This window comes from Galendromus occidentalis, unplaced genomic scaffold, assembly GCF_000255335.2.
Source record: "Galendromus occidentalis unplaced genomic scaffold, Mocc_1.1 scf7180000077488, whole genome shotgun sequence".
Taxonomy (NCBI): Eukaryota; Metazoa; Arthropoda; class Arachnida; order Mesostigmata; family Phytoseiidae; genus Galendromus; species Galendromus occidentalis.
In genome coordinates this window covers 1,457,191-1,572,368 of record NW_003805476.1, presented here as the reverse complement: position 1 = coordinate 1,572,368, position 115,178 = coordinate 1,457,191, and the positions used below count along the sequence as shown (strand labels likewise).

General features: G+C 51.6%; 6 protein-coding genes and 1 pseudogene across 6 annotated transcripts in view; 4 read left to right on the top strand and 3 right to left on the bottom strand.

Annotated features, from left to right (window-relative positions):
* LOC114828384 (neuroligin-1-like) overlaps positions 1 to 6,653 on the top strand; it is a 33,678-nt gene extending 27,025 nt beyond the window's left edge. The window contains exons 16-19 of the mRNA XM_029112291.1: positions 2,207 to 2,312; positions 2,567 to 2,714; positions 4,826 to 4,924; positions 6,237 to 6,653. Coding sequence (XP_028968124.1) covers positions 2,207 to 2,312; positions 2,567 to 2,714; positions 4,826 to 4,924; positions 6,237 to 6,653 — 770 coding nt within the window. The remainder of the gene's footprint in view (positions 1 to 2,206; positions 2,313 to 2,566; positions 2,715 to 4,825; positions 4,925 to 6,236) is intronic.
* An 11,027-nt stretch (positions 6,654 to 17,680) lies between these two features.
* Positions 17,681 to 38,601, bottom strand: LOC100908422 (midasin). The gene is made up of 41 exons (XM_029112290.1): positions 38,527 to 38,601; positions 37,879 to 38,108; positions 37,586 to 37,777; positions 37,259 to 37,500; positions 36,954 to 37,141; positions 36,529 to 36,831; positions 36,215 to 36,414; positions 35,871 to 36,079; positions 35,604 to 35,768; positions 35,311 to 35,482; positions 34,851 to 35,229; positions 34,557 to 34,732; positions 34,162 to 34,327; positions 33,935 to 34,073; positions 33,616 to 33,810; positions 33,100 to 33,469; positions 32,629 to 32,895; positions 32,316 to 32,514; positions 31,585 to 32,035; positions 31,039 to 31,484; positions 30,657 to 30,947; positions 30,401 to 30,553; positions 30,091 to 30,288; positions 29,423 to 29,989; positions 29,178 to 29,324; positions 28,899 to 29,078; positions 28,527 to 28,779; positions 24,313 to 28,352; positions 23,743 to 23,906; positions 23,537 to 23,657; positions 23,194 to 23,409; positions 20,871 to 23,115; positions 20,463 to 20,783; positions 20,015 to 20,337; positions 19,722 to 19,832; positions 19,449 to 19,631; positions 19,149 to 19,352; positions 18,835 to 19,056; positions 18,581 to 18,734; positions 18,252 to 18,415; positions 17,681 to 18,076 (listed from the first exon to the last, which is right to left on the bottom strand). Exons 1-41 carry the CDS (start codon positions 38,599 to 38,601, stop codon positions 17,903 to 17,905), a joined length of 15,195 nt encoding a protein of 5,064 aa, XP_028968123.1. The 3' UTR covers positions 17,681 to 17,902.
* A 964-nt stretch (positions 38,602 to 39,565) lies between these two features.
* On the top strand, positions 39,566 to 42,004 carry Hmgcl (hydroxymethylglutaryl-CoA lyase). The gene is made up of 8 exons (XM_003746198.1): positions 39,566 to 39,792; positions 40,091 to 40,198; positions 40,454 to 40,649; positions 40,802 to 40,876; positions 40,966 to 41,100; positions 41,320 to 41,499; positions 41,589 to 41,703; positions 41,799 to 42,004. The coding sequence occupies exons 2-8, from the start codon at positions 40,155 to 40,157 to the stop codon at positions 42,002 to 42,004; spliced, it is 951 nt and encodes a 316-aa protein (XP_003746246.1). The 5' UTR covers positions 39,566 to 39,792; positions 40,091 to 40,154.
* Positions 42,005 to 42,464: 460 nt separating this feature from the next.
* LOC100908138 (WD repeat-containing protein 36) lies at positions 42,465 to 47,044 on the top strand. The gene is made up of 15 exons (XM_029112253.1): positions 42,465 to 42,665; positions 42,878 to 43,006; positions 43,185 to 43,307; positions 43,422 to 43,581; positions 43,709 to 43,862; positions 43,943 to 44,177; positions 44,276 to 44,461; positions 44,548 to 44,702; positions 44,801 to 44,972; positions 45,082 to 45,233; positions 45,316 to 45,506; positions 45,609 to 45,848; positions 45,980 to 46,315; positions 46,420 to 46,638; positions 46,873 to 47,044. Exons 1-15 carry the CDS (start codon positions 42,516 to 42,518, stop codon positions 46,989 to 46,991), a joined length of 2,721 nt encoding a protein of 906 aa, XP_028968086.1. The 5' UTR covers positions 42,465 to 42,515; the 3' UTR covers positions 46,992 to 47,044.
* A 10,384-nt stretch (positions 47,045 to 57,428) lies between these two features.
* On the bottom strand, positions 57,429 to 70,285 carry osp (myosin phosphatase Rho interacting protein outspread). Its single transcript, XM_029112289.1, is given in 33 exon segments — positions 57,429 to 57,599; positions 57,695 to 57,946; positions 58,033 to 58,160; positions 58,303 to 58,490; positions 58,686 to 58,834; positions 58,930 to 59,065; positions 59,156 to 59,377; positions 59,454 to 59,716; positions 59,802 to 59,948; positions 60,065 to 60,160; positions 60,241 to 60,387; positions 60,426 to 60,729; positions 60,823 to 61,018; positions 61,112 to 61,250; positions 61,472 to 61,672; positions 61,756 to 61,977; positions 62,094 to 62,543; positions 62,659 to 62,892; positions 63,635 to 63,793; positions 64,097 to 64,271; positions 64,456 to 64,613; positions 64,722 to 65,067; positions 65,182 to 65,662; positions 65,856 to 66,189; positions 66,272 to 66,375; positions 66,468 to 66,660; positions 66,906 to 66,999; positions 67,080 to 67,208; positions 67,316 to 67,467; positions 67,651 to 67,716; positions 68,134 to 68,214; positions 69,769 to 69,893; positions 70,150 to 70,285. Coding segments are annotated over 33 exon segments (6,378 nt in total).
* A 7,504-nt stretch (positions 70,286 to 77,789) lies between these two features.
* On the top strand, positions 77,790 to 81,501 carry LOC114828383 (sodium-dependent glucose transporter 1-like; annotated as a pseudogene).
* Positions 81,502 to 97,281: 15,780 nt separating this feature from the next.
* LOC100907720 (Guanylyl cyclase at 32E) lies at positions 97,282 to 109,936 on the bottom strand. The gene is made up of 21 exons (XM_029112288.1): positions 109,900 to 109,936; positions 108,275 to 108,377; positions 107,113 to 107,278; positions 106,274 to 106,348; positions 105,958 to 106,053; positions 105,347 to 105,473; positions 104,841 to 104,993; positions 104,491 to 104,657; positions 104,225 to 104,366; positions 103,436 to 103,575; positions 103,098 to 103,197; positions 102,749 to 102,939; positions 101,166 to 101,327; positions 100,569 to 100,673; positions 99,752 to 99,983; positions 99,463 to 99,612; positions 99,022 to 99,202; positions 98,764 to 98,938; positions 98,004 to 98,234; positions 97,725 to 97,923; positions 97,282 to 97,637 (listed from the first exon to the last, which is right to left on the bottom strand). The coding sequence occupies exons 1-21, from the start codon at positions 109,934 to 109,936 to the stop codon at positions 97,282 to 97,284; spliced, it is 3,288 nt and encodes a 1,095-aa protein (XP_028968121.1).
* Positions 109,937 to 115,178: the final 5,242 nt, after the last annotated feature.

Below are 115,178 nucleotides of genomic sequence, written 5' to 3'. Positions count from 1 at the left end.
CAATACACGGAGAACTGCTGAGGCGGAAGAGCTTCCGGAACAGTCATTTATCGCCTCGTTGTAGGATGGCCGGAGTTCTAGTATAAATGTTGCTCAGGCGGAAGACGAGTGCTCGGTCCTTAGCCAGGTGCGAGGGCGACGGAATGCTTATGCCGACGACGAGGATTTCGCTTGAATCGAGAGCAGGCACTCTATCCGATGTCGCTCCTCGTGCCGCCGCAGCTATGTGTCACATCGTAGTCTGAGAAACTCTGGAGGAATTCTGCGTCTGGTGGGAATGGAGCGGCTTGCGCCGCCGACTGGACTCACACTCTTGCCACATGGTGCTTGCGAAAGAAGTTAATGAGATCGCTAAGTAGCTTCGCGGCTCACCGCGTGCTCCGGTCCCAAGAACGGTATCCCCGCTGCTCCGGCTTCCCTCACCGTTCCCGGCACCGTCAGGTTCCGTCTTCCCAGCCATCCAGAGGCCATTCTTTGTGAGAGAACACGCTCGGGGTGCGAACGGCCATCATCTGACTCCAGTCCTCAACAAACCGAAATGGAGCTCTCTCTCCCGTTTTCCCTGTTTGGTTCCTGGGCTCCTAGCCGACGTCGATAATGTTTACGACGGACCCGTCTGGCTCTCGCAGGCGCTTCTACGCTGTCATGTTGCTGTTGACGCCGCCGCCGATGCCGCCGTCGACATCGCCATGTTGTCGTCTACTCACTTCTACAAGTAATACACTTTCATTCGTTTCTCTGTTTACATCAGTTTTAGAGACTTCACTTCTGACGGTGCGGACCAGCTCCCCGGCTCCCCTCGGTCCCAACGTCCCTTGGTTCTCTCTCGTCGTTCGTACACATTCCTTATATCCCTCGGGATACTTCCCTCTGTCTGACTTTTCCCACTCTCTGGACCTCCTCCCTGATTTTCTTGATGGTCGACGCCGTCTATGTTGTCGTAGGCTGGTTTCGTGCGAAACGTATAAACGTCAGGTCGACAGCCGTTGAGGCCATCGCATCGCTAGACGTGCTCTCGCTCGTCAGCGGTTCCCCATCGACGTCCCTCCCTGCCGCAGTCTACGATTTCTGCTAGTTCGTCTCGACCGCTGCAGGAAGACCATCTACCCACATGACCAGCCGCCCACCCATCCACCGACCAACCTACGAACGGTGAGAGAGCCGAGTCCGTAGCGACCACGGCGACTGACGTCGCCCACCTCTTCCTGGCGGGACGATTCCCGTTAGCGTCAGGTTTCTTTCGCGAACGAATCAACGGACCGAGGGGCAGAGGTCAACAAAGATTCGAGGCAGCGGTGAATAGCGTGTGGAAAACCACGCATTTACGCGGAGCTCCCAGTGGCGTGTGAGCGAGCAGACCAGCGAGAGAGAGTGAGAGAGAGAAACAGCGAGAGTGAATCAGAGCGAAAACAAACGCCGCCGGCTTCGGTTGGCCGTGCTCGTTGATTTGCATGACATTCGTCGCATGTACTCGGCTCCCGTGGAGCGGGAGGAGCGCTCCCAACTCCCCAGAGTCGGCTTGCTCTATTTTGTTTCGGTGCGTTCTGGATCCGTGCGAACCACAACGTCGGAACCCCGCCCCGCATTCGCTCGTGGCGATTTTCCGTGCGGGAACGCTCCGAGTGTCGTCGGGTCGATAGAGTGATTCGGTAGCATTGAGCAGCAATGCTCACTCCACTGTCTCGTCTTTCAGAAGAGATATCCTCATCGAATAGGAAAGCAGTAATATAGCTTTGCCGCCCGTCGAATGTCAGGGATGTCGAGCTCAGTCGAGATAATGTCTCGTTGTATCGGTTTTCGCGCTTTCCGTTCTGTCGCCTAATAAATACTACTGACAGCAATATAGTTAGTCGCACGACGTTCTGACGTCTCGGATTTCGGTAGCTCGAAAGGGACTCAAAACAAGAGATCCTCCGAGAGGAATCAATTGATTCCCCACGAGGAGACTGCGATGACGCTTTCCCCTTCATTTATTAGCAGAGAGTTTCCATTGAGGCCGCGAGCCGACTTGACAGAACACACGGCCGAGTTGCGAGACGGATTCCGTTGCCCAGTCTGCTGTGGCGACTCTTCAATTACAGCCGCGTGCCGTGCGGCAGAGCAGAAACGGGTCTAGGAAGCCGTCGGATAATTCGAGAGAAGTAGAAAGAAGCAGTGTGTGTGTGTGTATCGCATCCATTAATAACTCCACACTCGACTGTTGCAGACAGCCGTAGAGCCGGTGTGGGGGCGACGCCGCCGGAGCCGATTCTGGAAATTTCGACTTCTTCGCTGAACGCTCTGGCTGTTCTCACAAATGGTCCCTACTCGAGGTAAGAGCGCTTTTAACTTTTGCAAGCGAGTCCGCCATTAGCCCGCGTTCGTTATCGGAACATCCATACGAAACGGAACGTACTTTTATCTCAAACACTCGGTCGTGCTTAGCTGACGTCCCGAATAATGTACCACGATCACCCCCAACGGAGTCTGCGAAACGATCAAATTTCCGTTGATGGAGACCTCGATTTCTCTCTGAGTTCAGAAATGTATCATAGTTACCTGGTTCTAAAATTCTACGCCTCTGCAGACCATTGCTCACAATCCTCACCGTAGGCTGCTCCCTGCTCGTTGTTAATCTACTCGTGTTTGTGGGGACATTCTGTCAGCATCGCGAAAGATCGAAGCCGAAACAGCAAGCCAAGGAGACGACGGACGCGGCAGCCGCATCGAAAGTCGTGAGTTGAAATATCGACCGCAGAGTCCGAAGGCGTACAGGCTACGCCGTCATCCCCATGCTGTAGACAAGTGTTCCGTTTTCGTCGCGTCAGACCACCTCTCTGGAATGTCTCGCTTCCCCGGTGCGCTCGTTACCTCGATGGTTGGCTGCTTCCGACGTCCATCATATTCGAAAACGCCTGCTGTATCTGCCAGCTGATCCTGTCGGAGTTTATTTTCGTTTTTGCGCTCCGCTAATTTCGTCTTCGTGCGGTGGAGAAACTCCTTCTCGGAGGCCGCTCACATGCTACTCAACGCGGTCCAGCGCCGACGCCGTCGACGCCGTCGCTTTCTAATGCAATGGCTCCCTTTTCCGCGAAACGCAGAGTCACGTTCGCTCGAGCGCGACGGGATCACCCGGAGTCAGCGGGCATAGCCTTGAGTTTCGAGTCGCGAATTCGACACGGACAGAGACCACTATTGTTTCTCGCAGAACTGACTGAGTGTTTTTCTAAAGACTTAATTCGTTCTTTCCTTCCGGCTCCGGCCACAAATCCGATGATCGGGTGACCGTGGGATTCGCTGACTGTCCAGAAGACGGCACTCGTTCTCCCATCTTCGTTTCCGAATCTTCAGGCGATCGATGCGAAAAGATGGGAAACCGAGGACGTCGTGTCGTTTACGCCGGAGAACTGAGGACGTGGAAAGTGAGCTTCCCGAGTGCGAAGTCCGCGGAAGAGTTCAAAGTTTCTACGACTCTGCGGGTCATTTGACGAGGAATCTCCTAAATGCGGATCCGAATCCTCCGTTTCCACTGTGGCTAATAAACCGAATAAGAAGATCACGATACCGATGAGGAAGAGGGAACATTATTGGGCCGCCAGTATGTAGGGAGCCCGGGACAGAAAAACGAGGAAGAAAAATGTGGAGTCGCTGCCAGTGGCGGCCTCGAGGTCTTCTGTCATGATTCCGCGCGGCAAGTCCCTAGTGCCGACGCCTTCCTCGGCTCTTCCTCTCGTGGTTCTTCTGTCTCGTTCTTCCCCTCTCCCCGGGCTCCTTGTACCAGCAGACGTGTTGGCAGTGCCCGTGAGCGTCGACTGGTTCGTCGGGGTTAGCTAGTGATAATGAGCCCCCCGTAGAGTGAGAGCGTCCGCAACGACAACGGCGGGCGAGGACGGTGCTCGGGAAACAACAGTCGAAGGAAAAACAAGCATCCGAGCAACCAGTGAGAAATCAGAGAACTTGGAGCACGCACGCAGTCTCGGGATGGGCGGGTGTTCCGAAGGGGAGCGACGGGGTTTTGATGCGAGAGGCCGAGAAGCCAGCGGTGCAAGGAAGGAATTTTTCTCCGGTGGCTTCTGCTGCTTCTATGTAGGAAACTTCAAAATTGCCTCGAGCACGAACGTTCTGAAGCGCGTCTCTGTGATCTTCGCGTGCAACGAGATGATGCGTCCACTAGAACTCTTCCGAAGCCAATGCTGTCATCAAGTCAACAAGGAATGCTCTCTGCTTTCGAATGCTGGAGAGTTTTGGTCTTCGTTCGAGTTGCGTGAAGTCGATAGGGCAGCCTCAAAGGGCAATCATATCATGCCGTGATCCCGCGGGGAACAATCAGAACAAAAAGGGAAGAGAGCTGTCTTTCGTAGTCGATCTTGATCGCGCCCGGTTCAACGACGAGCATCCCTTAATATTCAACGCTCAGCAATGGAGCCCTGATCTGGGCCTGGGTTTAGAGCCCAAGTCCGGCGATTCGAAGGGAACCCCTCTCCCGGACCTAAGCGAAGAATTCCTCGTGATCGAGAATCTTCCACGTGGTATATTTCTCAGAGATTGCTGCGAAACTTCGACAGGACATGAGTCGCGTATGAGGCGGAACTGACAGGCAGACTCTGCGTCTTTGACTCGGATCATAGAATTCGCATCGCGGCCGTTCTGGGAGGGAGAAGCTGCGCTGGTCGATTATGAGCGAAAACAGATCTCATTTCTTCCCGGCTGCATACGCAGGCGGATCAAACAACTCACGGCCGCAAGCTGGTGTTTATCTCTGCTGTGCTTCTTGTTTAGTACTCGGCGGCAGTCTCTCTCTCTCGAGTAATTCCGAACACTGAATATTTGCTCTGCGTAATTTCAGTCCATCAAGGAAGAAGACTCGTGCTTACAGAAAACCATCCTGCAGAAAGACGCTGCCATGTTATTCCTCCAGGAGACCGCGGGACACAATTTGAACCAGGTGAGACTGGAGCCGCTGCGAAACAATGACGCTGAGGGGCAATAAGATGCTAATTTGTCGAACAGCAAAAGGTCGGCTCGCTCGAGTAGACCAACACGGACACGTCGATACGTATTGCACGAGGACCCCTCTATTCGATCGTGCACAACGAAAGTGGCTGGGAGGTTCTCATCCACGACTGTCGTCCCTTTCGGAGCTGATTCTTGCTGATGAGAGCTCCTCTGAAGGGAGAAATATCCGATATCGCCTCTAGGAACGTCCCACGGGCGATTCAGAGGTGTCAGAATTCAAGGGGACAATCCTTCAAGGGGAAATTTATTCACTTCAGCAACATCAGACCCCCACGGACCTTTTTGAGGCAACACTATCCTCGGATGCGAATCTCGGCAACGCTTTGGAGACGTGTTATATGTATCAGCTGCCTTCGAGTTTTGTCGCTTCCACTATGCAACGAGTGAGTATGAGCTCTTTTTGACGTGAAAACGTCTTTAAGTTCATCGCGCATACAGACCAAGGGTACTTCGTCCTCAGCGTCACGAAAGTGATCCGCTTTTGACGCTTCATAACTTTGTTCCCCGAACACCTAGATCTTCGCGGTGTGTGCCATAGTATCGAAAATTTACGGCACGAGCTTCCACGCGATTTTGGAGCCGATTGGAGTCCTCAGAGCTCCCGTTCAGCGTGATTCGTGCAACCCTCTGAGATACCTCGATTCTTGCATAAATAATCGCTTTTCTCAGTGCTCAGACGCTGGATTGATCGGAATTGCTTGCCCGGCAAAGGCGACGATGTGTGCCGTCACCGACGCTACTTATATCATTTTGAGGAGCCGTCGCGAAAGAGATTTTCAGGAGAATTCAGGCGATCATCAGAACTCATCAGATCTTATGCGGGCTTCGTTATCCAGCGATATCCCTTTTGATTTGATCATCGCGGTGTCTGCGTTCGCATACTGATCTACTTTGATTAAGCGACCGTCCAGATGAGGCCGAAAAATGCTAGTAGGAGGCGTCTCAAGCGAAAAGCCCAAAGTTTGGCTTGTGGGCCAGCCAAGAAGTCAAAGAGCGCAGCTGAGCGATCTGCTCTGTATCGGAAGCGACATCGGGAGTTCGGGAGGCTTCATTGCTACATTCTCAAGCTACGAACCATGCTCGCAATGGGGAGAATGGGAGTCTCGGATCTGTTGAGGACATAAGCCACGGCGCTTCACATGAAATGGAGCCGGAGATAGTGCGATGTTCCAGGTATGAGCAGGTATGGGGGCGCGCGACAAAACACTTCCGACACATTTAATCGAAATCTCTATCTCAAGCTGAGTAAACTCGTTCCGATCGCGGGAAACGATCTCCCGAAGACTCAGGCGCAAACCACAGTTCTTATTGAACTGCTATCAAAGCCCGTGAACACGACGGTCGATATCCTCGTAGTGGTATTCGACGTGAGGCTACCACAAACTTTCAACAGTCGAGATGGTATCAACCGCGAAAAACAAACGGTTACTGTACTCGACGACAGTATGAAAATGGTGAATCTTGGCCTCTGGTCGGAGTTTGTCGGCAAATTAGATGGAAAACAAGGTGATGCAGTCATTCTACAGAACCTCCAAGTGCGAGATTACAACGGCACAAGACAACTGTCAACAACCACAAACACAATCATCCGTGAAGCGGCAGGCGATGCCGAAGCAGAAAGGCTTCAAAAATCACAGAATCCGCATAAATCACATTAGATCACCGCGAGTTTATTTCTTCATAAGCAACACAATTATTCCGCAGATTTCCAAGAGTTTGTTGCGTAACCGGGACGTTTTCACGCCCCACCAACGGTAGTGCTTGAGCACTACCTCTTCAGGACTTTTTCCGATGCTTCGGTGTCAAATCGAATGCTCGCGCCCCGTTGGTTCGCAATTCACTCGACGGGCTTCCCTGCTCGCTACCGAGTAGTCGCTTCGCAAACGCGGGTGCCAGAATCATGTCTCATCCGAGTCAACTATCGGCCGCGGACGCAAACTCTCGGAAAACGGCGTCGGTACAAACTTGGGGAATACGTAGAAAATCAAGTGCACGCCCGAAACCTTCCGACGAAGGGACGTCGGCAGCCGTTATCGGCAATCTGCTAAATGTACATCTAATCGAACGGCCGGCTTCTCCACTCTCCGTTAGAGAACCCCGCGCGGCTCACTTAGTCAGAGCTGGATGGACGCTCATAACATATTGAGTACATTTGTCATCCGCTTACTTCTCATCGAGAACAAAAGGTCATTTGTACGAACGAACAAGCATCTGCTGACGATTCCAATTCGTCCCCACGCTCTTCGTCTCTATCGCTCTTTCTCTCCGTCGAATGCCCCGGGGCTATTATTTCATCTCCATTCGATCGGATCGGTTCCGCGGAAATGAGCGAATTTTCGGTCTTCCGACTGACATTTCGGACTCCAAACTTCGACGGCTGATCCGATCGATGCCACGTACATTCTGTGGATGGATTTCCGTCGTCAGTTCTCGTCAGATTCGATATCGATCGTCGGAGAGTCGTTCGGGAAAAATACCCGCCTTGGGAGACTGCTCCCGAGCCAAACGCTGTGGGAAGAGAGATTTGACTCCCATGGAGTTTTTAACGCGGGAGAACACTTTCTCGCAAACCTTAAAAGCCACGCCGGTCCCCGATCAAGGAAAAAAATGGAGAGCTATTTCACTTCTCGAAACACGGCATAGTTTCGAGAGAAGAAGAATGCCTCGTCATCAGTACGTGAGCAGAAGCGCCGTAGGCGTTTGGCCTTGGTTGTCACAGTATATGTTTTTCTCTGGTCAGAGTCGGCCACGTATTCCTGAAGGAGAGCTGCAAGGAACACTGACTCCACTGCCGAACGTGGTCCCGACAGGCGTCTCGATAGGCGGCGGTCTTGGCAACGGAAACTCCCAACAGCAACCCGATATCGCGGTGTCTTCATCATCGGCAACGTCCACGTCGGGAATGACCATCACCTCCGTCACGATGGCGAGGTTCGTATGCTCGACAAAAGGCCACGAAAAGTGGCGAAACTTGAATAGGATAAAAAGCGCGAAAGATACACCACATGCAGTGCGGGAATGGAACATCCGAGCGACGCATTGACGGCTGTCCTTTCAATGAGGTGTCTTGAATGAACGCGATTTTTTTGTGTGCGATGCTCCTTCCGCTTTATTGTGCTCGTCACCTCGAACTTAAAGTCACGGAAACCCCGGGGCCCTCGACTCCATTAAGAGTTCGTATCAGCTGAAATCTGGCCGACCGGCTGGCTCGCTCGCAGGCGAGATTGCTTTGATCTCGTCGACAAGCGGGGAAAGGTCCCAGGCGCTGACCTCACGCTCGGGGGCTTACGTGCCAGAGGGAGCGTTTCAAATGTCACACAGCCTGTAATTAGCGCCGCCTCGCAAAGAAAGCGGTGACGAAACTTTGACTTCTATGACGGAATCCCTTCCGGGCACAGGGGGTTTCGCGTCTGTGTTGAGGCATCGAAATCTCAGACAAGAATCCTGAATCCTGATCATGCTAAGGCACCCTGGTCGTCAACGCTCAGGTTTCAATCAAGTAGGCGATCCATCGGCGGCAACACTGTCCTCTCCCTTTTGCTGCCTCTGTTCCTTCTCTCTCTCTCTGTTCTCCTCGATGATGATGGGAGCTCCAGTGAAAGGTCGCATCCTTCGTATCGTCCCTAGAATAAACTCGACAGGAAAGAGGAAACGTGGGCAGAGACAAGGTAGCACATACAAACGAAACAAGCAGCTCGATTTACGCGGATTTGAGGCGGACAAACCATGGGGCAAGAAGCAGAATACTGGAAGAAGTGGCAGGGATTATTTATCGTCGATTCAAACCACATTCGAACCCGAGCATTATTTTCCAGAGAGACACTGACTCAACCGTTCGAGACCTTGCCCCAGCCGTCGACTGCGGCACTGAGAGAAAAGTAAGTCTCTCGAGGTGCTATTCCTAAAGAAATCCTCCGACCAATTTCCCCCTACCCCGTATTGCTTGTTGCTCCCTCAACATCGAGCTTGATATCCTCGCTGAAGATGACGCCCCTCCTCAATTCCCTGTCCGCCCCAGGAGCGAATGCTTCTCCTCGATGCTAAGTAACGATTCTTTTTTCGTAGCACCAGTGGGAACGTTGGCGGTCGGTCCTTCAAAGGGGGCGAGGAAACCACAGTATGAGACACTTCTGGGATGCTGATCAAAAGCACGACGAGGATCGCTGCCCACAAGCCGCCTAATTAAGGAAGAAGGACAGCAGCCCGGCCTCGATCATCTCGATTTCTGGAGAGGAGACGGATTCCCACCAAGTGTACATAGTTCTGTAAAAGTTAAGATAAAATCGATAACGAATCCAAACAAGCCCCGACACAGCGCCGGCTCCGAGGTCGTTGGGGAGGCTCCACAGGTCACTCAACGACCTTCAAGAGATCACTGTATTTAATAAAAATGACTTTATAATTATCTCCATGCCGGAATGTTTCCCTTGTACGTAGACCTCTTATCGACAACTTGCACTTAACACGCCGCGGAACAGCGGAGGAAACCATTACGAATTTATATCGTGCGTCTGCTTGATTAATAGCTTTTTCCACCGATGAGTTCTCCTCCCTCCTCCCCCCCCCCGATGAGTTATGGGATGGAATAAGACCGCTCTTCCCGGTGGGGATACTTTGTTTCAACGTCGATCGGTAAATCCCGGTGTTGCTCCTGGCACGAGACGGAAGTGCGTGGAGGCGTGGAAGCTCGGGTAGACCGAAGCCGTGAGAGAGATCGTCAGCGTTCTCGGCGGCAATGGTGGGACTCACTCCGCTCATTGGCCTTACTCTTAATTGGAGACTCTTTGATTTCCTCAGAGTACGGTCGACGTCAGCAGCTTAGCGGAAGTTTTGAGCGACGCTGTCCATGCCCACGGAGCTGCTGACGTCAATAACGAGAGCCATCTTCTTCTCCTTCCTTCCGTCTATACGCATCCATGCAGCCTCGCATCTCCATCGGGCCTGTCCTCGGCGGGCCTAACCTATCTATCGTTATTCCGCTGTCGCCTCATTCAACGTCATCTCTTGCGTCAGTTCCGTCTCTTTTAGTAGTCTCTTCGGGCCAGTTGGTCGTTCGGGGCGTCACTGAAACAGGAAGCATCCAATGAAAGAGGAGAAGCAACAACCGATTGAATCAGAGACGCCAACGTTGCAGCCGCCGTCGCCGGAGACGAAAAGGGAAAGTTGGCTCTGTGTGAAGCTCCGTGAAGGGGCTCGGGCGCGGAAGGTTTGCGTGGTCAGCACCTCTCCCTTCGAGTCCGGAACACCCGACGCCGAGGCAATGTCGGCACAGCGGAGAGACGGATTGCCGTGGCGGCTGACTGCTCGACTGCCAGTTAGATGGCCCCTCGGTCGTACGTTCGCTCGACCGGTCCGTCCGTCCGTTGGTCGGTCGGCTGACTCCGGCTCGCCGTAAAAGAAGTCGTCGTCGTCGTCGCCGCCGCTGCTGCTGTCGTCGTCCTTCTTGCCTAACGGATCAATTCTGTTGCATTCTCCGGCTGCAAGCTCCTCCAGGCCCCTGCGATAGGCGAGGAGGCGATGGAAAAGAGTATCCATAAAAATGCTTAATAGCAGGGCGAGAGCATATCATATGATTTCTGGAGATTAGGCACAGGTAAATTCTACCATTTCCCCAGCTCAAGCAGGGGCCGAAGTCGCATATGGTGGGTCGACAATAGGCGTGAAGTCATGGGCGTGACGGAGGTCGAATCTCGTGGCCTGCGCTCGGGCTTCCAGGAAGTTAATTCTCATGAGGGTCCGATCACCCCAATAGTCGAGCGGTTCCGACAGCATCAAGATCTACTCCCAGACTGAGGTAATCGATGGGGAACTCGCCCTTCCCGTCGCTCTTCGATTCTGCACTTGTGCGAATTAATTCCCGAACTGCGCAAGACGATCGCGAGAGATGCGACGAAGCTGTCTCGGTGAAAAATCGAGGTCGGCTGATCGAATTATATGAACCCAGCGGGAGCTCAACCCAATGACCGAGTTCCATACAACGAGACCTTATTGTGATTCGCGCGGGATCCTAATTTTATCATCGGGGTCCACTGATCCCATGAGGAAATCCCGAAATCTCTTGATGAAGGAGACCCAGCATCCAGAATTGAAAACACTTGTGGAAACCCAGGACCATCGGATCCGAAACATTTGCACGCAGTCTTTCCCCCCGTCTCCCTAATCCCGTCTGTATTACTTATCTGCGGCAGAGAATCGGCGGGGAAATAAGCCGTGAGCAGCTGGGCTTCAGGCCTCGCAGGATACGAATTCGCCAAGGAATTCATCACGGGACCAGATCGGTGGCTACGGGCTATTCTGTCGATGATGGCGACCACGAAGGTCCACACAGAGAGAGTCAAACGACTCGAGAAATCGCGATGCAGATACCATAGCGGAGCGATCCCTCTGATGTACGACTCAGACGGACGTACATCTCCGATCACTTACCACAAGTAAGTGAGGAAGCACGTCCGGGAAACGAAAGACCAGGCATGGAGAGAACGAATGAGCCAGAAACCAAGTTTGGGGATGTACTTTAACTATGAGGCAGCTCGGAGAGAAACAAGTCTCGGCATGCTCGACAACGGGAGATATAGCACCTAACTTGCATCAGCAAGAGCGGGGATGTTATCCGCCCGCAGATATCGCTGTAAGTTTTAAAATATAGAGACACAACAATCGAGCATGTGCTCATGATTCGTTCTTCACATCCCTTCTCCGAGGAAGAAGTGAGGGCTCCCGGGAAACCTGGATCGCCGACAGAGGAAAAGAGCGACGCAGCAGCTACAACGATGGGTAGAGGAGACCCGAGCGATTTGCTGAGTAATCGGCCCCGACACGAAGGGCTATAACATGATGTGAATAATTGCTAGTTATATGGATCAATAAAAGCCTCGGGCTCCAGGAGGAAATCAGTAGCTAGAAGGACAGCAGCTCCAGGATACGAGATCAAGAGGCGTCTCGGCGGAAATCTTGGCATGATGTCACTGACCCGTATCTTTTTCTGATGATGGATAAAATATACGCTGACGGGGACATTGCTCTAACGATGCATGCTTACTTCACAAGCGACCCGAGTGACGCGACGTCACCGTCGCCATCATCGAGCGTCTACGCACGCGGAATAAAGTTCATTAAGGCTCACCGACCGCCCTAGGACAAGAATCTGGACCGCAGTGAGCAGAAGGAGAAACCGGACTGTAGGAAGATGATGCGCGCTGATGAACTTTATTTGCTGTCGTTAGCACGACTGATCGTCATTCGGAAAGACTAATGCACACAAACTTCAGCTACCGCACCTACAGGAGCGACCATGTCGCGGCTTCGACATGCTTACGTCCGTTCCGTAGGGTGAAATGAGTCAGCCAAACTCCTAATCGGCCAGACAACAAATCCACAGAGCTACACAGAGAGGCAGCAAGACATCGGGACGAAAACGGATAGCGGGCGTGACAACTGCACCGCTTGTGGATAGACTCGGGCAGAAAAGCAAATGAATGAACCGAGCAGCGTTCGCTCGACCAGCGACGGAACTTCTCATGCTGTTCATAGTCCTGTCAAGCCGCGCGGAGTGGATGCGAAGTGCTCCGTGTTCATTTAGGCGAAAGTTTTGCTCGCGCATGGAGTTCCTGCTCACAATACGAGCCTAACGAGGACAGGTTTGACCGGTTTCCCGTGCTCATGTACTGTCGCGCTACGGAAATAAATGCCCCAACTCATACCTGTATTTCTTCTCCGTAGCCGTATTTATTGTCCCCTCTTCAGTGTAAGCGTCCCGAAAACTCATAATCATTCGCCTTTTTCACGACTCATTGTATAAGATAGAGGCATTGCCCAGAGTCATTATCCTGTTCAGGATTGATCGATCTGGCAAATGTGTGCAATGTGCATCATAGATCTATCAAGCATAAGCACGGGCAATTCATTCCTCATGAGAAGATAGAGAGGCCAGGTCCCGGATACTAAGCATTGCTTGACTGGAATTCATCCTCGACGTGAATCGTGCGCACTGAAAATGGGAGGAAAGGAGCTCTGCAATACAGTCGCCATCTTATTCTTACAAGAGAAGAATAATCCCCACACTGAGTGAGCATTTTTTCTCTTGAGGAGAGGAGAAACGACTCGCGTCCAGCTGGGGGGAACTGACGAAACGGTTGCCGGTCCTACCAGGTAGCGTAGGGCTGGCATCCCCCTCAACCTTCATCCCTGTGCTGAAACTCATCCGGGATGTCAGGAGAAATTAACCCACTCCGACGGCTCAACCGATCATCACAACGGGTCTGGCTCATTTCGTATCGCCTAGTGCAGGGACTCCCGAATGGCGGTCCTTGGACCGCTGAGGGATCCGAGGGGTCCCGGCTGCCGCTCCCGGGGGTTCAAGTAGTTCATGTCACGTTCCTTGGGGGAATATATTCGAAAGAGCTTGCAAGAATGTCGACTTGCGACAACGCGTCAGAATCCCTCACCACACTGAGGGCGTCTGTTCAATGAAGGAGTGGAAAATATTATCGTCTTGCGAAGCCACCGACTGCTACTCTCGGGATGACGTCGCGAGGGGTCCCGACCACAGTCGAGGACTATGGGTGGGGGTCCCGCGCTGGAAAGAAATCGGGAAGCGCTGGCCTAGTGAATCCGGCTCTAGACGGGTTCCATAGAGATCCGGGGAAAGTATCCTCGCGTGAAGGGATCCGCCTGGTGCACATCATTCTACTTATCCTAGAGAATCTTGCAAGCTACAACAAGTTGAATAATGTCCAGTAGGGCTTCTCGACGACTCACGATGACAGACAGGAGCGGCCACTTAATCAGATGAGGTGCTTTTTACCGACAAGATTCACAAGATTAGCTCTGGCCGGTGGCGGCAGTCTCGCTAACAGCATCTGCTATGGGACCGCTATCAGCGTGTAAATACGTACAACCACGAAGCCCGAAAGCAAGAAAACTGCGAAAGTGATCTGGGGGCGGATGATAGCAAAAATGCCTGAATATGTGCTCTGCGACGAAACAGTTCAGACCGGGACGGCGACAACGATGATGATTACGCCGACGTCGGAAACGACGACGGCGACGATGGCGGCGCTGGCAGCAGCAGCGGACCGAAAGACGACGCACCATATTCAAGAAGAGGGATCCTCTGATTTCATTCAAATGTTAACGAACTCATCGCTTTTCTTTCCAGGGAATCAGCTAAGTTGGCAGTGTGTTCGGGCCAGTCGTTCAGCCTCTGATCGCCGAACAGTCACACAACCGGCGACGAGAGCAGTAGAGGACTCCCAACGGAGTCGGGAGTGCGGACGGAGCGCGTCGGTGGAGAAGTAAGAGACGGTTGAGTTACGCTTATGCAAATAAGCTTAATAACTGCACCCGAGATATTTGTACTACATTGTTCGAGGCGTCGCTGGCTCCGGGCCGAAGCTCCGTACCGTCGTATTGCGGTCATGATTATACCGAGGAGGAAAACGACGACCCATTCTGCTCCCGTGAGATAAGGCCATGAGAGGAGAAATCTCCGGTAGAGTCAAGAATTCCTCATCGACGGGAAGATTATACGAGCTGAGGTGGACGCGTATCGTAGGTAAATGCTTATCGTATTGAGTCAGGACTCGCGGACCTCCTGCCAAAGTGATCGGGTCCGGAGACAATTTAGCTACTCGCGCCAGTGGGTTAATCGAGTGCGGGAAATATTTTATTTTGGGCTTCGCTGCCGACCATCTGGCGATGGAGGATATACATAGCGCACCGGGTACACGGATGCGACGATTCTGCTGGCGGCAAGTTTTGGAACGCAAAAGAGAAAGTAGCTTCCCCTAATCTCCCGTAATGCGGTTCCCCACATATTTTGGATTTTCCGAGGAGCCTGGTGAGCCATTCTTCTTCGTCACGAGCAGAGTCGAGTGAATCACCAAGAATCTCTCCATTGAAGAATGTTGACCGAACGGAAAGGCTTTCTTAAGAACTGCCCGAATGTCGGAAAAGTTCTCTTTCGATGTTTTACCACCGTAGGAGGAGTTTGCCATTGTCTGAGGTGTCGAGAGAATATTCCCGACGGCGAGCTACTTCAATCCATTCTGAGCACGATTCCGAATCCGGCAGTGAAGGCAGAGCCCCTCCGACTGTCCAACCAAATCGTCACAACATACGTGGTTCCCTCCTTCAAGCTCGAGTCCGTGTATTGTTCGGGCAGTTTCTAACCGAGAAGTCAGGTCTATGGTTCGGAGTCCGATGTCTGACTCTTGTCTCGTCCGCCGTCGTTCCGTCAGCATGATCGGCAAGCAGCGGTGGCGATCAACTCCGTAGAGTCAGCAGGTGGAGCTGCAAATAGTTCCCGATATTTTGGACTAGTAAATCTGACTCTGAGGAAGGTTTCCGCATGCGAACGTTTTTTTTCACTGTGACAATTCCGCTGGTGATTTTACGCGAACAGCCGCTCTCGAGAGCTGATTTCTTCAAAAATCTCACCTCGCTCGCAAGTTTGTCATAGCAGCACGTGAGAAGCTGATTCCGTTATTTTTCTCGATACATCCTCGCTGCTTCTCGCCTTAATACCCTCGAGTGACTAAAGTCCTCGTCGAAGGTTTTTCCAATCGACAAACTGGTTTGCGTCAATTTTTACGTCAGCAGCGCTGCTCATGTTAATGTCTTTGGGAAGTTCGGTGCCGCTTCCCTTCATGGTTCCAGCCCATCGACTGTTTCTATCATTCCGCCGACCGGCGTTTTTGTCCGCATACATTCTCCGTGTCCGCCCCTTCTCCGACTGTTCGTTGTTGATCTGCTTCCAGATCGGAATTCCTTTCTTGGTGGGTGTGGCGAAGCGGGCAGAGAATAGCGACTTTTGGAGTCTCCCGCGTCCCTCAGTTCGAAACCGTAGACCGTTCCCCCGTCGCACAAACATGTGTACGGGAACAGTCCCAAAGTCGAGCGTTTCGGAAGCATGACGTGTGACATTGTCCACGGCTACCGCAGGAGCTCCTGAGAGAAACGTCGCTCTCTCAGACGGCGCGTAACCCATATTTCCAAAATACTCTCCTCGCCGTATGCTAGTCAAACTTCGTCAAACAGTCCATACACTTGCAGCGTCGGCGCTTACGCTCATTGAATTATTCGGATCCCTCATCGACCTCGAGAATAAGAATCGGACCTGGGGGACCTCGAAATAATCTGCGAGCTGGCTTGTGTCGCGAGAGCACCCCGGGTCGTCGAAGATTCAAAAGTACGGACGGGCAAGGAGGAAATGGAATCTATCGGTGGAAAAAATCGGGGACGATGGCAACGAGAGAGTCTTCCAGAAAACTCCTTTTCGTTTGCGCAGAAGTCTTCCGAGAAGCATTTGGACAGTCCTTCGATCATCTCCGTCCGAGTCGAACGCGGAAGACGAGCAAAGAAAGAAAAACTGTCTTCCAAGCGACGTTGCTGTTGCTGCGTGGAAAAAATGGCGAGGCAAGCTAGTGTAACCACTTCTTGCCTGCCTTTGCGACTGCAGGGTCTTCATTGAATGAAGCCGCTGACTTGGAAACACGAGTTTCCACTGCTGAGCTATCGGGACGAAGGTGGAGGGAGTAGAGGAAAGCCTCGGGAGAAAATAGATGAATAGATAGCTACATAAAGGGAGGAAAAGTCGACTGAACTACCGCGACGACGTCGTCGTCGGCGGCGGCGGCGAGGGAGAACACGCTGAAATTGTGTTCAGAGAAGCGCATACAAGCGGCGCATTTGAGTGAGTCGCAACGCACATGCGGTTCGCTTGTCCATCTGCTCCCATGCGTGTGGGTCTTGATTCCCGGCCGCTCCGCGTGCGAGTCACAGAACTCATCGGTTGTTTCTCTTTGTGCTCGAATATCCATTCACCGTCTGCTCTGCTTGAACGCTGCGGATCCATATGCAGAGGGAACTCGCTGGACCGTGGCGAATCTCACAGGAATGTTTCAGCAAAAACATGCGTCACACCCCCTTAGTTCTCTTCGCTTATTCGCCATTGTCTCTGTTTGAACGGTCCGGCTTCGCTCATTCCCCCATCTGACGGTGTTCGGCACGCATTCATTTTCTTCTTTTTCTCCCTTCCCGCTGGATTATTCCTATGCAGCGATTCCTCGCTCCTTGCTCGGAGTTGCCCCGAGTCGATGCTCCCCACAGTCTGTTGTCCCTTCGTCTCTCGTTTCCTTTGGTTTGCGTCTACGGCGCTGAGCCCTCCCCATTAGCACTGGTTCGGTTTGTTAGGTCCTCGCTGACCCAGATTGCTTAGGGCAGCAGCTCCCCGACACAGGCTAGTGGGGCTCCGTGCCGTAGTTGGGACGGGAGAAGCGTCGGAGAAGATTCCACTCACAAACAAAAGCCTCCATTAGTACAGAGGCGTTGACGGAAACAGTAGCATGTTGAAGCAGGATGAAGCCAACTTGGGTCCCAAATCAGGCCGGTGGAGGCTGGACCTACTCTCCAACTCCGTCATTCATCACTGACTCGAGTTAGTGACCCGCGTAGTTCACCAGGTGACCATGCACATCGCACGCAAGCGCTCATGGATGATTTACTACCTCATCGTCATGGTTCCGATGAAGCGGGGGACCCCTGTTCAATCTGAGTTGTGGGAAATTGGGATCCTCCCCGAGGCAGGATCCGAGAAGTTTTCATCACACTGAGTTCTTCCGAAATTCGCGGGGTCACGGGAAAGAGGAATACGAAAAGGCATTTCTCGTACGAACGCAGTGTTTATACAGGTATCGAATCCGATGTCATCGCTCGATGAATAACATGAACATCATCTCGGGTCTCGACGAATATACTAGTAGGAGTCAGATAACTGCGGAAATCCTCAGACGCCCCCGGCTACAGAGACCTTATTCTAAGATCTTGAAAAAAAAACGTAACGACAATCGAGACTTGGTGAATGAATCGAGAGAATCGATTGACACCGGCACCCTCTTTGGGTTGTCGACTATTTGCCCATCACTAATTCGAACCACTGGCGGAGGGCTTGTCCAAGAACATTGGGTAGTCTGTCAACATTTTGGAGGATGATGTAGAATGGGAACGGGAAGGATTCCAAATATCTTGTTCTGATCGCTTTACCATTGTTGAAGTTCACCGACTGAATATTCAGTATCGACGCCTGGAACGAGAGACCAGCTATGAGAGCAGCGGAGCTTTCGTTGACAAGAAGAATGCGAATTTCGGTTCGAGAAACGCACGATTCGGACGCTGCGAAATTTTTCGCATCGAGCTCCAGTCCCTCGGCGCCTGTCAATGACATGCGATTCTTGAATTATGGCCGAGCCGAAACCCACCTTATTCTGCTCCGGGTTGTCGATGATGATGTACACTATGAAGATTCGGTTCTCCCGAGCTCTCTGGATGGTTGCATGAACCGCGTTTTTTCCCTCAGCGAAAATGTTCCGCCCGTCGGAAACAATGATCAATAATTGCGCGAAGTCTTTCTGCATGGTAGACCCTGTCGGGAGACGACAATCGTGACTGTGGTGAACGAGGAACGAGAACAAGGCAAACTGCCCCCCTCCCCCTTTCCCACCGAAAACCAGAAGCAAATTCTCAGAATGCATGAATATGGCGTGGTGGCTCGCGGAGCTCTCTGCGGGAATAGCCCGGGGGTACATACCTGACATGGAGGATCGACATCTTTCGAACATATCCGTGGCCAGCGAAACCAGCTTCGCGACCCGTGTCGCCTTCTGTGCGAATGTGAAATGTCGAGCGAGCTTTACCCCAGTGTCAGCTGAGATCGACTCTCCTAGAGGATGAACCAACGACACCTGGAAAATTCGACACGTGAATAGCTCACTTATCTTCCTCACAAGGTTGGCGCCCCATTGATGATTCTCGAACTCCGAGTGAACACCATGCTGAACTCACATCCTCTCCAAAGGACGCGACTCCGATGTCACCGACTTCGAGGAGACTTAGTGACTTCGTCAGCAGAACCATAGTATCGAAGGCTCTGTCTTTAGCGAAGGAGTCTGACATCGAGAGCGAATCGTCCATTGCGAGAAGGATCTGATACTCCCGTTTGTTGGGCTGGGTTCGCCTCAGCCATATCTTGTCCTTCCGGAACCCGCTGGCGACGTAATCCACAACCTGAAACGAGGTTACAGATTTTTGCCGTTCGAGGAACCGATTTCACTTCTCTTTCGACAACCGTTCCTGATCAAACACCTTCTCGTCAATACCTTTCGCATGTTGAGCCGTTTGCCTGTTCTGAAGTCTCCTCTGAGCTTCGCCACCTTCGTAGGTTCGAGAACGAGCCTCAATTCCTCGCACAGCTCTTGTACGAGTCGCTTCACCCTACATTCGGCCTGAGCCCAAGTCACCACTTCCGAAGGCACTCCGCTCAAATCATTCCATGTCGAGGCTTTGAAGTCGTCCAGGTCGTTCTGGGGGAATAAAATGAATACATCGGAATTCGCACTCAGTGTTTCGGCACCTTCTCTCGGAATCAATCTGGTGAGAACGGCTCATACAATATTTACCGCTTCGATGAACCGCTCGAGGGTGTGGACGGTGTTGTGCTCGGACTGATCTTCCACGAGCACCGTATGAGTAGCGATCCTCTCGCCCTCCTTAGGAACGACCTCCGTATTCTCCCCGTGTTCTCCCTTCGAAGATTTTGCGTCCTCTTTCCGACTCTGCTGTCGCTGACGATTCGGCATAGCCTGGGAAGAGATATCGGCTCAAAACCAGCTCGTAATCGGTGCCACAGCCGATATGTCGAATGGGTATTCAAGAAATTTTCTCTGCCTCACTTCTTTCCGCTCTGTCTCGTCGTCGTCAACATCCATGCTTTCGTCTTCATGGGGCGCAACATCCTCCATATCCGAATCCACATCTTCAGGATTTTCACCATCTGCTGCCATCTAGAATACATAGAGAACATCATTGAGACCGAGCCTGAGGCCAAGGGAATGTCCAGAGTCGGGACCCCGGTTCATTTCGACCTCGTCTCCTCGTTTTGATCGGCTTCGAATTCTCGGAAGATCGTACTCTGACCGAGAATGGGAGGATGGGTGGCTGGGCAGCTTCCCTTCCCATGACTCACATTCTGCGTTTTTTCGGCTTGATCGTCAGTAGCCATATCAGCAGCAACTTCCTCGTTCTCGGCATCGGCTTCAGACTCCGTCTGATGCTCGAACTTGTCGCTCTTTTCCTTTCCGCTCTGCTTCCTCTCAGACGCATCCGAGATGTCGCCCTCGACCGTCTTTGAATCTCTAGGTTTCTGCGGGACAGTCTTCCGATCCTTGGAAGATTTCTTCTTCTCGTTCTCTCGAGAGTTTCCCTCGTCGTTTACCGACTGATCCTGAGCCTTGTTCTTCCGTCCCGTGCTTCCAGAGTCCGGGGCTTGGCTCTGACCTTCGCCGGAACCTGGGAGAGGATAGACCGTGCTATGTAGAGGGAGAGCTTATCGTCAGGAGGATCTCCTGGGGGAACGAAATGCGCAGACTCCACGGCTTGCAGGATTCTATGCTCATGAACTTTTCAAAACTTACCGTCGATGTCATCGTTCGTTTGAGCGGCTTCCGTCAAATTCGGATTCTCGTCGAGCGCCGATTCAGCGGAGCTTTTCGCACCGTCCGCTTGTTCCACTTGAGGCTGGTTGTCATCATCTTTCGGTTTCGCCAGCTCCGGATGGCTCGCCGCCTCGTCTGGCTGGTCGGCCTCTTGATCCTGAACCATTTCCTCTTCATCGTCTTTCGCTTGTGCGTCTGCGTCGGGGGCGTTCTCCTCCTCCATGGCCTCTTCCTGGAGGTCCTCGGGCATCGCCTCGTCGGCAGGAACTTCGGTGTCCCCTTCTGCATCACTCCCGCCTTCTGCAAATCAGAGAAATATTTTTTCTTCGCCGATCGGTTCGAGTAGTGCAATCTCCGTCAGGAGTTCCATTCCGCTTCCAAGCTCACCATTTTCATCCTCGATAGCTCCAGCATCGTCGTCGCCGGAGCCCTCAGCGTTTTCGTCGTCTTCCATTTCCTGATCTGGTAACTCGAAATCCTCGACTTCATCTTCTTCGTCCAAGCCTTTATCCTTGTTGCTCTTGTACGGATCCTCTTTCTCGCCTTCATATTCATCGTCCATATCGTTGATCTTGCCTTCCTTATCGTCGTCTTCATCGGGTTTCTCTTTATCGTCAGTATCGCTCTGCTTTTCCTTTTTCTCAGTTTCTTTGGCACGATCGTCTTTCGCGACAACCTGGCTCTCCTCCTCAATTTCCTCACCCCCCTGTGCGTCATCGTCGGAGTCCATGTCTTGGGATTCGTCTTGATCTTTGTCCCACATTTCTTTATCGAGATCGAAAGGATCGACGTCGTCGACATCTCCCATCTGTTCGTCGAGATCGTCCTCCTTATCATCGTCTTCGCGATCTTGATCCTCCTGCTCCTCTTCATCCTGTTCCTTCTCATCCGGTCCCTGAGCCTCAGCATCGAAGTCTTCGGTCATCTCGATAGCGTCCTTCTCGTCCTCGATATCTCTCTGGTCGTCGTCCTTCTTCTCCTCTTCCTTTTCTTTTCCCGCGTGGTGAGTATCTTCGAGCTGATCTTCGCAGTCAACCTTGTCCGACCTGTCTTTCTGGCCCTCGCCGTCTCCCAAACCGCCATCCTCGATTTCTTGGAGCTGGGAGCCACTTTCCTTGGTGAGTTCATCGCGGAATTCCTCCGGAATGCAGAAGCCCTTCCGGGTCAGAGTGACGCTGACCGACAGAACCATGAAGAGCAGCTTCAGTTTCGCTCGTTGTGATTTCAGGGTGCAGGCAACGAAATACTCGAGATGACTCGAGAAGTTCTTCATGAATGCTACGAACGCCAGCAGATTCCCGGACGGAATTTCGTTCTTGAGAGATTTCAACCGCTTCTCAACTTGCTCGTAGGATCTGAGAACTCCCTCGATGTCGAGACTCGAGAACACCTTGCGCCGCTCGCTCTCGAGGACTTTTATCGAGTCGTTTATGAGATCTTCGTCTTCGAGTTCGGCTTCATTCTCGAAAGTCTTGTGGAGACTCTGAACAGAATGGAGGGTCTTCTTCAAGCATCTTTTTAGCGACTTTCCGAGCTTACTCACTTCGGAGTCCACGCTCGACGGACAACCCGAATCCCCATTCATCGCATCGATTCGGATCACATGACGATCGATTTCTTCCTGGAGCTCGTAGAAGGGTTCCGTAATGTGATTCCTCTGTCGATCCCTTTCCAACAAGCCGATGGCCTGCTCGATATCCCCTCGAATAATTTTGAGCTGATCCGCTGTTTCCTCAATAGTTTTGAGATCGCTCCCGGAAAGGGGTGCTTGCTCCAATGCGTCCAAAGCTCGCAGATTCATATTAACGGTTTGAAGCAGTTTCGAGAAAGCGGTGAGAGCCTCTCCTCCTCCGCTCCCCCGAGTCGGCGTCTGGTCACGGCCAACATCGATCGTAGGTGAGGTTTCCAAAAGAACAGTGTATTGATTGAGACACGAAGACAATTTGAACAAGACCGAACGCAGCTCGTTCTTTTTCCGCCAATTCTTATCTTGTTCCGGGATTGTCCCCGACGAGACGACGTGTTTGAGGCTCGTCAATTTCTTACGTAATTTGCGAGAAGCTTGACAGACATCGTGGATCTCATCCAGGTCGATCGAAATCGTTTCCAAAAGGTGAGCTCCGAATCCTTGCAGCCGCTCGATCATGTAGAGTTCGAGCTCCTTGCTTGGTGATTGCATCGCTTTCTGGAGCTCCCTGTACTTTTGAGCACTTCGCACGAAATACCGCTCAATGTCATCGACAAGATGAGCGACCGCGGTGGGCACTTCTGAACTCCGCAAGAGCTTCGTTGACAGTAATTCTGAGAAGTTCGACTTCTGATAGAACACCACACCCTTACGGTAAGAAACACCGCACTTGAGCAGTTCGCGGAACAGTTCCGAGAGCATTTTCTTTTTACGTTGCAAGAGATTCTTCGCCTTGCGCTTCGCGTTCTTGTCGTCATGACGGATTTGTTTCTCCGTTTCTTTCGCAAACTTGCTGACTCCGTCAGCGATATCCCCGGCGAGCTCGTCGAGGAGGTTTGAGATGGATTGCACGTGGAGACGCCGCGACACTTGTTGAAGATAATTCCGCGACAGTCTGTGCACCCTCGGAATGTCGGATATGGGATCGGGGTCTTGTACCTCGACCTGTATCGAGAAAAGTTGGTGTCAATACAAGATCTTGCTCGCAAGAGAAATTTCTGAGAATTTCGGCTGGGAACTCACCCTGAGGGGAACAGTCTTGATGTGATAATTCTTGATATCGAACTCGAATTCGGTAGCGATCGGAACCTTGCGCTTCTTCCCTCGTTTCTTGACGACAGGACGTGCTGGGGGATCATCCTCGAGCTCCTGCTCGAGATAGCTGGCGGAGGGCTCAGCCAGCACTTTCTCAAAGTTTTTCAAACAACCGTGGAGTTTCTTGTGACTCTTGTCAGCTGACTGGAAGACGAGGTTGCCGTGAGAAATCTTGTTCCATCCCCTGCGGGGCAGGCAAGCCCTGCCCCAAAACACCGGAAACCCTCGACTTCGGAGAGATGATAAGCTTATCTCCTAGGGGCATACGAACCTGTTGCACAGCGAGGAAACTCGTGTCTTTGTAACGGACGATTTTGATGAAGTCCTTGATCTCCTTATCTATCTCTGCCTTCGTTGACTCGATTTTGGCCGAGATCGCGGGAAGGAATTGCCTTTAAAAAGCATACGGAACGTCATAAGCGACGGTCAACGATATCGATTTTCAGCTGGCTTTCCCCAGCGAAGTTCTCGGCTTACCGGTAGAAAGCGTAGGCATTCAGAATGAGATTGTGGATTCGCTCGTCATCAGGAGAGTTCCGTAGCTTCACATATGTCGCCAAGTCGAACAACATTTGAAGTTTGTGCTCGTAGTCGCCGACCGTGGTTGTCACTTCCATCAGGCTCACCAGCGCCGATATAAGCTGTGGATAGGGACAACAATGACAATTAAAAATATGGATAATATTCACAGTTCATGAATATCAATTATAATTCATGAATATCAATTATAACTCATGAATATCAATTATAATTCATGAATATCAATTATAAGTCATGAATGTCAATTACAATTCATGAATATCAATTATAAGTAATTATTATAAGTCATGAATATCAATTATGATTCATGAATATCAATTATAATTCATGAATATCAATCATAATTCATGAATATCAATTATAATTCATGAATATCAATCATAATTCATGAATATCAATTATAATTCATGAATATCAATTGTAATTCATGAATATCAATTATAATTCATGAATATCGGTTTGATTCGTCGCCGAGTGAGGTTTTCTACATGACGCATCGACACTCACCTCTCTGACCGAGGTCCTGATCGTTTCGTGGTCACCGTCGAAGACCGATGCGGATTTGATTGTTCTGCTCTCCTCCGACAGCGCGTGCTGGAGCCGGAACCAGAACTTCGTAGCTCCGATCTTTCGTTTTTCGACTGCTGCTTCGAGTAGGCCAGACCAGCTCTGCAGCTCGAGCTTCCTCCAAGACGTTATCAGCTGCGCCAAGCTTTCCGTTTCAGCCGCCATCTTGATGCCCCGATGAGCGTTCTTGTTCCACTCTTCCAGTTCGGCGAGTAATTTCATCAGCCCAGTGAGGACCTTCATCAGCGATGACGTCACCGGCAGACTGAGGACACGATAGCTCACCCGAAGCGTCTGAACTAGACCGTGGTGATTCTCGAAGTCACCCAAGAGCTCCTTGCAGTGGTTCACGATCTGATGAACCACCGGCTGACATTTGACCAGCTCAGAAATATTCGAATCGTTGTAGAAGTCTCTGAGAGCGCTGCTGTGGCGTAGCCTCGATTTCGCGAAAGCTGCCAATTTCTCCTCGTCTCCCCTGATGGTCCATCCGGTGTACGTTGCTGCGAGAAGATGCGACGGGTAGCAGAGATCGTCCACTCGCATGCTGAGGTTCGTTCTGAAGTCGGGAAGCAATTCCTGGAACAAGCGGAATCTCTCCATCAATGCGGATACGACGTCCGAAGGACCCGCGGGGAGGCTCATCTTCGCCGAAGCTACGATATCCAGGAACACTCGATGCACGAAGGTGAGATCGTCATCCGTAAATTTCCTGAAATCGGTGTCTTCAACGATCGTGGGTTTCTCCACCCGCTTGTCTTTGTTCAGGAAATCCCGATCGTCGGCGATGTCCTCGTAGACTTCTTCGAAACTCGGGAACATGGCGGCGACGGCTGCCGCGTCGAGCACCTCGTCGCGTTCTTCTCCTTCGAAGTTGATCGTTCGGATTTCGTAGAGCGAATCCTTCGTCAGTGCTCGCTCGGCTTCCTGCTCGACGTATTCGACGTATTGACTGCTGAACCAGCCGAGGATACGGTCTGCTCTCTTCAGAAGTTTCTCTTGATTCGTCGAAGACGTTCGAATCGCATCAAGTATCTCCAGTAGTTCAGCTCTGCATTCTCGCATCTTGAGATTCCATTGAAGTTTCAAATCTTCTTCCGGTGTTCCTCTTTTGCTCGGCCTCACAGAAACCAATTGATTGAGCGAAGCGGTAGGAGCCTCTGCCAGGCACGACGCAAAGCGAGGGAAACGGATCAGATCTCCGAGGTTCCCGTGAATTTTCTCACACTGTTTGAAATGATAGAGCGATTCGAAAGCGACCACGAGTTGAACTGCACCGAAAAGGAACGCCGTCGTTATATCCCTATACAGAGGGAAAGACCGGCGAATTCGAGAAATGAATTGTTTCTGATTCGTGAGCCACGTATCGAGCTGACCTCCGATGTCCTCATCCTTGAGAATAGCCTCCCAGAAGTGCAGGACCTTAGCTGGGCTGGCTACGTTCTCGACGTAATTCTGCGCCGCCTTCGCCATCTCGCCGTATTGACTAACTTCGGGCCGATAGGCGGATCTTCCGCTCAGGTCTCGAACTTTGTCCGCGATTTCGTCGCAGGTCCGAGCATTCGGAGAATGCATGGGGTGTTCGTCCAGAACTTCCGACCCCGTTCGCCTTCTCTGTAGCCAAACTCTCATCTCCAGTTCTTCGGTGAGATGTCGTCTCTCGGACGATAGATAATTCTTCTTCAGAAGAACCTTCTCGAAGGGATCCATCGTATCGTAAGGCGTGAAGAGCAGAAGGAGGAAATGGGAGACCCGGATTTGGTATCGCAGTTCTTCAAGCTCGAGTGATTCATCGCCAGAATCGATTGCGACGGATGCTGCCTCGGCCTCTGAAAATGCAGCTTGGAGCTGCTTAGTCAGGGAGTTTCTATTTTCCGTGACAACTGGTCGAACGCGTTGGAAGACTTCTGCAAGAGTCCGCAGCAGCTTAGCGTTGAGTTTCGAGTCGACAGAAGCCTGGTTCCAGAGCAGACGACGGATTTCTTCCAGCTCGGAGAGCTTCGTTTGCGAGTAGTCGAGGTGTAAATTGGCGGCGTTCGTCTCGGAATCCACGAGAGATCCTAAACAGTTGACAATTGCCGCAGAGTTGAAAACCAGAGCACTGGAATGATCCAAGCGCTCGAGCTCCTGGACGTTGAAGTAATCCTTGGCGGAGTCGAGCGTCAGGAGAATGTGCGGAGGACGCCACTCGAGACTCGATTGAAGACCGCTGAGACAATTCCAGCTCGCTTGAGCCAAATCGATGAACTGGGACATGAACTCGGGTCCGAGGTGTTCGATCTCGGCCATGTCAGTCCTCAGTTTCAGAACATCTCTCAAAGGCCGCAGATGCTTCTGGAGCTCTTGTTCGTGGTTGTAGGGCACGCGATGTACGTAGTTCTCATCGTACCTCTGGAGGTCCTTGAGGAACTCCTCGAGAAGCCCCTCGAATTCGACCAGGGCACTCAGTTGACTGGTCGTTATGCTCCCCACCTCTAGGAGATCGTGCGTTATGCAATCAACGGAGGGCGCGATGGGCGCCGTGATTTTTTCCAATTCAGACACGGCGCAAGTGACCACCGCTAGACCTTCGTCGCTCAACTGTGAGGACATCTGTGCGACGGCTTTGTCGGCTCGCGAACGAAGGGAGACAGCTCGTCGGAAAAGCTCGGCGGCTTCCTTACTTTTGAAAACCCTCGCGGTTCCGACTGCCTGAACCGCACGCTTGCGAATTTTCCTCGCCCTGCTGAACAACGCGGGCACGCATCTTTCCAGCTGATCGGTGAGCTCCGTGAGCAACTTGGCGGTACTGGGTCCCGCAGCTTGCCGCATTCGCTTGATCGTCCACATAAAAGCGATTGCGATGCGTCGGATGTCTAAGTCGACGTTCCTGATCGGAAGATGGACGCTCTCTCGGTACCGCCAGATCGCATATAATGATCTCTTGGCCGCGAAAAGCTGTTCGTCGCTGATATGACTCCCGGTGAGCTCTTCGAAGAACTTATCGACAACTTCGAGTAATTTCGGCAATTGCCGGACCATGATGTGAGGATGAAGGCTCGGGTTCTTCTCCGAAATACTGAGATACGTTTCGTAATCTTGTTTAGCGTCGGGAACTCCGTGAAGATTCTCAGGCTGGAGATAAGTGTTAGCAGAGACAACGTGCAGCAATTTGAGCGCGAACGTGTTTGCCATCGGATCCGTGAGCTCGTTCACTACACGCTGACTCAAGTCATAGTTCAAACGAGGATCGATTGGAGTATATTTCCCAAGATTGTGCAGACGATCCTTCAAAAAGTACTCTATCGATGAACGTATCGCTAGTCGCAGAGGTTCGGGCTCAATCGCGTCGAATTTCGACGGTATATCCACCCTACGGATATTTTCACAAAACAACTGGACCGCCGTTGCCAGCTTGACGAGCTGAAGTTCTCTATCATCTGTCTGCGATCGATCGACCAGTCTCATGATGGCAGCGTCCTCGAAATGCTCGGCCTGTTCGGACCAGTACACGAAATTCGCGACGGAAGCCGTCTCTTGGGATCCACTCAAACGTCCAATTGAGGAATAGTGAATTTCTAGCTGTTGAAGAGCGTCCCGTACAATGAGCTCTACGTCGACTTCGCCGTTCACTGAACTCTCGAGGGTGGGCAGCAGATAATTCCGCAACGCCTCGACGGCCTGTGCCCCGCGACCGGCTTCGTCTTCCATGTATTCCACCGCATCGAGAATCGAGCCGATCAAACTCTTCGAACGGAACGACTTCAGTTGTGAGTAGATGAGCCGTAGGCTCTCCACAACGCGTTTGTCGAGACAACCTTTGGCCTCTACGAGTGCTTCAAAATCGTGCGCGTCGATCGTCTCGTCTAGGGGAAGCACATAAATTTCATGACCCCGGTTTCGCATGGCCCTGGATATCTCCCCGTGTTTGGGGTTCATCGTCATGATGAGACGGAAATCCGCATGAGGCCGCAGCGTTCGAAGAACCCCATTCTGGACACCTGTTGAGGGAAGCGAGATTTTTTTTGTAGATCATAGTGGATTGGTGCGAAGGTGCGTCGATGACCATTCGAATGATGAGTTATGAATCTCATGAGGGGATTGTGCTTCTAAGTAAGTATATTCGCTCCGATTGGATCAGGCAAATGGTTTCCCTCTTTTGAGCAAATACGAACCTTGTTCCGTGATACTCAAAGAGCCGTTCTTTTCCAGCAAACTGTTGAGTCGATCGAGCACGGCAGGAGCGCAGAAGTTCACGTTCTCAGCCAGAACCCATTGTCCTCTTTGGATGGCCTTGACCAGCGTGGAGTCACACCACGAAAAATTCCCTCTTGCGGAAAGCGAGGAGTATTTTGCGGCTAGCTCGTCTAGTTGCCGGCTGATCTGCGAGCAACCCCACGCTTGGAGATTTTGCCTAATGAAAGCGATCTGAGAGAGAAGGACTGAGTAGTAGTCGAAGCACTGAGTAGTAGTCACCGGAACTCAGCATAGACTCCGACTCACAGTCGGCTGACCGGACGATCGAATTCTCGAGAAGCAAGGCTCACCTTAGACAGAAATTTATTTGGGGCAGCGACATCGCGAGGCAAAAGCTCGTCGTTCTGAAGGATGTGCCAACTCTTTGATATTTCTCGGATTTGCGAGGAATTTTTTCGACTGCGGATGGCAGACCTCGCTTTTTCGCAGCACTCATCGACTACTGCGGCCAAGTCTCGTTCCAGATCCATCTGTGGGAAATAAAGGATGAACGTGTCGATCCGCGCTCGGCTCCTCGTGAATAACAGCTCACGGATATTCTCTGTGGCCGGAGCAATGATTCAGATTACCTGTTCGAAACCGCCTAGGAGTTCGATAGTATCCATTTCGGCCGTGATTGGGAGTGAGACAAGTTTCTGGCCCGCGAGCGCTGCGATCTGGCGTATGATGGATGTCTTCCCGCTCCCACTCTCTCCTACGACGATGCACATCATACCCTGATATAGATACTCAGGATTAATTGGGGGGTGAGAGCGTAAGTCTCGAGAAGGAGAGATCGAAATGCAACATCGATTGAAAACGCAATTCTACTTACCTGGTTGAGACATGAAACGACGCTTTGCATTGTTCGTCGTTGCGCGTGTAGCAGCCGGAGCTTCCCCGTTTCGGCTGAGGGGTACTCGAAGCTTTTGTCACTCCGAACGCGATCAAGGAAAACTTCGCCGATTTGAACATAATCGCTCGTGATGCTCAATCTGGGACATCTTCGATCGCTTTCCACGCCGAACGCCTCATCGACGAGTTCCGAAACTCGATCTTTATCGTGCCGACTGCGCATGCGGTCTCCGTACACAAAATGTGCGAGGTTGGAGAAGCGCTTCGCATCAAGTTCCGGGAGGCAAATTTTTTCAGCGCCGAAATTCCCGAATTGCCGGAGTGCGCCACACGGCTGATTCGTCACCACCAGTTCGGCCCAACGGCAAAGATCTCTGAGATTGAATTCCCATGGCGATCCACTGTGTCCCCACAGTCCCTGCTCGACCTCCCGGGTGATGATTGAGTTTAATTTCACCATTTTCTCGATTAGATCTCCATCGATATTGGGGAATGAAGCCTCAAGAATCCTGTAGAGATCACGATCACTCAGAGGCTCAACGTGGACCTGGGAAAAGGTGGAAGAATCCAATCAATTGCTCGGGCGCATGGTACCTCGATATGACGGACACAGAAAATTTTTGTTGAGCCATCCTTGAATTCCTCTACCTGGGTGAACCTATTCAGAAAAGACTTCGGCAGGCCCTTCCTGCCGCCACCCTGTCTCTGGGGATTCTGGCATGCGAAAATTTCCGTGCACCCTTGTGCGACTTTGAATGATTGATTCAGCTCTGGGATGAAGACTTCCCCCCGGTGATCCAAACACGCGTTTAAACCCTCGAGAACGGATTGAGACGCCAGGTTCAGCTGCAGGGGAGATGGGCAGACGCCCGAGTTATCTTCAGTTTCGATGAGCGGGGAGCGATGGGAGCCTCCTGCTCGGTTTGATCTCTCGTCGAGGAACTCCAGAAGGACTCACCTCATCCAGAAGAATCCAATGACCCATTTTCAGAGCTCGCAGGAAAGGACCGTCCCTCCATTCGAAGTGACCCCCCGAACCCCCTTCGATGGGGAGATCCGCGCCGAAGAGGTCACTGATATCAGTTTGTTCGGAGAGATTGATCCTGGTGATCTGGTGAAGTCTCAATCAATCAGAAGCGAATCTAGGATTCGGGATCCCGAATATTCGACGAATAAATCCCGGAGATATGATCAGACACTCATTCGATCCTCACCTCGACCCCGCATTCTTCTGCGAGAGCCATCACGAGACTCGTTTTCCCGACGCCGGGAGAGCCCTCCAGGAGCAAAGGACGCCCGAGACCCAGACCTCGAACGAGGCGCATCAAGTTATCACGAGTGGTTTGAACCGAGAAGTGGAACGTCTGAGGTCTTCCTGCCTCGACGGGGACCCTCCTCGTTAGTCTGTAGGGGACGACGCAGATGCTTTCCGGATCGAAGTAGACTCCGATGCAACGATCGCCAGGAACGATGACGTCGAAACTCAGAACCATTTCCGTCAAACACTGAAATCGAAGAAGGTTCTCGCTTGCTCCTAGCGTCATGGTTTTCTCGAACTATTGCGGGCAATCCATCAAAAATCGAATTCCAACGAACCTCATAGCCTTTCCGACGAATATCCCGAATCTCGTCTCGCCGCTCGGACGAGCTCACCCCAGCTCCGATTGGATCCAAAAATATCATAACGCCTCCGTGAACGAAGGCGGTTCTGATACCGAGTAGACTAGAATATGTATTCACGAATTTGACCCAAGCCATGATGTCTCGGAGGGAAACTACGCTCTTCACTCCGAATTCTCCTCCGTGAATGAGTCGAGCGAAGGAACAAATATTCCTCGCAACACTTTCGTGTCCTTCAATCTTCACGAGATTATTCTTCACCACATCGATAACATCTGGATCGTCGGGATCGAATGGACACCAAATTTCAGTGAATCGATTCCTGAGCGCTGGGGAGAGCTCTTTCTTGCCGAAGTCCCCACCAGGGTTCATGGTCGCCGCGAACCAGAAACCTTCAGTAGCGGTGAAGGATTCGCCCTCGCCTGGAATCATTCCAATCATGAGCTCTCTCCGCCTCACTGACCGATCATTGAGCATCGGCGCTTGGATCTCCCCTGCTAGGAACGGGGAAACGCAACAAACCTTTTTCAGCGAGGAAAATCGTTTTCTCGGCCTCCAGCAGCGAGTTCAGTCGTTCGAGAACCGAGTCGTCGGAGAGAGAGATTTCGTCGGCGAGGAAGAAGTCTCCGGAATGCATCGCTTTCACCAGAGGTCCATCGGTCCACTCAAATAATCTGTTGGAAGAATTCGGTAAGTCGAGCGACGTAGAGAGAATCACGTTTCCATGCAGCCTCAAAACCTGCCTTCCATCCTGGCGAGAGTCCCGACAGGGTCGTAGTCCGCCGAGAAAATCAGAGGCCTCGCTGTGCTGGTGACAGCTGACAGTGTGAAGCTGTTTGTGGAGGATCTTCGCGAAGAGTTGTACGATCGTCGTCTTCCCAGATCCAGTCTCACCGACGATTAACACCGGTTCATCAAATTGTAGAGCTTGACCGACAAGGATCGCCAGCCTACGCATTTGTTGAGTCAGCACCTTGAACGACACACTCCCCAACATTAGGAACTTCGATCGATCCGGATCTTCGCCATTGAGAGCGCGAAGAAATCGCTTCAGGGCGTCGAAGCGCTTTGGGAAGGGGATCGAAGACACGGAGGGCCCACTCCGGGCCCGCATTCCACCCTAAACAAGGGACGAGTCCGTCGCATTTTTCTATGCGTGCCCTCCGCCCCCCCCCCCCATCGCTCCCACCGGAAGATGGTTCGGCTACTGTCTCCCTGAGTTCGAGGGCCATCAAACATATTCAAATGATTACCAAATGGCGTAAATCCCCTTTTTGTGCGTCCGAAAAGTGGTGCGACCAATGCTCCAGCATGTTGCGAATTTTCTTGGTGGTTTCCGACGAATTCCAGATGGACTCAGGTTTGACGTCGCGCTTGAATGCTTTCTTCAAAGCTCGAATGATGTGCTCCTCGTCTTCCGCTTTCCGAACACGGCCGGCTAAGAGCATGTAGCTGGAAGACGAAGTCGATTGAAGCTCAAACATAAGAAGGAGTCATTGCCATGATCACTCATGAGCTTCTCACGCCGGTGAAACTCAACAAGGAGGCTTGCGGAACTCGTCTTACCCTTCTTCGGCGAGCAACTGATCCCAATCTCGGAAACCTTCATTATTTATCCGACGGTGTCTCTCAGCCCATTTGAATAGATCTCTCAGAGTGATGAAACCTTCTTTCCCTGAAAACACTCCTGACCCCTTGCGCACAAGTTGCAACTCGACCATGACTTCCACCATTTTAGCTGAATGAGTGGGAGACAGCTCGCACTTCTCGCTGAGAATTTGTTTCAGCTCATCTCGGGGTAGCTCGTTGAAATGCAATTCAATGAATCGGTTCCTGTGGATCGGAAGCGAGAGATTGGTCAGGGAGCTCGCCCAGTTCGAGGACCCACATCTAGGCCTGTTGCTCGTGATAGCCTGACTCAATCGCTCGTTCAGGAATTACATCGGGATACTCAATCCCGGGCATGATTCCGCAGAAATAGAAAGGAAGATGGCTCATTCTTGCCTTGATTTTTTTGCTTATGTCCGAAAAGTATACCTGAAAGCGCGGGAGAGTATTTTGCGGCCAGCATAAGTCCCGGGCGGGTTCTGCGTGGCAAACACGATGAAGTTCTCGTGGGCTTCGATCTCGGTTTGCGTTTCCGGAATGAACAATTTTCGATTGTCGTCGAGAACTCTATTCAGCGCCTCCAAGATTTCAGAGCAGGCGAGGTTCAACTCGTCGAGGATGATCCAATAACCTTTACGCATTGCCTCGACGAGGATTCCTTCCTTGAAAACTAGTGCCCCGTCAGTATCAGTCAGATACTGACCCACATACTCGGCAATGTCGGTGTGCTCATGATTATTGACTCGAACGCATTTGTTGCCGGTGCACTTCGCCATGAATGAAATCATGCTGGTCTTTCCTGAAAAAACAAGTCCCATGATATCGACTGTCTCAATTGGACGGCAAAGCTCAGTACCAAACAAAGCGAAGTCTAAACTTTCCCACCAACAGGGAATGCCACCGTGCGAATGGGAAGACTTCCCCACCTCGCGAGTCAGAACTTACCAAGGGACGTTCCGCCCTGTAGCAATATTGGATGTCGTCTAGCGCTGACAGCTCGAGACAAATCCTTCAGATTCTTCAGAACTGTAGGTGTCAGAATATAGTCGCTCGGCGTCGTGACCTCTTGGTCCCCTCGAGGAACCCAGTAGCCTTGGAAATGGACGAACTTGCCGGTCGTCGGGGACCGCATCTGTTCAGCTGATGGTGCAGCAAGAGGGAGACAGGTTATATTCCTTCATTCTAGACTCACTACGGATTCTACCCGATCATGGTCAGAGAGTCGAAGCTCCGGCTCAACAGAGGACATCGGAAAAGGTCTCACCCAACAGAGATGCGGCATTTTTGCCCAAAACAGCCGCAGTAATTGCATTTTCCACAACGAGATGCGACGCGGCGTCCACTTGTGTCAGAAAACTGAGACCGAACCCTTCATAGACACTCCGCGGCGCCGAGTTCCCTTCCTGGGGAGTAATGGGACTCATGAAAGCTTAGCCCCTACGGTGATCAATGATCATGCTCGTGCATTTCAGGACGAGAAGTCATCCATACTTGAGTTTTTTCTGCTGCGAATCGCAACGCCCGGCAGAAGCTCCGCAGGCAGAAGTGAGGCCGGTGACCTGTTGCGTCGAACAGATTTTCTTTGGAGAGCTTCTTCAGCAGAGTGAAGAGTTCCACACTCTTCCCGACTATGGCTGAGCTGTGTCCCTTCAAATACCTGAATTGAAGAAAGCCGTCAATTTACGGAGGCTCCGACCGAATCAACAGTTTCTGATTAAACCTTCACTTTCGGGAGCAGGTCATTAAACACTGTTAAAACCGATTGTTCTTCTCTAGCAAGGAGAAGGGTACACTCTCGTCTCGATACGAGACACAGTCGATATTTCGATAATAGTGTTTTCCTCTAGGGGATTTCGAGTTGGAATCTAGGAAGAATATAAACTCACTGGTGCGTCAATATGTTCAGGTCTGGTACACTTGAAATCTCGTCGAAGTACAGCTCTGTGAAGCGGTTTCTGACACCGGCCGGCAGATCTCGTTTACCGACGTCAGTTGCAGGGTTCATGCACGCGAATATCCGGAACCCAGGATGGACATTTATTGGCTCTAGATCACCTCTTTCCTGCATGGAAACGGTTCAGTATCTCGGGCACGCCTCCGTGGAGCATTGATATCGAGATCGAAATCCTCGCATGATACCGTGCTGAAGGCGGAACCGACAGGTGTATATACCAACTAACCTGAACGATCAGCTGTTGACCATCTAGAACGGACGCCAGACACTCCAGCATCTCGGGCTCAGCCAAATTTATCTCGTCAAGCAAGATCCAATCGCCATTCCTCATCGAAGTGACCAGGATGCCCTCGATGAAAGCGAACGTCATCGGATCCTTGTTTTCGGAGCTCTCGATCTGAGCTGACATCGCGAGAGCGCGAGATTCCAAGCTCTGCAGTTTCCCTCCCCAATCGGCCTCGACATTTATCTGTCCATCTCTGGAGGCGACGTACATGTTCCTGGAGGTTTTCGCTACCGAATCAGCTACGCTCTTGTAGCTTTTAGCGGCAAGCTTTATTCTTAAACATTCCAGATAGGAGATGTTCGCTTGCAACAGCTTGGACCTGCAGGAAATAGAGTCGTGAGGAAGTCGGTCACGGATGGGACCCGGATTGAATTCGGTTCAGATGGAAAATCGCTCTCACCGAATGCTCAATAGGTCGTGCAATTCGTCAATGAGTTTTGCGACGGATCTTCGTAGGGGAACAGGCTTGAAGCCCCCAACAAGATCCACCATATCTGTCTGCTGACTGAGATTTATCACTCTCAGCTGATAGTTTGCCAGTTGCGCGAGATGTTGTACGACAGTTGTTTTTCCTGGGAAAAGTTTGGATATCAACGACAATCCTCTCGGGTGAGGACCATACTGTTCATAATTGAATTCTCCTTCGGAAAAGAAGGAGCGCGATCCTCAGTTCGAACGAATCCTCCGACTCACCTGTTCCGGTTTCCCCGACGAGTAGCACGGGCTCCCGGAAATGCACACAGCGTGCGATTTTCTCGAGCATCACCAGAGAAACTCTAGTTTGGGCGAACTGATCACAGGATTTCCTCACAGCTGCATCGTAAGCGCTCAGTGATCGCTTATTCACGACACAACGCCCTGGAAGCGAATCGGAATTGAAATCCGTGAGTCCGAAGATCGACTCTAATAGAGCGAGCCATGGTGGCCTTCGTTCCCGTTTTCGTACGTTAGTGGACTCACCTATGGTTAGCGAGGAAGATTGGCGCTCTCCCGCACTGATCTGCGGCTTCCTTTCAAGGAGTTCGTCTTCGATCTCAGGCGCTACAAGGTTGAATCTTGGGCCGATCTCGGTCTTCGCAATTGACATCCGCAAGTCCGGATAGGGTATGTACGAAGCCAGGCAATCCATCGCGTCAACGAACATCTTCAATCGGTCCGTATCAGAGCCCCTGAGAAAGTTTTAAATCATGAAACCAATCTAGCTCCAGAGCGTGTCGCGGATCGTCGTGCCGAGGATCACTGAGGTTGGGCGATGTTTCATGACTGCGAGTCAGTACTGTAGGACGGTCAGCGTAAAAACTCACGTGACACTTTTGGCGTATCTCGAAATTAGCTTGACGAGATCTCGGAGTGATATCACTCGTTTACATTGCGGTTCTTTGAACAGACGATCTTGGACTCTGCGGAACAACTCGATCATTCGGGGCACGAACATTTCGAGGCTCCGACAACGCTCCACCAGGATCTGCTGGATCTCCGCATCATTCGGCGAAGGCATGTACAACTGGGGATAAGAGAATTCTTGACGCAAAAAGGCCGAATGAGCTTGGTCTGCGATGATCATCGTCCGAATTCAATCATATTTCTGAGGACTCGCTACCCTTCAATAAGCACTCACTTTGCTGAAGAGACCTTCCACAGACTGACAATTGCCGACCAACTCGGAATGTCTGTCAGAGCCTAGTACTCGAATCGTACAGAACAAGCGGAAGCTACTTTTCATCTTCAGATTCGACCCGTGTGCTCCAGGTAGTTTTTTCTCTTGAAGGAGCACGGTCAACAGAGTGATTACATCCGCTGTTGCGTAATCCAAATCCTCGAGGAGCAGCCAATGACCTTCTCTCAGGGCTCTCGTCAGCAAACCGGGATGCCATCTGAATTGTCCGGCGACCTCCGTGCAGCAGTAGGATCCAACGAGGGTCTGGAATCAAGCATCGACTGATCCGATTAGCGGAGATTCGTCTTCTGAGCGGAGAGCTCGTCTCGTTCGTATGCCGTTCTTCTCAGACACTGATCCGAGCGACGATCCGGCGTCCTACGAACCTTGCTGTCGACATGGTTGCCCAATTGAACCTTGAATAGCTTGTTCCGAGTCACGTTGGCGAGATGCTCGATCAATTTGGATTTACCAACGCCGACGGCACCGATGACGAGCACGGCCTTGTTAGAAACCACGCTCGAAGCCACTTCACGGAGGCAAGCTCGGAATGATGGGGTGTACACCGTCGATTCTGTGGACGCCGTCAGAGGGGGTTCGGTTCAAAGCACACTGATTGCCCCAATTAGGTACCTACGAGGTGATTCATGAGGGAGGAATATATACGGGTTTCGGAATGAGTAGGACCTACCTCCTTCTCGGAATGAGGTCGGAGAGGAATCCGCGCAAATCGTGACGCCTTCCACGTCTACGGTGTTACATCGTTCCGATAAGAGGACTTTCTGCACGAGTAATCTATTTTCGTTCCGCAATGACGAGCCGAAATCCCTTCTCAAGGCAGCGTCTCGATCCTCGCCGAAAATATGGAGGAGCCTCTCCCCTAAGTCCGCAGGGCTCATCTTACTGAAGTAGGCGAAGCAATGCGATGCGTACCTGAAGGAAAATACACAAGATTGAGTGATTTTGCACGACATTAAAATGGTCGTTATTGAATGGTAGTGCATTCTCTGATACTGACCACGTGAGCGGGAGCTCGTGTTTCCCATTCGCGAAACTATAGTCCCAGAGACTGCTATAGAACTCTGGATTACGACGGAGCAGCACTGCGGCTGACCGAAGGATGCGGAGGTCTTCTCCACGATCAGACGTCTTGAGTTTCTTGGGGAGCGGACCCGCATCTTGGAGAGGTGTCTTGTGAGACTTCAGGAATCTGTAAGCAGGGTCAATCGATGAATTATTCGCTCGGGCGGGATTAGGATGGTTCATCCCTGGAGGGGGTCGAAGCATGACTGAAGACGCGGGTCCACTTGCCTGTCGAGGAACGTCACGCCATGTGTGGCGAAATAGTTTTCAGCCCAGTATTCGACTTCTCCGGAGTCGATTTCTGCTAAGGCACATCCAAGAGCTGCATCGTGTGCGTTTCGGTGTTTCAATCTGTTCAAGAGGTCTATCAGGATGTCGGGGCATGTTAATGCGATATGCTGTGCGTGTCCTTCCACTAAAATACGCTGGGACAACTTCTCCGCCAGCTGAGCCTCATCCTGTAATCAGGAGGGAACTCGGGTGAAATTTCTCTCAATTTCAGCCACGCGTGAAAGTTCACAGGGTCTCTCTCCTGATATATTTTTTCGACATAAATGAGTTTATTGAGAATAAGGAGGGAAACATGGTGGGGCATGAATCGAACCATTCGGATGATAAGTTGAGATACAAAGTGAGCGCGCTCCCTCCCTCCCCCTTATCAAACCGACACGGACAAGTCATCTCGAAAAATTGTGAGAAGCGTCATTCAACTCGTCGTTACTTGTCGTCGCTTTAATTTCTTAGACCTATCACATCCCGAGGGAGTGCCGCCGGAAGGACCAGCTGCGCTCGTTTCCAGAAACCGAATGCCTGCCAAGTGTCCGTTCCTTGCTCGTCAGACCGGCATGCGTTCGAATCGCCGCTCGGCAAACTCACCGAGATATTGCGCACACTTCTCCAACACTCTTTGCAGACAGTGCGCAGAGTTTGCGAACGGACGCTCAGGTCCATTAGCTTAAGAGTTTCTCGATTTCGGACCCGAATCAATGGGAACTTTCAGCGAGAAAAACGAGAAAAAATACGGAAACTTGAGGTGTATGTGTCTGCTACGGCTCAGCTACAGCGCGGAAGCAATAGTCCGGTCCGTTCTAAACCAAAGCACGTGGTGCTGTTGTGGGGATGGCGGCGGGACTCATCATATGGTGGAAGAGAGAACAGATGACAAGCAGGGCCGCCTCCGTCCAGCGCTCGTTTGGAGGCCTTTAGAGTAGGGTCGCCCTGGGTGACAGCTCGTACTTACGTATTTTCACGGGCTAATCGCGGGAAAGACTCCGGAGATTTTTGGCGGCATACTCGCTCTAGCTCGCTGCGAGACAGTGGAATAAATATCGATCATTATCAGTGTCGGTCGTTCCCTTGGAGATTCGGGGCATGAGCTGGGAAAACCTGTCTCCCAGCTGAATCTTCGACGAAAAGTTCTTCATGAGCGGACGAGCGGACGACTGTCGTCCCGATTGAAGAGGAGGAAAGCCCCGGGAAGACCGAGGAGTGATGTCCAGAGCTTTCTCCTCAAGATTCCCCCTCGGAGAATCCCCATGATAGGGTTGGCGCATAGGTTTGACCTCGCGAGTCCTCAAGCTCTGCAGCTCACGTGATGGATCGAAGACTCTCGGCTTTGGTCTGGATTGACGAAATCTGGACTCGAGGCATCACGGATAGAATTCGGGACTTGAATCGAAGACTCTTCCGTGACCTTCCTTCAGGATTCCCTCCCGGTATGCGGGTGTCATTTTCCGATGGAGACTCAGAACTCCGGATTCGATGGCAGAATGGACGGGGTACGGTCATTCCATCACCGATGGAGTCCGGACTCGTTTTTATCACAACCCCGGAGACGTTATCACGAAATGACCGCGTCAAGCAGAGATCATCATCGCCGCGCTACTCAGATTCGATAATACGGGAGATATTCCAGGCAGTGTATTGAGCGCCTTTCTTCGCAACCAAGGATCTCCTAATCTCTCAAGAACACGGATACCTATCAGACTGTGGCAACAGACTTCACATCCGCTCCTTGGTTCTGTTCTCCTGATTTGTTCTTGTTGGCGCTCCGCGTTTCGCGGCTGTCAATGAGAGAGGATCAAGCACCGGGAATGTCTTCTTACGACTTGGGAGCGGGATTTTGAGCCGAGAGACTCTAAGGTAGAGTGAACATTCCAGAATCGGGCTATCATCTGCGGAATCCCGCAGTTTCTGACAAATCATACCTCTCACTCTGAAATCATGGATTATTGAGAGTGTGCCTCCTTTGTCTTCGTGCTGAGACATCGACACTTGTTGCCCGACCTGAGTGCGTTCTTCAGGGGGGATATGAAAGGTCCACGAAGGGAGGATTGACTCCAATTCTCGAATGAGGCAGAGCTTTGACTTGGGAGCGATTTTTACCCGCATGGATTTGATCTCCGAAATCGAAACTCCACTTGATTCCCATTTTCCACAGTACGCGCCAATTTCAACCCGTTTGTCTCGAAGATACAAGTCAGCGCGCATCGCCTCTTCTTGAAATGTCCTTCAAATGTCATATGCGACTGTACTCCACGCTCAAACGGTTAGTCCAACCATAGGTCGAGACCTCGCCGGCTCTGACGCTCTGACCCACCGCACCCAGGAATCACGAGTCAGCGGCAGATTCGAGACTTCTGCGGAGGGGGGTGCGCACGGATCTCGGAGCTTGATGTGGCAGCCCGAAAGAGAGGGCAAGAGACATCGACTCCCCCATCGATTCACACCTACCAACAATACGTTCAGTCGAACACTATCTTCTTTCTCGTCTTCGTTATCTCTTAGGGTTCCTTCTCATCAGGTATCCGAAGTTCGTGAGGATCGTCGAGGTTGGGCCGAGAGATGGCCTCCAAAACGAGAAGCAAATCGTGCCCACAGATGTGAAAATCCAGTTCGTGAACTTGTTGTCCAAAACAGGCCTGAAGTGCATCGAGACGACCGCTTTCGTTTCGCCGAAATGGGTTCCCCAGATGAGCGATAGTAGCGAAGTCTTCAAGGTGATCTCCACGACCTGAGCGAAAATTTCAAGATGAGCATGGGGCACAGCTCGGCTCTGTTCACCCTCTGCGTTGGATTGCTCGGGCGGCTGCGACTTCAGCAGCGATGAAAATGCGGGACAGAGACCGAATTTGCGAACTGCTGCTTTCAGGGGATCGATAAAATCGACGGAGTCAGTTATCCTGTTCTTGTGCCGAATGTTCAGGGCTTGCAATCATCCCTGCAGGTAGGCCTTCCACGGCTGAATATTCCAACGGCTCTCGCCACTTGGACTCAGAGCAGGCCTCCTCGAAACGAAAAGATTTTTTTCCGCAGGCTGGCGTGAGGGAGATCGCAGCTTTCGGGGCTGCATCAGAAGCCTTCTCGAAGAAAAATATAAATTGTTCGATTGCCGAATCTTTGAAGAGGATCGAGACCGTGATCGAAGAAGCAAAGAAACACGACCTCCGAGTGAGTTAAATACAAAGGAAAAAAACTGTAATTCTTTCCAAGATGTGTCATTGCACCATTTTCTCATCCGGAATACCATGGAAGTTCCCTTCTCGAAATCAGCCTTGTCTAGACGCTCCTCCTCCTTGAGAAGAAGTCGGCATGCCCGCATCGCAGATGGGAGCAAAACCTGTGATCTCCACCGAATACCATTCGGGAATAATATCTCAATTTTTGAAGATACGGGGATACGTGAGCTGTGTCGTTGGCTGCCCTTACGAGGGAGCGATCGATCCGAAAAAAGTCGCGGGCGTGGCGAAAGTTCTTTACGATATGGGCTGTTACGAAATTTCTCTGGGAGACACTATCGGCGTCGGCACGCCTGGTTCCACGTCTCGGATGCTGGAGGAAGTACTTAAGGTGAGTCCGAGGCCTCGCTCCTAGCCTCTGAGCTCTAAACGAAAAGGGGAATGAGGAAATGCCCCTCACGATATTCTGTCGATCGTCAGGTCCTTCCCCCGGCGGTACTCGCACTCCACTGCCACGATACGTATGGTCAAGCTCTCGCGAATATTCTGACGGGTTTGGAATACGATATATCGACGCTCGACGCCTCTGTCAGTGGTGAGTTCTATGTTCCCATGTGTATCTCCGTTTGGATTCCGCTGCACGGACGCGAGTCGACCAACCAGATTCTAAGCGAGATGATCGACTTCCAGGTTTGGGAGGCTGCCCATATGCTGCTGGAGCTTCTGGGAATGTTGCGACGGAAGATGTCGTCTACATGTTGGATGGCTTAGGGGTCTCGACCGGGGTCGATCTGATCAAGCTGATTAAAGCTGGTCGGTTCATCTGCTCAAAAATCAATCGGGTCAATGGCAGCAAAGTCAATCGTGCGCTGGAAAAGCCGGAGTGCCAAGAATGATCGACTACCTAGTCTGAATACGTAGGCGAATATGACCGTCTTTCCCAGAGTGTTGTGATTTCGCAACTCATCGAAGTAATAAATGCGATATCCGAATAGAAATTGAAGTGCGGCTGTCTCGGGTAGGGTCGGTAGCTTCCGGACGCTGTGGAAGTGGAACCCCCACATTCCGTCAGAATTTTCCAATCCATCCGACCAGGTGGCACCATTGAGTAGCATCTCAGCCTCTCCAATCCGGAGAGAAACTCCTCTTCACGCTCGAGAAAAGGCTCCCGGAGGATTTCCATTGTCTCTGGGATAGGACACGGACGGCTTCCGTGGGCCTATTCATTCAAATTGCGCGCTTCGGCGGAGCGGGTTCCGAGAGCGTGAGAATGTAAATAATGGCGATGATGATCTTCATCGATACACACGTGGTTGCCGTGTTTTGGTTTCGCGCGAGAAGAGTAGGAGAGCTCAAACTCTGAGGTGGAGGAATTGGGTCCTCAATGATTCAGAAAGAATTTGAATCATGACCGTGGCAACGTCCAACGACATCTTCCGAGGCCATAGGGCGCTCGGCCTCGTGTGCAACTCAATCCCGTTCGTCCTGAAATTCCAACAGCAGAGGAAAGAATATCTGATATTCACAGCTGTCGGTCGGCACTTCCATGCCTACGGGGTGAGTAAGAACTCTGGGATGTTCGGAGTCTATCATCTGCTTTCTGACATGAGAATTCGGGATCAGAGAACTTCCGAGTTCCACCCCTCCCTCAATCGGTCCATCGCAGTCAGAGCGACCAAGATCGATCACTTCACTCCATCTCGTTTTGAAGTTTCTCGCGGAACTCTGACTGAGTCCCATCAAATCAGAAATCAATTTTTATTCTCTAGGGGACTAGACTGAATCTGCTCTCCATCTCACCTCTTCACGACGATGAAATCTCTGCACTCGCTTGTGACTCGAGACGGGTGTATTCCGCTGCTGGCGGGAAAATTTTCTCATGGAAGAAGGGTGTTGAGGTACGTCTGAGCTGATTTCCCGTGCGGCGTTCGTACAACCATGAGTGGAACATCGGACATAGATCCCGCTTCCCTGAAGGAATTGGGCGGACGAGACGATATGATGTCGACGAGGAAAGCATTGAAATATCTTGACTTCGATTATATGAATGACAGAAATTGATCGATTTTCGGACAGCTCAAACAATCATATATTGGCCAACACGAAACCCGAATCAAATTCCTTCTGCCGTTTGGAGATCATCTGCTTTCTGCTGATGAGTCAGGGAAGGTCGTCGTGTGGAACAAAGAAGATTCAGAGGTATCACCGGAAGGAGTTTCGGAAAATCTCCATTGATTCAGACTGTCCCCCGAGTTTTTATCTCCTCTCAGCTACAGTCCTTGAAGATTCTCAAGTTTCGCCCCTCTCGCCCAGGTGTACACAACGCTCGAACTCGACTCGATCGGAGGAATCTCTGTCATGATGCACCCCAACACTTACGTGAATAAAATCCTCTTCGCCTCGAACCAGGGATTGATGCAACTTTGGAATATTGCCTCCAACAAACTCGTATATGAATTTAAGAAATTCAAAGGTGTGTACTCGTGGATCTAGGAATCGATCGACGGCTGATTTGTCGGAGCTCAGATCAGATTCCGGTCGAATGCAGGCAAGCCCCCGTGAAAGGATCTAATTCATCTTTTCGTTCTGGTGTGTATCAGGAGAGCAGATCACAGCATTGGAACAGTCCCCCGCCGTGGACGTTGCGGGGATCGGGTTCGCGAGCGGAAAAATTATCCTCCACAATTTGAAGTTGGACGAAACGATCCTCGACTTCGTGCAGGATTGGGGTCCTGTGACCGCTGTCTCCTTCAGGTTAGATCCGATTTCTGACGTCCTCTGAGCGACGAAGATTCTGTAATGCATCACCCTGTAGTCACGGGTGATTATTCCAGGAGCCACGGCCCTGCTCACATGGCGACGGCGAGCCCTTCGGGACACATGGCGATCTGGGATCTCGAAGAACAGAAGCTTCACTCGCAGCTGTTCGAAGCTCATCAGAACAAGATCACCCGTCTGCAGTATTTGAACAATGAGCCGCTCCTCATCTCTTCCGGCTCCGATAACGCGTTGAGAATGTGGATTTTCGACATGGCGGATGGCGGCGGCCGGATGCTCAAAGTCCGGGAGGTGAGATATAAATTCACCTCGATCCACTTTCCTAGGAGTCAGAATCTGATTCGAGAGAGCTGGCTTGCGTGGTGTCACGGCCGTTGTTTTTCGTTCAGGGACACGCTCATCCGCCGCGACGAGTACGCTTCTACGACATACACGGAAAACAAATACTCTCCGGAGGAGGCGATTCGACCTTGAAATCGTTCTCTACAGTCCACGACGCCTACAATAGAAATTTCGGCTGCGCCACCTACAGCAAGAAGTCTCTGAAAAGGGCGAAGACGACGGAATCGAAAGAAGTAAGGAAGACGGTCCCGCAGTTTTCTCCACATCGGTAGTCCCCAGAACGATTCCCGTAAAACAATTCTTCTTGTTTTCCGTCTAGCTCCTGAGATTCCCTCCCGTCATCGATATCGCATCGGAGGTGACACGTGAAAAACAATGGGATTCCGTCGTGACTGTTCATCAGGATATGCGACTCGTACAAACGTGGTCTGCCGACAAGGGATCACTCGGAAAGCATAAGCTAATTCATGAGAGGTGGGCCAGATCAAGACTCGTGTGACCGCACCGCGTAACCTCATCCGTTGCATATTCATTTCGACTTTCCGTATACTGACACTTGCAACTATCCGCAGATTTTTTAAAGATAATCGATATCACAAGGCCATAGCTTCGTGTGCAGCGGTATCGTCGTGCGGGAACTTCGCGATCATAGGATACAGCTCTGGCCACCTGGATCGTTTCAATTTGCAGAGCGGACAGCACAGAGAGAGCTACGGGCCGGATGGTTTGGCTCATCGAGGACAGGTAGAGTCTCGGGATCTCCGGAACTGATCGCATTCGGCATAATTCTTGAGGAGTTAACAATCAGGGATAACGTCATCGGTAGCATCATCCAGAATACTTTTCCCCATAGATTCGTTTCGTCGGGTCGGACTGCCTCAATCAATTTGTGATATCAGCTGGGGCGGACGGCCTGGTGAACTTCTGGAGTTTCAAAAAGCACACATCGAAGCCCATCTCGAGTCTGACCTTGGATTCGTCCTGCTCCATGGGCCATCTACACAGGTGAGCAGATTGAATCGAGCCATCGCTGCGCGAACGATAGAGAGACGAAGGTTTCGCGAATCTGACAGTCTTCTGTTTGCAGGGAGAGCGGGATGCTGGCGCTGGGATTAGACGATTTTTCTGTGGTCATAGTCGACCTCTCTGTGCGTCGAGTCGTTAGGAAGTTCACAACGGTCAAGGCGCCGATCTCGGACCTCGCCTTCAGTCCTGACGCCAGATGGCTTATCGGGTCCACCATGGATTCCGTCGTCAGAACATGGGATCTACCAACAGGTGAGGCGCGTCCAAATATTACACCCGTCTATGGTCACCCGGAAAATTCCCTTCCGGGACGAAAAAAATTGGTCCGGCGTATACGGTTTCATTTTTCTTCAGGACACCTGATCTCTGCGTTCCGGACCCCGTCTCCGGTCAGTTCCTTATGTTTCTCACCGACGGGTGACTTTCTGGCGACGGCATTGGCCGATAATGTGGGGATCTACCTTTGGGCGAACACAACGATATACGATGCGGTGAGCCTGACGCCCCTGAAAGCGGACTTCATCCCGAAACAGGAGGAGAAGCTGCCTTCATCGCGCATCGATAAGGGTCTGGAAGATGAAGAAGATGGGGTGAGTACCGTCAAGCGTTCCCCGGAATTGCTACGCTATACTCTATCCCTCGAAAGCGAGGGAGAGAGGGGGTATAGACTGACGTTTTTTCTCGAATCATTCGCCAACCATCCTCGAATCCACAGGAGCTCGCAGACGACGATGAAAACATTGAGGACGCAGCGGAGGAGCGAACGCTGTCTCAGAACAAAGAGAACTCCGACCTGGTGTTACTGAGCGACCTGCCCGTATCTCGGTGGTTGAATCTACTGAATATGGACGTCATCCGGATGAGGAACAAACCCCAAGAGGCGGTCAAGAAACCCGAAGCCGCGCCGTTCTTCTTGCCGACTGTACAGGGACTGGAGTTCAAGTTCCTGGTGGAAGAGGATGCAGACGGCGAGAAGTCGTCGAAAGTCGTGAAAACCTCCGCCTCCAGGAGTTATTCAGCATTCGCAAACTTTCTCTTACGGTGTTCAGAGACCAACAACTGTGAGTCATTTTCGACGGACCCCCTCCGTTTGAATAGGGGAGAACTCAGAGATTCTGAGATTATTGACTAGAGCTGGAGTAATTGAATGCGGTCCCTTTTTCAGATGCTCCTGTCATGGATAGACTGAAACAGCTCGGACCGTCGGTCATCGAATTGGAGATCCGTTCTCTGTCCGAAGAGAACGGAGGCTCGTTGGAGCTCATGGCTGCCTTCCTGGAGGCAATGGAAGCCGCTCTGCGTACGAAGAAAGACTACGAGTTGGTCAATTCCTACCTGGCCTTGTTTATGAAACTGCACACCCCTGTCGTCCTCGACAATGACGGTATGAATCACCATCCATAGCTATCGAGTCCTCCGCGTGATGCCGATGCGGCTCCGGAGAATGCGAGTCCGACGTGAATCGGACTATGCGGGGCTATCGGCTGAATATTGAATCAAATATTTACATCCATAATTGAGCTTAGGCGGCGAAGTTCCATTCTCGATTTTATTTTTCGTTCATCAGGGCATTCTCTTCGCATGCTCCTCACGGAAAAACACTATCCTTTCATTCCAGATATTTGCGAGCGGCTCCAACTGGTGATGGAGGCTCAGAACGACTCCTACGAAGGTTTGAAGAAGCTTTTCTCTCAAAGTTTGTGCGTTGTCAACTACTTGAGGAGCGCTGTTCTATGAGGATGATTCGATGATATTGACTGTACATTAAGCTTCCAATAAAGATTAGCGCGCGAATCACACCGTGCATGGAATTTGCGATACTCCCGCGACCATGGTATCTGTGGAATTGTCGAGGGAGGAGCAGGAATATCAGGTGGGTCGTCTCCGATCTGCTGATTTCCGAATTGAGTTCACCGATCGTGATTCCCAATGGTCATCTTGAGGCGCGGAGGGGAATGAGTGAAGTTCATCGAAGATCTTAAGAGTTCGATGATTCGGCCCCGAACGCGCCCCTTTCCCGAGAACATCCTCATAATTTCTTCCAGGAGCCGTCCTCGAGGACGTGAATAAGACTGATTGGTGTAAGAATGTCGATGAGTTTCGATTCCGGAAAGCTTGCCCGTCATTGGAGTGGCGAGGTCCAAGCAGAGATATCCCTGCCCAGATTCGAGAGAGAACTTCCGAGGAAGTACTCCCTCCAGCTCCTTTGTTTCACCTGATGGAGCGGGCTTCAGGTTCAGCTTTCCAGTTGCCCTTGCTGCTGCGCAGAATGCCTTCCCCTACAGCAGTCTCCACTAGTGGGAAGTTCTCGCAGCACTTTCGTCGTAAAAGTCCTTCGGAAATCCGCTGTTCGCTCTCGACCCCTGAGATGGAAGCTCATTCCCGGAGATTACTGAGGAATTCAACCCGGAGGTGAGGGACTTTTCTGACCAAAGAGGAGTCTCCGACGCCAAAGTTTCGACAATATTCTCGTTTATTATAAGAAAACCAATCCGAAAATGAAAGGCGCAGCCACTGCGCTCGGGGAATCTGCGCAAGATCGCGACAGGCAAGGACTGCAATCAGTCGTCAGTCGAGAGCTATCGACTCTTGTAGATACAGACGCCTTTGTTGGAACTTCCTCAGAATGATCCTTCCCGTGGGTCTATATCTACACGATGAACCTTAGGATGAACGATCCGAGGTATTATCATTTCAGATATTTGCTAAATTCTCGGTGAGCATCATTCAATTTTCGGTCGGCTCCGTGCTGAGGAGTGTTGAGCTCCCGTCCACGATGGCGGTTCGTATATCGGTCAGGTATTGATACGCAGCTATTGAAAAAACTCCGAAACCTAATAGTATCACGCCCTTCAGAGCACACTTGCGCCACGATGATTCCTCCAGTCTCCGAAAGGATTTGCGCATTCCGGAACTTCTGGCTTTGGTTTTCGACCGTCTGAGCGGCCTCGGCCTCGCTCGCGTTTTCAGCTTCTCGCGCAGCTCAGACCTATCGCGGGATCTTGGCTTTCCACTCGGCCTTGACGTGTCGCGCGATTTCGACTGCTCGCGAGGCAGGCAGTTAACACGCGGAGCTGACTCGACTGGCTTTTTGAGGATCTGCGGCAAGGGCTCGACGGACTCCAAATCTGTACATGTTGCACTTGATTCAATTACTTTCGCTCGCGCCGTGAGTGACGTCAAGGATGAGGTCTCGATGGTGGACTCCGATCCCAGGGGTGTGTGGTTTTCACTAAAGAAAATGGGTCATGATGAAAGAATCGCTATCACTAGCTAAACATCGCATGGAATTCAAGCGTGATCAATGCAGGCCCAAACGAGCGAAAATCGTCTCCCCTCATCGAAAATCGGGATATCGGGAAGAAGAGTCGAAGATGAGATATACTCACCAATCGATGTTGAGCCCAACGGTCCCGTCTCTGTCCGCGCTATCTTCATCATCGTCAGCTGAGACATTTATCTTGACCGAATTCGTTTTCCTCGATAACTTGCGCTTCGGCGATCCCATCGAGGCGAATGGAAACGCATCAGTGGTACATGCTGGGAATCTCGTTGTCCATGTCCTTGCGGCTGACCGAGTCGGGCAGAAATGCTATGAGAAAGATTCAGTCCGGAAATCTATGGTCACATTCACGGCATCCTCGTGCATCATAATCCTTGGGAAGCAGCGACGAGCCGCCCATGTGACGCAGCTTGTTCAGAATCGCACTGGCCTCCGTTTGAGGGGGAACTTCTTGTCCCGATTACGCGGAATCGATTATTCGTTGGAGATCGACTAAGCTCAAGAGTTTCTCTGAAACTATAGCCCTGAGATCCTCAGAGAGATTTAATATCACTTCCGTGAATGCTGCATGATGAGCTTGATTGATGAAGAATGATTGAGGTAAGGAAAGGGACGAAGACAGCCTCGGACTCTAGAACTTGCTGCTCGTCGAGTTTCGATTGGGAAAGTAAACAGCGCATCGAGGTCGAGTCCTGACCTAGACTTCTAGCCCTCTGGGATAACCACTCAGCGAGGGAGACTGTAGGCTGCATGGCCCCAACGCTCCAACAATTTGCTACGGCCGGGGTTTACCGAAACGATTCAGTCAACTGAGAGCCTCCCCTCTAGTGACCGTCCACGGACGTGTCGAAGTCATTTTTCTACTTCATCTTCGGCTTTCCTTGGTGTTGTTGTGCCAAGGCTTGCCTTGACCTCGATTCGGAAGTCCCTCGAGGGAACATTTACTCGAGATGCGACCCATGGCCGCACTCCTATTCCAAACGTCCGGTCCCTGCACGGCAGGCTCACTGTTGCAGCACCGGCTAGCCAATAGACGTCGACGCGGCTCGGTCGAAGGGCTATAACTGGCCACAGCCTCAGGAGTGGAGAAAGTATTTGGGAGAGCAAGCATACTTTTCCCACTTGTCTCTCCGCAAAAACCTTTCCCGCTAAAATACAATAGCTCCGGAGAATCCAACTCTCTGGCCTTGAACGTTCGGGCGGACTCTAAAATACAGAATCGGCTCGTTTTGTTGACAGCGTCCATCTCGTATCCGCGCTGTGCTCAGAGGAACTTTATCACAGTGCTCTGTTTATCTGATCGTTGCTGATTCCCGATCCCAACCCCTTATTCGACTACCCAGTGATGATGACGGTCGCGGTTCGGAGAACTTCGGAATTGAATGAGCAGGGCACACTGTCGGCCTCTGTTGAACTTCCGACACCAGAACGAAACTCCGAGCCTCGAGGCGTCATCGAGTTTGTTCCGCAAGCGAGCCTCTGCCCCGACCATTGGCGATCGACTCGTGCTCACTGAAGGGGGTTCGCAAATACATCCGGAAGAATATCGGCGACTCTCATTCGAGTGAGCGATCGCGGGGATGGCCGGACGAATAAGCGATGAGGACGCTCAATAGACCGATCGTGCGAGTCGGCGACACCTTGCAGCCTTGACCTAGCGACCGTCCGCATACGGAGGGCAGCTCCGGATATAGAGGCCGATAGCAATAAAGAATCTGCGCGCTCACTGTCGTGAGCTCAATGGCCGGGAACGATTTCATTACTTCTGAAAAAGGTCAGTTAGCCTAAAGGCGACCTATCGGAAGGATATCAATGCCAGCGAGCGTCGCGTCTGACGGCCGCACTCCTTTCCTTTCTTAATGAGCAGAAGTCGTCAGGAAAGGGTTTACGGGTTTCATTTTTTAGAGGTGCTCAAACTTTTTATTGCATATGGCTCCGGCCTCTTTCGCGGCCTTCCGATCCGCTTTCTGGAATTGAAGAAGAATTTATGCAGATTTATGTCGGATTCGCTTCGAATGATCGCATTGAAAGAAGGGATGCGAAGCGATTCTGTACTCACGTCCACCTCCCTCAGGAATTCGCCGAACTACAAAAATGGAATCGATAGAGTTAATTAGCACTCATGGATTAGCTCCGTCGATCATCCATATCCCGAGAAGTTCGAGATGGAATCCGCCGTGATACCGGGTTCCTGGATCCCAAATCCCATCCCATGGTCCCAGCCCGGGGGTTCTCATGGTCACGAATCCGAATTCAAGGTCTGCGTGCGAGGTTATCCGTTCTTCCCAGGGAAGACTTACCAGCATCGCGCCCTCGTTCTTGTTCGCTCTGCACACCAGAAGGAAAACGTCGGTTGGCGTCAGCCCCGGGACACCACAGATTCTTTTCCGAGCCCGTTCCGCTGCCTGCGAGATCATGATAGGTCCCATAAGCCACCCGTGTACGAGAAACTCTTATGTGTTGTCAGAGACTTTGCGTAAGCCTTCTTAAGACCGAACTCACTTTCGGAGGAAAACTCTCGAAGATACAATCTGCGAACGGCTGCGCGAACTCCGGGCCGTGAGCTGCAAAGGAGAACGGATCCAGAGGAGAGCATTGAAGAGGCGTCGCAGGTGGCTGATACGACCCCCTTCCCGGAAGGCTTCGACTTCTGACCCTACCCGGCGATTTTCATGAATAATCGAACGGATACTGTCTTGAAATACCCACCACATGTATTGAATGAAACGACCAAGTCATCAGCATCATCGGCACCGGTCACTCGACTCCCGATCATAAGCAGTCCGAGCACCCCGAACAAGCCGTATGACATGGCGGTCGCTGTTTTCCGAAAACTTCAAATGACCAATTGGACGCTATGGGAAATTTCAGCGAACTCCCTACTGTCATCGTTTAAATTAACTGAGTAAACTTTTCAAATCTCGTCTGACCTTTCTCGTTTTTCTATATCGAAAAACGGGGAGCAGCTCCGCGAGCTCGCAGATGAAAACACCGTGAGTTGTCAGCCTTCACTGGAAAGTCAAACATACAGGAGAACCTCGTTGAAGAGGACTTGGAGGGATCGGCCGAAATGGTCCAATTTAACCGGACTCCCATCCATGGGGAGATGGCCTCTCAAATCGGTGCGGAGCATAAAAATAGTCGGAAACGCCGCTGCAGCTTTTCTCACCGCGCGCATAATTATATTATAGATAGTCCTCCAGACGGATTGAGCGGTGCAGCCTCTCCAAGCGCTCTCGGCGCTGAGATAAGGTGGAATGATCTCGAAAACTTATCGATCGTCGTCGGACAAATTGATTTCATTCCGCTTTCGGTTTTCTTGAATGACTCTCTAAAACTTGGGGGCCTCTTCCACGATACCTGTATCTCTCCGATTCTTTATCACTCCGTCCATTCCGACAACGAACGTCTGCCAATGATCGGTCGCTTCAGTGAGCGATGACGTTTCTCAATAGATCGGCGAGCCGACGACGACACCCCGGAACCTTGACCTACCGACCGGCCGCCCACGGAAAATAGCTCCGGATATAGATGCCAATAGCGATAGTGAGTCCGCGCGCTCAATGTCCGCTCCTCAATAGAAAGAGCGATCCCATCGGTTCTGAACGGCGGTCGGTCTACCTCAATGTGTAAACACTCCAGTCAACCTTCGGCGCTTCGGTGAGCCGACCGAGGAAGAATAGGCGGAAGGTACTCGGGATCCCGGGCTCGCGTGTATGCTCGGCCCATCTGTTCTGTTCTACGTCAGATTACTGAAGATCTAACCCTTCAGTGTCTGTTGGGACGGGACGACTTTCACCTCATTCCATGGAGCAACGGCCCCAAAAAATTTTTTTCCCAGGTTTCCGGGCTCATAAGAATAATCGGAGAAGGGTCAGAAGTCATGAGAAAGTTCTCGCCCTTCGTGAAGTGAACTTCCTGATAGGATTAGAGACCTCATAATCCGCACTGAAAATAATGTCGCGCCGGAATGACTTGATTTCGCTGTATCGTCAACGACGCCGTTCGACCCTGAGGAATCGCGAGTCCATTCAGCGAGGCAGATCAGAGTCGCGGAAGGAGTTCCCGAGCCAAATCTCAGTTGATCTGTCGGCTGTCCAATGCTATTATGAGTTATGATTCTCCGCTTTGAGCCCGTTGTTGAGATACAAGATGCAACCCTGATCTTCCAGGGTCTTGGGATCTAGAGGCTGAGGGGATATTTCTCAACGCCATCGAATGATCTTTTTCCTTCTCGTGCAGTCTCTTCCGGTCGCTGGTTCGGATGGCATTCGCAAAAGGGAGACCGTCGAAGGGGCCAGCGACACATGCGCAATCGATACGGACTTTTTGCGAGGAGGCCTTAGATACATGGTGTTTCGCGGTGGACACGCAGGCAGAATAGAGAGTACGGACAAACTACTCTCCGACGTGTGCTATCACTGACAAGCATTGAGGGGATCGAGGAATGCATGTAATATGGCTCTCCCCTGGCGCGAGGTAAAAAGCTCGCTGTTACACCGCATCTTGCGCAGGAGTCCCCGTCGCCTATTCTCAGAAACATGTGCGTGTAACTCTGTGCAATGCTCCGATTCGTTCTGACGAATTACGCGCCTGCGACTTCCGCGCTCTCTCGCAAGAGGCTGCGACGCTTTCGGGATCTGGTGAGTTTCATGGTAGATTTCTCACCGATTCCGGCTGGAAATCAGCGGAGCCAAGCGGAGGACAGACTCCCGCCGAGGATCGGTCAATAAATCTGTCTAATCGTGCTCTTGTCTTCCAGGTTGCTGTTGTTATCATCGTCTCTGCTGTCCTTGACACGAGCATGGTTTGGATCAGTGCTCGTCCTTGGCACGTTTTCGGCATTTTGTACGAAGATCGGTCTCAGTCTCAGACACGTCAAGGGTATTGATGTCCAGCCAAGGACAGCGAGGCAACATCTTGCACAGAGGGCTAATCATCAAACATCACAGGCGTCCTCCTCATCATTCGGCCAGCTTGACGATGACCTCAATGCAGCATTGGGACGAGTCGATCGCACTGGGAGCTCCACTTCTACCTCGTCTGCAGTTGTCCGGTCGGTGGAAAAAAGTCGAATGGAGTAGTCTAAGTGTCGTCCGAAAAAAACGCCAGCGTTCAGCGCTGTGAACGGAACCTGTTCCTATCGCAGCTTTCCGAATCGGTTCCTCTCGATCGCGTTTGAGTCAGAGACCATGAGCAGCATAGGACCTCAGACTGCCAAGAGTCCCGTCCTGGGAAGGAAATTTGCCTTTTGTCGGATGCTGAGCATAGCCATCTGTTGTGGTATAGGCGTAGGTATTGGAACAGAAGGAAGACACCGTCGAGTTGACCTGGTTAATACTCAGTTCGTACTTGGCTCGTGCTTGTTTATTCTGGAATCGGTGGCTCCTTTCATAGTTCTCTAGAGCAAGGGCCACTTTCAACCTTTCCATCTCGTTATCCGCCATGCTGACCCAGAATCGTTGTAATCTGATTAGCAGTTTTCCAGTCTACGCGTTAGGCTGGGAAGCCGACCGCGACATCTCCCTTTCTTTAGAGAACAATTCGTTTGGTCGAACTTTAAGGACTCGTATCGCGGGGCACTAGTATGCGTGACATCGAAGAAGGAAGGGTGTTTCCGAATTCTTTTGGTTCGTTTGGTCTCGGTGTTTCCTTCTTCGTAGTCCATTTTATCTACTCTGAAGGAGACCATTTGCTGGTGCTGGAAGATCGACGTCTCGAGAACGTTTTCGTCCGGTGTTGTCGGTTCCTCTTTGTTGTCGTCGCTCTTGTTTCCTGCATCCTCTGGGGTAGGATTGTCTGGATCACGATCTCCTGGGATGGGCTGAATTCCGCTGGCTGGATCTTCTTCAGATGATGATGCTTCGAATAAGTTCTTTCGAAGTTCACCTTTCTTCTTTTGAAGATCGTGCTGAATGAGTCCGCGTTGAACTTCTTGGGACTTGTCTTGTAAGTCTAGAGACTCTTGTGAGAACGTTTGGTTGATGTTAACATTCACGGCTGCTTCGGCTAGCTCGGCTACTAGAGATTGGGTATTCACTACCTCACATTGCTCCAGTATCTCAGTTATGTCATTTTTTGCGGCAGGTTTTCTTCAGCGAGGGAGAGAGATTGCATTAGGATTGACATCTCTTCGGGATCAGTGTCTTCTTGAGAGATCCTATATCTCAGTTCCTCTGTCCTGGTGTTATGTCCCATGATCGTAACGAGGGCGTTGGTTTTATCTACCAAGTCTTTTAATTCAACATCGTCGCTGTTAGCGATTTCTTTCTCTAACTCCTGAATACTCATCATGAGTTCATCTTTATCTTGTTGAGTAACATTCACACTATGTTTCTTCTCCACTGTTCTAAGTTTCTTCATCAGTGTTTCAATTTTTGGAATAAATTGTGGTGTCCGTTTAGGTGTTTGGAGTGTATCATAGTGTGTTTTGATGGGTGTTTTTGGACCTACTGGGTCTCTCTTCCCTTTGATGGAAAAAGAACGTTGCTCACTTGGCAGAGGCAGAACGCGTATACCACAACAGTTGGCGACGAAGAAACCTCCGAACTCACTTCAAGATGAGTTTCTCACCAGAACAAGTGCAGGAGCTTATCGGGCAAGCGGTAGCCCGAGCCCTCAAAGCGGCGAAATCAACATCCACCTCAGCGCATTCGGTGATGGAACATCTGAACACCAGGATCCCGAAATTTTCGAACAATGAAGATACTGGACACACATTCGAGAAATGGTTGTGCGATACAGTTCGATCCTCGAAACTAAAGGAGCCGTGCTTCCGGAGATAGACAGAATACGTCTGGTAGTATTCAAGCTGAACACCAACGAAGATGATCACTTCGTTAACTTCATTCGTCCAAAAAAAGTCGAAGATTTGAAACCAAAAGGAACGATCGAAATATTGAAGAAAATATTCTCGACGCAAATCACTTTGTTCAAGCGAAGAATGCGTTCACTGAACATAAAAAGGGACGGACGCAACTTGAAAGAGCTTACCTAAAGCGCTATCAATGAAGCCGCTGAATGAAGCCGAATGGGGTGATTTAACCCTAGACGAGATGAAACAATACATCTTGATGCTTTCCCTGCAAAGTCATGACGACCCCGACACACGCACGAGAGCCGCTCGACTCCTCGAGCAGGATCGAAACTTGAGTTTTTCGCAGATCATGGATGATCTGGATCACTTCGAATCTATCAAAAGGGATCTCTGCGTTCGAATAGAAGAAACATCAACGGAGTAGAAGGTCGAACGTCGAAAACAACGGGACGCCCCCAACAAAGAACAAGTACTAATAAAATCATTGTTGGTCCTACATACATATGCTATCGTTGCAACAAGCCAAAGCATCATTCAAATGACTGCAAGTATAAAACATATGAATGCGAGAAATGCTCCAAAATCGGACATCTCGGCAACGCTTGCAAATCGAGAACTAACACTCAGCAACCAGGCTCCTCAAGAGCCCGCGACACTACACGACCCTTTGCTCCATCAAGCAAGCAAACACGTTTCCGGAAAATGGCCAGAGATCTCGAGAAATGACCCCTTCAATTTGTAATACTCAAGACGTTCTGACTTAACAATCATGGGAGACATCATCATGTTCCGAAATAGGGTTGTGATCCCTAGCAAACTACAACACCGAATCCTGAGCACACTTCACAAAGGACACCCAGGCCAGACTCGTATGTTGGCACGATCCTACGTCTATTAGCCAAACATGGACAAGGACATAATCAACTTCGTAAGACGTTGCGAAGATTGTCAACTGGCAAGTAATAATCCCATCTTCGTCGCCAACTGTTGTGGTATAGGCGTAGGTACTGGAACAGAAGGAAGACACCGTCGAGTTCACCTGGTTAATACTCAGTTCGTACTTGGCTCGTGCTTGTTTATTCTGGAATCGGTGGCTCCTTTTATAGTTCTCAGAAGCAAGGGCCACTTTTAACCTTTCCATCCCGTTATCCGCTATGCTGACCCAGAATCGTTGTAATCTGATTAGCAGTTTTCCAGTCTACGCGTTAGGCTGGGAGATCGATGAGCTCCTCCCTGATAGAGACAGACCGGAAGATTTGCGGGCCTCCTACGAGATCAGCAGGAAGAAAGAAACTCGACCGAGCGCACCCGCATTTCGCGGTGTCGATTCCTCGCTTGGAATCCGCTAACTCGGGCTGGCGGAAAAATGAATCTTGAAAACGATCCCAGAGAGCTAGAAATCGTGAATCGAGGCTGAGATTTTTGTTTTTTCTTTATTATTTATCATTCGGATTCCTCCAGAGAGATGGTGGTGCTGCTTTCTATTCTCGCCTATCACTCAAAATATTCACAAAGATGTTACACAACTCCTTCACAATCAAAATTTGTTCACCAAACAGCTCGCTCCACGGAGCATTTATAATAACCGAATAAGCGTCCTTCTATGAAACTCGAAGGCATAGGAATAACAGGGAATACTTGTATGCATCACCGGAAACAACGGTTTCGCGGGAAAAAGATTCGATCGAGTCTCATGACTATGTTGTGTTTAGCAGATTCCCAACAAGGACTTAGTCGATTAGTAGCAACTTTCGTTTTCACTGTCTCGGCTCCGATCTTCCCCACGGAGCTACATATCTCTTCAACAAGCTTGCGCGCTCACACTTACGCTCAATCACACTCACGGGCGCGCACACAAACGCACATAAAGAACCGGATTAGATTCGAGCTGTCCGCGGCGGGGAGCCGGGTCAGGATACGGAGCTACGGAGAAAAAAAACGACGTGCGCCGCGCCGTCGTCCGCCGAGCTCTTCGATGAGAACAGCTATTCAGGGTAAATCCGTCGGCTTCGTCCGACAAGAGTGGACCTAGCTCGGGTTTCTTCTTCTTCTAATCTTCTTCGATCTCCTGAGTTCAGGGATTATTTTGCCAAGAAGTGTCCAGTGTCGTTTTCGATCGGACAAGCGGGGCTTTAGGAACGTTCTCCGCCGAGAGGCCGACCTTGGCTCCTTGATCCTGGCACGTCGGTGACATACGGTGTGACGGGACGTCCGATCGAGCTCGGGAGGCCAACACGTCGAACAGCTAGAAGAGAACCGAATTTCAGTCTAGATGCTTGAAAAAAGCGTCTCGGATATAAAACATCCGATGGCTTTTTCGCATTCGGGTCCCGCACAAACCTGCGTGTTCGCTTTCTGTAATTGTTTCTGTGTCGCGTAGAGCCGTTCCTGGACGGCTGCTGCTTCGACGCACTTCTTGGAGAATTTCTCCGAGATATTTTGAATATCGTCTTTGATCTCGCTGAGCCGACGGTCGGACACCTCAGTGCTCTCATGTGGCGTGTTAGTCGACGCTTGCGTCGCCTGTAACGATTGGGCCCTGAGTTGAGCCAACTGGGAGCAGTGCTCCCTCCGTATCGCTTCGAGTGCGACCTGCAAACAAGAAAAATGAAGTCTCAGTGCCACGAACTCGGGACGAGGAACGGGCTGACCGATGTCCCGTGATCCGTCACACTCACCTTGGTCGCCTGAGTTTCCTCGTTTATCAGTCTTTCTTTCTCTTCGCGCTCGACCCGCAGCGCTATCTCGTACTGTTCGCGTATGCGAGCTACTTCCGCCTTGTGCGAATCTTCGACGAGAACTATTCCTGAAATATCCAGTCCGTCGAAGACCTTGGGCTTCCACGTTTTGAAACTCACGTCTAGTGAGGCGACTCTCGTTCTCGGGGCATGAGGAGCGAGGTTGACTTTCTCCCCCGAGCTCCTCTGATCCACCGAGGGGAAACCTACCTTTGTCGCAGAGCTGGCGTACTTGCTCGAGCTCGTTTTGCCATCGAGGCAACTTATGCACCTCCTCGCCGATTCGAAGTTGCTCTTGGAGTCGACCTTCAAATTCGGTTTGCAAAGCCGCAACTCTCGAGTCGTACGAAATCCGACAGCTCTCCAAAGCTTGCTTGAGGTCTTCACATCGATTACAGCTGCAGAAACAGAAATAGTCGAACGAACTTCAGACACGCGCACAAGTTCCGCATTGGGAGCCGAATAGGGAATCTCTCCCAAGACCATCGTTCGAGTGCTATAAGAGCACCGGACAGTTTTCTCTGAATGAAGGGATTGGTCCTGAAGATCAGGGAGAGCGACAGATTGTCACCGAATGGGTATGGTGAACTTACCTCTGATTCGATTCGGCCGCCAACTGAGAAGTTGTTGCAAGTTCGAGTTCAACTTCTAAGCGATCACAATTTGGGCAGGAAGCCAAAGCCGATTCGTATTCTTCCAGTTGCCTACGGAGCTTGCTGCATTCAGCGCATGCGATCCGTTCCTGGATAAGATCGAGGGATTCAGATACAAAAGATCTCGGAGCAATTCCTCGCGTGATACATACAACAGACCGGAGGGGAAAATCGCGATCCTCACCTTGAGCTGCTTCCTGAGGGACGCGCAAGATCCGCAAGACTCTTCGTCAACCGCCGCCTTTGCGCGGTTTTCGCAGTTCAAACACTTATTGGAGCTGTTTCGCTCTTTTTCCCTCTCCCGCTCGACCTGCTCCAGCCTAAGTGAAACAGACAAAACATAAATTCACGCAAGTCCTCCGGGACCTTAAATCCGGATGTCGAGAGCAAAAATTGAAATCTATAAAAACCTTTGCTTGAGAGAGTTCAGCACGTCCTTCTGTGCGTCTTGCTCCCGGCTCAGCTTGGCTTGCACTCGGTTTATGGCGGAGCTCACGTTGGCCGTAATGGAGGGAATGATAAGGGAACAATCTCCACCTGATCCCCCGTGGCCACCGTGGCCTCCGGATGTCGTCGTCTGATCGCTGAGCAACGTTTGCTGATGGGAAGCGTTAACCACACAGGCTAACCATCTGCGAGAGGGATCGAAATTAATGGAACGCCGAAGCGATTAAGCAATCTTGGAACCGTCACCTGTCGAGCACTCACCGCTCCACCGCGCAAGGAACGTCACTGGTCCCGTTCAGCATCAGGAGCATCTCGAAGAATTTCGAGTGAACTGATTCGAGAACTTTCGATTTTGCGATGGTCGAACCACTCGGAGCCTGCGTTCCGCTCGCTGCGTTGCTTCCCTCGAACGCGGCGCTGGATGTTTGCAAATCTTGACTGATAATCGGGGAAGACATTCGTCGGAAGGTCTCGGCCATGCAGTTCGACGACGAAGATTGCTGCTCGAGGTAGGCGAGGTAACCCTGGAACAGAGGTCAGATCGGAATTCCAACGTTGCTCTTTTTCGAACGAGCTTGTGCGACAATTCAGCTGGGGAAATTCACCCACCTTGAAAATAGCGAACACGCAGATCAGTGTGACGACCTCGTTGACTTCGGGGAGAATTCCGCTCTCCATCGCGGCTATCACCGAGTTATCGTCCAGCGTTCCGCTACCGGTCGAAGCGGGCCCTCCGAGCACGCTTCTGTCGAGCACCTGTAGGATGGTGGAAAGGGGGAAAACGCAGAATAGATTAGCCTCTGCCAATTCAACTCTTCCTGTCCTGCCAGACTCGCTACGGAAAACTTCCGCCGGGTAAGCGTGTGACCTACCTCGATGCAATCTTTCCGGAGCTCATAGTTCAGAAGATCGATTTCGGCTTGGAGAGCGTCCGCAATCAGGGCCTTCATCTGGGCCGGCTGCGGCACCTGTCGAGGGAATCGAAGACGGAATTTAATAGTGATGTTTGAAGCAAGCTCGATCGGTCATTGCATTTTCCGAATCGAACCTTGTCGAAGTTGATTAGCAGAGTGGATCCGTGTCCCAGACTCTTATCAAGATAGAAGCCGACGGAGGTGGACACTCTGGCGATCGCTTCGGTTATCCTCGAAAGCAATTCCTCCTGTTGGGCTACGCATGTGCAGGCGTCCAGGAGCTCCTCGCGTTCGACCTGTGGAATGGATCCATGAGGACGTCTGGTGATACCCCACTTCCCGAGAAAGCTATTTTTCCCTTCCCCGGATTCCGCGCTCATCGCAAGAATGGCCTGACAATTACCTGGTTCTCGACAATCTTCGTCAGGGCGTCTTTGACGACATGGCGTTTTCCGCGTTTGTACTCTTGGACTTTCAGCGCGGCGAACTCGAATTGACTCCTGACTAGGGCCACTGCGTCGCTGAGAACGGCGGCTGGGTCCACTGAGAAATCCTCGGCTAGGAAGTTGGAATTCGCTCGAAGGCTTTGTTGCAAGCCTTCGAATATCGCGTCCGCGGTGAAACTGCGAGTCGCAGAGAAACGGAGGTCAAGAGCTTATAATTCCGAGCGGAAATTCTTTCTTCCTCGCTTCTGCGACCGCGAGAGAAACACTCACCAATTCTGACTGAGACTGGCATTGAATGACTCGAGGACAACTTTCATCTGATACGCTGAACTCTGCAGCGAATTCATCAGATCCCTGTCGGTGTCGTTGACCATTTTCACGGCCTGAGCAGTCTCTTGCAGCAGGAGGAGATTGTATGCGAGACCTAGCGATGCCTTATCGGATGTACCCGAGCCCTGGAGAGTATCTCCTCTATGAGTTCCCGCTCGGATAACTTCGTCCGACGGCGCCGGCGTTCCGAACAAATTCGAACAATGCCATGCGATACCTCGAAGTATACAGCATACCTGATCACAAGCACAACTAAGATGATCGATGAGCTCGAGTAACTGTCCCAGAAGACGACACCACGGCGCGTCCTCCGAACCTCGCTGAAGGCCTTGCAGACAACCGGTGAACCAACAGAGCAAACCATCGACCTAACGATACACAATGGCACTATAATTTTCAACCAGGATCGATTCCTTGGAAACTCCCACCCCCGTCGCTAGCTCAGCCCGGAAGGCTCAAGCCGAAAATATGATAATAGATCAGATAGCAAACTTTCAAAGCGGCGGTCAGCGACTCCCGGAAAGTGTGATGGATTGTGCAGGAAGTTGCATATTACTCGATTTAGAGTCTCAACATGGGGGGTGCTCACCTTCTGCGACAACATTTCGAGACATTCGTGCGGCGACAGGGAACCCAATTCGCTGTCAAGATTCAGCTCGGTCAGATCGCTGAGCGAAGCCGTGAGACTCAACGTTGTCCAATCCTCTTCGTGAGGCTCCTTTGTACGAGTTTGGAGATAAATTTTCGGTTTCACGGGCATTCCCCCGACTGCTTCGACCGCGGTTTTGACCTAGAACAGAATAGAGATCGCATTGGAATCGCCTTCCTTTTCTTGACAAGGCGTCTCCCCCTTCCGATCCCGGGAAACTGTACCTTCTGGTCGAGGTTGAAGAGACGGTGAGCTGCGCTGGACTCCGAGTTTTGAGAATCGGTACTGAGACGACGATTGACTGCTTGTTTTGCGACGGCGGGAACAACAACGGTCGGGTGTGTCCGGAGGTCCTCGGAGATGTCGCTTTGAGAATCGGTCATCGTGTTCAGATCCTCCAAAAAGAGCATCTTAGCCTCGAGGTTGCACAGCTTCGTTTCGATGTCCTGTGAATGTCGTTTCGAGTTTCTCTGTGAATCCTGTTCCGATTCACTTCGAGGTCTCCCGCACCTGAACCGCTCCAATCGAGAAGGAAATTGTAGAGAGAAAATGATGAACTCACCTTGCTGAAGTTCAACGAGTCTTTTCCTTTGAGAGACAGACGCCGTTTTTCAACACGCGCTAGTTTGTGCTTCATGAGCTGGATATTTTTCTCGGACGCATTCAATTTGTTGGTAAGATCGTCGATCCGCATGTTGAGCAACGCGCTCTGCTGACGATGCTCTTCATCGGCCATCTTCTTCTCGTTCGAAGTTCTCAGGAGCTGGAGTTCCGTCTCATCCGCAGCTTTCTGTGAGTCCATGAGCTCTTTCGCGAGACGGGACACCTCCCGCTGTGCTTTCGCAAGACGCTCGTCGGGAACATTGTTGCTAGTCTGTACAGCCGCGTTCATTTGACTTCGGAGAGAGGTTTTCTCTGGCACGTCTCCGTGGCAGGAACTCTCGAGAACTTCGGTGATCAGAGTTTCCAACGAGACGATGTGAGACTGCAGGTCGAGGCACTTCTCCTTGACCTGAAGAGAATTCAGAGTTCCGTAAGGATGAATTTGCGTCGGGAAACAAAGTTCCCGCGACCATGCTCCCGATTCGACGAGTCTGCCCGGCAGGCAGCTCAACCAAAAAACTCACCTCTTTCAGAGCCGTTTTCGAGGAGATGTTCTTAAGTATCTGCAAGCTTTTCGAGACTATGTCCTTGTATCTGCGTTCGACGTCATCGTTCTCATCGAGCTGCTCGATCATATCTTTAGGAGTCCGCTGCGATAAGGCTGCTCGCTGCCGCTGATTGGATGACGACTCGAGAACGTTTCTCAGAGCGTTGATTTCTGCTTGCTTCGACTCAAGCTCTCGATGGGCTACTCGGAGCTACGCATTGGAAGATGATAAAATTATTAAATTCGGCAGAACGATAATAATAATCATCATCATGTTCCAATATCATTACAGCCCGACCGGAGAGATTATGAGCTGCAACAGAAAAGCCGATGCCTTGCTGGGGCTGCGTCGGTGTCGGAAATTCGCTTTACTCCCCGAGTTATCCGGATTTCCCTGCTTTTTCATTTTTAGGATTTCTTCGCGGTCCAGGGTTAGCTAGAGCCATGGAAATCCGCGGCTCATGACCCAGGCCTGGGCCATCTCGCGTATGAATTTCGTGTAGTTTGGAACCAAGGTCTGAACCAGCAGTGGTAACAAGTCTCTGATTCTAAGGAAAACTCGGGAAGTCGACTGTGTTTTCCTAGCTCAAAACCGAGGCTCCGAATAACACAGGAAATCCCAATAGGGATGGCCCTGGCTTGGAGCGGGCAAAAGTAAAACTAATGCGGAAAAACACGAAAAAAACATAATGATTCGAGAACAAGAGCACATCCGGGGAGACGGACGCCGGATTCGGAATCATTGACACCAACGAACCCCGGCTTGATGTCAGCTTTCCTGTTGCATTCTGGCTGTCAGGTTGTGCATATGGTCGATCGAATCGACAGAGCGACTCTCATTTTGATATCAAAAGGCAGGTGTACTCGCAGGTCACTCTCAAGCATTTGGAGCGTAGACCGTATACCGCCGATCTCAATAGACGTCAGTCGGTAAAATGAAGGAATTTATGTACCCTGTGCTCAAGGGACTGCAAGCGAGCCAAGTGGTGAACGCTAGTACGCCGGTGGTGGGATCCACTGCCTGGCGACAGTTTAACGTTTGAGGACTCAGTGAGGTCATCTTCGTTACAGCTTGAGTCCTCTCCGGGCTCAGCGCGTGGAGGCAGACGTATCTGTTAGAGCGCACGATGTTAGAACCTACGAGGATACTCTGCGATTCGAACCCAGAGTTCTGGGAACGAGGCGACGCGAAGTTTCCACGCTCGAAGTCCCGAGGGTGAATTTGAAGCAAGCCCGCTCTAATCTGGGAGTTATTATGCATTTCCAGCAAACTCGGCCAAATCCGAGAATCCAGCGAGGCGTGTTGATTCGGGCCGAAGCTTTGTGGAACATAATTTTTCTGCGACGCACCCACAGAAAAGGTTGAGAGCGGCGAAAGACTCGACGATTAGTCGAGGCAGAAAAAAAGCGCTTACTTTCTGCTCCCCGGTGGGAGTTTCGATTCGAGCAGTGGAATCCTGTTGTTGCTGCTGCTGTAAAATCAATCTGCCCCGCGACGACGAGGTGCTCCTCCCTCGATGCTTGGCCTTCGAGAGCGCTGTGCGACTAGGAGCTGGCGAAGGCGGAAGTCGTTCGAGGTCGCGACCACTCCTAGAGGAAAAACGATCCGACCCTTCGTGAGAGGATCCCATTCTGAATATGACGATCATTCCGAGCGACGCTTCGCCCGGTCGCTCTGTGTTGCGAAAGAAAGTCAACCAGGCCGACTCGGTCAAGAGGAAGGAGTCAACGTGAGCCACCTCGCAGTCGACGCCGCGATTTGCCCTCAACTCACCGACAGATATTTTCCGATAGATGCTGGGACATGTCCTGGGTCGGCGTGGAATCAGTGGCTGAAAAATAGCTTCCTTCTTCTGGTCCTGATTCCGGGCTTTTCCCTCCTTGGATGGGAGTTGACACAAGCGAGGGGGGAATGCGCTTCGTTGGAGTCGCCTGAAGCAACAACGTAACCGATGTTAAGCCTCAGCACCGACACTCCCCATTGCTGATCCCGAGGAGAGCCCAAGCGCCGTGAAAAAAAAAAACGAGTGCTCGTCTAACCTTCTCATGCAACGGCAACGACAAGTCTCGCGTCGGACTGCTACGAGTGAGTCCGGAGTTCCTTGAGGGGCTGGATCTTCTGTACTGCGCGTTATGCGTTGGATGCATAACGGAGCCAGCAGATGACGTCGAGCTCAAGGGTGTTCCCAGACGGATCGAGGCGTTCGAACCGAGGGTCACTGAAGTTATGTTTGAACCCAGGGCAGGTGAGTTCAAACTGATCGAACTGGACACTGACGGCGACGTAGACGCTTGACGAATCGCTTGCAGCCAATTCGAACGGAGAGCGGCGGTCGCTGCGCTCAGGATCAGCTCTCGACTCGATGAGCTCTCCGTCAAGGGTGACCTATTGGATGGCGGAACGGAACGTTGACATACTCCCGAGGAAATCAAAGGTTCCAACGGCCTTCTTTCTCCTTTCGCTGGCCGCTCCCGCGGATATTCAGCGCTCAGAACTCACCAGACGACCGCAAAGGCGTAGTTCCGATCGGTGTTCTCGATTTCGGTTGCGGCTCTTAAGGCACCCAAATCGATGACTCCACTTGGATGAGCTTTCTCCTCAGCTACGGTGTCATTGAAGTAGCAGAGGGAGTTGTTTCGGAGAACGAACCACATGCGAGTCCATTCAATCTGACCATTATAGCGTTGCCGGAGATACAGCCAACCTTTCTTCACAAACAATGGGGCCGTTTGTTGTTGCTGCTGTTGTAGCTGTTGTTGTTGTTGTTGCTGCTGTTGCTCGGATCCCGTCGAGACTGGAGTAGATGCGGGTGACGACAAACTCGCCTGGGAGTTGAATACTGACGATATCGTTGAGGAACCTCCAACGATGTTCGACGAGGGCAACAAGTCCAGCTCATTATCTCGATCGGACTCAAGTGTGCAGCCGTCGGGAACTCCCCTCTGATGCGGCGGGGAACCGAGTTTCAGCTTCGATGATCCTACAGCGATCGGAGTAAAGGGTTACAATTCGAACCTCGTGAGCATCTCGTCCGGCTTGACATGCCCTCCGAAGAGCCTATATTGACGCACTAGATTTGAGTGCGCGCGGATCGGAAGAAGGGCTGTGACTCGGAGAGCTCATGTTGCGGTTGGGAGATCTCGGACGAGACTCCATGAGTATCTTTCCGGTACCTTTCGACGGTGACGTTGACTGCGTTGTCTCGTTCCGACCAAGATCCGATAGGAGGAGGTAGACGGGATTACTATGACACGTCCGCTTGCCGGGCTGATTATTCGACAGGTGAATCGAGCCGGACCCGATTGACTGTTGGCTGCCTAATGATGGGTTGACTAGCTGGCCCATGCTGGATCGCTGCGAGCTCAGAGAGGACCTCTGAGGACCGGAGGCGTTCCCCGAGTTTCCGCCCGGAGTCCCGATGTTCCAAGGGGTCGTTTCCTCGTTGAGGTGCATGCTCGGGAGCATTTTCGCAACCCCGTCCGAGCGGCTCCTCTGAGACTTGAGCGCCTTCAAGTGAGTGGAATCGGTCAGTTCGACGCATTCTCACCCAAGTCTGGATCCGTAGATGGCGAGCAAGCGCTATACTCACTTTAGTCTCTCGTTTTAAAAAACGGCGTTTCTTCAGAACCTCACAGTCGTCCAGGGAACTTATGCCGCCAGGACCATCGAAAATATCGGAGCCAGAAGACAGAGCTGTCGAATCAGAGTCAAAGAATCAGCGTCGAACTCGTAGAGCTGAAAATCGCAAATAGTGATCCGAGAAATGGAGGGAGGGTGTTTATCACCTTGTTGTTGTGACAATGTCGACGCGGTGGCGGTCGATCCCGCGCCGGTCGAATTATTCGCTGAGGTCACTTGGGAAGCGCTATTCGGGGAACCGTTATTCAGGTTCAAGTTGTTTTTCTGATTCAGGAGCGAGTTCACAACTTGATAGACAACCATGGACGGTGTGGACGCCAGATAGTCCTTCCCCGATCCCTGTCGTTTCAAAAATGAAGAGAATATGAGCGACTCCGGTTCAAGATTTATGCATCGAATTACGGCCCAACTGATGGGAGCCGCTGCATGTAGCTGGAGTCCTTCACAAGGTACGTTGAATGCCTCTCAGCATACAAAGTGATCTACGACGGTCCCCCGACGACCGGTGAGAATCTTGAGGTTCATCTCCGCCATTCAACGGCGATGATCGACATCGAAATTTTGGAGAGCCAAAAAGCACTCACCTCGTGCTCGCTGTCCCGTTCGACCTGATTCTCGGAACGCACGGTCCCCGTCGGCGCTCCAACCGGAAAGAATCGCTGACGGGCAGGCGTTTCTCTTCGAAGTGGAAAAGGAGGAATAAGGAACAAGGCCAATGAGTCAGAATCAGTGCTCCAGCCCGACCGCAAGGAACTTACCTGTTGGATTCCTTGTTGCTATCTTGAACGCTGTTCGGAGGGCTAGAGGGCAACGCCCCAGGTAGTGTCTGGCTACGTTTACAAGCGGGCCGCAAATTGGGCGACGCTCGACATAGAGCTTCGTGCCACCTGTCGGGAAATAACTCACGTTGTTCGACAGCATACAAACTTAGACTTCGCGAGCTCAGGTCTCTGAGGGCGAGATCCTCATAATCCCCAGACCTATGATGATTTACCATTTGGAATCTTCCCGGCTCGTTGCCTTCACAAAGTGAATCTTGTCAGCCGTCGTCACCGCGATGCTGAACGGGTTTCCGGTGAGCTCGTCAGCCAAGGCCACCTCTATAGCTGAGCGCATATCGATAGATGCTTGGGGAATCGTGTCCGGCTAGAGATTGCGGGGGAAATTGCACGGTCAGGAAAAGATGGGGACCCTAAGGTTATCGATTCCTCACACAAGGAGGGAATTCGGCTCGTTCCGCTCTCCGAGCTGTCTCTCGATCGGGCTCAACATCGGAGGAAACGGGCCGACGGCTCCTCGTCGTCGGCCTAAACTCGGAAAGAGGCTCACCTGCTCGTCAAGCGCGTAAGTCAGCTCGCCGTCATCGAACAAAACAAACCAGCGCCGCTGCCATCTCTGAAAATATGGAAATCATTGATGGGTGATCCCTAGGGTCTTTCCGGTCGATCGACATTGAGAGCTTTTCCCGAATGAAAGTGATAGACCCCCTCGCGATCGCGGGTGCTTTTCACAAGTATTCATTATCGGAGGTGACTCAGTGGGAGTCGAGAGACTGAAAGCGTATTGCCGATCCGACCTGGATCTGCCAAGTTCCGTCTTCATAATGAAGGCCGTTCCCGTATTGAGAATGGAATTGACGGCATGGAAAGCGATGGTAAGCACGTCTCAATGGAAAGATGCATAATTCACGATCGCCCCGCCGCCATTCAACTTCTAGGACGTAATGGCGGAGTGCTTCTCTTCCGTTCACGCGAGCCGACCCGAGAATTCGAATGGCAAACATAGCAAGCGTTATCAGCATCGGGAAAATACCTTTGTTCGATTCGCCTGAGTCGAGAAGTCCCAGTCCGGCGCCACGAACAAATATCCACACTTGACGACGTTACGGGTGATCTGTAAGGAACTTATTAGAAATTCCGTCTTCTGTCGTCCAGCTTTCTTGTGTATGAGCCTCCTTCCGCGACTCACGGACCCTACGACGAGGGATTTACTTTTACTTTCAGATTTCTCGGTCATGGATTCCGCCGGTATCGATACAAGAAACAATGTGAGAATCTCTCTGACATCGCATGATCCCCCGGTGCAGGATAAATACGTGAAGAGCAAAAGTTTGTGGATTCATGAATATATGAATCATGTTTGGGCTTATCGATGAGATCAGCTCAAATTAATTACTAATGAATTCATTTATTGATGAATGAACGAATTAGGTCCGCTCGATACGAATCTGAACAGGAGAGAAAGTCAGACAACTCTCCGAACTCGTGCGTTGATTTCACTTCAGATTGCTCTTCCCAGCCGACTGGTATACAGAGAAAAATCAACCCGTTCCCCCGGTTCTGCTACGGAAAACGACGTATAAATCGATGCTCAGTTCGTCTTCCTTCGCCTCTGCCGGCGTCGTCTATGACGAGATGAGATTGCCTTGACGTCTAGCGGCCCCACGGAAGCCCAAACGTTTTGGAACGGTCTGACTGCTCGCTTCCCACACTACGAACCGACCCTGTCCAAATGCAGCCATCCCCGTCCACTGCTTGTTGCTGCTGCTGTTGTTGTTGTTGCTGCTATGGTTGCCGCTCTCACCGCCTCAGTGGCTGATTGACTGAATATTTGTCCGTCCGATTAGTTTAGTTTCATCACCAGATTGTCGGCTGTCATTTTCTGCGCGGTCCGCTCAACCGTACTGTCTCATCGACGCGCCTGAATCTCGCGCAAAGCCTCGTGTGGCCCGCATCAGGTGAGAAAGGCCGACTCTTCCGATCGCCACAGGCTTCCAGCTCTCAGACGAGATCAATCACCCCCTCCTTCCGTCCATGAACGCTTGGAATGTCGAATTCACACCAAATTAAGCATCACGTAGGCTGCTGATGATAAGGCGCGCAAACGCAAACCATTTGGCGTCTAACGCATCACGACTATCGACGTCTATAAGGATTTGACCTGCGATGTTGATCGCGTCGACTTCATCTGCGCGCAGAGATATTCTTCCGTCTACCGCTTCCTCGACCTCCGCGTTTCAAAAATGAACTCATCACCACAACTCTTTTTCACCCTCGATTTTTCCGTCAATCTCCCTGGAGTCAAGCTCTTTCTGTCCGGTGGGAAACTGGCATCGAGACTACGCGCTGTCGCCCCAATCATAGTCTTCCACTGATGAGTGAGTGTTCCAGTCCGTGCGTTGACAGGGTGTGTCTCACCTACGGCTTCCCGGAGCTAACGGTCCGTATATTCGAGGGCTTAAAAGGGGTTGGAAATTCGAGGGACGGGGAAAGCGTAGCGCGAGTACCCCTGTCAGATGTCAGACTGAATCTATTCCATTTTCATCGGCCATGAATGACCGCCGTTAATCGCTGTATGGATCCGCGAGCCGCCTCGTGTGCGTATGTCGATCTGTCAGCAAGTGCTTTCTCTTTGGTTGAGTGGGTGTTGATTTGTTACCAAACTCACCCGACTAGTCTCCAGGGCGTCAGCCGTGTGCGCCTCCCTCAGTCTGAAGCAGTTTTGACATTTGGACTTGTTGAAAATGTTCGGCGCGAACTTTCGGCACAAGCCGACTCTGTTCGATGGGGAGCCTGGCAAACGGAAAATCGGTCAGCGACTGCATTGGTAAAATTCGCCTTGTCGCCTCAGGAGTCAGCAGTCAAAAATAAGAATGTCGAGAGGGTAGCAAGCAGGACTCGGCAAGGGAAAAACTCAGAGATAATGAGAGGTTCGAACCACGGATTTGCAAGTCGAATTATTATCGATGGTTCGTTGCGTTCGAACGGAATGCAGGCACGAGCCGTAAGAAATTCCAATTTTCATAAAAATCTGACGCCTCTCACTGACCTGTGGTCACCATATTGAGGTTGTTGATGCTGGTCAACGGTGAACTGAGATTGTTTAATGGGTTCTTTGTGAGACCGCTTGTCGTCTTCAGAGGACTGCTCGACAAGCCTTTAACATTGAGGCCTCCCAGGCTCATCGCAGAGCCAGCCGAACGGGTCTTGGAACACACGTTGCGGGCCTTGGGCCCCTAGTGAGCGCTCGTTCCAGAGACGACACTCATCCCGGCTCTCTACACGGGTGTGCAGAAGTCATGGCGATAACCTGTAAAAAAAGAACAAAAAACACTGATCAAATGAATCTCCCGAGCCGATTCGCTTCGATCACTGGAAGTGAACTGACAGGCACGCTTACTACCCAGGTCTAACTATCGGCTTCACGTGAGGTCCCCCTAGAGTTTAGAATCGGAATCGCCGTCGCTCGCTCCGAGCCCTTGCACTCGTGTCGCGGGAGTCGTTCCCAGAATCGTTGTCGTCGTCGTCGTCACCGATCTTCAGAATCCTTGTAAAGTTGGTAAGAAAGATACACAATCGTGCTCGCGTGCGTGCGCGGAGCCCAAGTGGGCGAGAAGTCCCACAGAAACTGGATAATGTTGTGTTCCGGTGAAATGACTGACTTTGAGACATCGGCGATCCGTTGTCTTGTAAGGGGTGTAGCAGAAATATTCCCACCGACGGTGGAAATATTAAGAGAGTTGAAGCAGTTCCTATCTTATTGTCGAATCGCAAGTCCCGCTACCCGATGGAGGAAACGAAGTTTCTCATTCCGGTATGGTATGGTATTCCCCCACCAGGAACCGCTCGACTTGATCATCGAGGCATGGGAAAGCTCCATTGCATCGATAGCCTGCCGCCTGTTGTCGGCGACAGCAGGTGATGAGACCGACGCTAATGGAAATAAACGAACAGAACCGACTGAGATATTTCTGGTCATTAGAAGCGATGTTGTTCGCAATAACAGAAGCCGCAGAAGCAGATTTCGTTGCTGTTGTAGATGAAGTAGCCTTCGCCCACTTGGAATGCTGTGGGATAATGACGGCTCACGGCGAACGCTCAAATATCTTCTCCCGCACTTTCACCTATTGTGTTTCTATCTAGAAACCAAACAAATGGAATCTTTCCCTGCAGCGTGTTCCCCTCATCGCCAAGTCGCATCTTCATCGTCGTATTCATGACGAACGTCGTCGACATGAATCCGACGGGAAACCCGACGGCCCTGGCTGGGGCGTCGTTTGCTCGCTGCTTGCCAACTTGTGATTGTCTCCGTATTTGTTCAGAACCCCTGTCGGTCGTATGCATCTCGATCGGTCGTCTGCGGAGCAGATCTTTGGAAGGGGGGACGTCTGCACTCGCTCGCAAACGGGAGTCTTCTGTGAGTCGAACGCTTGGGGCAGATCCAAATCGCGCAGTCGATGCCCACTCGTCCCTGTATTGGATTTTAATATTCATCATCAGGAAACGACCAGAGACGACTGTTCATGTCCCTCTCGGAGTGTCTGGATGCCTGTGACTAGCAACTCAAGGATGGGAGCACACGATTTCGAGAAAAATATGGGTGCGCCTCGAGGTTGAATGGAAATGATCACATTCGATGAATCGTGACAATTATAGGCGATCGTCGCGAGTGACACGTCCGGTCGCGTATCTTGAGTATCCTCCGAGAGCTCCGCAAGTGGGAACTATACGAGAGCGCTTCTCCGATCTGAGGCGATCGTATTATCATCACGTGATGTCGTCGAGCTCCGGCGGAAACTCCCGATTGGATCGAGGCTCACAGGGTCGTTCAAACACGCAAACGCTCGCGACGGAAGCCCCAACGTCAAGTCGATTTTAATGTCCACAAAAATTACGCTGGCTTTCTGCTTGCGTGTGCATCCTGTCTTCGAAAGGTCGTAACCCATTTCATCAGAACAGCCATGAATCCTGCCGACGTCAATTTACCGCGTTGAGCGACAGGGGTTCGACGCGTTCGCTAGCGAAGTACAAATTAGTCGGGCATCCTTGAATGAATAGGCAGGAGCGAAGTGTTCCGACTCCTTTGATTATTATCCAACATTGATCGACGGTGGACTTATGAAGCCAGAGGTGAAAGGAACAGCGACTCTTGTTTGTTTGGCAACTCGGTCGCTAACTAAAAGCCCGGCCGATCCGCTAGCTCAGCGCTTCCGGTGAAGGTCATGTCTTCGATGACGTATTCAAGAACAAGATCATAACCTCGCGTCATGTAGCGCCTCAACCGGGAAAGATCAAAGGAGCGCACTCCCTGCGAGCTTGCGTTTCTCGCGGGAAAACGAGTCCGGAGCATGGGTTATGCCTGCACGGAAGTTCTTTCGCGTTCGATCGCCTACTCGCTTCTTCCATCTGGTTGTGCGGGAATTATTAGCGCTTTGAACACCCATGTTTCTGAACATTCGTCCATCAGAGAGCCTCTCAACAATTATTATCTTCGTTATGATGAGACAGATTTCATTTGAGCCAAAGTCTTCAAAAACGACCTTGTCAGAGTCACTGGCTCGCGGATGACTTGAAAGACATGCTCGTGCTGCCAATTATGCAATCGCGCAGACTTATTTCAGCGGGAAAATATGAATGCAAGGGACAATGAAAACTATACGATTTACGCTCGATTACGCGGCGCCGCTCTGACAGCCGCACAATTGTTCCAGAGAAAGACAGACTGGGGGCGTCCGTAAACTTCAAGCGTTATTGGATACATGGGAGGTCAAACGTACTCATTCCATGAGCCCGACTCATATGTCATCACTGAGGATGTCATCTTCTAATCTTCTATGACGATCACCCTGGCGGGCTTTTCAACCCGTTTTCTTGTTCTATTCCTTTCGAAAGTGTATCGATGAAAATCCACGTGTTTCTCCTGCTCTCTCTCTCTGCAAACATGCGAACGATTCTCTCCATTGCGTTGGAGTGGCTTCTGTAATGGATGCAATTTGCATATCTCTGATGCTAAGCAAAACAGACGATAGACGCGCAGAAAGTGAAACTGACGGACAGAGGAATTTCATTTTCGGTACCGGAAGTCCTTAGAATGAGCCAGTCAAGTGTTAACGGGATTCCGATGGAATAGAAACCCCGGAGAGATTTGGGCCCGTTCATCGGTCACAGGCATCCGTGCCCTGCGGAGCGCTAACCATCACGGGTATTGAGAAAATTCCGATATGCTTTACTCTCACTTGGGAAGATGACGAATCCAGTCGGATCCAGCGTCCGAACCGTCTGGGTTGAGAATCGCCCCGAGGGTTTAGCATGTCAAAGGATTGCAAATATTCCCAAATCACTCGGTCATGTAGTTCCCCACGATTGCCGTGAAGGATGGGAGGGAGCAGGAAAGCTGTTGCCCCCGAGCAATTTGAATCGGACCGAGACAAATGGATAAATGGAAAGATTTGAAATCGATCAAGGAACGCGATCCTCCACGCTCGCGAGAACGTACTGATGCCCGCTCGTCGGGGGCAGATAACCGAACCACGGACAACTCCCTTGGCTGAGAAGGCGCTTCGCCGTCGAGCACCTAATGAGCACAAATCGTCCCCCAAAAAACCAATACTTCTACGCCTATTGAGCGAATAGTAAGTTTCTGACTGTTTGGGAGTGAGGTCCGATGCTGAAGGAAGCGATGCTATCGACGCACCGCCGGCTTCCGGTACCAACAGCGGCGTTCGCTTACGATAGATCCCTTCCTTCCTCCTGGAGCTTACGAGCATCGTGGACAATTCGATCGACATAAAGGTTCGACTGCAATCGTAATAGTTCCGAAATAGCCTCATCGGGGCGTAGAACGCGTTTTTTATGCTCGTATCCCAGTTGAGTCCAAGGAAATTGGTCGGATATCTTATCGATGCCGAAACGACGGTGCGCGAGAAGATTTTTTGCAAAGAGACGCGTGATTCCCGCGCCGTCGACTGCGTCAAGTGTCTTCCGGATAATGAGCCTATTAGGCCGCCCGCAAATCGACTGCGATGGGACTCATCCGCTGCTCAGATAGCACGTTTTCTCAGTCGACTCGGAGGCTTCAAATACACGACTGGACTGCGAGGCGAATGTTCATTCAATCAAAATCGAGCTCTCTCACGGGACACAATGATCATCATAGAAAACCGCCCATGAACTCACGAAGAATGACTGTTCAGATTAACGATCGGTTGAACGAATGATCGAAAGAGCAAATCACTGAAGAAACGATTATCAAGCGCTGGATGGCTCACAGGATGAATGGAATTACGGTGCCCCCAGGTCGAATAGTACAGTACACAATGGTTTTCTATTCAGACGGCTTCGCCCGGTCCGCTTCCTGGTCATTTCTGAATGAGCGGCGGAGAACTCCCCATACAGTGGATGGCTCCAGTGATCAGATACTGAAAACGCTGATAATCCACGGATCTTACGGGTCGTCGGGATGAATGTGATTTTTCAGATTACTGCGGCCTAACGACCTCGAGAGGACCATAGCATACCGAGGTCGGAATCTTGAGCTTTCTCGGACCGAGTTTGGGTTCGTTTGTTCGGGCTTCATGGGTCCAATTGACGATTGACACTCGTTTCAGGCGAACGAGCCAATGAGTGACAGCAACAACGACAGTGGATAGTCGGACGCGTCTCCGTTGAGCCAAAAGTGTCGAATACAAGGCGAACCGATCGACCTATTACGGTTGGAAAATTACAAGGAAGACGCATCGCAGAAATCGTCACGAGTGCATTTACCATGACGAAAAAGCAGCTTTGTTGGCCACCGCCGCTCGCCGCCGAAGACCGGAGTTTGAGAAGGCGAAAGAAACGAAACGGCTGCTGCCGTGAACATCATTGAGAAAAACGTCAAATCTGGGTATACATACAGCTTTTTTCGGGACGTCAAAATCGACACCGAAGTGCTCGCGGAGCGGCTCATTTCCGGTAGCGAATGGTAGCCCGTCTTTCCGCCCCGAAGTTTATATCTGTATCTTTTTTGCAGATAGTCGACGAGATAAAGAGTCAGCGCTCGATTTAGTAAAACGCTAAATAGCGTGGAAATTTTGAAAGATGCTCAACCATTGTCCTGGTCCTGACCGTCGGTGGCGCAATGTTGAACAATCTCGATTCAGTGAACCTCTCGCAATATTCATCGAATCCCGAGCTTCCCGCCGTATTAACTTAATCGAGCGCCAACTGTATCTTCCCACTGTGGAGCGTCGGTTCTCAATGATTTTCCGCGAAGTTCCGCTCCCTCCCTTGGGAATTCGCGACGCCCCGCGGATTCCTTACTTGCTGGTTCTCGTTGATTCCATAGCCCACAAGGATTAGGCTTCATGGCGATTCCAAAGCCCGAGCTTATCGTAGCAGTCGCCGCATCAACGAGGGAAGCATTTCGACTTTTCGAGCGAATATGCATGCTCTTTCTTAGAGTCGAAACGAAGCCCCGCCCTCAAGGTCGGCGTCGAAATTTCCCCACGGAAACCACACGAAGACCCTGACGCGAACTCCAGGGGAACCTGCTCGAAGAGAACCCTGACGGGAACCTGAAGGGGGTCTAGAGGCAAATCTCTGCGTTGAAGCACCTTCCGCTATTCACTGCTCGCGCAAAGTCACGTCACGAAGTAAGATCGCCTCTCCACTCACTGGTGTGATTCAAAGAGCGAATTCAGGACGTCCGAGCTGCGAATCGTTTCGGAGTTGCTCGAGAGAACATTCTAGATTGCCTTGCTCGATTCGAGAGATCGATCATCGCAATTTCATCGACGATGGCTTCACTCGGATTGCAATCCTCGTCCCGCGATCATGAATTCGAGCCTCCGGAGTATTCACATTAGGCGAAGAATCAAGTCGAGGTCGAGACGTATGCTAGAGGAATTTTCCGCAGAACGTTTCGCAGAGAGTTCGACCTAGCGGCTCAGCTCCGAAAGCATTAGCCCGACTCCTCTGCTCGCGCTCCACCCTATAGTCTCCACGCCCCTACAGTGGGACGTTGCAACGCAGTCGAGAATCGTCGCTGTAGTTTCATGAAAGACGAAGATCTTTGCCAAAGCTCCTTGTCCGGCCGAAAACGACGACCATGATCGCGACAATGTTACAGCGACTTGGTGGTGATTTTTAGCTGGAATCGACCGCATCTCAGACACTCTAATGGGAATCTCCGAGCTGGTGAGTCATACGAATGTCCTCGCGAGACATATCTATCGAAATCCGAGAAGCGAGACTCCATCGACGTCATCTCGACGGGGACAGGGGGGTGAGCGCGGGAGCAAGTTTCATCGGCCGCGCCCTCAGTGTTCAGTGTCCGCATATTTAGAATGGAGACCTGTATCCGGGGACCGCGGACAAGGTAGACACTCCATTCATGTCGGCGACTCCAGACCTCGCACTGATCCAATGATTTATTTCGACTGGGTCAGAGAAGCTATAGCTTCCGGATCGTGCAGGGAGGATGTGTTAGGGAGTCAGTTGATTCACTTATCGAGACACTTGAATCTGCCTGTTGGCGTGTTGTGACTTCTCTGACCCTCGGTCTAATCGCCGGGCTCGATACTCGGAGCCCTCATTGAGCTCAGCTGGCTATACAACTGAATGCTTTTGACAGCCACGGGTCGAACAGACTCGTCCGATTCGTGTTCACTCGAAATGTGCGTGAAGTGTGTTCATTCGGGGGTGAAGATACGCCATTCCGATAGTTCATCCGTTTCCCGTAGCGAGGGTGGCATTGAGCGTGACAACGTGACATGGCGGATCCGAGGGGTTCGATACAATCGGAAGAAGAAGAAGGAGAACAGTTCAATCGAAATCTCCCTACGAGAACGTACGAGGCCATTTGTGATGGTCAGGAGCCGGATCGAGTTTGAGCTTCGGCTTCGGAGCCGGCGACGTGAAACATTCCGTTCTAATTCGTCGGCCTATCGAAAGCCCAAAGCCGAGGTAGGGAGATAAAATGAAGAGAACAACAGCTCGAGATATGGATCACATTGCTCAGCTCCTGGTAACGAAAGCAGTTCTATCGATAGGATCGATGTCGAGATAAAAAAAGGCTCGAAATCGAAATTTCCCTCGCCAAGTCCACGCTCGAATTTCCCCTCGCACGACCAGATGAACCTTACACAGGTACTGACTGAGCAGCTGAAGAGATCTCAGCCGTTCGAGAGAACAGCTGTACCGGCTGCTGACATGGAAGTGATGGAACATCTCTTCGCAGGCTGTCAGGAAGGCAGATACCTCGAACGATACCTCGAGAATCGTTCACGGTTTGAATGAGAGGGCGTAAAGACCCCCTTGAATTTCGAAGTCTCGATGATTTCGCACGGAGAACTGTCGTATCACGACCGGTTCGACTTCTCTGCTGAGCAAACTTGACGACAACACGGCGAAACGATGAGGAGTCGACGAACGTTTCCAAGAAGTTCTTGTCTCGTCTACGCAGATTCTCGTCTTGGTCAACGAGTTGGCAAATGATCCAAGTGTCGTTCGAATTCGCCTCTCGCTTTCGGTTCGTCGATAGTCAGCACGTAGCTTTCGGTGTGCTTTCGCATGGCTTGCGTGGAAAATCTATATAGGGTATCGTTCTCGGAGCGATTATCGTCGAAGTACTTCAACGACTAGCTAGCAACGAGCATATGATTGTTGTCACCGCGATGTGCCCGAGTGAACGAAATCGCAATTGTTGACATGGCTCTGTTTCGGTGAGTGACCCACTTACCGCGGCGATGTTTCCGAATTTTGTCGATTCCTCTGTCTGCGGCGTGCGGTCGGTCCCAGGTATTCCGTCGTCGACGTTCACAATTATTCCAAGAGTACGAACTAGAGAAACCTGTGGCGTGAAGTATGAGTGTTCCCCGCACTACGAACTTCGCACAACACTATGTCGTCGGCCGGCCGACGGATGGATAGACGGTCGTCTCCTTCTATACGGACAGATATGTGTATTGGAGGAACCAGCAGACCAACAGACAGCAGAAGTAGCAGCCGCCGCCGCTGCCGCACCAACACCAGCAGCAGTACTCACACACAAATCACGAACACACACACACACGCACCACCGTCAAGCAGCAGCACGGCGGTGCCTCTAGACGACGACGGCGGAGAAGAAGTGACTGTCAGATAGCGATAGATGAGGTAGAGACAGCAGCCGTGGCAGCTTCGAAAGAAGCGAACTTCCCTACCATGCCGCCAGAGGGCGTTCGCTGCCCAGTGTGAGTGAGGAGGACGTCATCACAGCGAATTCCTGACGCGCGTTTCGGAGCAGACGGAGCGCGCGAACGCTTCAGCAGACGCCATCGTTCCCGTTACTTTTCAGTCTTGTCTCCCCCGGCCGGAGGCGATCATGCTCGTCCGGACTCAATGATCAAGATGGGCTCGAAGTTGGCTGTCGGCGACCGTATCGGAAATTTCATTTGGCTTTCGCGGGGAGATGGCTCACCCGAAGAGCCTTCTGAAAGCGTATCGTTCGCTATTCGACGCTCCGGGTCCTCCCGTCAACAGCCTCGTCTTAAACCTGGCGGGCTTCGTTGGAGAGCCGCGGGAGAAGGCCAGACTGCGGCGACCACATATCGAAGTGCTTCAATAAGTTCGGGACTATGGAGAGAATCGCAGACGTATTACCCCTATCCTTTCTAGAGAGGGAGTCCAAGTTCTGCATCCTTTCTTCGAACCAAGTCTTATCTAAAGAATACTCCATTGATCTCCTGTTTGAAGGTTCTCTTCCGAGGACCACCTTCACATGTTTCAGAATGCGAAATCATATTTTTCAAGGCGACATGATTTGTGTAAAATGGCAAGAATCAATCCTCTCCCAGATGTTTCGAATGACGAACTCTCGGGACGACGGAATGAGCTCGCGACCTACAGGGTACCCACGAGCGGAACCCACGTGGGTATCCGCTCTTTCCCTGTCCCAAAAGAAAGCGTCGATCGTCCGGAGAATTTGATGGTCAAAGGGAAGGAATATTCCGCGAAGGTTATCGGTTTCGACAGAATTACACCCATATCGTAAAATGACGGGACCGGCTCCTGGACGAGATGATCCCTGAGAAAGCCAAATAGTTTGAGCTGAGCTCCGGATGGGGAGCCACTACGTTCCGTTCTCATACTGCCCGACTCAATGATGGACATCTAACGTCTTCGTGAATCGTCTATCGAGTGCCTCAGTTGTGAGCGGATTTTCGTAGGGCTAAGCAACGGCAGGGAGAAATCCTTGTGTTCCTACTGATCCTCCGCATTCTTCAGAAGTGAGGAGCGGAGGGTTTCGTCAACTGTTTTGTGACAGTTGATAGTCGCGGACTCACGTGATCGCGACAAGCATTTATAAAACAATTAGAGTTTGCAGCTTGGGACAGGAAGAATTGTCAGTGTAACACGTGCCTCCACGGACAAGAATTTTAGCCATGCATCCATTGAGCTACAGAGCTGTCCAGAATCAGGCGATACACGCAGGAGTGATCGGTCCTGTCAGGGAGCGTCGCCAGTCGGGAAGTTCGACTTCAACATCCGATCCCACTCCTCCTCGACGAGTACCAACGGAGCATGCATCCCTTTGTTCCAAACAATAAACCTGCTCATCGGCATCTTCTCCATCGTGAGTACCATACGTTTTCTGGTCGCACCGTAGGACTGGCACATGGAGGGCATCCCGATGGTTGTTGTAATCGACTCCGATAATAATTGATGAGAAGAGCTCGGAGGAAAATATTCTGAGTTTCCACAAATCCCTAGATTCGGAATCGAGAGAAGCTCCGCCGTGACCACAGGAGCTCCGTTCGAAGGTATGCAGAGGAGGGATGAAGAATTTGCCATGTGGGAACTTTTCCGTGTGAAAGCTTGACAAGAGACATCATTCCTGTTCCAGGGTTTGTCGATACCAGTTTTCGGTGTTTCCTTCATTGATTTGTCGGAATATATATCGGGCAAGCATCGACTCCGTAGTCCACATAAATTCAACAATATCGGTCGGTTCGATCGTTACTAGTCTCACAGGTGAATACTAGGACTTGTGATTCAGGAATTCCTTAAGAAAAACCATTTATACTCGGGGGAGTGCAGGAGTGCTGGGAATCCTTCTACAGGTGGCTGCATCTCCAGCAAATTAAACGGTCGAATTTTCGTACTCATCAGCTGCCTTTTCGGAGGGATCACTTTAGCTGCTAAACCTAGGTGCCCATCTCTGATATGGTCACACGTTGCGGGTTTCTTCGTTGGCCTCAGCATCGGCCTGGTCGAAATCGGTGAGATCGCATCAGTAATTCTTGAGAGGAGAAAACGGAAATCGACAAGTCCCAATCATGTTCCCGATCGATCTGATGAGGTTCATAAGAGGCTTGAGTGCTCAAAATCCAGGTTCCAATGTCTGGCTGCTCGTCATATGGAAAGCGAGAGGACCATCGGTACTCCAGTTTTACCATTTCATGTTCGGTATTGGCGCAGTTGTGGTTCCATTCATGACCGAGCCGTATCTAAGCCAGAGAACTCTTGCGAGCTCCAAGTGAGTACTCAATATGAATCATTAAGGCCTGTCATCGCAATGTTCCACGAGGGATCCCGAGAAGGAACTTTCCCTTAATTTCAGCGAATACCCTAACGGGCCGTTTACAAGCACTGCCGCGCTGATCGATGGCCACTATGGATCGTCTCCGGCGCGGGTTCACCTACCTTACGCTCTCTTCGGAGCCTCTTCCGTGCTTCGCTCTGCTCTTATGCTTCTGGCATACCTCATGAGCCGCGAAAACTTCGCATTAGAGAACGAGGCGACTTCGAACACAACAAAGCAAACCAAACGGACTGAGTGAGCGAATCATTGCTGCTCTCCATCCATGTACTGCTCGGTGTTTCTTTGGAGCTGAGCTACTCTGCGATATTCACTATATTCGTTGTGGACAATCTAGGCTTCTCTAAAAGCTCCGCCGCTCATCTTGCGGCGGTTTTCTGGGCAAACTTCACGGCTAGTCGGATTTTTGCTACGATTCTCTCGATTCGAATCGAGCCCATCAAGCTCCCCGTCCTGAATCACGTCATCCGTCTACTGGCTGCAATCACACTGACGATCTCTCCTCGGAACGAGATAATTATCTGGTCGATGACAGCCGTATTCGCGTTCTCATTCAGCCCTTTTTTCGGGAACGTATGTGGCTGGGCTTTGAAATCCATCTTTATAAACCCAGAGGCGTATCCAGGGAGAAGGGCGCAAGGGGGCCATGGCCTCCCCCAGGAATTTTCATCCGTAATGCATGACTACAGGGTGCCTCATCATTCTGGACCTTTGGCCCCCCAAAAACCTGGTCTCCGGCCCCAAAAAAAATCCTGCAAACGCTACTGCATAAACCATAACTACATGTCGATGATTTTGGAATGGGATTGGGAGCGAGGGCGTATGAGTCTGAAAAGATGACTGAGGACGCCCCGAGAGATTTCACATCGACGTAGTTCTCAATTGACCGAATCGGGTCGGGGTGCTGTGATCGAATAGCTCCCTTTACGCGGCAATAAACGGTCGGATTCCATCCAGGAACAGATGGAGGTTTTGCGCGATTCAGACATTCATTTAGCTGGCAACCCGATCGCCATGGGGATCCCTTGGAGAGATCCTTCGCTGAGATCAGCTCTTCTAATGGAGCTGAGGTGAAAGCTCTTGTCGGCGTCGCCCGGTCCCTCACTCGCGTAAGGTCTCGCTGGAAACTTGGCGAGATCCGCGAATTTTGTGTTTCTCGAGTAAGTCGCAACATGCCCAGCGAGCCAGCTCCCTCGCTCCCGAGACGTCGCCATCTCCAATGCATTCGTCATGAATGCCGGATCCGAACTCCTCTGTCAGCGAGGCGTCCTGCGTACTAGTCTGGCGCGAGCTCGTAAGTCTCGGGAGAAACAAGGGAGAAAGGAACGAGCGGGGTTAGTTCCATTCAGGACATTTACACTTCGCAAGGAGGAAGATGAATGGATGGGAATATAAGACCGCACGGAGGAATGCCCCAGCTATCACGTCTCGCGAAAGAGAACGAACCACTATCTGAATCTGAAGCACGCATTGTTCGGCGGATCGTTTTCCCTCTTCTCCTTCTTCGCCTATCGTTCTGCGAGCGCCCCTACGGAGCGCTTGTTCTTCCTAGTCTACTCTGCCGAATAGCTTCAAGCTTGTAGACGAATCGGACCGCAGCTGCAGCCTTGACCGAGATCAGAGTAGGTAGTTCGAATTCGCGAAGCTTAACGTCACGTTCACAAGGTCAGATACGCAACCATCCACATACAGTAGTATTTATCTCCGGAATGAGATACTCTCTGCTGTAAGAGCTCTGTCGCCGGAATTTCCTGCTCCTAGCCGGCATGTGACATCAAAATGTATCCTGAACATTCGCTTCGACGAAAATTCTGTGAGGTCCATTCGTGTCACCCGAACAGGATCATTCATCTTTCGTGGACCTTCAGAGGCAACTGAGTGCTACATCGAGCCGCCCTCATCACGCGCACTTCACCGGGGAAAAACTCATTGGCGGGGCTCCTCTGGGGGTTCTCCCTGTCGAGTTTGCGCCCTCCGACCTTCGTATCATCCTGAGGAGTCACGGTCTCTAGAGGGAAAGTCAATCGAATGTCTGGAATCGGGGCCGCGGGAAAGGTAGGTCCCTTCGCAGTGACTTTTGAGCAGGAGCGAACTCTTCGCTTGTGTGGACTGTTTCTGCGGCCAAGGTCGCAATACATTCTGCTTGTGTGGGGTCGAAATCCTTCCATCCGGTCGTTTAGTCAAGACCTCGCGGACGTTGAGCATCTGTTCCGCATCCAGACTCGAGTTCATGTCACCTGCATCGATGGCGCAAGCCAGGAGTGGGTCCAGGTTGGGGATCAGCCCGCTGTCAGCGCGTCGCGTGACAGAGGAGTCGGCTCAGCTCCGGAGAGCCGAAGCAAGCTCTTCCCGCTCGTATCGGTGTAGCCAATCAGACGACATCCAACGCCGTTTTTCTCGCAGTCCCGGGCGGAGCGCACGCAGTGCGATTTCCCCAGGTACGCTGCAGTTCGCTGAACCTTAAGCTCGGAGCCACGTCGTTTGTCTGCTCCGGTCTCATTCGAATGAAGCTCGGCAGATAATCGCGTGTCTCGAGGGCTCTTCGCTCATCACGGAGCCAGGCGGCGTCCGGCCGTAGCGTCGTAGAAGTCGAGATATACGGAAAGACCCCGCGGAAGCTCCTCTCGTGTCCGCAAAACGTCTGCCTGAAATTTTCAGCTTCGGCTGAGCATCTTTCCATAATGAGAGCTGGATTTCTACGAAAGGCACCGACAGTGCCTTCGCAACCGATAAAACATAAGTACATATCTGTGCCTATTACCAATGCATGAAATCCTAGATATGGGTATAGAAACGAGGGATCTGGGCTCATCCGCTCAACGGGCTCATCGACTTCGGCAGTACAATCTGTTTTCAACTAATCTCCTGGAGTACTCGGACCTGGAGCAAAGTCTCGGCATGCGATCGCAATCGAGTAATCATTGGTCCGGGAGCATTTTTCCTCTTCCGATTTCCCTCAGTCTCCGCATGGAGTCGGAACCTGAGAGACCTTCCACAGAAAACGAATAGGATTCCTGTCTTCTGCGTCGACCAGTGTCAGACGATTTCGGGTTAGAAGATGATCTGATTCTGCTCGGCTGCCAATGAAGAGATGGATAAAGTCTGAGCCGACCGCTTGTTCCCATGCACAGCGGATTGGGAACACGTCGTTCTCTCAATCCAGAGGTGATGCGAGGCATGTTCCTCTGGGTTCGACTTTCTCTTCGCCCGTGGATATGGGAACCGGGACCAGATGCTATCGGGGGCCGACGCGCGCCGATTGATGGAAGACAGGAGCCCGAAGGAATCAAACTCGTTTCCAGGAATGAGAAAGTGTGTGGTACGAATGTTTGGTCACAATAATGTCTGTCTGACCATTTGACCGATTTCGAGCTCAGTGCGATTCCTTAAGACACATGAATTTCTGTCCGGAGTTTCCATGAGGGGACGCTCTCAGGGAGAGACCAAGGGCAATTTCTCTCGGAGGGAACGATCGATTGGAGATCGAAAAGAACAAAATAAAAACTGGAACTCAAGAAGTGTCTCAAGCCGGCCATGAATCGGTGTCTTATTCGGATTGCCCGTTGTAGTCTCGACGGGATAAACGCTTGACTGTCGCAATTCCCATAATCGCTGATCATATTCTCGGTCTAAGAGGCATCGGATCGTCGCGAGAGTGACCCCATTCGTCGACAGCCATATTTGATTTCAGCATTCTTCTCGACCACTGCGGGGTTCACTAGATATTCAGGCTATCGATATTGCAATTTTACGGCAGGTGTAGACGACGAGTCTTGTCCCGCGCCTCCACGCGAGCCCGGGACTTTCCCTGGAAGTGTCTATCATTGGTGGGGGAAGCGCCTTGTATTCGAGCACAGTCGGCCTCCGTCCGAAGGTTTCAGCGGGAAAGTTTCGACGAGAGCAGAAAGTAGGTCGACCTATTCCAGAGACGTTGCAGCAGGCCTTGCGAACGTGAGCGAATAGAATTGCCGGCCTGACGCACATGGGAGCTTAGCGGAAAACCGTTATTTCAGACTCAGATGAAATGATCACACAAGCGTTTAGTGGTCGAGGCAATCCGAGCACTGTCTTCAACTTCCGTACAAAGAGCCACGGCTTCTTAATTCCTGCGCTCCCGACCGGAATCGACAACAGGCGTTCCGGTCTTTTGCGGACATTTGTCAGTGGATGAGGAAGGACGTCACCAGAGAATATGAGGAGCCGAAACCCTTTCCGAAACCGAGAATTCTCAATCGTCTCCCGAAATTCAAATTGAGCGACTGCGCACGCTTGCGGAGGGGATGCCATCCGGAGCAAGACGTCTCTTTGCTCTTATTCCTCGACTCGCAATATGGCCGATTTGCGCTGCCCACGAGTGGCGTCGGGGTAGGAGAGAAGGGAGAACGAACGTCGAGGTGGGCATTCTGGATGGTGCTGGGTAAAGTATTCATCCACTCAACCGCTGGCAGCGTACTGATGCTCGGCTCGGAACAGCGGGGGCAAGATAGAGAAAGATAGACAGAGAAGAAAGAGCACGGCTCCGCTTAAAAACTCCGTCCGCCCGCCTTTTTCATTCGCTTCCGGATTCCGTGACTAAAGAATCAGCCACCCCGACTCGTCTTCATTCGGCAGAGAGGCTCGAACGGTTTTTGCACTTGAGAGAGGGGGAAATCATTTTTTCCCGATCTCTGTCCGACAAATTGCACCATCTTTCTCCCGAACGACGCAGCGATGTCGTTCCCGGCTCGCTCAGTCTCTTCCTGCTCTCAATCCGCTTCCACTCCTCGCGGTCTGCGATCACAAAAGCCCAACGTGGTATGAGTATCGAGCCGGAAGAATCGGCTCACACAAATGTATCGGAGACATGAGAGAACCGTCGCGTCGGAGATTCATGAATCTCGCATCCCCCGCAGATGATCATCTGAACAATCCTCCTACTCAATGCTGGGGCGCACGGGTGCCACCAAATCTCCATTTAAGGACGAATATAGGGAATACATCAAGGGGACCGATGACGTTATATTTTCGACGCGCGCTTCATTCATTCTGCGAGGTCATGGGATGCACAACGATTTTCTGCTTCATACTGTTGCTGCTCTCGTGCGTCAATCCATCGGAGGGTCTTGGAACCAGAATTTTCCGGCGCAAGGGTTCGCGGACGAGATCCCAGGACCTTTGAGGGGCCCCGGCGTCCCTTAGGGGAGCCCCAGCGGTCCTTCTCGGCCCTAAAGGTCGATGAAAATAATTCATGGTATGATCCTCCAGAAAGAATGTTTTTCAACATTCATAGCTTGCAAGAAAATCGACCAGCCATAACGCGTCAGAATAGGTATCATGCTATTCTAATCCCTAGGAGGCTTCTTCAATGGGAAACAAATAAAAACTCTCTGTCTGGCGAAGCCACGGACCTGAACACTTGGAATGACATCGCAAGGGGTCTCGACTTCGGAGGGGGTCCCGCACTGAAGAGGAATCGAAACCGCTGTTCCAGCCGAACTCGATATCGTCACGCGACCGTAATGCGCACTGGTCGCAGGGATCGAGTCAGAAAAAAAAAGAGGATACTTTCTCCCAGTCAACCAGTGTGCGAGCAGATCTTCTTGGTGAATCTGAGTCCGGGCTCGAAGCATGCACGGTGGCAACTCGGTTTCGATATCAACGATACTGCCATCGATTATGGTCAACTCGCCTCCCCTCCCACGGATACTCGAATTTCATCGTTCAGACCCTGGAAAATACCTACGCCGACACCGTCTCCCCGACCACATTATTGTTTGGTCAGAAATTAGGGTCAAACGCTGGCTTTGTTGGTTTTGGAAACTCTTCCCGAGGTTGACCTAGAAAAGTTCGCTATAGAAGCGTCTGGAGGGCCTGATTTATTGAGGATCCGGGCAAGTTTTAGCAGACTCCATATTTGAGACGTGATATCTGTGTGTTCAGTACTGTTTGCCAAGTCGTTCACTGCCGACGAGGGTCAAGGCAGCTTGCCCAGCGTCGGAAAACTAGCGGAAAAAAACGTCATTAGCGGTCGCCCCAGCGGGAGCTCATGGGGGTAACTGGAGGAGAGGAGGATGCGAGTCAGGATGAGTCTGGAATCGGGGAGTGCAAAGAGGGGCTCCCAGTCGGGGTAAACGAATCCGATCGTGCGGGTCAGTTCAAGGACAACGCGTGTCGAATATCAACATGTCCCCGTCGCGCTCCGGTTCAGCGATTTCCATCATAGACTCTGTTTTCGGATCAGATCCGTGATGCGCTCCATTATGGATGCCCGAATAATATGGAAGATTATCGACCAGGCTACCGAGCACTCCGCGGGTATAGATGAAGACACGATCATGATAATTAGGTACTTCTTGGTACTTTCAGGTGCTCGGAATCCCCGCGGTGTTCATCTTCCTCTTTAGGCACGAGTGTGCAGTGTCTACCGTTGCTCGGCTAAACGACATCCGGAGTCCATGGCGCAGGATCTAGAGTTTGTAGTTGACAAAGCTCCCGTCATCGCCTTCTGGGAGCATTGAGCTGTATTGATCCTGCGTTTGCAGAGGAGTCGCCTATATTCCGTCGTCTGCCCGGAAGTGCCGCAGGATGACTCAGAAAGAATCTGCATCGCAGTTTTGAAAAAGACGCGAGATTGAGAGGAACTGGCTCCGCCTTTCTGAAACTCGATGCTCTTCTCCCTCCCGTCTCGTTCCGATCTCGTTCAAATCGTCTCTCACAGCCCGCGCATTCAATCCTGGCAGATGCGAATGCGTCGGTCGGTTCCGCCACGCCGGCACGTCACGATCTATTCAGCGGTCGTGTTTGAGTCGACGACCAGTAGGTACAATATGTATATGGCGCGGCTGTTCGGCACCCTTAGAGTTCGGGAGGTCGTACATTCGGATAATCATGCGCCGTCTACGTCCCGTCAGTCCCGTCTCGACCCTACGTCGACTCCAGATTCCGCATGGTCCTCCACGAAAGTGTGCATATAATGATAAAACCAGCTGCTTCTCAGCAATGCTTGGAGAGTTGCTGATGCTCGTAGAGAATCCGCTGATGCTTCTGTGGATCTGGAGTTTCCCGACCGAAACACTGTTCGTCTCCTTACCAATGGCGGTACAATGAACTGTGCAGCGCGCACTCTTCCTTTTTCTAGAACATCCTCCAGACACAGGCCGATTCGCGACTCCTGGCAAGCTTCCAGGATCCCAGAAGAGCCTGCTCCCCGCCAAGATTGTCCGAGACTGGCTCTCGCTCGCTCGATCGCTTTCCCTCTTCAGCGACTTCGCATCATCATGGGTTTATATGAGCGAAAAGAGCCGAGTGAAAGCTTCACGTAACGCTTTCAGTCTTCGGAAACAGTCGGCGATCAAAGTACCTGAGGCGAGGGTTCTCGCTTCAAGCACGAATCCGAACGGAATTCGGCGATAGGAGGGAAACGCTCTATTTGTTCGGCTAAACCTTCCGCGGAATCGGTTCCGCGGGAACCACCGAGAATCAATGAGTCGCCTCTATATCTCGCTAGTTCGCTACGGAGCTGCTAGATTTCGAACGAGGAATGCTTTCTGTGTTCATCCACAGATTCGCTGATCTCCAATCGGGTGTATGCATCCTTGAATGCGCGTCCGGATGCATATTCAAGAGTGGATCGAGACTCCCAGTATCCTCGACGGGGCTGTATCGAAGTGGAGCTCCTCGCATCTTTCTCTGGGCGAAGAGCAAGGAATCCGTGAGGGGCAACGGCTCTCCTCCCGGCGAGAACCGAGAAGCTGCCCGAATTCTATCTTCCTGATCTGATTCTGAGAAGACATAATATGGACCGCAGATCGTCGAGCATTGGAATTGGTTCGCGGAGCATAGCGAGCTCTAAGAGGCCCCGAGTGGCTCGAGGCATTTCCGGCTCGATGGGAGCCAAGAGACTCCCATGGACTGCGAGTTCCTCTTCGAATCGAGGTTGAGGAGCGACAGTGAGTGTTTCCGTGTGGGTCTCTTATTACGGAGCACCAGAGAAAGAAAAGCATACAAGACAAGGGGCAGGACAACGATATCCACTATATCGTCCGAATTAGTCAGCTAGTAATTTTCGCCCTCCATCCGGCCATTCACAGACCCTCTCTCCCGTTCCTCGAGCGCTCTTCTGGCTGGGGCGGTCACTCGCATCTGAAAGAGTTTATCCATGCGAGGCATCGCAGGATCTCATTTCCTACGAGCGTCCCCGACATCCATTTGTCAAACCTAATCTTCTCGGATAACACTCGTCAGAGTGGGTTCAGGCCCTGGTATCTAAACCGAGGGGGCGATTCTGAATGCTTTATGTCATCTAGAAGTTCACGGGCCGCGGGGCCTGGGAACTCAAGCGAAGCGGGCAAGCTGCAATGAAATTCAGTGAATGGCCCAAGCATGTGCTCCCGCATCGAAGTCCCTCAGAATGCTCGGGTGCAACGATCCTGGGCTCTGAGCGATGTCCCAATCATCTCCCAGTTCGATGATTCCGGAACGGAGTCTTGAGGCGGGCCGTATTCAGAAGGCGGAGCTCGTAAATGTATCCTACGGAACGCGACAGGATACGTGACGCCTCTCTTTTAAAGTCTCTAACATTTGCTGAATCCTCAGTTCTCAGGTCAGGAGGCGTCCAATTTCCACGAATTATTCAGCTTCGGTGATTCAATATCCTTGAACTCTCCTGCTGATGCTCCCGACCATCTCGATGACGTGTGAATTCTGAGAGTCGGCGAGAGCGGAAGATTAGGAGTTCTGCTGCAGACAATCTCCGAGGAGATTTTCTCGAGATCCCCGGAGACCGAACCTCGAGGCTTCCAAGAATTCCAGCTGACGCACGTAAGTCAAATATGGGCCAGTCGATCGATGCGACGACAGATGATTCTTAGCGAGTGTGTCACAACGAGAACACAGAAGCTCGCCAAGAGTCAAGGACGCAGACACTCCCACAACGCAACATCCCCTGGTCATTCGAGGAAAACCTCAATACATCAATTCGCTGTCAGGAGCCGCAAGGGGAAAGATGTTGGCGATGGAGAAAGAGTATGAACGCCGGAGTAGACTGGAAGCTGCACTAATGTAATGTTGTCCTTGATGAGAGAGTGACCTACATTGAACGGTGTCAATGGCAAGACGTGGCACCGCCAACCTCGAAGGAGCTCTACACATATAAACTTCTCCCAGCAACAACGACTGCTTTGACGAAGCATGAATTCGATCCAATCACACAGCATTGCTCAGCAGAGCCTCGCGACCTCCATGACAGCTTTAGAGCTGGATTCGCTTTTTCGACCTCCAGTTCTAGATCTCCGAGATCGGTCTTCTTGAGCCACAGCGAGCAGATCGAGAGGAAATTCCCCGCACCTTGAAAAAGGAAAAGAAATGAGACTGATCGCCTCACGCAGTACAAGAGAAGTCCAAGACACTTCGAGATCATGCACCTCGAATTCCGTTCGGGTGGCCGTCGAATGCCCCGTTCGATCCTGCCTGGCGTCATGCACGCGCCCCTACCGCCTCTCCTCACCTTCGAGCGCCAAGGCTCAGGCATCGAATGGAAACGGGCAGGAGGAGACTTTCTCACTGCAGTGACTGAATTTCCGCTGGATCGGCTAAATACCTCACGCTCGCTTGCCTCTCCCTACCAGGTAATTAAGGTCATCCGACAATTAGTTTAGATAAAAATGTTTCGTCGTCGTTGGCAACAATCTTCTCTGAAACTCCTGCGGGAGATTTCCCTGTAGGCCTTGGGGCTCACAAGTCGACCAGCGAGAGTTTCGTCACGGTCGCGAAAATAATCGGAAACAATGGATATGAGGGACGATTCGACGGATTCCCATCCTCACGAACGAAGCAAAGTCCAGCGAGAGGAATAAGCAGAACCTAATCAACGCTGCCCTTGAAAGGAAACCATATGCGACAAACCTCACGAAGCCGTATTCCTAGGAGCGAGCCGGCCCGAGAGCTCGTTAGATCGTTCGCCTGCCAGTCCGCACACATACGCCCCTGGGCTCTGGCGAACCATCGGTTGGCCGCTTGAGCTGTGGGCGGGCGATAATTCGATAACACAATGAATAGCGAAAAAAACATTACAACAAGGTCCAATGCTACCGACAGCGACGACATTGACGTCAACAATCTGCAACCGCCCCGAAACTCGGAAACGACGTTGAAGGTTGCCAGGTCCATGAATAGCTTGTGTTTCATCCTTTTATTTGGCCTAATATATGTATAGTCGATTTATAACGACATAGACATGCTCCATGATCCATTCGCCACCGTATCGGGCTAGACGTCTGGGAATCATTCCGATATCAATGAGACGGATGATTTGTCGACCCGCGTCGCAAACCAAGACGCGTCTCTATGGCCCAGAATGCTCCACCATTTTTCTCGCTCAGCGACTCCCAGTTCACGCAATCCACCGACGCGAGAAGAAGTTTCGATGCGAAAATCAGGCTGCGAACCACTTCTGGATGACAGCTCGCAGCGTCTTCGTTCTCGAGAAGAGTCCCGAACGGGATTTCAAAACGAAAAGCTCGGAACAGACTTTTGATACAGTCACTCTCAGAAGATTAACTTTTGTTCTATTCCTCTGGCGCCTATCTCTCTCCGACCGAAACGGAAATAAACCGGGTCGCCGACTCCGAAAACGACCGAAATGCTCGAGCCTTCAAAAAAGTCTCGGGCCGGCTGTCCTCCGGTCGTTTGTTCGTTCACCGACTGAGTTCCCTTGTTTCTCAGTGTGTCAACGGCGGGAGTGACGATGACGGGCGGACCCGCGACGACGATTGTGGCGTATCGTTAAATCCTAAATCGTTCCCTAAGCGAGTTTCTTATCGCGCTCGCCACTCCGCTCCGAGCGGTGTCGTCGATTTGAGTAGCCTTTGTGGACCGTCGCGGTATAAACAGCGAGCGGAGCAGGAACGATGGCCCACATTTTAATAAGCTCGAGGCATTTTATGCTTGCTGACCCCTGAAAATAAATCATCTCGGAGCGTTTCGCCTCGAGTTTCCGGGTCAGGGTTAAGCTGTCGGCGCTTCCAAGCGTTAATGGATCGCCGAACTCAGTCCGAATGCATCGGGAACACCTCGAGTTCGGGACAGCCCAGGGAGATATTGATATTGACCCGGGGCGTTTTTCATATCGCTATCTTGATCGAGAGAAGAATGAGTTCCCCGACTCGAGGAGGAAGAAGTTTTGCTGTGGCGAATTTCCAACGAGAAAAAAAACTCTGAATGCTGGAATTCACCGAGATGGGCTCATTTGGAGCCCTGACCGTGACTCAGCGACTGGAGGAGCCTTGGGGTCCGGAGAACGAAACTTTAGAGCCTGAAGGGAGAATTTTTGTCGCTACCCTGTTGATGACTATTTGGCGCCCCTCCGAGGGGAGGGACGCAAGTTCGTTTCACCGCCTAATCGGCCACCGCAACGCTTCCGCCTAATACTAATTAGGCCCTAAGCATCGACGTTTCCTACTTCGAACCTTGCAGTCTGCACGCCTCCTGCACCAGTCACAACGCACTCTGTCCTTGACAAGCTCCGCAGCGCCTGACCATCGATTGGCATTCACCACAGCGCGCTCAGACTTCCCCTAAACACCGGGTTCGAGTCTACCGCTGGCCGGAACGGTCGCTAATCCACAACGGTCGACAAACTCGGAATCGACTTCGCTCAAGGTGCAACTTGCGTGACAGCGTCCTCTTTCGAGCGGTCGTGAATGTCAAAGATAGGCGCGATCAGATCGCGCTGCAATCGGACGTAATAACAAGGCCGCCCGCCGCGGCTCGCCCTCGGCATCGTGAGTGACACGTATGAAAGAAAGAGACACGTGTCGAGTCACCTTTGTCACGCGGCCAGAGGAATTGGGGCACGAATTTCCAACGGTCCCTAGATATGACGACAGCTCCGACAAAGGACTGTAATCAGAAACGGTCCTCGCTAGAGAGACAATGATGGCTCAGAGCCGGGCTCGAACCGAGTCTAGTTGTTATCGCTTCTGGAGTCCCGCCCCCCGGGATGCTGATTTCCGGATTGGGGCTTCTGGCGACAATCGGTCCCATGAAGATTTTTCCTTTCGCGCTGCTTGCGGGGTCTGTCATTTCAGAGTCGGACGGAAACCTCCGCTGAAACGCAGTGCTCCCTCCCCCTTCCCGAAAGTGCGACGACCTTCCCGAACGGAAGCAGTAGACAGAGGAGGGCCTGAGGAGGGTTCGGGGAAAAGATGGGATCGATCGCGAGTCATGGCCGTCCACCAAACGGTTCAAGAAGCGTCGACGCTAGACTTCTTCTGGCGGAATTTTGCGCAATACGAAGCGTGGGGCCCAACTGCTCGTCGCTGGATGATATTTCTCACAAAACTTCCAAATGAACGAAAAGCTCGGATGTCAATGCGAATCGGTCCGATCGAGGGCGGGGGTCGGCGACTTTGAAATCGGGCCAAGACCAAGCGGAAACCTCTTCCTCTCATCGTCCCTATCGAGCTCATGGAACCGAAATAGTTCGGAAATCACTCCGAGCTATCGCCGGAGGGACGCCTTGATCTTCGAAGACGAAATAATGAATCCTCCACTCTAAATGTCGACGGGGATCCTCCGCGTCGCGTGGGCTGGGATCACCTGAGCGCAAATGGGTCAAGGATACGAGTTTCGAGCTAAGATTGGCGTCTTCCCCTCAGTGTCTTGCGATCGAACGCTGACGAATAAGACTGGTACTGATCGCGGGCTCGATTGGAAAAATGTCTGGGACCGATGAGAATGATCAGGCGTGCCCGTCTCCCAAACCGTGGCAGCGCGAGTTCAGCACGGGGAGAAAACCGCCGCGCTCGAGTTCTGGCTGCGAGACCTATCAGAAACCTCCAAGAACTGTGGGCCTCCTGGAGGAACCTCCCGGGAGAAAATCTTCGCCCCAAGGAAAACCCTGCATACTCTCCGGAGCCTTTTCCGGTCGATGTGGAATGCACTGTTCTGATGAGGCACATCTAACCCGTTGCGCTAACTCAATTACGCCGACGTCGGCATCAACGCGTACAGATGAAACGTCTCGGAGAGAATATCTGACAAGCGGCCGGGAGAGTTGGCTGACCGCCGTCGAATGTGAAGGAAGCAACCACCGCTGGGCGTTTATCACGCCCGCCAAATATTCATGCATTTCCTTATTAGAAGGAACACAGCCTCGGTCGTGGTCGTCATCGCCGCCGTAGCCGCTGCATAGGACAACATTGGCCTCGTAGCAGAGGGGATCAACACTCAATCAAAGCGAAAATCTTTGGAGGCACGAACTGTCAGCTTAGGCTGCGGTCGGACGAGTCTGCGAACGAGCGCGCTTTGTTCTTCCGGCCTCGGAGAGAGCCCATGCAAAGTCAACGCTCTGGAACGATCCATTATCTATTCGGCTAATTCATTCACCGAAAGCGTCCACTAATCGATGGGGCGAGGCTCGTACGAGCGCTTTCGACGTAAACGCCGAACGAGTGATACAGCCATCAAAGAGGAGAGATCAATTAAATATTGATACTCGAGCGTCGAGGCCGGGCTTTTAGATCCTCGGTTACGATGAAAGCGGCGCGAATCGAGCAGGAAGAAATTGAGACCACGAGCCTCGAATAGATATCGTGGAATTTTTGATCGTGGACCCACCGTCGAACGCCGGGCGGAGCTTTTCCCGCTCCGAAAACGGACACGTCGGCCGGCTCAACATTTCGGCAGGATGCAGTAGGTCTGTCGGTGAGATACCTACGTACGTACAACTGTCACTTCCGCATGACGCCCGTATCATATTGAGTCATCGTTAGGTCGAACAGGAAGAAATACATTTGTATTTATTGCCCAGCTTGATTGCTGGGTGCCCGGACGTGACCGTCACGATGAGCGATCCATGCGTTGGATCCACAACGGAGACTCGGAACGAGCTGATCGCCATACGCTGCTCGGCGAAAAAAGGACAACGTTCCTCAGAATGTTCCGTCGTGCGAGTTGATGGGAGAAACTCGCAAAAAGTAGATTCTCTGCCTTCCGTCACACAAAGCACGTAGGTGGGTCCCACGTCGAAAACGATAATTCTCTCTCTGTTGCGTCTCGGATAGCGGGTGGAGAAAGGACTGGTCTCCTCGCGGGTGGCAGCCGTGTTGACAGGGAGCTTTGCGCCGGTCGCAAGAAAAACAAATGAACACTTCGTTTGGTTTGTCGAATCGGCTCGGGAGCTACCTCTTCGATTTGTTGTTTCTGTAGGCTGCGAAGTGTTTCCTTATCGCGGAGCGGCAATCTGGGTCAAGATTCCTGCAGTGAACATTCCAGGCTCTCTGACTGAGAGTATTCCCAGCTCTCCGTCTCGGTTCCTTCAGTTCTCGGATGCTCCATAATTCACAACCCTGGGGAGCCGATCGGCCTCAAGCTCCTCGGGTCCAAGAGAATTCCGAACTCAGGCCGAATTCATGGCCGTGAAACAGAACACGCATAGAGGGTTCCGACGTGCAGACCATGAGCCGTCTCGAAATGAGCCCAGACGGGGAAGTACAGTAGGCCGCTGGACGGCTGCTGACCGGTGGGAGTAGCTCTCAGGGCAAGTTCAACGGGAGGGGATCCAATGAGACTCCGAATCCTAGGAGACCCTGGCCTTTCAAATTAATTCCCCCCATGTGATATATGAGCCCCCGAGTCGAAAAGAGCATCGGTTGTATCGGGATGCGACTCCTCCTAATCTCCCTGTCTTGAAGAGAACGCTCGTCCCAACGCTCGCTCGGAGACTTCGGTTGAGGTGAAATCGAGACCCACCCAATATCAGTTTTCAACAATGATCGATCCCTTTCTCTGTGTATCGTCGATACTCGCCGAGGTCTATCGTTGCGGTCTACCCTATCGGTCCCCCTCGAAGCAGCGATATGTTCTTCGCGTCAGACTGCTCTCAAATCTTTCGGGGCGGCCTTGAGAACTGCCGGCCTTCGATCTTTGTTTAAATTTTTTCAAGCCAGGTAGCCCTCCGTGAGGGGTATTTCGGCTGACGGTGATGAGATCGGAGTTCATCACCTGCGAGATTTTGGAGGGGAAAGGAATCAAGAAGACTAGCCGTTGCGTAATAAAATAGACGAGTTTATTGTTTCTTCCAAGGGTCCAGGCAGACCCGTATGAATCGAAATTACATGATACACATCATTCCATTATTAGGATGTATGTCGCGCCTCATTCGAACTGATCCTCAAATCGGAGGACGAAACCTCTACTTGACGATACCGACCGAAGAACCTCCAATTCCGACATTCGCTCGGCGGAGCGGGATCATCGAGAGGTTTTCTAGGAACTCGTTATTATTGAAGCGAGCCGATTTATATCGAGGCTTTCTGAGTCGAATAACCGACGACGAATGGAACCTTGCGTTTTGTCTACGGGGTTCGATATGCTGGCAGAGCTCTCCGATATTCAGCATCTTCCTCCACAGATTTCCCAAAAAAAACTTCATGGTATATTCGTGTCCTCTCCTTCTGTACAATCGGCAGCTTTGTTAAGCTAAATGTTGTCTCTGAGTAAATTCGGCAAATCACGCAAAAACTTTCGTTGCTCCTCAAAAATCATTGACCCTCGATGATTCTCCCAGACTCGCAATGTTCTGCAGCTGTATCGATCTATCTTCAATTGGGGAATCTTCCCTGCGAGTCACAATTCCAGACAGTTATTCGCTCCCTTTTCGACTTCCTCCATTCAGTTTACCGAGTGTCGTTCAAAGCACCCGACGGAGAGGGAAACCGGCAGCAGCATTCGTCAGAGCGGGGAGTTTGAAGAGCAACCATAAAATAGTCCCCTCTCCGGGCTCCATGATGTCAAAGATTATCAATATAGGATTACAGAGCACTTCAGAAAACAGTTGTAGACATCACATTCATTCATTCATCACATACTGGGAGTTGGATACCGATCTAAATCGATACCGCTTCCCCATCACGCTAGTTCTCCGCGGACGCTTCCCAAGAGGGTGCTCCTGCCATCCTCGTCTCGCATCTTGTCGGCATTTGACCGTAAGCGCGCTCCTGCGGGGCTGCGCCGAATGAAGGAGCACATCCAAATCATTCAGGTAACTTTTTCAGAAGACATTAAATTTTGTTTCCGAAGCTACGATACTACGATACACGTATCTTTCCAGTGACTCTCCATATCTTGCAATGCGGAGAGACTTCGACAAAATGCGTCCCTGGGAGTGGAGCTCCTCACTTGGAATCCCCATATCACAATCCACTCAATCCGAAAAAATATTCGTCTTGCGAGCATCAGACCAAGAGTCAGTCAGTCCGTCTACCGTCCATCGCTCCCGGGTCGCTTCGACGAAGCTTAATTATGAGCAGACCAAGCCGTCGGAGAAAATACGATACGGATCATTCACTCGAACATTTTGGGCAGCTCCAGTGCTGTGTGACTTCACTAGTCGATTCCTAGTATCTGATATCATATAACACGATCATAAGCTCCGACCTCTACTAACAACCTTTTCGGCAGTTTCGTTCGGAGTGATCTTCAAGAACCTCCAATTTCTTTTATTTTCCGTCGAAGATAGGATTCGGTGTCGATGCTCCGTCTCGTTCCCGTTATTTTATGTGTGTACAGCTGGAGAATTCATCCCGTGGAAAACATGCGGACGATTAGGTGTTATCGGTAGAAGAATCTGAACGTCCCCTCTTAGTCGAGACCTCGGAAAAATGGAAGACGTCCTCCGCCAGTACTACGAGTTCGACCCGGATATTTGAAAGCCGTCGCGGGAGACCAGCTTCCAGTCAAGCTATTCGATCTTAGATTCGTCGATATCGAGACCGGCTGCAGGAACTGTGCAGAAAACTTCGTGTACTGCGCCGGAACCGGGCACGGCGACACCGATTGTGACAACTTCGGTGGACTTTGATCGGCTTTGCCTTGGAGCCAGTAAGTTCGCATTTCGCCTTTGCCCTTGATCATAGTTAGTCCCCTTTCTTCGATGTTGAAACCTCCGGATTTCTCGAGGAGTTTCTTACACGTTTCGCTTATATGGATCCGCAGAGCTAAGGACGAATCATTTCGTTATGGATCGCTAGAACCGAAGAGCGGCGAAAAAACTCTGATGAACTCCAATGACTAAAGTCTCTCACCTTCTCCCGTGGACTCCATCCTCGAAGCGGTATTGACTGTGTCTCCGAATAAGCAGTAGCGTGGCATTTTCAGACCTACAACGCCTGCGACGCAAGGGCCCGAATGGATACCGATCCGGAGTTTCAAACGTTCTCCCGGTCGGTGTGGAACCTCGAAGCTGGCAATCGCTGCCAGGAGGTGCAGCGCCATGCACGCAATCTAAATGCGGAAATAATTTTATCTGTCCATCCGTCCCGTCGGAGAAGCATGACCGAGTCTGTGATGCCCTGGAGTCTCACCTGCGCTGCGTGGTCGAAGGTCTTCAGCGGGACACCGCTGACAACCATGTACGCGTCCCCGATCGTTTCTACCTTGTACACGTTATAGTTTTCGATGATCGAATCGAAGCAGGTGTACAAACTGTTGAGGAGATTCACCACCTGCAGGGGGGACGACTTGGCCGACAGCTCGGTGAAGCCGACGATGTCAGAGAAGTAAATCGTAACCGACTCGAAGCTCTCGGCTTGTACCTGCGGAATGGGCGGAGGTTTTTGCTTTCTTCATTTTTCGTTTCATTTCTATTTTCTATTTCAAACGAGCTTCTGCCGATCGAAGGCAGGCTACGCCCTGTTGAAATCACGCACAACACAGCTAGATGGCGGAGAACATATCTCAACGAAATCTGCTTTGAAAACTCCAATTTTCTCCTGGTCTCGAAATCGATAGGGGACAGAGGAAAAGCTCCCAAGGAGAAGGATCACGGTGTTCCCGACTATCAACTTGAAAAAAGAGAGTCTCGTCACTCTGGAGAACCCCCATTCCAGGGATGGTTCTCTCTTCCCCATGGGGGGAGTGACAATGAGACTGATGAATTAAGAGTCGTCACGCTTTGAGAACGAGAATCCAGAGCTCGACTCGACACCCTCGACACCTTCGGCGGAATATCGCATCGAGCCGGTATTCATCCCGTTCTGAGTCGTTCCGGATCGTATTTACGGAGTCATAATCCCGATCCTGTATGGGGGGAGGGGTTAGAATAATCGCGCATCATCCACTCACCGGCTCGCCACGCTTCAGCTGTTCGGCAACTGGCTTCGGCAGCATCCGTAATAATAGATTCTCGGTTTTTTTCTTCTCTTCGAGCAACTGATATGTCCGTTCCTGGACGAGTGACTCCAGATTGTATGCGTACTTCTCCATTATGGCAATCATGTTATCAAAAATATTCGGTTTCCTGCAACGATGGCCTGATTGTCGAGGAACTGCCTTGTGGATTCTCCTTTCCTATTATCCCGTCTTCCTTTCCCTTGTACTCACAGTCCAGCCTGCATTTCTCGCAGGCGTACGTTGACAAAACGGAAGTCGGGCCGTATTTCGGGGTTCTCGTCCCAGCATTCCCGGAGGCATCTAACCACGTAGTCGGCACAATCGAGAACCTCCAGAGGCGGTCGCGGAGGGTTCTGAATGTCCGGAGGATCGATGAGGGAGTCGATGATGTCTTGGAGAGAAAATTGAGCTCAAATAAAAGCTTCCGGTCATTCCCTGCGGCTCACGGCGCTATTCAGGAGCTTCTCGGCCCGTAGCCCGGGAGGATATGCATTGAGTTTTTCAATGCATTGAGCTCCGGGCCGAGCTGCCAGGGTATCATCCGTGATGGGTATGGAACCAGAGGGGACGGAGGACACGTCGTTGCGTCGCTCCCTGCCGCAAGGGAGCCGGAAACACCACGAAGAGAGAGCTTTTAGTCGGTGGACTCACATTTCGTTGGAAGAGCTTCAGGTCCCCATGGCCCGGCACGGCCTATGATCTCGTAGAGTACGATCCCGAACGAATAGATGTCGCCTTTTTGAGTCCCTCTCGCCGGTGGAGATGGATGTCGCAGGAGTTCGGGCGCTCTCCACAGAAGAGCTGAATACGGATTGCGATGTACGAGGGTAACGATTTCGGTCTTGAACTTGATGACATTATTTGTGGTCGTTTTCAGGAGGGAATCCCCGTTCCCCCGTGGTAGACGAGAAAAGTGTTTCGGAACTTAATTCTGACTCACCCCTATTCCGACGCGATGTGTTCGGCAGCGATTGACCGCATTTGAACTCATGGAGACCGAAATCCGCCACCTGAAGAACCCAGCGGGAGTCCACGAGGCAGTTCGACGATTTCAGATTGCCGTGGGAGACGATCTCTGAGTCGTGTATGTAAATCATTCCTTTAAGGAGATCAGCCACAAGCGAAGAGATGAACATCCCGTCCAATGTGAGATCTTCGTTTCTCAGGACGTCCTGAAAAGGATCACCAGCCATCAGGTCGGCTCGCACGCCAAGAATAGCGAGAACTCCGCCGTTTGTCGCTCCGTTGTTTACAATGTGTCACTCGACTATGCCATCCGAGGGACATACTACGGGAGCCGTCAGCGGTCTGAAGACCGCATTCAGACGCATCCCGTTCTGTCGCGATAAGTTTGGTTTTCATCGGGCGCCTTCCAACGGCGCCTAGACATCCCATCGACGTCATTGAGCTCTACGTATGAGCCGACTTCGTTGAACGCGGACAGCTTTCGCACGGTTCATACGCATGCCGCGTAAGAACGAAACTCTTCATGTGGGGAACGATTCCCACCGGATTGGCAGGGGAGCTGCTTAAGTTCCGAATATTGAAACATCAATAGGGAAGATTCGTCGAGATACGATGTTTGGGAAACCGTCGTCTTCCCGAAAGCATCGCGACGCACGCGCAAAGTCGTTCGCCTGCTCCCGCCCCCGCTGAGACAGTCTTGGATACTGCTCCGGGCGATTCTTACCTCTAGTTCGAGCCCAATCTAGTGTTCGGATATTCCAAGAGTTGGTACCTAATTCCGCGTGACTCACCTCGAGAGAGCCCCGAGCGCAATGCATGGTGAAAATGCAGATGTTTGGTGGATCAACGCATGCTCCGATGAAGGGATTGATATTTTCGTGGCGCATTTCTCGCATCTGTAAGCAGAGAGTATGATCCTAGGCTCGTATCACATAGGCTGGCACTTCGCCCGAGCTTTGCGCTCTGAATATTTAAAGCCGAATGGCTCTTTGCTTTTTTCGGTCATGATATCGGATTGCTTTCCACCATTTGTTCGCGTCGCGTTTCATCATTCGAGACACTTTGAGGTCAACGCAGACATTTTCTACAAGCAAGCGACGATGCATTCCACAAAACCCAACGAATGGGTTTGTGTCCTGGCTCCGAGAAGCGCTTCTGTCAGTGGGTCAATTCCTCAACGGAAAAAATGTCCGCCATGTCTCTCTGAGGTTGCCAGCTTCAGTCCGCTCCCCGCGCACATGCTGCGATGGTTCTGCGGTCGGAATGTCAAGCGACCCATAGCTTGTGGGAGGAACGACCGGCGGAAATTTCACATTGCGACAGACTTGCTTCCTATCTGTATGAATGTAATTGAATTTCTCGTTGATCTTCCGCCTACAAGCACCTACTTGGATGAGTTCTTTGCGTATGCTGCGAGTGAGGTCGATGCTCTTCTTGTAGATTGGCTTGATAAACACAACATTCCCTTTGTAGAAGCCGATACTGGTTCCTTCCTCGAGATCCTCGTCGTAGTTCGGCGCGAATCCGTTCGGCGACGCCACAAAAACGCTCTGTGAAGAGTGTATGGGCTGATTCGGATAAAAACATGGAGGGAAAACCGCGGAATCACCTCCGAGGAGTGCCCCCGGCTAGACTCCGGGGTAGTACTATCCAGGAAAAAAAAACACGCACTGAAGAAACGATCGGGCGAACATAGATATCCTGGCGGTCGTGGTTTCTACATCAAGGCTCAACTGGGGATCAGAGTGCAGTATAGGCGGACAAAAATTTCATTGCGGGTCAGCGCAGGGAAGAAATGCAGCGAATGCTCGCCGATAACGAGGGAACTGTTCCCTGGAGATCCGCTCTGATTGGGGAAACGCTGCCGGAAGTCTGTTCACCAATCTGATAATCGGATGGACTTTCCCCGAGCACTCCTACCGTTCCTGCGACGAAGTTGACTCCCGACGTGCCTTCGTGGGCTCGAATTGTGGCGTCTCGTCGCTGTGGCGTCCCAACTTCCGTCATATGTCAGTCGACTTTCGAAAAGCTTTTGATCAAAGCTTGCGTTCCCCAAGATTCCATTCCCCGACAGGGGTTCGAACTTTCTCGATGCGTCCGAGGCGAATTTCCTCGGGGCTCGTCAATCACTTCGACACCGGTTCGGTGAGTTGTGATGACTCGAACAAGACAAACAGAAGTAAGCCGAAGCGGAAATAGTCGCATGTATCCGAGCTTCCGGCCGGAATCCTTGCTCCCCGAGCGAGACTTCGCTGGAATCGTCGATTAGGTCTTTTCTGACAGCACGAAACACGACCCTCAGCGTCACAGTCTCCATTATGAGATCTGCCGGAGCGGGATGACATCCCGGAGGGCTCGAGCAGGGCCCCGCACTTCCCTCTGCGGGATTTCCATGGATTATCTTCGGACGCTCAAATCAGTAGCGTTAATCACGCCGCCTTGATTATTCGCTATCCATACGATTCTCATGCGTTCTCTTTCGAAACCGATAATCACATCGCGCAATGTCCGGAGAGCGACGAAAGAGCAGGGAAGACGATGCGCCCTGGCAGTTCGGCCTCAGCGAGGCAGATTTCACCCGGGATGATCTATTGGGATGACATAGGACACACGGAGATGCCACGAACAAGCCTCCTAAGGAGGTCATGGCTCTCGCAGAGCTGCGGATTGGGGCGTCACTGAATGCATCGAGCTCCGACACGGGGAATTTTCTGCAGCACTCATTATTCGCGACATAGTTCCGCGGAATTCGAGAGACTCCGTTGTAGCGTGGGTTCCCTCGCGCGTGCCGCGACTCTAATCCCCGAACAAAAGATTTCCTCCCTTGAAGCAGCAATATTAAGGGAATACGGCACTGCTGTGTGATGCGTCACAGCTAAGCTCGGACGACGGGAGCGTGATCGCGCATTCTTACTCCATCACACATATGCATGCAGCCATGCATCCTTCCATGCAAATTAAACACTCTTACCGGTGGCGATATTTTTGTGCTCTGGAGCGAAGGTCGACTTCCCTGCTGTCGGAGCGTGAGCACATCCTTCATGTCAATTTTCCAGAGGAGTTTCGCCAACTTGTACTCGTATCGATAGTGTCGGATAGCGACAATGAGTGCCGCAAGCACCAGCGAAGTGCACGAAGTTATCAAGAGAACGCTCCGCCAATCTTGAATAGAGCGCGGAGGGCTTATACTATCAATCCTGTCGACTTTTCACTCCGTCCCAGCCTCGCTTGACCGAAGTTCTCCTTTCTGCGGGAGAATTTGAAGGGGCCCTCCGACGCCCAGAATAGCACCACTCCACCGGTATGGAGATTTGACTCACCCTGCTTAGAAATGCATTTTTCCCGAAAGAAACCGCACTGAGGTTCACTGACCGGAGGTCCAGCTCCGAGCCAGGCAACTTCGCTTTCCAATTGGAACACCTGAGGAAATGAGAAAGTACAGCCATGTCGTTATGGGGGAGCTTCATTTCAAATGGACGCCAGCTGGTGGGTCATCAGAAAAATCGCTGCACCGATGGGGTTAATGGGGAATTTAATTTTTTCTCTGGACGACGGAGAGAGCACCAATGACGACTATGCAGGCACGAAAGACGAAACAAGGAGAGTGATCGAAGCAGAATCGAGAAGGGAATCCTTGGAAAAGGGGAAACTTCCTCACTGGCAAAGATCCGTTCTCTGAGAGGGAGAACCGCCCGATTGGCGAGAGGTGCTCATCGCTGGCGTTTGTGAAACCCAATACGGTATAGTTCCCTTCGGCCTCTCCGTTTTCGTCTACTCGTATGTCGTAGCCCAATACGCCTGAAACGGAAGAGCATACGAGCCGAGACGCTCTAATTCCGGTCGAAATGATTGTCTACGCACTACAGCTCTCACAGGACGAGAAGCCGCTGTCGTCGATCCTTCTCTGAGTATGACCGACAGACAGACGACGGAGGCCCGCGGCTGAATCTCCGAAGCTACTTGGCATCCAGGTCATGACCTCGCATTCCAGGGGCATCGTAGACGAGAGTGTCGACTAAAACCAGTCGAGTAAATCCATTGCCATATTTAGACTAAACGGATGGTCGTTTACGCATCCGGTCTCTTCAATCGACGTCGAAGTTCACGGAAGTCGATCAGCTAACCGCCAGTCCGTGTGAGTACACGCAGACGTCACAAAGCCAATGGCAAACGGCTCTCGACTCGGTAAGCGACCACCTCTGGACACTGATCACGTCTTGCCTTTCAAACGTCAATGACCTCCGACTCGATCACGAAATAAGCGAATTTTTCCGTTCGTTGTCTACGTGACGGACCTGGAGGTTTCTAGCTCACTCAGAGATGATTCAATTCCCTCATCAAGTCACGTTACGTTAACTCGGAGGAACGTTCACCGATGCGCCGCGGCAGAGAGACGAAGCAGAGCCATCGTCCCAGAGGTAGAATAATGACTTCTATTGAAACTCACTGCGGTAAACTTTGTTGCGAATGGCTGCGATGAGAACCGCTCCGTCATCGAGGCTCAAGTTCCTTTTGAGGATTTCCGTCGCGGCACGAGCGTACAGGAAAACGGCGTCGTAGGCCATTGCGGCGTACGGCGGAATCTCGACCTACAAGCGAGTGATGGATGAAGCGCACATCCTTCGTTCCGACGTTAGCTCGACAGCAGTCCGAATCGATGCGACTCCCGATGAATTCCGGAAGATCACACGACACGACAGAGAATCTTCCTACCTGTACTTGCGGATGGAAAGGAATGCAGAGAGGCGGCTGCGCTGCGAAGCGTTGAACATTTTCCTGAAACCTCTGGTACGCCTCGAGTTGGGGCGCGCACGGTGTGATCATCAGCACTGATCGGAAGGGCGTCGCGTCGAAGTTAACGTGTTTCTGGCGATCCCATTCTGTCAACGCGGAGCATAGCTCGTCACAGATCGGGTCAACTCTCACAGATCAATTCCTGTCACCAATACGGATCCCTCGTGCGAACTCCGAGCGTCATGCATCGGACGACGATTTAGATCGATAAACTAGATATTTATTTGTTTGGCGTCGCAAATACGCGATCTTGAATGAGCAGCACCAACCTTTCATCATGTATTGATATTCGAGATGAGGGTTGTAGATCTCATCTTCCTCCACAGAAATGATCGCGTATTCACCGCCCGCTAAGAGACCAGCAGCATCCATGGTTCCCACGAAATCGATCAGCGCATGAGTGTCTGTCAGGAGCACGTAAACTGGGCCGCGACGAGAAGCGAGGAAAAGAACACAGAAGCTCGTCAGCGGAGAGAACATCGAGCTCCGTCGCGTCGTCCGTCGTATTTAGGGATTTGCAGTTTTGTGTAAACTTTCTTCCCTACGCAGAGATTTTCTACTTCCTGGTTCTACGAGCTGCCTCGTCCCCACCCTCCGTTGAGCTGACTCGAACGCCAGCCTTCGCTGGTGATTTCTCGAGGTGTCTCCGCTCCGAAGGAATCCCTCCCGCGTCGGGACAAACATTCTTGCGCGGAACGACCTCAAAATCTCTCTCGCCTCGGTGACATAAGACTTTCTCGTGACGCCGAGGGCTTGTTTGCCTTTTTGTACTCACTTCGTGTTGTCTTGAAAGAGTCCTGGACAATTCTTCGCAGAGCGGCTTTATTCTTCTCCATGTAGTCGCCCGTAATCATGTAGCTCGTTGCAGTAATGTTGTTCTGTTTCGCGAGTTGAACGAGTACCTGCCGTTCGAGCGACAATGTCAATGACACCACTGTGAAGCTATGCCCGCCAGATAACGGAACCAGGCGTGCACCATCTGCGCCAGGTAATTCTCCGGATCTGTTTCCCTGGTTGGTAGTTACAGGAGTTTCTCTCGCGCAGAAGACATTAGTTACCCCACAAGAGAGCGAGCTACAAACCAGAGACACGTCAACGAAGGAAAGCAGGTGGTATGAACGGATGCAGGGCTGGGAGGGAGACGTTCGAGACAATACGAAGCTTCGGCTGAACAAGACGATACAAGTCCGATGGGTACCGCGTGCGGGGAGGACGATGAGCCTGTATCTAACTTTCTTTTCTGTCCTTCTCATTTCAGCCTTATTAGCTTTTCACTCCCCATCAACATAGCGTCGCCGCGAAAAACGTCTCGCTGAGCTTTTTGCTGGCAGCAGCGTGAAGCTTTCATGTCGCAGACAGGATTCTAGAGATTTCCGCTCGACTCACCTCCTGTGTCTGGATGTACATCGTGGTTTCTGCTACGATGAGCGTTATCCTGTTCCACTCGAAATATTTCAGGAGGGCGATGACACTTTTGCTCACCTGCGTTTTACTGAACTTTAGACTCCTCTCGATTACAATCCACTCCAATCGAAAAAAACTCCGGGTCGCTGCTCCGAGGAGAATATCTTCCTCGGTCCTGGCCGTCGCGGAATGAGATTTTAAACACAGACGAAGGTTTTCTTGTCTGACTCTATTCAGTGAGAAGCTATTCGAGCCGAGTGCATTCTTGAAACGGAACGTGCATTCTTAACGAACGTACTTTTGAACTGGAGGGTAGGGTACGTGCGAAGGTGCGGAATACCTCTCCGCGGCTCACTCTCGGATCGTAACACATCTGGAAATTGAGGATAATACAATCAGGATCTTCTCTAATGAACAAGGCCTTTTTCCGGAATCACCCCTCCTCACGCAAAACTCGCGCAGGAAGGAGAAACCTCGTCCGCATCATTGGTGCGTCACCGCAGCCCGATTGGGGACCGCCCCCTCTATTCACTGCGTTGGAATCCAAATTAAACGTGGGAGTATGCCGCACCGAGGACGAGATTCTCATGCGGAAATGAAGGCTGGTTGTCGTTTGTTCTTTGCCCTCCGACTTGATGAGGGTATCATGGGCTCTAGCTCGTTCGCTTGCTTGGTGACGCTGATTCACGCCGACGTCGGTCGATGCAGTCAGCAGTAACGAAGCCACCTCCGGTATGAGCTTCGAGCTTGCTCATCGCAAGCACCCACAAAAACGATGCCCGTAACTGGGGAAACCGGACGTGCGAACGAGTGGGAGCGACCGCCATGAATATCCAATAACGAAAAAGCAAGCTGTCGCGTCACCGACCTTGTTATCTCGGAAAACAGATTAGTACAGTTCGTTCATAACGAACACACTTAGCGCAGCATCGTGGCTGTCGGTCATGTTGTGCTCTGCCTCTCGGACTCCCCCATTCTGCTGCTCCGAACGCGCGTTTTTATGTCCGTGCACACTCGATTTCAATCCAGGATGAGCGACGACCTCTTACTTGGGCTTCTCTCGCCTACAGAGTCCCGAATCCTCGTGCTGGTTCTGACCGTCCGTCCCCAGGAATGAAAAGCGGGGGATTTACTCACGTAAGTAATCATCGGTAGATTCCAGGCATCCGCCACGAGCGCTTCCGCGTAACAGCTTTCGTCAGGACCGATGAACGCCTTGATCGAATGGTTTCGGAGTTCAGTCATTTTCTTCACACCGCCCGAAGTGTCCGGCATTCCGACATTTTCCGCCACGAAAGTCAACCTGGAACCGTAATGGAGTCATCGCGGGATCGCTCGAAAGCTCAAGGAAGCGACGGAATTGTGCCGAGCATTCGAGAGGGGTCGACCGAACATCCATCGCTTAGATAATTGATGACATCTCTGAATTTATGAGTCTGCTCGCACAGTGCGAAATCGAGGTCTTTGGCCCCGCTCCTTCTGACCCTGGATAGCCTCTCCTAGTGGACTATCTGTCTGACAAACGGGCCGGAGACAAGTCTTGGCAGACGATCTTCCAGAGATTCGGAGACAGCAGTGAATGGGAGCTCCGGGTCAGAAGAGAGAAAAAAATGATCCATGTCGACGCCGATGAGAATTTTCAAAAGATTTCTTTCGACTGACAGGACGCCAGAAATGCCATATCTAGAGAGGGGCGTCGAGGGGGAGGGGATGGAGAGCTGTGATTGGATGTCGTGAGGGGTAACGACCTCCTTAAACTAATAGAGGCGAGAAAACCGATGGGGTTCCATGCAGGAAACCGCACGGGTTCTGCATTCGAACGGTATTAGAGCTGCTTATCGCGCGGGACCGGGACATGACGGAAACGAGTCGGAACGAGTTTTTTCTACCGCTTGTCGCATGCAATATGGCAGTTCCCTCTCGCTCCGAGCCGTCCGAGCGGACGCCGACTTCCTCGCTGGGAATATATTCGCCAGTAACGTTTTCAAAAATAGCCCCCTAAGCGAGCTCTTACGGGACGACGACGACTTGGTTTACATTGAATTTCAAATGAGGTCCCAGATTTCCTCGTGGTAGAACCATCAAATCGGGAGTTCGGCCTTTGTAACATCGATAGGTTTTTAATCGCCCAGAATACTCGACGAGACTTCGGCGCGACCGAACGGTCGGGCGACTCTGGTCTGAGCTTCATGGAGAAGGGGAAAAGTCTGATTGATGAACGAAAGCGGGGGATCGCGGGAGTACAGAAACAGGAAACCGAACCCCTGAATCCGCGTCATCATCCGGAGTTCTCCTTTACCTGTGGTTGGGAAGAACGTCGGGGCTCACATTGACGTCGTGGACAGCGAGTGGTACAGCTCCCACGACTAGTTTTCCAATCATCCGTCCGTTGTGAAACGTACCTGCAGGAGAATAAGACTGATCTACTTTGCGTGAGGGCGATATGGGTTTATCCGCCTAGTTCGTATCATGCCTCTCCGTTTCCCGATTTTAGTTAAGCATCGAACGCACGAAATGCTTCTTTTTCTCATACGCGATCATCCGTCATCTTGAACTATCCGTATCGAACCCTCTAGGCTTAGGATCAGTCTTCGTAGCTTCGTTAGGGGAACTCAACGCCGGGTGTGGAGCTCCGGGATGAACTGTGAAGCCGGTGGCGGCTTCAATCTCTTGATTTGGGAAACCCGAGATTTTCCCTCGAGTCGAGTTCCTCAACGATTATTCCCCGGTTGAACTCCTGTGGTAACTCTGGAGCTTTCTCCTGAGGCCCGAAACGAACCGTAATGGGTATGTTTCGACCACCTACTGAGGGATCAATGTTCTCATGGATGACGACCCACGGTGACGATTTTCGGGAATTCGGCACGTACACAGTTGAACAGAAACGAAGGAGAACTCGAGCTCGAGGGGTCGATGAGCTCTCCTGTGTACTAATGACCATTAGACACGTCAGACGGAGATCTTCTTTCCCTTTGCTTCAGCATTCCCCCGTGACGTGTTCTTTTCTAGAGCCGATGCTTTTTCTCCAGACGTTCTTTGCGGGATTCCCGCAGCTGGGGCGGGACTCCTCAGCGACCAAGATCAGCGAAACCTCGCGATCTATAATCCGATTCCGGATCTCCTATTATCCGTTCCGTCGACTGATCCTTTGAAGGCGCCCAGCAGCTAATCCGAAATATGGCGTTGGCGACGAAGTGCGCTACGCTCTCGTCAAGCATCAACACTCGTAGGATGCCGTTCGCTCCACGTCCGACGTACTCCACGGACGGTACTTCTCAAGCATTTCCTGATAGCTCTCACTCAGTCGGTGCTGGTGAATCATTGAAGAGCGCGTGGGCTGTACTCCGACGGGGAGTTCCGATGTCTCTTCCGAATGATGCTATAATTATCACCGGGGGGAAACCGCTCCTCTCGAGCTCACCGGCTCGTAGAGGAGCTTGGAGACTTTCGACGATGATGAAACACTCGACCGATCCGTCTCGGTATGGACGGAATTATTCATCCCAAAACTCCCGTTTCCTCGAGCCCCGAAAACGGCCAGGAGAAGTTCTCGTTGAGACATCCGTGGACTTGATACGCGACCCGGTTCGACCTCGGAATTCAGGCGGGGGACTTCTGATTTGATCAATTAGCTTTATTAGATTGCGATAGTTCAAGCGGCCATCATTCTTCAGAGATGAGACACTGCTCGGAAGGCCCTCGATCATCTCGAGTTTCGTTCTTGAGATCCGTCGCCGGGTCAGTATCGCCGGGTCCGCTGGGACTTCCGCAGTTTCCGACGCCACAACCTCCTCCGCTGAGAGTCGATTTAGAACGTTGATAACGCCTCTCCCAGGCATTGCCTGATCGCCCAAAGATGAGCAGCGAATCGTCGATGCTTGTTCTGCTCCTTTTGCACACCGCGTTCTAGGGTTTTGATCTCACCTAAAAATCCGATCTTTATTTCGGGCTTGTGGGCCATCCCCCGTCCTCGTGAATGCATGGTGGGATTCTTTTCGTCTACTGGTCCAGACCCGCCGGTCTCGTATGAATCCTGGGGACAGTGGGTTCGGTGCAGGTAGTCCCTTCCAGATCGACATTGTACGCCAGCCCATAGGGCTGCGCAAAATGCAAGCACTTGCGAGAGGTTCATGCCTCCGTGCTCGGAGGCTCTTCAAGTCATCTGCAAAGAGAGATTTCGTTTTGAAAAGTTTTTGTGTTCACGAATGCAATTTTATACTGGTGAACCGCGCACACATGCGTTCATCGGACCGAACGTCTATCTGTATCAATGGGTTGATCGATGAGAAGCTCATTCATCGAGACACAAAGCAGGAATCGACTTGACCGACGATCCTCATTAAACAGGCACCGGTTGCGGAGGAGCAATCGAGAAGGGTTAGGATTCGGGAAATCGAGGAAACTCCGTGGACTCTTCTTAAGGAAGGCTCGTTCAGAGAAGAGCCTAATGAAGGCGCTCCGTTTGCAGGCTCCGTGTTACGATCGAGCTGCTCATGTTTTGGACGTCTCCTTGGAAGCTCAGTCAGAATTTGTGCTCATGGACTTAAATTCAAGGAAGAGAGCAGCTTTCGTCAGCTCGGAAGCCGTCGTCAAGGGGTCGTTCTGTTTGAGAACAGAAAACGCGGAAGTTGTTAAGTTGAGGACGTTCCTCGAGTTACGTAACTATGATGCTAATGACCACGCGCAGGAGCAACGCGAATATCTCAACCAAGACATTCTTCCCTGTCAGAAGACAGCGCGTCCTTCTTGAATGTGTCCTGCGCGAATTCTCCTGACGAAAACGGTCGACTCGGCAAGCTGAATCATGAGCATGACAAGTTGCAGCCTCGAAGGGAACCCGTTGCTTGATTCTCGGGAAAAATCCCCATGAGAGCGCTGAGAGAATCGTTTCCGAAAAATGGCTCTGTCGGATATTAAATTCGGTCGCTCTCAGCGGAGACACGAGACACTGAGGATCGTATGGGACACGGATATCAATCGACGGGGGAGGGATCCAGCTGCTCCGGCGCTCCTTCCTCGACAGTGTTGGAAATATCCGCTCTGTTTCAGACTTTCTGATCGCGTCGTCAATTTGTTGCCCGCAGGCTGAGCTTGTCAGAACATCGAAAAATCTGAGGAATCACCCTCGGTCGAGCCATTGGGCGTAAACCGAAGGTTCCGCGGCCGTCTGTCTCCCCTCCTCCATCTCATGCCCTGTCGGGAACAGAAACAATGCGAGAAAAGTGAAGCCTCAACTCCGAGAAATCGACTGCGGCTCGTTCGACCGAGCAGCGATCGTTAGCATCGCGAAACTGGGACCAGAACTCTCCGGAAGCTTCCAGGAGATACGGAGAATTTTCCAAGCGTATCGGTATTCCATCAATTTTCCAGGGGGCGTTTCGCGCGATCTCGGGTCCTGAGGATTAGCGTTGAGTTTCGGCTCTCGGTCCTTGTCGAGAGCCGAGAGCCGAAAGCGAACCCTCTTCGGTACGGAGAAAACCCCATGAGCCGGGAGCTCTTCTCCTTTTTAATCGGAACAATCAGGTAGGAGCGAGGTATGAGTACACGGACTCAACGATACACGTCGTGGGCTTCCACTCCTTTATCGTTCGTGTGATCAGTGAGCTACGAGAAGATTCCGAAGGGACGGCGCAATCTCTCAGTCGAGGAGAGCGCCCCGTCGTCAATGATCCATGATAGTGGGAAGGTCCTACATTAGTCAGACAGAGGCATTCTCCCTCAAATGCACAGCGCCGGAGAATCGTCCCGGCAAATCAAATGGGCACCGGTGCTCAGACCGGCCATACGTCTCATGCAGCCGCGGTCTTAAATAGATATCCGCAGCGATGCGCAGCTCATTTGGTCAATTTATGATGCATATTATTGATACCAGTTGATGCCACACGGACGAGGTCAGACGTGGGATTACGGTTTCGTAGTATTTGAGTCTATTTACGACGATCTACAGGAGACGGGCAGGAAGGAGGAAATTTACATCGAGGTGAGGATCGCACGAAGGATTTTCGACGGCGCTGACAGAGTGGCTTTTCAGCAACTCAATACAATGAAGGCTGATGAAAAATCCCGAGCGGTCGTTGACCCCGGTTCTCACCCCGCTGTCCTATTCATTTTATCCATCCTGATATTATGATTAACGCGCAACCACGTTTCTAGAAACTCCCTCCGGTCTAGCGCTCCTTCCTTCTAATTCAAAAATTATGCTTTTGTCCTGGAGCTCGAGAGATTTGTGTACGGAGGTACAACGCCGTGGCGCCAGGATTGATGTCTTATGAAAAGGCGGAATGGTTTCTAATTTCGAATGCTCATTTCGCGGAGCTGGGGGAGAACGTGACGTCGAATAAGCGAGAGATCCTCGCGGACCATCAATCCATGCGTTCTGAATCGTTCCGTTCCCTCGCTCTAGACTCTGAGCAGAAGTTCCGAAGAATCGGCATGAATCGCGTCAGGCAAATCGAGTCGAGCGACTAATCCGACAGTTATCTGCGGAATCGACACACACAAGTTGGCCTTTCGGAAGCTGAAGAGGTGGAAACATTCCGCGATTTCCTCTATTCGAGTCGGACCGCGCGGTTTTTTGCGATCGAGCCCCCGATTTGAAAAACTCTCCAGTCACGGGATCAGACTAGAATTCTCAATGATTTGGAACCGGTACGTAGAGCGCCTTCAGACGATTTGAGGAGTTTCCAGAGGATAGGCCAAAGTTTCTTTCCCCCGGAGTCAGTTTTTTTTAGTTCGAGTCATCGGGTTCTCGACGAGATAAATTACCTCGGAAACCGCCGCGATTTCGACCAAGAAGTACTACAAGTATACTGCTTACATTTTCAGAAACAACGGTGTGACGTTGTTTTTTGTTCCCCGAGGTCCGCAGATAGAGTCAGTTCCGACACAGCTAACGGAACAGCCTGAAGCTGCTGGAAAAACGAGGGTAACGGGAAACCAGACAAAACATTCGTCCACGGTGCTTCGAGGCGGAGCTCTGAATTCTTCACAAGTGCCCAAAGTCCGCGATCTCTTCCTCAGGGAGCAAGGGCTCCGCGACCCTCTCCGCTACACGTGCTTCTGTTCCTTCCCGCCCACAGATGGGGGGAGGTACGAGGCTTGGAATACGATATCTTAGGATGATGAAACGCTGTATTTCGATATATTCCGGCGCGACGCGACGTCGGAGATGGCCGCGATCGGCATCAGGCGACAGACGGGGGGTTTTCCTGTCCCTGTTCTCATCGACCCCCGAAAGGAGAAATCTTAGCTCAACTCCGAAGCCGCCGTTTGTGTCCGTGTAAACCCAAAACGAAAAAGCACGGTCCGTCCTCCCACGGAGAACCGTCTTCAAGCGATTACATGAATTTCAACTCGATCGGAGAAAGCAGACTCCATCTGGATATCCGAGTCCAAACTTCATTCGATCCTCCTCATTTATTCCGTCTCCTTCCCGTTGATGCTCCCTCGAGCGGTGCGTGGCATGGCGTGGTCAAAGGAAGCCTCTCCTCTAGACCTTGTCTACAATTTATCACTTTGGCCTCCATAGGACCCGACACGGGACAATGGTCCAAGAAATTCCGAGACTGAGCACGGAATAGAGACAGGAGGGTCCGCAATTCGCTAGTTCTCGCCCCGGACAGCGACCAGCTGACAGCGACTGCGATAGTCTCATGATCACCCATCGGTACTCTCGCTGACCCCCTCACTCGCTCTGAGCCCGGACAAGGTTGCCGCCCACGGCAGATCACGCCCTACAATCATTCATACCCATTGAAGGAGCGGAGCGACGTCCTCTATTGGATGAAACAAACGAAAAACAGAACACAAGGGGCACACCGAACACCAGGGGCGTGCCTAGAAGTTTCTTCGAGGGGGGAGGGGCACAACGATGTCCGGCACGCTTGCCCCCTCCCCCTCCCCACCCTTCTGAGTACGCTTCCGGAGATCACAGAATAATCCAGAGAAGGAGAATTCCGCAGCGAGCTCAAACCCTGCGAAACAGCGGAGAACTGCCGGATTTCGTCTCCGGAGCCGAATGACGTGGCATGAACCCACTGGAACATCGTAAGCTCCATAATAGAGACTTGAAGGCGGTTCGGCTGTGTTCCTAATCCAACTCACCGGTTCCTCTCGGCTGGCATTACGGGAGACCTTAGTCGGTCAGAAAATGGACCCACCGAACCAGATCGAATCTGTGAATCACGGACAAACAGCTATGCACCGTACTTCTATCCTCTTCACGAGCAAGGAGTCATTCCGACAAAGTAACGATACATCTGGAGATCGAGATATGTTATGGGTTGAATGGAAAACATCCCCAAAATCGTTCCGGCGGAGTTTGATGAGTTACGCGGAGGGAACAATAATTGCTCTTTATCGTGAATCCGGGAGCGGCGTCACTGAGTGCACAGCTCGTCAGATCGTATATCGAAGCTAGTCTGTGAGGTTATGCTTACGTATCGAAGAACAATGAAGATTAAGCCAATACTCATTTTCCGTCTGATCCTCCGAATCACAATCTTGATACGGATCTCCTCAGAGCAAGGAGCATGAGAGATTTCTCAAATGCCTTGCATGGAACCGAGCAGGACGGATCAGATACCGATCAGGCCCTTTTGAGCGTCTACAGGAGTTCGCAGCTCCTCCAAATATTCTGCTGACACAAGTTCCAACGCTCCGGGAGTTCTGATTAAACCGTACCGCGGGCGTTCCCCGCTCAATCTGACTCAGGTTATTCGCTACCAGCACGCTCAATAAGACTCGCAATCAATACATCGAACTTAATTACAGCTCGCCATTGAAGACCTAAGGCAGGCCCAGAACGAATCCTGGCGATCGGATTTCACGAGCTCGGGCCACGTTAACGCACAAGCAGAGGCCGCCATCCCCATATAAGAAACGGATGCGTGGTTTCTATCCTTTATCAGGGTCCTTGCGAATGCGTTCACCCTCGCTCCTGATCCCATCCGCCGTGCCCGCTTGTCGACCGCGTGTACGGGATCATGAAACCTGTTTTCCTGTTCACACTCCTCTTCCCAGAGACTCACTAAGTTCAAGTCGCCGAGGATTTTGACCCTCCAATTATTGAGGAAGCGGAAGAGATGCCGAGAGAATATTGGAACAGCGGAATCGTTTTGCGGGATACCGCTCGCATCGGAGACTATCATCACTTCTCATCCGGAATCCAGCAAATCCAGCTTTTTCTCTGGAGGGGGGGGGGG

Bases quoted from the DNA above. Each gene is read 5' to 3' on its own strand.
- LOC100908422 (XM_029112290.1), bottom strand. From the start codon at position 38,601: ATGGACCTGAGCGTCCGTTCGCAAACTCTGCGCACTGTCTGCAAAGAG. The intron at 36,415-36,528 runs GTGAGTGCTTAT...TCTTATCCCCAG, and splicing joins TGGAAGGTCTCTTCAGCAAA to TTGTACATGCCTTCGCCGAA. The intron at 18,735-18,834 runs GTGAGTTCAGCA...CGAATTTTCCAG, and splicing joins TCGCGTCCTTTGGAGAGGAT to GTGTCGTTGGTTCATCCTCT.
- Hmgcl (XM_003746198.1), top strand. From the start codon at position 40,155: ATGTCCTTCAAATGTCATATGCGACTGTACTCCACGCTCAAACG. The intron at 41,500-41,588 runs GTGAGTCCGAGG...GTCGATCGTCAG, and splicing joins TGCTGGAGGAAGTACTTAAG to GTCCTTCCCCCGGCGGTACT. The intron at 41,704-41,798 runs GTGAGTTCTATG...ATCGACTTCCAG, and splicing joins GCTCGACGCCTCTGTCAGTG to GTTTGGGAGGCTGCCCATAT.
- LOC100908138 (XM_029112253.1), top strand. From the start codon at position 42,516: ATGACCGTGGCAACGTCCAACGACATCTTCCGAGGCCATAGGGCGCTC. The intron at 43,308-43,421 runs GTATCACCGGAA...CCTCTCGCCCAG, and splicing joins GGAACAAAGAAGATTCAGAG to GTGTACACAACGCTCGAACT. The intron at 45,507-45,608 runs GTGAGGCGCGTC...ATTTTTCTTCAG, and splicing joins AACATGGGATCTACCAACAG to GACACCTGATCTCTGCGTTC.
- LOC100907720 (XM_029112288.1), bottom strand. From the start codon at position 109,936: ATGGCCCACAAGCCCGAAATAAAGATCGGATTTTTAG. The intron at 102,940-103,097 runs GTGAGTCAAATC...GCTCTATTCAAG, and splicing joins AAAATGCATTTCTAAGCAGG to ATTGGCGGAGCGTTCTCTTG. The intron at 97,924-98,003 runs GTGAGACTCCAG...TTCCGCATTTAG, and splicing joins CCTTCGACCACGCAGCGCAG to ATTGCGTGCATGGCGCTGCA.